This window comes from Metopolophium dirhodum, chromosome 1 (genome assembly GCF_019925205.1).
Source record: "Metopolophium dirhodum isolate CAU chromosome 1, ASM1992520v1, whole genome shotgun sequence".
NCBI lineage: Eukaryota > Metazoa > Arthropoda > Insecta > Hemiptera > Aphididae > Metopolophium > Metopolophium dirhodum.
The window spans coordinates 112217630-112361808 of record NC_083560.1 but is presented as its reverse complement, the minus strand read 5'-3'; the positions used below and the strand labels follow the sequence as shown (position 1 = coordinate 112361808).

The 144179-nt window shown below is 29.2% G+C and overlaps 10 protein-coding genes and 1 pseudogene across 11 annotated transcripts; 8 read left to right on the top strand and 3 right to left on the bottom strand.

Moving 5' to 3' along the window:
* The first annotated feature begins 13202 nt into the window (after window positions 1-13202).
* Window positions 13203-13667, top strand: LOC132950943 (zinc finger MYM-type protein 5-like). Its single transcript, XM_061022583.1, has one exon. It carries the CDS (start codon window positions 13203-13205, stop codon window positions 13665-13667), a length of 465 nt encoding a protein of 154 aa, XP_060878566.1.
* A 4935-nt stretch (window positions 13668-18602) lies between these two features.
* Window positions 18603-20176, top strand: LOC132950936 (uncharacterized). Its single transcript, XM_061022570.1, has 2 exons — window positions 18603-19394; window positions 19490-20176. Exons 1-2 carry the CDS (start codon window positions 18603-18605, stop codon window positions 20174-20176), a joined length of 1479 nt encoding a protein of 492 aa, XP_060878553.1.
* Window positions 20177-22983: 2807 nt separating this feature from the next.
* On the top strand, window positions 22984-25002 carry LOC132950927 (uncharacterized). The gene is made up of 3 exons (XM_061022558.1): window positions 22984-23584; window positions 23693-24206; window positions 24786-25002. Exons 1-3 carry the CDS (start codon window positions 22984-22986, stop codon window positions 25000-25002), a joined length of 1332 nt encoding a protein of 443 aa, XP_060878541.1.
* Window positions 25003-29164: 4162 nt separating this feature from the next.
* On the top strand, window positions 29165-29785 carry LOC132950913 (uncharacterized). The gene has a single exon (XM_061022534.1). It carries the CDS (start codon window positions 29165-29167, stop codon window positions 29783-29785), a length of 621 nt encoding a protein of 206 aa, XP_060878517.1.
* A 15283-nt stretch (window positions 29786-45068) lies between these two features.
* On the top strand, window positions 45069-45901 carry LOC132950896 (uncharacterized). The gene is made up of 3 exons (XM_061022510.1): window positions 45069-45309; window positions 45357-45776; window positions 45858-45901. The coding sequence occupies exons 1-3, from the start codon at window positions 45069-45071 to the stop codon at window positions 45899-45901; spliced, it is 705 nt and encodes a 234-aa protein (XP_060878493.1).
* An 18932-nt stretch (window positions 45902-64833) lies between these two features.
* LOC132934307 (uncharacterized) lies at window positions 64834-106261 on the top strand. 2 transcript variants are annotated; one of them, XM_061000598.1, is made up of 5 exons: window positions 64834-65279; window positions 101158-102373; window positions 102517-102744; window positions 102807-102986; window positions 103246-106261. In XM_061000598.1, exons 2-5 carry the CDS (start codon window positions 101174-101176, stop codon window positions 103867-103869), a joined length of 2232 nt encoding a protein of 743 aa, XP_060856581.1. In that variant the 5' UTR covers window positions 64834-65279; window positions 101158-101173; the 3' UTR covers window positions 103870-106261. The 2 variants fall into 2 exon arrangements, with proteins under 2 accessions (XP_060856581.1, XP_060856580.1); XM_061000597.1 differs by lacking the exon at window positions 64834-65279 and adding an exon at window positions 97195-98065.
* A 3652-nt stretch (window positions 106262-109913) lies between these two features.
* Window positions 109914-110442, top strand: LOC132953789 (uncharacterized). Its single transcript, XM_061026130.1, has 2 exons — window positions 109914-110251; window positions 110324-110442. Exons 1-2 carry the CDS (start codon window positions 109939-109941, stop codon window positions 110440-110442), a joined length of 432 nt encoding a protein of 143 aa, XP_060882113.1. The 5' UTR covers window positions 109914-109938.
* A 1595-nt stretch (window positions 110443-112037) lies between these two features.
* Window positions 112038-112923, bottom strand: LOC132933750 (uncharacterized). Its single transcript, XM_061000031.1, has 3 exons — window positions 112907-112923; window positions 112179-112630; window positions 112038-112117 (listed from the first exon to the last, which is right to left on the bottom strand). Exons 1-3 carry the CDS (start codon window positions 112921-112923, stop codon window positions 112038-112040), a joined length of 549 nt encoding a protein of 182 aa, XP_060856014.1.
* Window positions 112924-116735: 3812 nt separating this feature from the next.
* Window positions 116736-119227, bottom strand: LOC132950889 (uncharacterized). Its single transcript, XM_061022497.1, has 3 exons — window positions 119144-119227; window positions 117970-119040; window positions 116736-116957 (listed from the first exon to the last, which is right to left on the bottom strand). Exons 1-3 carry the CDS (start codon window positions 119225-119227, stop codon window positions 116736-116738), a joined length of 1377 nt encoding a protein of 458 aa, XP_060878480.1.
* Window positions 119228-135743: 16516 nt separating this feature from the next.
* Window positions 135744-139624, top strand: LOC132933670 (uncharacterized; annotated as a pseudogene).
* Window positions 136574-139295, bottom strand: LOC132936226 (zinc finger MYM-type protein 1-like). The gene is made up of 2 exons (XM_061002918.1): window positions 138864-139295; window positions 136574-138756 (listed from the first exon to the last, which is right to left on the bottom strand). Exon 2 carries the CDS (start codon window positions 138752-138754, stop codon window positions 136574-136576), a length of 2181 nt encoding a protein of 726 aa, XP_060858901.1. The 5' UTR covers window positions 138755-138756; window positions 138864-139295.
* Window positions 139625-144179: the final 4555 nt, after the last annotated feature.

Below are 144179 nucleotides of genomic sequence, written 5' to 3'. Positions count from 1 at the left end.
AACATTTATGCTTATGATTTTTTTTTTAATAAAATAATTTCATGGATACAAAAATTTTTGTATAGATACTTCTCCCATATTTTTCTATGGTTAATTATAAGTCCCTATGAAACGCGAGGCCCTTTGAGGTGCGAGGCCGTGGGCAATGGCCCACTTCGCCCACGCCTAGCGCCGCCACTGAATGTATGAGTGCTAAATTTGATGATTTTAGTAAGCAGCTGAATGAAGTGCTACATAATATTAAAGAACTTAAAGAAGAGAATAATGTGTTAAAGGAAAATAATATTAAGTTGAATTCTGATATCTACAAACTATCCAAGCGACTAAATCTACTTGAACAGAAATCAATTTTAAATCATGTTGAGATAATTGGTGTACCAGATTTGAAAAATGAAAACTGCGAAAAAGTAGTTGAAAATATTGCAGCTGTAATGGGTCAACCAGTGACAGTAATCAAGGCTTTCAGTATAAGATCAAAAATACCTAATAAACCGATGAAGATCATAGCTGAACTCTCATCAACGCATCAGAAAAAAACCCTCATGGAGTCCGCAAAAAAGAAAAAAGAAAAAAGTAAAGGCATGTAGTATTAATGAAAGCTGGGGAAATGGAGGTATTTTTGTTAATAATTATCTTACACAATATAATAGTAATCTATTTTTTAAATCTAGAATGTTTGCTAAAGAAAATAACTTTAAGTTTGTCTGGTATAATGACTGTAAAATTTTTATCAAAAAAAGTGAAACCTCGAAAGCCACTATTATATACGACGAGACTGACTTGTCAACAATTAAATTATAATATATAAGAATAATAATAATAATTTATAGTTCTTAAATCATATATATTAATATATTTTCTTTTTTTTCTTTTAGTTATGCTAATGTTAAATTCTAATTTATTAAATCGTTTTCTAGATTATAAAACGCAATATTTTAATTCTATATCTGAATTCATATGTAAATTCAATCTATTTCATAATACAACTCTAAATGTACTAAACTGCAATATTAGAAGTGTAAGGCATAATTTTGATGAATTTTTGTTATTTTTGGAAAATGATATACATAGTAAAAACTTAGATTTAATTATTTTAACTGAAACCTGGCATGATGTTAATTTTTGTAATTATTCTATACAAGGGTATAATTTGTACTTTTCTAAACTTAAAAGAAACCAGAATGATGGTGTTATAATCTTTGTTAAAACTCATTTATGTACTGATATTTTTGAATACGAATACATAGAGGCTAATATTATGAAAGTCGCGTTTAAGTTATGTAATGTATTTTTTAGGGTTTACTGTATATATAGATCTCCCTCTGGTGATAAGAACAAATTTTTGACCATTATTAATAGTATTCTGTCTAAAGATGAGTGTATAAATGGACATGTTATAATAATTGGAGATATCAATCTAAATATTATTGGCTCTGATTGTGATGAAAATGAATACCTTGATACTATATCTGAAAAAGGTTTTAGGTCACTAATTAATGTTTATACTAGAACCCCAATTGGCCAAAGACACTCATGCTTGGATCATATTTTTATTAAATCGGGAAATGCATTGAACTCCAAAATAGAAGCAGGTGTTATTCAGACAAATATTACCGATCACTTCTCCACGGTTTTGGCAATTGAAATTAGTAAAGAAAAGAGTGTCTTTAATTGCAATGTTAAGACAATCAACTATAATGATCTGGAAAAGTTATTTAAAAATGAATGTTGGGTGGATATTTTTAACTGCAATGATGTTAATAGTTGTATGGATATTTTCCTAGACAAAATTAATACTTTTGTCAAAATGTCAACAACAAAAAAAGTTTTCAACTCTAAAAATAATAGGATTAGAGAATGGATGACAGCTGGTCTTCTTTGCTCGGTGCACTTTAAACAAAAATTATCTTTAAAAGTTAGAAAATATCCAAATAATGTTAGACTTGCTATATATTATAATAAATACAAAAATAAATTAACATCTATTATACGAGCTGCAAAGATAAATTATTATAAAAACAAATTTCAGAAGTTCTCGTTTAGTCCAAAACTCACTTGGAAGGTAATTATTAAATAAGAATAATAATAAGAATGATGATGTTAAAGTTATTAAAATAGATGATTACACTCTTGATGTCAAAAATGAGCCTCTAAATATTGCAAATACATTTAACAATTTCTTTATAAATATTGGCAACAGTCTAGCCTGTAATATTGAGGAGTCAACATTTAAGTTCGAGGAGAATATTACTCCTATATTATTTAACAGTACATTTAATGAAAACATTAAAGAATCTGATGTTCGAGTAATGATAAATAAACTTAAAGATGATACTGCTGTGGGTTTTGATGGTATCTCGGTAAAGATTTTAAAACTTGTAATAGACAGTATTATAAGCCCTCTGACATATATATATATACCTTCATCAATGGTCAAATTTTGACCAGGTTGATATGACTCAACTGTTTTTTTATTTATTAAATCAATATAAGGACGGATTTTAAATAAACTATCATGATTTTCTTTACCTCTTGAAATATAATTTGCATTATTATTCAAATGCAACATTGAAAAAATCGATGAGAAACGATCTCTAGTCATTAGCTTTGATGCAAATGTGCTATGAATAAATGCATTCTTCGACCAAAAGTCTTTGATATGTGGTTTTGGTATTATAGACATATGAAGAATAATTGAAAAAAAACTATACATTTCGGAAATATTTACCGGTTTCCATTTATGCCAAATAGAATTTTGTTTCAGCATATTTTTTCGTCGAAGAGATCGAATAATTGAATATGCATACCTATTAGTTTCTTTTTTAATTAATTAAATTAAACTATCTGGAAAAAAAATACTAAAAAACTCTATTTCAGCTGATTTACCAAGTACTTCATCTGAGACACCTGACATTGACGTAAATACGTAAGGTTGGGGTTCAGGATTTACTCTTTCCCATTCAAATATAATAGGTGCTATACTTTCAATTGAACGTCTTTCTACTTCTCTATTTGTCAAAAAAGGTTCATTATTATCACGATTTTGTATAAAATTTTCATGTTGAATTTCGTCTATGGTGTCATCAAAACCACATTCCTCAGCTATATTTTTATAATTACTTTCAACATTTTCTATTGGTACTTCATTCATATTTTGCCTTCTATTATCAGTAATTGGAACAGTTAAATCATTATCAATATTGTCAACCATCTCAACAAGATTTTCAAAAAGATTTGCACATTCATTTTCAAATGCAACCGGTAACAAATTCGTATAAACAGCTTCACACGTGTCCTCGTCAGAACTATTATTATCAACATCATCATCTTCTCTATCAGATCCACTATCATCCATAAATTCATCTAACATACGACTTATGTCTTTGTCGTTAATTTTTTTTAGACATTTTTTCCTTTAAAAATAATAAAATATTAAACGTAAATCGTTTACTTATCACGCTGTGTATAAAAATAAAATGTATAAAGCGTCTTTTTTATTTTAGAAATATATCGATAACAAGACAATATTATGACGTATAATACGTAATATGCGTGTCTATATAAATAAAATGATATAAATAAAATAGTATTACCATTTAGGAACGAACTCCGTCAGCAAACTTCGTCAAGCCGACACACGACAGTCCAAGAAAATGAAAAATTATTTTGATAAAATTATTAATTGAAACAACTATTATTAACAGCCAATAGGCGCTTCGAATCAAATTCCAGTGACGCTCCACGTGGAGAAAATAATGTATTCTTTTTATATAAATAATCTTTACGATATTACCTATCGATAGATTGTCATATGAAAACAATGGTGTGAGTATATGATTTTATATCGATTTTTAAAGTTCGATAGTAGACACAACGTGCGAGACGCGTGATTCGTATTTTATAAGTAAAATATCGTAACGCGCCAGATACGTGACTCGTCTCAAACGTAACTTTTAGATTATGACGGACCGTCTCGAATGTGTTAAATATACCAGCTATCTATTATTTATTTATATTATACCTACACTATATTATGTTGTTTATTGAAGGAACTATTTTCATCTTTCAAAGGATTGTTATTGCCAGTTGGATGGGTATGTATGGTATCGTTGTATAAACTAAATAAATCATCATAAATTGAGAAAAAAATCATTTGCAGTTTAGATATAAGCTATTATGTTAATCAAAAACGCCAGGACTCAAAAATGTTAGGTCTAAAACAGTTAACATATCCCACTAGACATGATTTAAATTACCAATACTGTTCAATTATTTGATAATCAACTTATTTGTCAAAGGGGCCCAAGTGTCATACATTTTCCAGGTACCTACGCATATTTAAAATATTTTGGAAATAATTAATAATTAATTTTTACTTCCATATTATATTATACCTATTGTTTTGTAATATTTAATTATTTGTAATTACGAATACGCGCTATTAGTGGTGATAAGAATAAATGTTATCAGGAATGGCGTTTGGTTCTAAGCAAACATATTTTAACGCTGGATTGAATTAGAATAATTTTATTTTTAATTTATTCTTATGATTATTTATTCCTAATACTTAAATATTCGCACAAATATGTGCTATATATTTGCTCAAATAGATTTTGAAATTGGTCACTAATCCATTTTTTCAGATCACCGATAATGCCGTTTGTAGTGTTGTATGTTATAATATAAATCGGATAGGTAGTATGTTTCTTGAAACTTCTCACATTTTACATTAGAACAACTACTTCTTTCTGTGATGGATGGAAACTCTCTAAACATAGATTTGCAAATAGTCTTAGGTGTAGTCACACACAGTGGCGTATACTCTCCGAAATTGTTTGTTGGTACGGCACTCATATGAATTTATTTAATCAATGTATCAACTAAAACCCAACAGCGCAACACGGGATAAAACAAAAATGAAAATCGCAGGCGAGGAGTATAAATAAAAATAGTTGTTCACAATTTATATGAAATATAAATTATAATTATAAATAATTACTAGGTAATTGAGATAATGACGGTCCGTCGTGCGTCGTCGATAGTCATAATATCTATACTATCTTTAGTAATATTTATCTATATTCTATATATTTCAGTTCGTGGTATCGACTTGAACGGCCACTCAAATTCTCGATAATATACTTAATACTTATTAGTTATTACGAGTTACGACCAATAAAACGCGATGAACAGAATTTAGTTTGTTTTCTGACTTTGCTTGTTTCAGTATATTATGGTCAATTCAGTGCTTTGTGCGAGTCACGTGTGTGATTATATGTATCATTTAAATTACGAAAAATTACGATCCAACAATCCACGAGGTATCAAGTTCTAATAAGCATCAACTATCAAGTATTCAAGTATGACATCACAACCTTCATTACTATATTTTTTAAATAAAAATACCGCTGTGCCTGAGCCTAATCATAGTGCGATGATATTCCTTATTCATCAAATATTATTAATAACACCGAAATTGAAAGCAACACTGATACAACTAATTTAACTGAATTAATTGAAAAGTATGATATTGGTTTATATATTAATACAAGAATATCTGACGATAAGCTTAAGTATGATTTATTAAAAAAAACTATGGCAGCCTCATACTTCATACAACTTTCGGGTAGTTTCAAAAAGAAAATTAAAATTTCAAGTATCTTGGATTACTCGATTTTCCTGGTTAGTATATTCAAAAAAACTAGAAGGTGCGTTTTGTAAAATGTGTGTATTGTTTTCAAATGAAACATCGGGAAAAGGTAGCTCTGTAAAAGTCGGTGCATTAGTTCATAAACCATTTATTAATTGGAAAAATGCTCTCGAATGTTTTACAACGCACTCAAATGCTGACTATCATAAATTGTCAACGTTAAGAGTGGATGAGTTTGTTAAAATAATAGAAAATAAAACATTTGATGTAGCTACACAAGTAGATTCTATTAAAAAAGCTCAAGTTATCCGAAATCGCTTAAAATTAATTCCAATAGTTATTCCAATAATTATTTTTTGTGGTCATCGAGAGTTAGCAATGAGTGGTCACGACGATAGTGGCCCTATTTTCAATTTGCGAATAAGATAATAATGACGGTAACTTTCGAGCTTTGTTGAGATATCGGGCATTAAGTGGTGATTTAACTCTAAAAAGTCATTTGATGAATTCATCGGGGAAATCGGTTTACATCTAATTAGATGAGGGACTATTTTTGGAGCATACAATGGATTTATACTTATCCCTACTTGTACATGCCGTTTACTTTCATCCAATACTGTTTCTGCCAATGCCTATGCCAATGTCATATCATTAAGACTTTCAAGTTGGTTATCGTTATCAAGTTCTTCAAGGCATCTTCGGTGTCTGCATAATCTATAATTGTATCCAGTTGCTGGTCAAGTTCTATGGTATCTGTTGACGCAGTATTAATCAACCTCATATAATGTTTTTGACATGATGTTTCAATGTCAGTATTTCGTATAACTCCGTTTGTGTCGTTGGTAATTGAAATTAAAAGTGATAGGATAAACGAGTATACGTCTTCAAGCTCTTGACATTTTAGTAAACAGCCAATAGTTTTCAGAATGATTTCTCTAACTTTTCCGTTTAACAACCTAAAATCCGGCCACTGGCTTGCTAGTTTTAGGAAATGAGCTACATCTAATTTAACATTACATTGAGGAAGCCAACGAGAATCTTTGGGTATCTTGTTGGTATTTATGTCTGCGCAAGCGTGTATATAGCTGTTTAATGATGAATATTGTGTAAATGTTCTTACTATTGATGAAAGATCTAATGATTGATCACATACTACAGTTTTAGGCTTTGGAACATTGCAGCTCATCCAGTAAGCCAGTCAATTAGAAATATACATAGTATTTTGCCTTTCACTTAGCATATTTGTGATTGTAAAGCTATGACATTTTAATTCATCGTAAACGATTGCTTCATACAAAAATATGGTATTTTTCTTATCGAAGCTTAGTTTACTACATTTTTTTACTACGGATCATGTTACGTCAATGATAATTTCAGGATAATTAACATAACTACAATACTTCCGATACATATGAATTTGTTCTGCATTGGTATAATGAACGAAAAATGGATCATATCCAACTTCTCTTATAATGTCTTTAAATTTATCTTCTTTTTTGATTATAGCAATCACAGTGAACGTATCTCCATTTCTTTTTTCAGAAGCAATTTTTCGAGATTTCAGAAGTCTTAGAGCATTTCCAGTGGGAAGAATGGATGGGTCTGACCCCCTAAGTTACAAATATAAAACAACAATATACTTTTCTCGTCTTCTTATAATATTAATATAAATACCTCCCGATTATCAAAAAAAATTCAAGTCCAATGCTTAATTTATGTTTTTGCGTACCATATTTGTACGACAAATTTACCGTTTTTATTCAAAATAATTCAGTTGGTTATCAGTAGCCGTCGTAGCTGGTTGTCCTCCGTGCACTGATTACCGTAACATATATACTTCGTAACCGTTTTAACATGCCTTCAAATAAAGATCACGGGTCTCCCCAAACCCGCAATCTACAACACGTCCCAAGAAAAAGAACAAATGAAACTCCACTTACTCCACCCTTTCAGAGCAAAAACAAATTTACTCCACTTCAAAACATCAACGACGAATCTGATCAAGACGGCGTTTCCACAAACGACAACGCACAAGACGCCCAGGTTAGTCCCAAAATACCGTCAATTTACGTCTACAATATCTCAAAATACGAAACATTTCACACTTCTTTATCTAATCAAACTTTTGACGAATTCTCGATCACACATACAAAAAATACGAAGATTACAGATCGGTAACAAAAAGTTTCGAAGAAGCTGAAATTCAATATCATACGTAAAAACAACTATCAGTAGTCATCAGGAACCTCCTAATTCCGATAACGGAGGAAATGATTTTCAACGAGCTTAAAGAACTTAACTTCGAAGTAGACACTGTAACACGTCTCCAAAACCGTTTCCTATTTCAATTGTCGCCATTCTCCTCAAAAAATCATCACCGAACATTTACTCTTTAAATAGATTGTTACACTGCGTAGTTTCCGTAGAACCAAAAAAACCATCAACAGGCATCCCTCAGTTTACTAACTTACAAGTTAACTGTTAGTACGCAAGTTAACAGTTTACAAGATTCTCGCACACTAAAAAATGTTGTCATTTATCGCCCAGGTGCGTAAAATGCGCAAGCGACCATCACTATACTCAATGTCAAAAAATTCTAGAAACTCCCGCTAAATGCGTCAATTGCAATGGTGATCATCCAGCTAGTTACAGAAGCAGCACATTTTATAAAGATATAACTAAAAACAAAAATAAAACCGTCGCTAATCCTCGCCATAACAATAATTATAGTAACGCAATACCTAAACTGGTTAATCAGCACGTACATACTAACAAAGATAACACTAATAATCATTTTACATATGCCTCTGCATGCAAAAATAACTCAAACAGTAATTCAACATACAACGCAGATAGCGACAACGGCTTCATGAAAACGCTCCTACCACTTATAAACACTTTCATCACTCAACTCATGCAGAAAATAATTGAAAATCTGCCGGTCATCATAAATAGTCTAAATCAAAACATTCATGGTTCCCCATAACTCAATTTTGCTAAATTGGAACGCCAACGGTATCAAAACTCATAGCATTATTACATGATGAGTCCATCCATAAGTTAACAGGCTCAATGCACTACCACATCAACATCAGACCACCTCCACAACACCGTCTCAAACGAGGTCGCCCGCATGACCTAATTCCTCAAGACACTATCTAACTTAAGTCTCTAACTACTGTTATCATCTAACGTAAAATTATAATTTATTTATCACATTTAGTACGCCAAAATGTATTTTATCTTTCATCTCTAGGTATAGATAGCGAAAGCTAGGAGTACCTTATTGTAATAATAATAAAAAAAAATTCAAAATAATTACCAGATTTACAGTTTTACAACCAAAAATTACCGTAACATCAATGTAAATAAAACTTAAATTAGCATCAACTACTGCCATTAAAACTATTGAAAAATATTTTTTGTTGTAAAAAAAGAGTGAGCCTGTGTTTTTTGGATTTTTTATACGAATATGTTTCCCATCTACAGCACCAAGACAGTTGGGAAAATTGGTTTTTGTATAAAATGTATTTGATATTTCCAACCAATGTTCAGTAGTTGGTTCAGGCATTTCTTCCTTTTGGAACGTGTTCCATTTTGCAATACAAGTTTCTCGCACTATTTCACCAACAGTACTTTTGCCTATTTTAAATTCAAAATATAACGCAGTAAACGTCATCCCAGTTGATAGATACCTAGTATGAAAATAATTAAATTACATATAGTTATTACAATTACACCTATAATAATAATAATTACTATATTTTAATTATGTAAAATATTTACTTTAATAGGCTCATGTTTCAATATTATATATTACAATATATACTTTGTTTTATATCGTTTAATAATAAAAAAAAATTAACGTGTACTTTTGCACTACATTAACTACTGTAATTCTCAGAATATTTGGAATTTGGAATTTATTCCGTTAATAAAGAATTATTATTATTATAATAGATTGTATTACTATCGTATTGTATAATATAAAATAATTTAAAATTTAACGAAATAAAATTGCCAGTTTATTCATTGTTGAAATATCTAATTTCATCCAAATTTAAACCTGGAATACCATCTATAAAAAATCCAATTTCGGAAAAATGTGCTCTCAAAACGCTCATAAAAAATTAATATGTGACTTTCTGGTTCAAAATAAAAATGGTGAGTAAGTGAGTGTTGCTCTGCTGTAAGTAGGTTACAATAGTGGGTCACTGTAATGAAATGTGTTAAATTTGAATTCAATATCATTGTATAAGAAAAACGATTCTAAGTGAAGACAGTGGTCAGTCAGCCTATGATATAAGGTACTAAGTGTACTAAGTATATATTTTAAGATATTATTGTGAATATAGTAATTTATATATAATATATATACGTGAAACCTTGTTTTAATTTTTCAATCCTATTAGCCATAAAAGTTGAAGATTCCCGTTTTTCCTTAACTTTTTTTCCCCGGCACTTTTGAAAATTACTGGGAATTTTAACATCCCCAACTAGATTCATTTTCCATCGAACAAGATACTGAAGTTGAAAATCGAAACATTATTTTGCCTAATAATCAGGTACACAGACACAAATAAAAGTAAAAAATCACACATCTTTGTAAAATCAATACATTCATCGCTCCGCTCAGAATCTAAAAGCTCATGAGGAATATTAATTAATATAATCTTTATATTAGAAATAAAAAGAATTTTATGAATTTCTAACTACAAAATGTTCACAATTTTGGTGAATTATGAAAAAATTCTAACCTAAAACGCTTACCCATAAAACAATATTCTAACTGTATTTTTGATATGGTATATAAACAACTTATTGAATTTTCAAAGTTTTTGACCGAGAATATATTTTTAACTTTACGTGAATAAAAACACATTTTTGTAAAATTAATATAAATTATACAATTATACAATAATACAATATACATTTATCGATCTCAAATACTTTTAGGGCTACATTTGGACATTCATTAATTATAAATTCATTATATTTTTATTGTTCGTTTTCAATTAATTTGTTTAATTTCAGTTAAAGAACTTTGAGATAAGAAATGGAAGAATATTAAGGATAGTTATAAAAAAGCATAAATGAAGAAAAAAATGCGAGAAGTGGATCTGGGGCACAGAAAAAAAACCATATCGTCACTGATACGGCAACAAGACGTATCTCAATTTTCATGATTTTACAGTAGCAGGCCCGTACTGGCTACCTCTAAGGGGCGCGGGAAAAAATATAATTATAGAGCACCAACTATATTTTTATATATCCACTTCAAATTAAAAAAATTTCTCACTCCCGCAAGAGGCGATTTTGTTAGGTTATGTTTAAATATAAAAATTAAAATAGATAACATCCTTGGATAATAAAAGAAACTGAAAAATTACTTTTAAAATTTGTTGTAACTAGTATATTTGTCAATTTCTTGTATAGTTTGTTTATTTGTTGTTTAAATTGCCACATTTAACAATGGTCCAAGTTTGTTGTGTGTGCTGTAATACCAACAATAATAATAAAAACGTTTCTTTTCATTTGTAAGTATGCATATAGTATAGTAGCCTAGTAATTACTAATTATTGAACAATGCTATGAATGTTTATGATTATTTATTTATTTGTTTATATATATTTAATATATATTTGATATTTACTCTATCTTAATGATAAATAGAATATAAACATAAAAATAAAAAATAATCTAGCCCCGGGGTATCTTGCATTCATATTCAAAATTTGTAGTTTAGAATTTACAAACTGAAAAAATATATAATTATATAAACCACCTTATTAGATTCAAAAAAAGTAGTCTTACTGCTTGCACATTCAGTGAATGTTTACCATGATGGTTAACATATGCTTCTTCATGTTGCGGAGGAGAAAGTATATATATATATATGTATATGTACAATAGCTGTACAATAGCTCCAATTGTAATCATAATTTGGTAATTCAAAAGGATTTTGACTATCTCTTAAAATTCTCCTTTCTAAACGTGTCTTTTATATTATTAGTAAGTAATTAGTAAGTAGGTACCGTACATAATATTTACTTACTTGTATTTCTGGAGATAATCCAGAAGTTCTTCTATGCTGTAATGATGGCCTCAATGTATTAATTATATTTATAACCAATTGTTGGTTTAAACTTTAAACGAAATGAACTCATGAACTTATCATTTGGTAATTCAAAAGGATTTTGACTATCTCTTAAAATTCTCCTTTCTAAACGTATTTCCATTATAAGAACTCTTTCCTCCAAAAAAATCTGTTCCCAAGCCAAATAAACAAGAGCCATACTTAAAAAACAACTTGCACAAACGATTTAAAAACATCCAATATAACAGTATTGTTGAATACTCAAAACTCGATATTTTACAGAATATAATACATTAATTTGATATACATTTTGGCTGATAATAAAACAGATAATAATAATTATGTCATTAACTTTATAACGAGGGGTTCCGGAATGCCGCTTTCGATAACGGCCGTTATTGATTTTATTAACGACAAATTTCGATTACCTATCGAAAACCTAGTTACAGAATTCCTTTTTTTTTTTCAAAATGTCGATAACACACCTTTCGATAGCCTAACGAACCGAAAGTTGTCGATAACAGGTCTTATCGATTTACAGAATCCATCTACTGTAGAGGAATGACGTATAATTATGTATTGTTGAGTTAGAACACACAATATGTGCTGCCACCTATCAAGGAAACTTCTTAAATATTCTAAAATAATAACTAGTTTAGAACATTATATGTATATTACATTTATTACAATATAATCTTTCTCCATATGTAAAATAGGTTGCCTATACTAATATTTAATTGACTTTCAGGGTGGTGATTGTAAATAATAATTTTATAATTCTATTTTTGATAGATTTAAATGGGTCGTAGTAGAGACATCGGGGGGACTTTTGATTCAGGTGCTAAAAAAAAAAACAAAACAAAAAAAAAAAAAAACCAGAAGAATTTTTAAAGAAACAATGTGGTGCTTTAAATAAATTTCCAGGTTTTAATTTGAAATCAACTACCTCTTCAAAGATAATAGTAAAGATGATTTTACTTTTCCACATTTTGAAATTTCTATAAACAACATCAATCCGAGTTTTTCAAATATATCTTCTACTTCAATCTTTTATAGTACGATTGAAAAAGATCAAATTGATAATAGTTTTTTAAATATTAATAATTTGGATAACATAAAAGCGCCAATCATTTCTACTAGCTCCTGTTCTTCATCTGCTCAATCAACTTCAAAAATTAAAATATGTACTCAAGAAAAAGACAACAATTGTTTTAATAATATTGCAGTTTCAATAGCCAATGATGATATCAATAATGATGCTATTTTGTTATCTAAAAACGATAGTGTTCCACCTCTTGTTGTTATTTTAAATAATCCTGCATGTTGGTCACAAAGCATGTCATATACAACTCAAATACAAATTGTTGAGAGAGGTCCAATAAGAATTTTAGATATTGTATTTCCACTCCAAAAAAAAGTGGGAGACAAATTTCAATCGCTCATTATTGCAAAACCATGAGTAATGGTGAAATAGTGGACAGAATGTGGTTAGTTTATTCAAAAACTACAGATCGTGTTTATTGTTTTGTATGCAAACTATTTGAGCCTACTTTAAATACCTCCCTGGAAAATGTTGGTTGTGATGATTGGGGACACCAGTCACATTTATTGAAATGGCACGAAAGAAACAAAAATCATTATATAAATACAACAAAATGGATAGAACTAAAAAATAGACTTTCCTCATATCAAACTATCGACAAAGAGTTTTTAGGTGTTTTCGATAAAGAAAAAAGACATTGGCGTGGGGTTTTGACTAGAATTATTGCAGTTATTAAATATTTTACAAAACATTCTCTGGCTTTTCGTGGAAAATCAGATGTCATTTTTACAAAGAACAGCGGAAACTTTCTTGGACCAGTAATAGGTGAGAACATATCAACAAAATTAAAAACAAAGAAACTCATGATCGCTTCTTAGGCCATCAAATTCAAGACAAGTTGATACAAATTATAGCTGAAAAAATAAAAAAAAACATACTAAGTAAGATTAAACAATTCAAATATTATTCGGTCATAATGGATTTCACGCCCGATATACATCATCAAGAACAAGTTTCAATAGTTATTAGAATAGTTCTTATGAATTCGGAAAATAGTGAGGACATAATATCGATCAAAGAATATTTTTTAACTTTTATCAATGTACACTCAACAACAAATACTTAAAAAATCAACTAGATGAATATGGTTTAAAATTGTCAAATTGTAGAGGGCTAAGTTAAAAAAAAAATATAAATATAAATCAATGAATAATCAATACAATTTAAAATATTCTTACTTAAAAAAATGTATACAAATAAAAGTGACTAAAAAATGTAATAAAGTTTAGTGAATTATTTTTAATTCATTTTTAATCATTTTTTAGAGTTAGTTATATTAATCATTATTATAAATTATTTTTATTAATTTAAATATACATTATTTTATTTTATTATTTTTAGAAATCTTATTTGATCATTTTTATTAATAATTGAGAAAAGCGTGAATTTGCTCTCCCTTTCCTAACCTAGCATAACCTAACATAGGCACTATTTTTTTTATAAGCATTTTAAGTTTGAAACAACAATTCTCATAAATAGTTCATACAGTAGCCAACAAATATAAAAAATAGAATACTGTCTCAAAGAAGTCATTTTATATAAAATTAACTACAATGATGATTTTACAGAGATGCCTAGAAGGCCTAATCAAATTGATATGAAAAATATATGTTCATTTCCTAAGCTATATAAATCACAAAAAAATATTTCATTAGATAAGTGGAACGATTTGCAGAGTTCAACATCCATAATCCCTTATGACTGTCATGGGTTTTATGATGCCTTACCTCATATGAATGAAAGTGTTCGAAAACTAAAAATAAAACAAACCAAGAAAGACTGATAGATATTTGAAGACTGAGTCAATTACTAAAGACTGTTTAGATTTATTGATTTTAAATTTTTGTGATTTATATTATTTTCTTATTGTTATACAAACAACAAAGTATGTTGTTTTTTTATTATAATTTATGGAAAATGCTTGCAAGTTATGTTTATTCTTTTTTTTTTTAAATTTTGAACTTTTGTAATTCATATTTTAATATTTGTTTTTCTTATTATTATACAAAACAACAAAGTATGTTGTTTTTATATTATAATTAATTGAAAAGGCTACAAGTTATGTTTATAATTTTCAGCTTTTTAAAATTCATGTTATATTGTTAATTATGTTATTGTTAAATAAAATAACTGAGTGCAATGTGGTTTTTATTATAATTTATTGAAATGAAACTATAAAGTATGCTTATTCTTTTATTAATTATAATACACGTCAAGTATCTGAAGTGTTGTTATATTATTCAAATCATTTTTATAATTAATAATGTTTACTTAGGAGAGTTTACTTATTTAAGTAATAAAAAATATTATCTATACTATGACTATAAACAATAGTGAGATAGATAAATAATAAAAATAATGTTAATAATATTACATTATTATTAAAACAGCCTATCTCAATATGACTATCCTGTTATAAACTAGCAATTGGATTAATTGCTTAGCTTATAAGTTGCAGGTAGCAAGACCGTTGGTAGAGGATGTCTTAGGTAGGTTGATAAATAATTAGACTTTGTTGAAAAGTTTAAGTTGTATATTTAAAATTGTTCTTCACAAAACACTCTTAGTCCAAATTGAAAAAAATCGTTATACTGTCTCTCGCGAAGGTGCTCGCATGTACGATGGTAAATCACGTCTATTCTACAAGCCGTTTCAGGTATGGTTTTATAGTGCCTCATGCTCTCCTACCATCCCCCTGGTCCATCGATATATCCGTAGACCTCACAGGACGTTATTCAATTTATTATCTATACATTCCCACGCCTGGCTATTCCAAGAATCGTATACCATTATCATATTTACAATATATGCTATACGCCATCCGTTAATATTTAGATACTGTGCATTATTTATATATATATATATATGTTATAAGTAATAACCATATATCATATTCATATAATTATGATGTATGATTATATTTCTTCTGTAGGCTTTTTTAATAGTTGTTCAGAAAATCAGAAATACGTACTACGTTTTAATTAATGTATTTAAATATTAATTATGAGTGCTTGGCCGTCTGGTTACTATTTTCTTAACCTGTTCAGGTGAGATTGTAGGACCTATTGAAATGCGATTCCAAGATCGCATCGCCCTCTCGTTATATTCCCACAGCGTATTTTAAAAGGATTTATGACATTGATTTATATATTTAAATTACTATATGCTTAACTTTATCTAATCTTTTATGTTACCTAATATACCTTAAGGCGAAACGATCACAATAATATAGTATGTATATTATTGGGTTCGTTACAATCCCATAACTACGCGTATCTCATGTAAAACTATAAATTTACATAAAATTTGAATTTTTTGTTTAAAAAAATTGGTTTTGAACTCAAAACGTTTAATTAAACCCTCAAGATATTTAATTTTGGCACTTAAAATCATTTAAAACACGTTTTAGGGCTCTACTGTACTACCGTACCTACTGGTCCACCGGGACACCAGGAATTTTCCCGGTGCGCCCCATAATCAATTAATAAATTAGTGCCCCTCTCCTCTTTTTTTATAATATTATTTTAATATATATTTACTATATGATATAGAGTGTACCTATTTTATATGTGGGTATTATATTATACAAATGTTATGTTTTGTAATTATTATGCATAGGTATTAGTGTATTAGGAACTAGGAAGGTACATATTTATGTAAATAATTGTTTTGTTATCATTTATGACATTATTAACTATAGAACCACAGAGATGACTTGTGAAATTCGAACACCATAATTATTAGCTAAGAAGAATCTTTTAAGTTCATGACCGTAATTGGTGCAAGACGTGTGTGTATGTACATTGATTATTGTTTTTATTTCGGTATTTCTAGAGGACGCCCGTCCCTTATTAGGTAGGTTAAGTCGTTAGGAAGGTAAGCTGCCAAGACATTTGTTGACTTTGCAGTTAAAACAATTGATGAAAAGGAGCTTCGTGATATTGAAATAGAAGAAAAACTTTCGAAGAAACGCAAACGCACTGTTGTTCGTATTAACTTGGTGAATTAACTCGAGATGAAGAAGTTCACACAGAAGAAATTGATCAATTTCGTATAAAAATATTTAATTATATAATGGACACTATTATAAATAGTTTAGATGTACGATTTTTATCTCATCAGATTTTATATACGGATTTAGAATGTTTCGATCCTCAAAGGTTCGATAATATAAGGAAAAATGGTTTATCATCTAATATTCTAATGCATTGGTTAAAATATGTGAATTGTTAGTTGTGTTCAACACAAACATGGGTAGACACCATTTTTTTAATTTGAAGTGGATATATAAAAATATAGTTGGTGCTCTATAATTATATTTTTTCCCGCGCCCCTTAGAGGTAGCCAGTACGGGCCTGCTACTGTAAAATCATGAAAATTGAGATACGTCTTGTTGCCGTATCAGTGACGATATGGTTTTTTTTCTGTGCCCCAGATCCACTTCTCGCATTTTTTTCTTCACTTATCCTTTTTTATAACTATCCTTAATATTCTTCCATTTCTTATCTCAAAGTTCTTTAACTGAAATTAAACAAATTAATTGAAAACGAACAATAAAAATATAATGAATTTATAATTAATAAATGTCCAAATGTAGCCCTAAAAGTATTTGAGATCGATAAATGTATATTGTATTATTGTATAATTGTATAATTTATATTGATTTTACAAAAATGTGTTTTTATTCACGTAAAGTTAAAAATATATTCTCGGTCAAAAACTTTGAAAATTCAATAAGTTGTTTATATACCATATCAAAAATACAGTTAGAATATTGTTTTATGGGTAAGCGTTTTATTTAAATAAAAATTACGTCACATTAATGGTCCTTCGAACCGGATACATCAGTTTTTCATCTAGTTACATCGCTTCGTCACATAAAAATGCATGGTTCTAATTCGCATTAATTACATTCACATAACATGTCCACGTCGGTTTCAATCTCATACATCCACAATGGACCTAAAGGTACTCAAAAATAAAGGCAAACTTATTCTGAAAAAACGTGAGAAGCTGACCGAAGACGTGGTCAGCAAGTACCTATTCAGATGAGGAAGCTCAAATACAGTTGAGCCTATTAAAAGATGCCTTCACTAAATACAATGAGGCTTACGAAGAGAAGTCTGTAGTAGCCAACGATGAGGAAATTGACAAGCTCATTGAAGACCTGGAAACTGTAAGTGACCACTACACAAAGGTAAAGAGTTTACTAATTGGTCGGTTACATGCACGTTCAGCTGCGACAAGCGCTTCTGACAATTGTAAAAGTCAAGCAATTATAATGCCACCGATTAATATACCAATTTTTGAAGGGGAGTTCGATGACTGGTACACATACAAAGACCAATTCATCTCAATCATTCATTCCAATGGTTTTATTGACAACACATGCAAGATGTATTACCTCAAATCAAGTTTGAAAGGGTTAGTATCTCAAGTTATCGAGTCAATGGCATCTATTGGTAACAACTACTTGGAAGCATGGACTCTAGTACTACAAAGGTATGACAATGAACGTCTTATCGTCCAGAGTCATGTCCAACAGTTGTTAACACAGACCATACACCAAACGGAGACCACCGCGGGCCTGAAGTCATTGCTCGACGGTACAAATAAACATCTTAGAGCGCTATCAGTATTGTATCAACCAGTCGATAAGTGGGATGCTATTATCGTTGGTATTGTTGCGACTCGTTTACCCGTAGAAGTTAGAAAAGCTTAGGAAGTTGAGTCTGCTTCTTACCCAGGAATACATGGACACAACTGAAGAAATACATCGAAAATCGATTACAAGCATGTTACAATACAAACCCGATAATGCAAATAATGTTGGTAAGACGAAACAGTTTGTTAGAACCACAGCGCATGTAGCGACTGATAGTCAGACCAACACATTAAATCAGTGTCCAGTGTGCCCCCAGAAACATATAATTTACAAGTACAATACATTCATGACAGCAAAACCAAGTGAGCGATTAAATTTAGCTAAAAGAGCTAAAATATGTTTAAACTGTTTGCGCACAAACCACGGTTCAAATCAATGTACTAATGATAAGACTTGTAAAAGTTGTGGATTAAAACACCATACACTTTTACATCTCAACATGAGTAAGGTCAGTACAACAGAGGGTGAAGATACGTCAAATTGTCAGGGAACAGAACAGTGTTCACAAAGTACAACATCTCATCTAGGAGCATCACACCCGACCACATCCCAGAGCGTCATACTGTCAACAGCATTAGTACGTGTAAGTGGCAAAAATGGCCAAACAGTGTTATGTCGAGCACTACTAGATTCTGGGTCACAATCGCATTTTATAACATCATCATTGACAACAGAACTAGGCATTGACAGAATAAATGCTCAAGTGATCGTCAACGTTATATCCTCAGCAGAGACAACTGTCAGCGAGAAGGCAGAGTTCACGGTGTCATCACGCGTAAACAATAAGGAGTATCAAATTACTGCTTTGGTTGCACCACGTATCACTATTGATCTACCTGTTGGTAAGATAGACACATCAAATTGGCATCAATTACAAGACGTAAACTAGCTGACCCAACGTTCCATCTACCAGGAAAAATTGATATTCTCATAGGCGCTGAACTCTTTTATGATATTGTACAAGATGGTAAATAGTTTGGACCAGAGGGTGCCCCTATACTACAAAATACAAGATTTTATTGGATTGTTACTAGTGGTAACAACGTCACTAAAACTGATCCAACACAGACCACAACCAGTGTAATCACCTGTTGTACCAGTACCACTCATCAGCGACTTGAGAACCAAATTGAAAATTTCTGGAAAATTGAAGAGGTGCCTAGAGTGACAACTATGTCAAAACAAGATCAACTCTGCGAAGACCATTTCCTCAAAACATTTAAACGCAATGAAAGTGGGCGTTACGTTGTACGGTTGCCATTTAAGGAGACGCCGCACTCTGTGAACAATTCATACAACGTTACTGTACGAAGACTCGCACAGGTGGAGAGGTCACTGCTTCGAAATCCATCAGTGTACGACCAGTACCGACAGTTCATGGCTGATTATCTTGAACAGAACCACATGGAGCGCGTACATCCCACGGAAGAGAGGCAGACTATATTCCTACCACATCATTACATCTCACGTCCATCTAGTGTCACTACTAAATTGAGAGTTGTCTTTGATGGATCTGCTATTGTCTGCAATGGGAAGTCACTGAACGACACATTACATCGAGGTCATAAACTACAGCGTGACATAGTTAGAGTTATCACCAGATTCCGTATGCACAGATATGTTTACACTGCTGACATACGTCAGATGTTTCGGCAGATTTAGATACACCCTGATGACCAGTGTTATCAATGTATTGTGTGGCGAAATCACCCATCAGAACCAATACAAATGTACAAATTGAAAACGGTGACTTATGGGTTGATAACTTCACCATTTCATGCTTTACGCACACTATCTCAACTTGCTGTTGATGAACAAGCCAATTATCCTGAAGGATCCACAATACTCCAGAACGACTTCTACGTCGATGAAGTCATGTCAGGCTGTAATAACGTCAATGATGCCAAGGTTCAAATACAGCAGTTGAACGATCTACTTCAACGGGCAAGGGGTTGTTTGTTCGAAAATTATGTGTACGAATGAATATGCACGAATGAAAAGTGTCCGAATTTTATATTTTAGAAAATTTAAATGGTCGAATATTATGTGTGAATAAGTGTGTCTGAATTAAAAGTGTTCGAATGTTATCTGTTAGAAAGTTTAAATGTTCGAATATTATTTTTATTGTGGTATCAACAAATTATTTATTATTATTATTATTATTAATCTTAACTATACAATTAAATATGAAATTATATTATCTAAAAAAAAAAATGTTTTAAAAAGATAAATTATAAGCAATTCCCCTTAAAAATCCTAAAATATTAAAATCAGCATTGTCAGCATTATTTTTACAGCTTAGAACAAGATTTTTAATACGTTCTTCTCGTTGTTGTTTGGACTCTTTGAACTTTTTTGGAAACCTGTTTTGAATCAACTGTTCGATCGAACTTTCTGTCTCGTTCTGAATGTGCTGAAATTGGGTAATCAGTTTATATACACCTGGCTTCCTGGATGTTAACCTATAAATAAATATAACATTGAGAAAAATATTTGGAATACCAAACAATTATAGTATTTTACTTATTCAGGCGACTGTGCCATGATTCAACAATGTTAGTTGTTCGTGGCAATTCAACCTCCACACGTGCAGCAACTGACCATAACTCTGAAGAAAACATCGGAGGTTTTCGGGTTCGTCCACGCAATCTCATGAATGGTTTTCCAATATAAGTTGATTCAAAGTATTCAAACAGTTTTTGTTCACGATCGTCATTTGAAAATAATGGTTTAATTTTTTCCCAACCTTCGATGACCTTGGATAGTTAAAAATAAAAATAATTACTTAGTATCCGATATAATATAAGTATAAAAACATAAATGATAAGTTAATACCTTTGTTATAGGGAGAAATGCCAATGCTGGAAGATGGCGACAAAGTAGATTGAAATTGAAATCTTCGATGTATTTCGTTGCCAAACCTTCTTTTTGAATATGTCGGTATATATTTTGTGAGAAATGAAAAAAACAAGCCGAGTGAAAAGCTGATGGAAATACATCGTTTATTGCATTAATGGCTGCTTTTTCAAAGTCTGTTATAATTTCTAAATTAGAATTTCTTGTTAAATTTATATCATTTTCTAAAGCAAAATTATTTAATTCTAAAAACATTGTTCTGTACGCATTTTCTGTTTGCTTGACCATTAAACTAAAAACTAATGGTACACAAATAGTCCCATTTCCTTTTTTAATATTTCCATGTATCGTGTAAATTTGTTTAAAAAGTCCAGGGCAAGACTTGAAAGTTCCATCAGCCAACCAAAATTGAGACTCACTTAAATATCGTAAGTTTTCGATGGTAGATAATATAATAATTTTATCTGTGTCACTACCAATATCTTTAATATAAAATTCTTGTCCAGATAATGTTTTTCTCAACTCTGGCGGTAAGTTTAAATCTCTCAAAGAGCACGGTTCTGTTAATTTTCCTTTTCTTTGTCTCTTAATTAGTAGTTTTGACATATTTTTAGTTATTTGAGATGAAATAATTAAAGGCGTACCGGATATTTGTTCTTGATAAATTTTATGTGGATCTTTGTGATCTTTTGCAGCTTTTTTGATATTTTCTTTAATTTTTTTACATTCAGTTTTGATTGGATCAGGACCGTGAGAGTGCTCTTTTAATACACAAGAGTTATCTTTTATGTGTTCATTGTTTACAACAATAGTTCTAAAAGTCACGCCACATTTTTTGGAACATATCCAATAATATACTTCGGTGTTATCTCGTTTTCGCGTATTTTGTTTATTTAACAAAAACTCATAATTATTGACATTTAGCATAACTTTATTGTGTATTGTCGTAACACATTCAATAACACAAGACATTTCGACAGTCGACTAACAAACACTATAGGTAGGTACACTTAGTTACACGGTTTCTCGCACACTGATTAACGGATGCCAAATTGTTGGTCTCGGTATCAAAGGCACCGCATAATATAGGTACAATGTTCACTGCACACAATGCTCCGATACGAATAAAATGTAATCTCGATTATCCGATATCGTTGTAGTCATTGGAGTGATGACTACACACTTCTATACATATATACATTTAATATGGCTGGTTTATCGCGCGATTGTAAAAGTATAATATCTATTATCTGGCTTTTTAACAAATTATTAGGTGAATTATATCTGTGACTATGAACGATATTCGTATGATACTCGTTATTATGTTCAAATAGGAAAATATAACATTCGTGCATAATACTATTCGAACACAAGTCCATTCGAACAGATTTGTTCAAACACTCGATTCGAACACATACATTCGTACATAATACTATTCAAACACATTTCCATTCGAACAGATTTGTTCGAACACTCTTCATTCGAAAACAATTCATTCGAACACTCGACTAGTTCCCACTTCAACGTGGTGGATTTGAGTTAAGGAAATGGGCCAGTAATACACCCACACTCTTGGAAAACATTCCAGCCGAGCATCAACTGTTCAGATTTCTATGCCTGATCAACATAATGTATCTGTGTTGGGCATTTTGTGGAACACCACAAGAGATACGTTTTCATTTAAAGTAGGTTCTACACCACATTTGGAACGCATTTCTAAACGTGAATTATTAGGAGAAATTGCACGCACCTATGACCCATGTGGATGGCTGGCACCACTGATTATAGTTGCTAAGATCCTCATGCAACGACTTTGGCAGACAGGCACCAAGTGGGATGACCCTGTGTCAAAAGAACTTCTTGAACATTGGATTACTCATCGAACATCGTACAACCATCTACAGCAATTTGAAATTATACGTTATGTTGGCAACATAATGGACAATCAACAAGGTTGTATTCTACATGGTTTTTCAGACAGCTCAGAAAGTGCCTATGCGGCAGCTATCTACATTATCTCAAATAACACCGGACATTTATTGGCATCCAATACTCGTGTCGCCCCGCTGAAAAAAGTCACAATACCGAGGTTGGAATTATGTGGCGCTACACTTCTAGCACAGTTGATGCATTCACTAATGGAGTCACTTCAACTGCAAGTCGATGCAGTAACAATGTGGACGGATTCCACCGTCACATTGCAGTGGATACAAAGTGATGCCCATAAATGGACCACCTTTGTATCAAACCAAGTAAGTCAAATACAGTCACTAGTTCCAGCAGCTGAGTAGAGACATGTACGTTCCGCTGACAACCCTGCAGACCTGGCTTCCAGAGGTGCTTCAGGTGATCAGTTCATAAATAACCATCTGTGGTGGCATGGACCTGATTGGCTTTCTGACCAAAACCAATGGCCAGACATCAAATTGAAAACTACATCAGTGTCAGATACAAATGAAGAACTTCGACATCAACCTACCGTTTCTGTATCACTGTTAAGCAACATTGAACCAACGGGGAAAGACTTATTGACCAAATGTTCAAATTATGAACGCCTCAATCGCATTGGTGCATACATCTATCGGTTCTGTCACAATTGTAGAAATTCAAAGCGATTGTCAGAACATATTACTGTCCAAAAATACAATCAAGGTGTATATTTTTGGATCCGCATCACACAGCACTCTGTATTCAGCGATGAAGTGAAACGACTCAAATCACTCAAACCAATTGCAAAGAATAGTGTATTAGCCAGCCTTGATACATTCATTGATGATACAGGTTTGTTACGCGTTGGTGGAAGACTTAGGCATGCAGAAATCTCTTATGGTCAAAAGTATCTGTTGAAATATACAATTAATATTAGTATTCAAACCATGTAAACACACGTGCGTGTACAATGTCGTTTTCTAATAGATACTTATGCAGCTACGGTATAGCTGTGTAACACCTTTACTATCGCTTTCTATATTATATACGGATAGGGGATGGCCTCGATTGTTCATATAAATAGGGCCTTTGATGTATGTAATAATCACTTGCACAGACGCTGTCATACCGAGTGTACGTGGTGTGTGCGTATAGTCACAGTTTAATTGTCCAGTTGTACGTTATTATATATTATACTTATACATAATCATATTGTCGTGTTATTACTTATTATATTAATGCTAACATCATTAGTCCGTCAAGCTCCACTTTCAACAGGTTATGGGCCCAGGACAATAGCCCAGGACAATAGCCCAGGACATTAGCCCAGTCAATAACCAAGACATACAGTCTAGTGGATTCGTGATCGAAGTATTTTTATATCTGTATTAACGCAGAAAACTACAACCAGTCGGAGATATCCTGGATTTCGGAAAACGGCGGAACAGTGTACATAGGTAAAGTTTTGTTATAAATTGTTATACAGGAAAGTATACGGGAAATCATCGGTCATGGAAGACACGGTGAAGATAACAAAATTATGTGCGGAAAACTGGTCGTTATGGAAGTTCCAGATGAAGGTCATTTTAAATGCCTTGGAAGTAGGTGAGATAGTTTCAGGTGAATGGACGAAACCAAGTCTACCTATAAAGAAGTCGGCAGGAGAAACCGACGAGGATGCCAAAGCACGTTGGCAAAGGTAGACAAACGCTTGGCAAAAAGCGGACGGTAAATGTCAGAAAATAATAGTTACCTCAGTGGACGATGGTCCATTACAATATTTGATTAACTGTGAGACTGCATTGGAAATGTGGGAGAAACTGCTGAGTATTTACGAGCAGAAGTCTGAGGCAAGTATACATTTGCTTCAACAACAATTTTTCAGTTATTCAAAGGAGTCGACAGATGACTTGTCGACGCATATTTCTAAATTGGTCAATTTAGGAAGGAAACTGAGAGTAGCGGGTGAACCAGTTACGGATAACATGGTTATGACAAAAATACTAATGACATTACCAAAAGAATATAATCATTTTTACAGTGCTTGGGATTCAGTCCCAACGGGAAGTAAAAATATAAATAATTTAACTAGTCGGTTGTTGATTGAAGAATCACGGGTTATCCAGATCAAAGGTGAAGTTGGTGAACAAGAGAAATCGAGTGCATTTCCAGCCAAATTTCAAAACAGATCCGATGGAAAAAACGGCAGTTATGGTAAAGGTAAAAAGCAATTTACTAATAAAAGTAATGTTAAATGTTATTACTGTGGTAAAATTGGTCATTATAAAAGAAACTGTAAGAATTTTCTAAGTAGTATGAAAGGTGGGAAAACCGGTACTACAGGTACAAATTTAAATGCATTTGTAAGCGAGTCAAGGATAAATGAAACTACAACAGATACGTGGGTTTTAGACTCAGGCGCGTCGGATCATATGAGCGCGAACCTAGAATGGTTTACAAGTTATGAACCATTGAAATATACACAACAGGTAACAATAGGTGACGGAACAAATCTGTACGCAACAGGAAAAGGTAATATTAATATATTATCATACGTGAACGGTAATTGGAATAAAAATTACTTGGCAAATGTATTGCACGTGCCGGGATTAAAATTTAATTTATTCTCGTGCGGGTCAGCGTTAGACAAAGGTTTAGAACTAACGTCAGACAATAAAACGTGTGTGTTCAAAAAAAATGGGATTCCTGTATGCATAGGCACAAGATGCGGTAGGTTGTTTGAATTACAGATCAAAGTCGAAACACCGTCGAAAGCTGAATGTTATGCGAACATTGCAGTAGAAAAACGATTAGAAGTATGGCATAAGCGTTTAGCTCATCAGAATATTCAATACGTGAGGAATTGTTTGGCAAAACATAATATTGATTATTCAGCCAAGGACGATCAATTTGTATGCAGCGACTGCATAATCGGGAAACAACACCGTCAATCGTTCAGTAAAAGTGAGACCGAATATTTTAACGTCGGCGATTTAATACATGCAGATTTATGTGGACCGATGCAGAGGGACTCTATCGGTATGTCAAAATATTTTTTATTATTTAGAGATGACTACTCACGTTACAGAACGGTATATTTTATTAAAAATAAATATGAAGTAAAAAATATTATGGAAACATTTATAAAAAGTGTTAAAACAGAAACAGGATCTAAGGTCAAAATATTAAGGACTGATAATGGGTTAGAATTTGTAAACAAGGATATTACAGGTATTCTACAGAAATATGGCATACGACACCAAACTACGGTAGCATATACGCCGGAACAGAACGGGAAAGTCGAGCGTGATAACAGAACAATCGTAGAAGCTGCCAGGACAATGATATGTGCGAAAAATCTTGACGTATCATTATGGGCAGAAGCTGTGAACACAGCCGTTTATACACTTAATCTAACCGGGACGAGTTCACAGAATGGTAAGCCACCTTACGAGTTATATTATAAAGTCGTGCCAGATATTAAACATTTACGAGTTTTTGGTACTGCGGTATATACACACATACCAAAGCAAAAACGTCAGAAATGGGATCCAAAAAGTGAAAAAGGAATATTTGTTGGCTATTCGAACAGCACGAAAGGTTATCGTGTATGGTATTCGAAAACAAATAAAATATCCGTGTGCAGAGACATTATATTCGAAGACGAATGTAATAATTATGAAAATGTAATTGCTGACACAATAGAGTTTACAGACACTCAAATTAATTCAACGGGCGTGCGTGAGAAGGACGAAAACATAGTCGATGATAGAAATGTTATGGTTCTACGTGACAGGAATACACTTAAGAAGCCGGACAGGTATAATGTTCAGACTTTTATTGCTAACTGTGTCAGTCCATTGAATTATGATGAGGCAATTACTGGGTCAAACAAAAATGAATGGAATAATGCTATGAACGACGAAATTAATTCATTACACGAAAATCAGACTTGGACTCTAGTCGATTTGCCACAGGATAAAGTTGCATTACGAAATGCATGGGTGTTCAAAACAAAATATAAAACTGACGGTAGTATAGATAAATTTAAGGCCAGATTGGTCATTAAGGGTTGTTCACAGAAATATGGTATAGATTACCATGAAACATTTTCGCCAGTGGTCAGATACGAATCAATTAGGGCGATATTCGCAGTAGCAGCTGTGGAAAAATTAATACTACGACAATTCGACATCAAGACAGCATTTCTGTACGGAGAACTACAGGAAGAAATATACATGGTACAACCACCAGGATACGAAGATGGATCGAATAAAGTATGTAAGCTTCAGCGTAGTTTATATGGCTTAAAACAAAGTCCAAGATGTTGGAATATACGTTTTAAGAATTTTTTGAATGCATTTGGTTTACAATATACCGAAGCGGATGCATGTGTATTCAAAGCTGATAACAGCCAAATTATTCTTGCAATATTTGTTGACGATGGTTTAATCGCGGCAGATAATGAAGATATTATAGAGAAACTTTTAACAAACTTGGAGAAAGAGTTTGAGGTTAAAAAGGGAAACTTAGAATATTTTCTAGGTATGCAGGTAAACTTAATGAAAAATGGTTCATTATTTGTGCATCAGACAAATTATGCATGTAGCATAATTAATAAATTTAATATGCTGGACGCCAAAGAACTTTCAATTCCGATAGACAAATCACATACTATTGAACAAAAGGAAGAATCGGAGATATTAAGTGAAGAAATACCTTATAGGCAGGCAGTAGGTAGCTTACTGTTTTTATCACAGGTAACGAGACCAGATATAGCATATGCAGTAAACTTTGCTAGTCGTTACTTAGCAAAACCAACTAAAGCTCATTGGAACTTGGTAAAACGGATTATACGATATGTCAAACGAACATTTAATTATGGCTTGTATTTTAATCACAATACACAACTGTCATTAGAAATATTTAGCGATGCAGATTACGCAGGTGACGTTCAGACACGACGTTCAACGTCAGGATTTCTATTCAGATACGGGTCAAGCATAATTTCATGGACATCGCAGAGACAACATTGTGTGTCATTGTCATCGACAGAGGCTGAATATATTTCGGCCAGTGAATCTGTAAAAGGGATCATGTGGATTACGCGGTTGATAATAAGCTTATCAAAAACAGGTGATAAACAACCGACATTATTCGTTAATAATCAGAGTGCTATTCGTTTAGTTAAAAATCCGGAGTTTCATAAGAGGACAAAACACATAGACGTACGATATCATTTCATACGGGAGAAATACGAAGAAGGACAATTTCAACTACAGTACATTGGAACAGAGGACCAGATTGCGGACATTCTAACCAAGCCTTTGGTTAAGGAACGATTCGAGAAGTTGCGGTCAGCTGTAGGAGTGACTACAATTAAAGAAATTATTAATTGAGGGAGGGTGTTGAAATATACAATTAATATTAGTATTCAAACCATGTAAACACACGTGCGTGTACAATGTCGTTTTCTAATAGATACTTATGCAGCTACGGTATAGCTGTGTAACACCTTTACTATCGCTTTCTATATTATATACGGATAGGGGATGGCCTCGATTGTTCATATAAATAGGGCCTTTGATGTATGTAATAATCACTTGCACAGACGCTGTCATACCGAGTGTACGTGGTGTGTGCGTATAGTCACAGTTTAATTGTCCAGTTGTACGTTATTATATATTATACTTATACATAATCATATTGTCGTGTTATTACTTATTATATTAATGCTAACATCATTAGTCCGTCAAGCTCCACTTTCAACAGTATCCAATATTGTTACCTAAAAATCATATATACACTTATTTAATCATAAAACAGGTTCACTTGTACTACTTACATGCTAGTCTAGAAGTCACCATGTCAGTGATTAGACAAAAATATTGGGTGATTCACTGTCGCAGTACGATCAAAAGGGTCATACATAGCTGCTTACCATGTGTACGTTCCCACAAAGAACTATGTCAACAAGTGATGGCTGATCTCCCTGCTGCCCGTGTCACCATGGCTCCTGTCTTCGCACGAGTTGGAGTTGATTTTGCTGGGCCAATAACAACCAAACCTGTTGGGATCCGTACACGCATAGTAACAAAATCATACCTGGCACTGTTTGTGTGTATGACTACAAAATCAATAGACTTGGAAGTGGTAAGTGATCTCACCACTGAAGGGTTTATAGCAACTCTAAAACGTTTTGTTAGTCGTCGTGGATGTCCATCTGATATATATTCTGATAACGGCACAAACTTTGTGGGAGCCAACAACAAATTAAAATCTTTATATCACTGTCTCTCCCAGAGTGAATTTCAAAAATCAATAAACACACATTGTGTTTCTGTTAACATTAAGTGGCATTTTAATCCACCAGCATCGCCACATCATGGTGGTTTATGGGAAGCAAACATAAAGAGCGCAAAGATAATTCTATACAAAAATATGGGGAACGATGTGCTGTCAAATCGAGGCTATCTTAAACAGTAGGCCCCTGTGCGCACTTGACGATGGTACTGTATTGACTACTGGCCATTTCATTATTGGCCGTCCTTTGTTAGCTGTTCCCGAAGACAACATATTGTGTTCCACTGTTAACCACAGAAAACGTTGGAACATTATTCAAAAAATTACCCAGACTTACTGGAAGCAGTGGTCTAATACTTATCTGAATAATCTGCAACAACGTTCAAAATGGCGCTAACCTCAAAACAATTTGGCTGTCGGTGATCTAGTCATACTCCGTGAAACTGGGACATCTTCCACTCAATGGCCAATGGCACGCATCGTAGAGGTATTCTCCAGTCCTGCTGACAATCATGTACGAGTTGTTCGCATCCGCACTTCAAAGACTGAACTCATACGTCCTATTACCAAATTAGTCAAACTTCCTATCGAACACTGAGCTCCTACACTTATGTTAATAAATTCATTGTTATGTATAATTATTAATTTGTTAATTTCAAGGTGGGCAATGTCTTGTAAAATACTAAAATGTTATCTTGTTATCACAGTTAATGTAATTTGTTATCGTCATACTATCATTTGTATCAATTTGTAAACTGCCGTGACTACGACCGTGGTTATGTTCTTTATATACTTTACGGTTATGTTTTATGTAATACGTTATACGTTTGATGATTTTTAATAAGAATATACAGTCTACTCTAAACAACTAAAACATCATGGCTTGATTACATTCAAATAAAAAATTACGTCACAAATAACAAAGAATTAATAAGGCAATTAATGAATTTATTGTTCATTAAAAAAATTGTAGGCATTTATCAAGTTAATTTTTTTATTATTTTATTTTTAATGTGATCTGGTTCACGTATATCGCTTATTAATAACCGTTTTCCATATAGCGGCATTACCAACTCCGGAAGTAAACATTCAGTGTAAAATCTAAAAAACAACAAAATTAATCGTTATTTACAATTATTACCGTCTTATTAAAATGAGTAATCCATTTCCTTACAGATTTAACTGTTTGATCATTTTAGTCGACCAAAATGCATTATCATAATTAATATTTATAATATGATTCCAGTTTTCTGTGAATATAAAAAAATAACATTTTGTTCTCTCTGTTATAAGCAGTTGACCTTGCACTTGATAATAGTAGTCACTATTTCTTTTTTTTTTTTCAATAGTATAAAATATTTGATCTAAAACAAATTTTTAACATAAAAATATACAAATATTTAGCATTTTTTTTATAATTTGATATACAATGATTATGACTTATTGATTATTAGTATTATTTATAATCAGTGGTGACCGTAGTGGGAGAGGGGTTGAATCCTACAGCGTATAGCTACTGCCTACTGGTATAGCCGTACTGGTATAGCAAGGTATAGCCGTATAGGTATAGCAAGGTATAGCCGTATAGGTATAATATTAAATAGTATAATATTAATAAAAATATATCTTACTTTTCCATTGTTTATTGCATCTTCTATACTTAAATTATCTTTAGCTGAAAAAGGGCATTTTATTTCAATAATAAAACTATCTTCGATAAAACAATGTAAAAATTATTTGACAAGATAATGATTTTACAACAAAAATATAAGCATTAAACGTATACCTAAAATACAAGACTTTGAAGTTTATCCTTGTTGTAGTTAAAACTTAAAATAATAACATTTTACCTGGACTAGCAGTTAGGTAACTTCAACGTCTATGCAAAGTCTTACAGATTTTATTTTTAAATTAAACAGCTCTTCAAATTTAACTTTAGCTCAGGCGCGCACCCAGAATTTTTGCTTGGGGGGGGGGGGGGGGGGGCTTAATAATTTTTCTTTTTCCCTTACACACAAGTAAACAATTAAAACTAATTTTTAAATAACCACTTTTGTTTATTATTATCATATGTTATATTATTATGTATTTAATATTTATATAATTATATTTATAACTAAATATTATGACAAATGAATTTAAAATTTAAGTTTCCTTGGTCCCTTTTCAGAAAGAATTTTTAATACTTCGGATTCTTTAATTTGTATTTCTCGATGTATGTGGAGATTTGCCAGACCATTTAAACGTGACTGTCCCATTATGTTCCGGAGATAGGTTTTAATTCGCCGTAGTGTGGAAAACGACCTCTCAGCCGTACTTGTACTTACTGGTAACGTTGCAAATATTTTCAAAAGTATAAATACTGATTCAAATATTTTAATATCACATAAATGTTAACCATCAATTGCGTTTAGTGGTAAAGTATAACCACAGTTTTTAAATTTTTCATACCACAATTCGAATTCGCCCTTAGTGACAGAAAAACTAATTTGTTGCATATCATTTTCGTAAAAGTCAAAAAGATTTTTAAAATCTTGAAATTTGTTCATCTGTTGGATTACGTCCGGTAGGTAAAAGACATTTATAACTTGTTAGGAGTTTTTTTTGTTTTAAAAATCGATCAGAAAGATGCAGCCCCATCGTAGCCTTGTCCGCGTAAATAATTTATATTAATACCACATGAATTCAATGTTGTTAAAAGTACATCTGCTAAATTTTGACCCGAAGTTGATTCTACTGGTACAAATTTAAAAAAATTTTCAACTATTTTAAAATTGTTTACATCGGTTGATTCAATATATCTTATACACAATGCGAATTGTTCAATAGAGGAAATATCAGACGTTTCGTCAGCGAGTATACTAAAACATTTAGCGTTGTTAATTTTAGTTACAAGTTTTGTTAAAATTACTTCATCATCGCAAGCATCTATTATTTGGTTTTGAATATTCCAATTAATATACGTTGAATTTTTTCCGCAAGTCATTAAATGTTGTTTTAAATTTGTGTCTCCTGAATCAATTCGTGCCCTAAGTAACGCTCGAAAATTACCTTCGTTGCATTCGGGCTCTTGATCTATATTAAACGAACTAATCTCGATGTGCCCTAAGTGGTAGTCATTGTCGTCCACACAAAATAATTGTTTTTATTATCGATTTAAGTTTTTCTTGATTCTCTAAAGTCTGTTGATGATGAAATTTGTCAATTTGTTTATCAACCGATAATATTTTTCCTAACATGACAACCATAAAATGGTCAGCTTTTAAATTAGCTTCATTATGATAATTTAAACTTGTTTTTCGAATTTTTCTAAGCCTTTTTTCCAATTATTGTACCCCTTTTTAACAAATGTATGAAGTGATCGGTTTGAACTATAATCAGCCTCAGAAGGTGAAAATAATACGCAAAATTTACAAAAAGCACTATCTTCAATTTTTGAATATGTTAACCATTTGTATTTAGTTAACCATAGTATATTAAATTTTCTTTTTTGATTGCCAATTTGTTGATTAGGAAAATTATAGTTATTATCTGGGACCCACACATTTTGTAAAACTTGAATTTTTTGTTTATCGTCGACTTTTTTATTTACAAATAATGATATATCGAAAGAAGACAAATTTTCATAATTACCAACAATATCAGATGTTGACTGTGACGGTGAAGCAAAAAGTTTTTCGTTCGGTTATTAAGCGGTTCATTGATAGTTGAAATTTTTGGTTTGATACTAACATACTTAAGAAGAGTACTACTAGTACCAACTTCAGGTTTCTTTCGTTTTCGACTCATTTTAACTCAGCTTTTTTTTTACTCATACGCACATTCGACACAGGCACACAGCTATCACAAAGAAAAAATCGAACAGACTGAATTATCTAAAAGTTAATCTAAATAAGAATTATCTTGTCTGCCACAGACAGTCGAAAGTCATAATTATCATTGTTATCGTAGTTACAATCAAAGTCGACCATACGTAATCGTTATAGTTGGTATCTATAAATCTAAAAATAATTTTCAACGAAATAAAAATCGACGATAGCTACCATAGAGTATATTGATTGTCACAAATCTTATACTGTAGTATTGAACTATTATGTATATATTATATGTGTATCTAACATAATAACAAAATTTTAAAATAAAACATTATCATTTATCATTGTTATACTATATTTTCTACAATAATGTGTAATTTAATGAAAAATTAAGCCCCAAAGCCCCCCCCCCCCCCTTGGGTACGCCACTGCTTTAGCTACAGCCTCCATGACTCTACCATATTCGATGGCTTTAATTGTATGATTGGTCTGTCCGTATAATAATTCATGAACGGTATTTTTGCATGAAGTATATCGACGCATTTTACATATTTTTCCAAATTTGGAAGCAGTTAATCGTTTTCTCCTTTCTATGTACCAAAGTTGCGATTTTGCTTGGTCTCTCGTATTTTTCTCTAATTGCTCTATTATTGACCGTCTACATATTTTTAATAGTTTTTGGAAACAAATGCCATCGTGGAAGGAAAAACAAATTTTTGTTTTGTCATTAGTAGATAAAATAATTCCTAAACAAAGAACTTCATTAAGTGTGACATCCCGTAGAAATGGAACCTTTATTTATTATTTAAAAGTAGGAAATAACAAATTATGTGTATGTCGTGGTATGTTTTTAAGTACTCTAGGCCTTAAAGAGTCAACTTTGAGATACTGGTTAGAAACCAAAACACCCTTTGGAAACAATTTATCAGAAAGTTTTACAAAAGAAAAAGAGTGTGACACTGAAGAAGAAAATAATATGGAATGTCAATTGGAGGGTGAACAATTATTTAGAGATGGACATAAAACAGGAAATTCAATACGAGCAAAAGTGCATAAAACTGATTACTTGAATAATTTTTTTAATAAGTTTCCAAAACTCCCTTCACACTACTGTAGGCAATCTAGTAGGAAGTTATACTTACAAACTGATATTATTTCAATTACACAGCTATACAATATTTACAATGTTGCATGTAAAGAAGATAGTGAAGAACCCTTAAGCAGGAGATCATTTGATAAAAGTTTCTATAGCAAAAATCTATCAATATTTTCCCCAAAAAAGGACCAGTGTGATACATGTTGCCAATTCAAAGTAAACAATTTATCACAAGCAGATTATCAAAAACATATTGCAAAAAAAAATCAAGCCAGAGACCAAAAAGCTAATGATAAAATGAATTCTGAAGCTGGTGAATGTCATGTATTTACATGCGACCTAATGGCTGTTCAGCTTCTTCCATACTGTCAAGCAAGCTCTATTTATTATAAAATGAAATTAGCTGTCCATAACTATACTATTTACAATCTAGGAACCCATGAAGCTATTTGTTATTGGTTTGACGAAACACAGTGTGAACTTGTAGCATCAACTTTTGCAACTTGTCTAATAGATACAATTGAAAAAACTATAAAAAAGTCTTTTAAACCTGTAATAGTTTACTCAGATGGTTGTACAGCACAAAATAGAAATAGCATACTTTCAAATGCATTACTGCATCTTAGTGTCAAATATCAATTGAGTATAACCCAAAAGTTTTTGGAAAAAGGTCACACTCAAATGGAGTGTGACAGTGTTCACAGTGTCATAGAACGCAAATTAAAAAAAACAGATTGTTATCTACCTAGCCAATTGTCTCAAATAACATTACAATCCAGACAACATCCTTTCCCATATAAATCTGAAGTATTAACTTACTCATTTTTTTTAGATTACAGTGATAAAAAATTTATGTTTTATGAATCTATTCGTCCAGGAAGAGTGACTTCAGATGCAACTGTAACCGACCTCAGAGTACTTAAATACTGCCCTAATGGTATTATTTTTTATAAAATTAATTTTGAAGATGATTTTAAAGAGTTGCCAAGAAGACCTAAGAACATTAGTGAGGATAACATCAATAAATTTCCTAAGCTGTACCAAACTCAAAAAAAAATAACTTTGGACAAATGGAATGATTTGCAAAGCTTAAAAAGTATTATACCTTACGACTGTCACTCATTTTATGACAGTTTGCCTCATATGGAAACAAGTATAAGAAAAGAAAAAAGCAAAAGAAAAAAATTTTAAATAGTTAATAAGTTTTTGATATCATTTTATACTTTAATGTTGTTAATTGTTTTTTGTTTGATATTTATAAATTGGTAATATTTTATTTTGTTAGTTATAACTAGTGCTGTAACTAGGTATTTTATTTTTCTGTTTTTCTTATATATTTAACTAATCTGTTATGAAATCTATGTTCCTCTTAATATTATTATGTTTTGTTTATGTTATAACAAGGTGTGACTTATATTTTATTTAGATTAAACTATTTTATATTTTTATCTTCATGTACCTATAGTAAGGAATTATTCTGTTTTGGTAACTATACTTTTAAAAAATATTAATAATGTTTGTGTCATAACTTTATTTACTGTTGTTAAGGTGTTTTTTTTGATTTTATACCTACTAAGTTGAAAGAACAAAATAAAAAAGAACTACAAAGTGATTTTTAATATTTTATTTTTTAGTCCTGATAACAGTCAAAATAAAAATTATTAAGATAATAACATAATAATTTATTACATCCCAACTATATCATACTATAATAATATTTATTAAAGTATGTTAAAATATTATGGTTTATTACCAGTGAAGTAAAAACGCCTATCTCAGATTCATCAGTGTCAAACAAAGCGTATCTCATAAAAAATACTGAATATTCAATAAACTTTGAATTTTAGTGTTTCAAACGCTTTTTTAATGAAAATAACATTAAATAAGCATGTTTTAACTTATATTTAGTTGGTTTAAATCATTAAACACGTGTTTTTTGTGTCTCCTGAAAAACTACAAAAACTGAGATACGCTTTGTTGCAGTTTAAACGACGATATTTTTTTTACAATATACATATTACATATTACACGTATAAGTACATCTAAATTACATTTCTTAATATCGAAAATTTATACACTACCTCTATCTATGTTTTTCATTTCATTGAGAAAATGTAATTTCATATTTGTTAAATCTTCATAATATGAACTTTCAGGGGGTAATTCTTCTGGTAGACCATAATCTTCATCAGGACCCGATGTTTTAAGTTGTTTACTGTATTTTTTTCTGATGAATAATGCTCGCCTTATTCGGTTATTTAATTTTTGTCTTTTAGCGTTTTTTAAAAAAGTTTTACCAAAAATACCTGAAACAATATTAATTACAAAAACAAATGGTCTAATAATATTTAATGTTTTATAATATTACAATTTCTAAAAATATAAATTGAAAATTATATTTTAAGTTATGGTGTTATTGTTATATACTTATATAGTTTTATACATACGGTATATAATATTTATTTATTAAATAATTGCATTACCTGGACTTTTCTTCATTATATGCTTATGTATAGAACGTAGGTATTCTTTTGAATTAAAAGCTACTTCTGCAGCTTCAACCCTAGCATTATATGCGTTTCTTATTATATTTATTCGTTTTCCTCCAATGTACTTATTTATCACACTATTGAACTGTTCGCATACATTATTGTCTACGTCAGTTATTAAGCTTTTAGAATTAACGACCAAACGATTTGTTGCATTTATTATTTTCAGCATCATGCTACTTTCTTCAGCTTGTATAACTAAAATCGATTCTGAAACTGTTTTTCTTTTAATACGAAGTATATTTTGTATGTTGTCCTAGTACATTGTATGGACAGTTATGAATATCTTTGGCTAAGTCTGGAAAATAAAAAAATTTTTGTTAGGTTTTTATAAGTACCTATTTGATATAATTCATTGAGTATTGGAAAATATAGTGTATTCAATAATATTTTTACTATTTTTTAGTGCATATGTGTTTGAATGCATATTTTACAATTTAAAATGGATATAAATCCGGTCTTTAAATATAAGTAATAACTAATACGTTTTATTGGTACCTGATATTTGTTGACATAATGGTTTATTTTCAATTTTTTGGTAACGAATAGCTTCTACTATTCCACTTCGAAAACGATTTGCATTTGTAATCATAAATTTGCGTACAATTGCAGGATAACAAGACTTTTTGGCAGAAGCAGAAGCCACAACATCATACGTATGTCTTCCCTTTATACGGCTACAAGCCAAAGATACTGAATGGCGTTGGAGAGAATTGGAATCTATCCAGTGGCAAGTAACTCCAAGATAACCTCGTTTACCTTTACTCCAACAGTCAGCTGTGGTTGCAACATACATAACGTTTCCAAGCGTTGAAATAATATTGTCAATCATAGATAATATGTAGGTACCAGATATAGGTCGTTACTATTGCTTTTCGTTTCGTCTTTTCAATTGCCGTTTGTGCTCTATTTGTTAAGTTTATTTCTTTTGAACCCCGTGATAATATGCGGTTCGTACGCAAATTCGGTTTGTAACTTAAAAATTCGCGTTCACGAAATGTCAGTCGGTCTTCGTTCCAACACACAAGTGCACAATTAATATATACTGTTTTTTTTGTTTTGTTTATGATTCAATAAATATTGCATTATGTGATTGTAGACATATTGTTTGGTCCTTAATAACGTAGCTGGTATATTGCTTAACGTAAACACAGTTAAATGTATTATTAAACACAAATAAATGTATTATTCAAGCATACATAATAATGTAATAATAATAATAACGGTCAGATAAGTGAATAAAATACAAAATATAATATATATAATAAATATATAATCAGCTATACTTGATGGACATAAAATAGGTGTCCTTTGTCCTCTAGAATTGGTTCTTAGAACAATTTCTGTTGCAGATGCATTATGGATATTGCTAACAACGGTGATTGGTTTCTTACCTCTATTTTTCCATCTTGAAATACGCACATCACCACTTTGAGCAAAATCTGTATCACCCATTTTGAATTCTTTATCCTTCTTCATAATATCTTTAGGATACATTTTTTTATTTACTCGAAATGTACCACATCCAAATAAATCATTTTTATGAAGCTTATCTATCAGTGGAATACTAGTGAACGAATTGTCAAAGTACAAACAACATGATTTGTGTTTTAAATTTTGGGTCAGATCTAATATTACATTTTCTCCAAGGCCGAATTCTGTTTGATTTAAACTTTTTTTCTCAGTATAAACATCAAAATTAATTAGGTACCCATTAGATGAATCTGCCATTGCCCAAACTTTAAACACTCTTTTTATAGGTTTCAATGGCATGAATTGCTTCATGGTTGATCTTCCTGTAAGGCTACCATACTTTCATCTATTGCTAATTGGTTGGACGGAGTATACAAATCCGAATAAACTTGTTTTAAATGGCTAATTAGAAGTCTTACCTTATATAATGTAGTAGCGGTCGTTCGGCCGCTACAGGTACAATGTTGTCAGGATAAACACAATACTTCTATATTACAAACACGACTAGTATTTATTTCACAAACAATTTGCAATCACAATGTTATTTCAATTTACAAACTAAAAATGCATAACATACTGCAACGACGCCGATCGCCTTCATCGGTCGCGCGCATACTGTTGACTAAAATGACATATTAGTGGGGATACAGGCTGGCAAGCTAACGTAATATTACTACAGCTCGGCCATACCTGACCTTGAGTGGTTTCCACTCAATAAAGTATAATATAGTATAACTTGTAGTAATTAATTAATATATATAAAAAAAAAAAAATTATTGACTTATACTTAGTACATAATGAAAAATAGTAAAATAAATAGCTTATTCAAAAAAATAAAAAAAATAATTATAATATAACTTTAACAAAAAAAAAAAAAATAACAAAAAATAATAATACAAGATAGTAACATTATCAATTAGAATGTGTTTAATAGAATTAAATAGCTAGCAATTACTTAGTATAGCATTTAACACAATGAAAAGTATGCAAAGCAGAAAAGTATCACTTTACTTGTCGAATCCAAGGTTTAATATGTTTACACTCAAATACTGACTCAAAAGGGAGTTGAGTAACTTGGAAACCTGGAATATCCTTGATGACATATCTATCATTAGGCAATACTACTTTTACTTCGTATGGACCTTTAAATTTAGGAATATGTTTTTTACTAACTCCGGGTGTAGTGTCAACATTTTTAACCATGACATAGTCTCCCACTTTATATGTTCTAGCTACACACCGCTTAGTATCTACATTAGATTTATTAATCATTTGAGCATTCCAAATGTTTTCTTTAGCATTCTGACGTGTATTTACTAAGTCACGCTTATCCACACAATTTTCAGCATCCAGAACCTTTCTTAGGTAATCATTTGTCTCACCATGCTGATTTAACCCAAATAGTAGCATGCTAGGTGTATTTTTTATAGACCTGTTGTATGTATTATTACAAGCAAATTGTACTTTATTTAAAGACTCATTCCAATTTTTTCCTTCCTCATGCATAATTTTTGAAATCATTGCTTTGATTGTCCTATTATAACGTTCTACTTGCCCATTGGCTTGAGGGGAACCCACAGCAATAAGTACATGTTGAATATTATGTTCCTTACAAAAGTTTTTAAATACATCAGAGGTAAAACTTGTACCTCTATCTGAAATAATTCTTATTGGTTTACTATAGTAAGAGAAGTATTCAAGAAGTTTCGTGCATGTCTCTGTTGTCTTAACAGAGCGAACTGGGTACAGTTTTAGGAATTTGCTGAACGCATCAACTACAATAAAAATATGACGAAAATTACCCACTGTCGGATTTAGGGGACCATAATGGTCAATATGTATAGTATGAAAGGGGGTATCATTCTTATCCACTAATTTAAGTAACCCTTCTGATTTCCCATTTTCGAAGAAAATATAATACACTTAAGGCAGTTTTCAATATGTTGTCTAATTAGCTCAGACATGTAGGGGAACCAATATGTTCTTTTAATATTTTCTGTTGTACGATTAATACCAACATGACCCATATCGTCGTGGCATGATCTAATTACGTTACTACACATATCAGCTGGGACATAAAACAAAAGACGCCCATTACTCTTCCTATAAACCAGCCCGTTTCGAAGTTCAAAGAACTTGTGCTCTGAAGATTCTAATATTTTAGCTAAGTTTTTTATTTCTGGGTCACAGCTTTGCTTAATTGACAGTGTTTGGTTAAAAGTACACCCTTCAATAACCAATATGTGGTTACGGCTTAGGGCATCAACGTGTTGCATTCTCGTACCTGGTCTATGTTCTATCTGATAATCAAAATCCTGCAAAAACAATGCCCACCTAGCAATTCTTGGATTGATATCTTTTCTCGCTAGAGTCATTGTTATGCTATTACAGTCTGTGACAATCTTAAACCTAATGCCCTGTAGATATATTCTAAATCTCTTAATTGAGTTAACTATGGCCAACATTTCTAATTCGAAGCTATGGTAGCGAGATTCTGCATCGGATGTCCGATGACTATAAAAAAAAATAGGGTGAAATTTTCCATCAAGTTGTTTTTGTAATAAAATAGATCCAAATCCTTGACTTGATGCGTCACAATGCAATTCAGTTTCGGCACCAGGATTGAATAAACATAATAGTGGATTTTCACAGAGTTTAAGTTTGATCAGTTCAAAAGCATTAATTTGATCTATACCAAAATTAAATTGAACATTATCTTTAAGCAATCGATAAAGAGGTCTAGCTAATATAGCAAAGTTGGGAATAAAGCGCCTGAAATATGAAGCTAAACCAATAAAACTTTTAAGGGCTTTAGTGTTACTTGGGACAGGATAATCCCTAATAACTGAAACATTCTTAGGGTTAGGCCGAATACCAGATGCATCAACCTGATATCCTAAGTAGATAATTTTTTGTTTAAGAAATTGACATTTATCTAACCTCAATTGCAATTTATGTTTCCTCATCAGGTCAAAAACTTGTGATAAAATATTTAATTGATCCTCAAGAGACTCGGTAGCAATAATAATATCATCAAAATACACTAAAATCTTATTTGCTTTAACAAGTTCTTTAAAAATATTATTGACAAATCTTTGAAATTTACTTGGACCATTACAAAGTCCAAATGGCATCTTACAAAATTCATATTGGCCCAATGGAGATATAAAAGATGTGTACTTCCTAGATGATTCGGCCACTTCAATATGATGAAAACCATCTTTTAAATCAAGGCTTGAGAAATATTTTTTTTCCCTCAATAGGTCAAGGTGGTCATCGATTAGTGGAATTGGATACCTATCTCTACAGCATCTCTTGTTAAGTTCTCTGTAATCAACACACAATCTCAGTTCACCATACTTCTTCTTCACCAACACTATTGGGCTACTATATTCTGAGTTACTTTCTCTAATCACACCATTTTTAAGTAAAGAATCTATTATTTCTTGTAATTTATTTTTTTCATAATATGATAATCGTCTTGGTTGGAAACTAAACACATCCTGATTTTTTAAAACAATTTGTAAAGGTTCACTAACCAATGGTTCATAATCCTGCTCACTAGTATTATCCAAGTAAAATTGTTTATATATATTATTCATTTTCACTTTAATATGTTCAGGTAAGGTATGGTCCAACTTAAGATCAATATTGTCATCCTTCATATTCAAAATCTCCAAGTTAAGAATTTCATTAAATGATATTAAAAAAAAATAACAAAAAATAATAATACAAGATAGTAACATTATCAATTAGAATGTGTTTAATAGAATTAAATAGCTAGCAATTACTTAGTATAGCATTTAACACAATGAAAAGTATGCAAAGCAGAAAAGTATCACTTTACTTGTCGAATCCAAGGTTTAATATGTTTACACTCAAATACTGACTCAAAAGGGAGTTGAGTAACTTGGAAACCTGGAATATCCTTGATGACATATCTATCATTAGGCAATACTACTTTTACTTCGTATGGACCTTTAAATTTAGGAATATGTTTTTTACTAACTCCGGGTGTAGTGTCAACATTTTTAACCATGACATAGTCTCCCACTTTATATGTTCTAGCTACACACCGCTTAGTATCTACATTAGATTTATTAATCATTTGAGCATTCCAAATGTTTTCTTTAGCATTCTGACATGTATTTACTAAGTCACGCTTATCCACACAATTTTCAGCATCCAGAACCTTTCAAGTCTGCTTGCAAACAGCCAACAAGTTTCACAGTACACACAATCCAATACTATTGAATAACAGAGCCATAACCTTGGAATGCGAACACCAGACCTAACTGTTTTAAAATAAAACTCAGATGAAAACTTTCGTGGATATCCACTACCATCTGGAGAAGTTGGAAATTCAATTTTGGTGGGTCTGCATGGGCCATATAAAACAATACTTCTTTTTAAATCAGCATGAATTATATTTTTTTCATCAAAATGACCTCGATCTGTAGGAAAATCTTTGGTTAAATCCAACCCTAAAGAAACAAAAGTATAAATCAATTTAATAGACTTACATAATATTGTCATTTTCTTTATTAAAACTAATTTAATTTATAGTTCTAACCTGATTTTTCAAAAAAACTCCAGTTAACACCATTGTCATCATTCATCATATGTATGCTCACACCACCATTATCAATCATATCACTTACACTCTCATTATTTTCAACAGTAAGTTGTAAATCTGTAAATATTTAATACATTTGCACATTACATTCGTACATTTAACAATTAAAATATGAAATATAGGTTCCTACTTACCCGATTTTTCTAACGTTTGCATATTTATATCACCATCATCATTTTTTGTCAAAACTTCCAAACATAAATGTTTACTACTTCCAGAAACAACGTTCTTAGAGTAATCATTGTTTTCAACAAGTTTTACATCATCAATACTTGCTACATATTTAAAACCAATCAATTAAAAAATATTCAATTATCAAATATAAAGTTGGTACTTAATAAGATATTAGAATTTTAATTTTTTTCTTCAAATGACAATATTAATAATATTTATAAATATATTATTCATAAATAATAGTTATAACCAAGGTGGATATATATATCCACCTTGGTTATAACATATAAATGTAAGTATAGTAAAAATAAATAAATATTAATGTGTCATGTAACTATGTAAGGTATTTCAAACAAAATACCTACACAAAATAATGAACAATAACAGTTGCTAAGTATTTAATAATAAATTTCTATCCAAGACTAATCTCATAACTAACTTCTTAATAGGTACTTAAAATTAACATAATTGAATTTAAAGATATGTATAAACTCAAAAATTCTAGATCATTTAACATTGAATAGGACATTAGGACCTAAACCATAATTATCATATTTAAATTAAAATGAGGTAGGTATACCTACTTACTGAAAAATTATGTATATTGATTACATTATTCATTTTAGGTAAGTATTTGATTTTTTTCATAATGGTCTACTGCTTCATTGCATTGGTAACAACTAACAACTATCTATTTAGTGAAGTATGAAAAACTTACCATTACTATTTATATTTATTTTGTTAATAAATACATTCATTGATCCTTTAATTTTTTTGAGTTCAAGTTCTTTTTTTTCTTTTATTTTTCGTTTCTTACAACCACTGAGTTGTTTGGGTTTGGTTGACATATTGAAAATTCACGTTTAATATTTAAATTAAGGATAATCCAAACAAGTTACAACAAATGCGCATTTACAAACAAAAAACTTTGGTCTTGAAGAACTTTTTATGATCACACTTATCAGTTATCACTTCACACTTTCAAAGTTTCAAAATAAGAAAATATGAACACTGACCGACAGGCGCTGGACGCATATTAGTTTTTTGTTACAATAATATTATAAATTAGATAAGATAAAGATTATTTTTAGCTTTAAAACGTCTGCGCGCTATCAGCCCCTACCACACAGAGTGCTGAGTGACACACCATAATAATATTGTCTTTGGTCGTTATCGTTTTATCCATTATAAAAATACATTTGTTTTGTCATGATTTTATTGTGTACACATAAAACAAGTTATACACTCGCACAAGCCACCTCACGAATTTTCATACCCATCGTTGTATTTCTTATTTCATAATATTAGTTATCGCTAAAATAACGATATTAAATACGATAATTTTAGGTACTAATTAGTAATAAGTGCCTATAAATAAATTTCAAAATATTATCGTTAGTCATGATTTGTGAGGTTTGAATCAGTGCCCCCAAGTTTATTTTGTAGGCCCTTGTAGACAGGGCATCGCCCTGTTCGCCCCCCCCCCCCCGGTAATTGCGGCCCTGTACATGCCATCAGTTGAAGCAACGCGAAAAATTATTTCACGGTGTAGAAACCACCAGAACCAACAAGTCTTTCTCAAATAAATATTCCCCTTAACTTATGTAAGTCTTTAAATGGTCAAACATTTTTACTAAAAGAAAGTACTATTGAGGGTCACAAAATATATATTTGTTCTACTAAAGATGAAATATCAAAACTTGTCAATGCCAATTATTGGGTTATGGATGGTACATTTAAAACTGTGCCAAGTATATTTTTACAAATGTACACTATACGTGCACCTGTTGGTGGAAATAATTCTAGAATTTTGCCATTAGTATATGTTTTAATGACCAGTAAACAACAATTGTGTTACGAACGTTTATTCGAAGACTTAATATCAATTTGTGATGATTTCGGTTTCGATGTTTCACCAAAATGTATTATAACAGATTTCGAAAAAGCTGCAATTAATGCTGCATGTAAAGTATTTCCAGAATGCCAACAGAAAGGGTGTTTTTTCATTTAGGCCAAAATATTTGGCGAAAAATCCAGTCTAGTGGATTGGCTACTAAATATGGAGAAAATGAAGAATTTAGTTTACAACTTCGATGTATGTGGTCACTTGCATTTTTACACCCATCAGATATACCTAATGCTTTTGATCAATTGAAAGATTCTTTACCCTATGACATTCAAAATAACTTTGAAGAAAATTACGTGCATGGAAAAGTACGAAGGAAATTTAGAAATGGAATAGTATCTCGATATGAGCTATTGTTTCCACCATCATTTTGGTCAATACATTTCAATCATGAAAACAATATTCCAAGGACACAAAACAAAGTCGAAGCATGGCACAAAAGATGGAAAGTATTAGTAGGAGCTGATCATGTTGGGGTATATCGTATAATTGCGGAAATTAGAAAAGAGCAACAACACGTTGTGGGTAAGATAAGTTCACGAATAAAAATTTTCTACTAATATTACAATAAAATATAATTTATTTATATTTATATTTTGATTCCAGGGCAAATTCAAATTATTTTATCCGGACAAGCAAGGCCAAAATAAAGTTCAAAGTACGTAAAACGTCAAAACCAAATTCAAACTATTCTTAATGATAAAGAAAACAGAACAACCCACGAGACAATAAGAGGTATTGCATACAATTTGCACTATTAATTTTTATTTATTAACATTTAACTATATAACATAATTATTATCAATAATAATTTATTAGTATTTTTTATTTTTATGTATAAATGTCAAATTTTTTCAATTTTTAAAATATATTAGGAATATAAAATGTACTTATAATTATTAATAATACACTATATTTTATTTTTAAGAATAAGTTTCACCTATATATATATATATATGTGTGTGTGTTCAAAATTTACCTATCTCAACATAAAATTACTTAATTGGCCATTTTATATGTCGGCCTATAAATTTTCGGCCTATTGCGTGTCAGCCAAATGTCTGTCGGCCGATTGTACCACACCGAAATAACAATACCAAGAAATGCTCTAATTTCTGGAGCTGTATCCAAAGGCACAGTTTTTTGGGAAGCATATAAATTTGACTCTGTAACTATTTTATCAATAAATGGAAGAAATATTAGTTCCAAAACATCCAAAGGACTTTTTTTTGTATAAATATTGATCGACAGGACCTTTTTTCGCTCTATAACAAGAATTCAAGTATTTATCAGGTTGATTACAAATTTTAGAAAACTGTAATGGATAAGTGTTAGTGTTTTGTTCAATTTCTTTAGTACTTAGTTCATCTTCGTCACTTCGATAACGGCTCATAATCATTGTCTCCATATCGTGTATTATTAGTATCTTCTAAGAAAAAATCTTCATCAAACTCTTCACCAGCAATTACATTTTCATAGTCTTAAAAACAAAAATATATTTATAACTACTGAACATATACAATAAAAAAAAATTAATTAAATGTTGTTTACCTTATGAAGAACATACATCTGATACTTCAGGAACTAAAGTATTAGTAATTCTGGAAGATCTTGTTCTTGAAGATATAGAAAAAGAAGGACTTTGAATACAATAATCTAAAAACAGAATTTATTCAATAACCAAACAAAAATTTAAAAAAAATGTACATTGTAAGTTTACCTGATGAATTGGAAATTTAAATTACTTGAGTAGGCTCTATTGATGTTGATGCTATTGGCTCAAAACATTTAAGAAAATTAAATGATGATCTTTTATGACAGTTCCACATTCCTCTTGATATAATTGGATTTTCCAACCACTGTTCAATAAAATAATCATAAAATAATCTAAGCTTATCATTATCAGGTGAATTGCTCATTATAATAATCCAAGCTTCATCTATGTCACCAATTGGAATATGAGCTAAAGCAGAACACATTCTAACGTGTAATCGAATATTTGCATTGTCTTTATAATTACTTAATAATCCAATATTTTGAACTTTTCTCCAAAGTGATTGATTAAAATGAAAGTTGCAACCACATATTTGAGCACTAGGAAATATTTGTGTAATTGATTGAATAGCCGTGATTTCAAAGTCTAATGAAAAATATTCAGGATTAAAATTTGGAAGATGTGTTTTGATCATCGGAAATAAACGTTCGTAAACCATTTTTGTTTTATTAGGAAGTAAAATATATATCATAGGAATTACATTGATTTCTTCGTTCGTAGACCCAATATCTATATGTATAGTGTAAATTTGGTAAAATTGTTTACTACAACTTTTAAATGTGCCATCTACAAAACAATCTTTTGCTTCAGAAGCAATTTGTCTACATTTAATTGAACACAAACCTATTATTCTATTTTTTTGTCCGTCATCAAATAATACAAATTTAGAATCGTAAGGTATAATTATATCTTCTCTTAATTTAGGATATAATGAATTTCCAAGTGATTTACGTCGTATACGATTCAATGTTGTTTTTACAGACGAGTAAACTGGAATTTCGGTCACTAAATCTAATCCCTGTTCTATCAATGGTGTAAACTCTTCTCGAAAAATTTGAGCTGGGAAACATGTTGCATCTAGTGTACGTTGTTTAGGCTGTTTAGCAATATTTTATTTTATTTTTACTTCAATTTTTGATAAGTCATATTTACTTTGATGAGTACACTTAAAACTTTATTATACCTGTTGTTTTTAATCTTCCTTTGCATTTTTCTTCTTTTTTTCATTCAAACATATTTGTTTGATACTTTCTGTATTGATAATCGTCGTGTATAGCTAGAGGATGACCCTTATAGTTGTCTCTAATACTTCAAATGAATCATTCATTTTATAATTAAATTTAAACACTAAAACACTGGAATATTGACAAATTGAACTGTACCAAGGCGTATACAATACTAAAGACTTAGTAAATGTTACCGATGATGTTGTCGAATAATAATAAAATGTACAGATATAGTAAATATATCAAACGTTATCGCCTTATCGATTATGACATCGAATATCCATAATCAACCAAATGGCTGTATCACAAATCGATATATCCAGTATAAATAATGATAAACTTTTTAAACACATTTTCATAATATAACATGTATTGAGTACCTATATAATATTATATATATAGCACTTTAAATTTTATAGTCAGGTAAATAGAAATAAATTGACCGCAAATGTCCCGGAACCTAGGCGCAAATCGCCACCTTTTAATATTACCTAATTATTTTATTATTGTAATTTGTACGTGAATTGGCACCTATTACTATATTTTATTTTAGTACAGGACCAGCTACCTAGTCTGCGCTCCACAAATTGTGAGTTATTTTTATTATTATTTATTTATTTATTATACATATTCAACTATTGAGCCAAGAGGGTTGTAATTATTAAATAAAACCTGACTAACCTAACCTAACCCTTATGGTCGAACAGAATAAAATATATATTGACAGAGCTGTTTAAGTTGTTAGCTCGTACTTATAAAATATAAAGATGCTAATAATGTACGGCTCTTCTGGCAAGACAAATAATAATTATAAAATATCTACAACCCTCTTGGCCCAATAGCATACTAGCTAGCTGGTCCTGTACTAAAATAAAATATAATAATAGGTGCCAATTCACGCACAAATTACAATAATAAAATAATTAGGTAATATTAAAATGTGGGGATTTGCGCCTATGGATATCTAATATAGAACGGCGATGTGTCACAATAGTATAAACGTATTGCCCTTATGGCTCACAATAATAAAATAAGTAGGTACAATAAATCTGACTGCACACCACACGTTGGTGTTCGCACAACACAAAATATAATATAAAAGGGTGTTTCGTGCTCACAATTATATTTAATAATGAATATAATATCGATATGCCCTTCTGGCGCTCACAATAATTATAAAAAACAATAATACATTTTACTATTTAAGTAAATAAACACTTAATAAATTATAATGACATACATCGATATAGCCACAACTCACAAGACACATTCAACGATAATAATAATAAAACAATACAAATAGTGATATGTGAGTGTGAGTGTGTCCAGCTGTTCTCCGTGTCCTATATTCTATACTGTTTTTATGTTGCGGCGGCAACAAATGGCATGACCTATTTTTGACGACAAATTATTTTTTTGTTTATTTTTTAATGAATTTTAGATGATCTGTCAATATATAATACATTATCAAACTCGCTGTTGCTTTAAATTGTTCGGCTGGAATTAGAATTAATTAACAAATACTAAAATTAAGTTTAAATCAAAATAATAATAATAATAATAATAATAATGATTTTAAATTATATTGATTAAATTGATACTCACATTAAAAGGGTGGCTACTAGTTGCGTTCCGCGGTAAACATTTTTTCCTAATTGCGGCCCGAGTTTTTTGGGTTACATACGAAACTGCCCGAAATTTAAAATTAAATTAATCATTTTCCTTCACATTTTTATACAGACTTAGGACTGTGTGTAGAATCAGTAGATACTACAGGTAGGTTAAAAATGATGTTTTGTTTTTATTAGGTTAAAAATGTTTTTTTGACATTAAAATCTGATATTAAAATGTTTTGTTTTTATTAAAAAATGTTGGCACTGGTAAAAACGTATAGGTATGATATTTTTTGAAGTTAAAAATGTTAGTATAGTAAAATTTAGTAAAATTCGTAGGTATTATGGCACTGGTAAAAACTTGTATGATAGTATTTGTATAAATTCAAGTTTGTCAATTTGGTTTTTTTCTAACCGTTTCTAATAAATGTTTTCATTTCTTTTTCAATTATATTTATTGTATTTAAGTGAGTGCTTCTTAATTTTATATAGGTATCCTTTTGTATATTTATCAGAACATCGATGAATACAAAAATATTAGGATGATCACTGTAGAGCAAAGCGTTGAATTTCGAATAAAAAGCTTCACAACTATTAGTAGTGCGCATAGTAGACGCTGAGTATTCCGCCCATAAAAAAGGAGGGAAATTAGACTCGTTTGAAATGTATATTTCTAAAATATAATCAACAAATATTTCTACTTTTTCATTTCTTGGTTGAATAACCATTAAGTAATCTGAAAAAATAGTCACTCACGTCGTTCAAATTCAAAAATGGTAAGCCAAAAATTGTATAGCGAGGGATGCTTTTCGATTTCGTACACGAATTTTGTATTAAAATGTTGCTCCATAATTTACAAAATAACGATGGTAAAAAAGTTACTCAAGTTTGTATTTAATGCAAAAAGGAAACTTTGAAGTAACTCGATCAACCAGAGAAGAGAGGAAATTGACATGAATAATCGCAATTCGACTAGTCGCGTCAGTTTATCAGGTGAGGTGATTTCAATAGCGCCGTATGAATGACTTCATTGAAACACACATGTGCAGTTGCAGGGGTGTTTCCAGGGAGGGCCCTAGAGGCTGCAGTCCCCCAAGCTGTTTTAAACAATTGTATAGATACTGTTAAAAACAAAATTACAAAAAAAAATCAGATTATAATATCGACATTTTCTAAAAATATTATAACTTGAAACAGTTTCTCCCGTGCCACTTTCGGTGAGTATTATAAACTTTTGTAAACAATGTATAGTGTAAACTGAACGGACGTATACGAAACTCAAGCATATGACACGCGTCCATATGAAAAGGACCTAACTATAATTATTTCCCAATACGAAATTTTTCCTAGAAATAATTAATTTAAATTTAAATTAGTTTGTATAATATTATAGCAATACATATTTTCACTCTTTTTTTGCAAAATAAACAATTTCCGTAAAACAAAATCCCACTTATTTTGTACACACATTTCAGCTTTATACAACAAAAAAATGGGTCCGATTCGCTTAGAATATAAAATAAATAATTATATATAATAATATTATATATTAATAACTATATCTTACCTTTGCATTTTTTCGACCATACGAAACACGACCTTTTTTTTAAAGCACCAAACTTTTTTTTGAAGGAAATGGATAGAGCACAGTGTCAAAATAACAAATCACTACCTATATGGAATGATAACTTGGTTGTTATTAACAAAATTGTCTACGTTATTATTACCATGTTGTAATATTGAGAAACGAATTATTAATACAATTTTTTTAAATATAATGTATTATCTATGTTAATGGTATTTATATTTTATAAATACGATTTTTGACCCAATCTTACAAAAAAAATATTTTTAGTAAATTTTATATCATTAGCTATAAAAATTGACCAAATTATTAGATTCTGAACTGAGCGATAAATGTATTGATTTTAAAATGATTTGTTTGTTGTAATTCAAAACCGAATAACTGTAGGCACTTGAAACTTATACCATATGTTTATTTTATCATTTTATATACTTAATAACATTTTGACTCCTTACAAGTTGTTAACGGACATTTTTAATTTTCAATTTTAGATTTTGAGCGGAACGAGGAAGCTCATGGTTTTACAATGGTGTTTATTTATTTTGTTTTTTATTAATTTTTTTTATCCTGTATACAAAATTTCTACCAAAAGGAGTGTTTCAATTTCAACATGTAGTATCTTATATTTCAGAAAATTGGATCAATATCATACCTTTTCAATTTTCTCAATAGCTATTTAATGCCATGGGAAAAACCAGCGACAAATTACGAAAAACCGCTAAAAACGGGATTTTAATTTCTATTGCTTTGTATATCACCATAAAAACAAATTAAAATTAAAATTTTAGTTAGTTTGTTGTAATTTAATAATAATAATAATATTAATTCAACTTACAGGCTATAATAAATAATAACAATATAAAATATCCTGACTGACAAAACATCTCCGCTCAAAATCGTTTACAATGATAATACTATATCATTGAATTCAAATTTAATACAATCCATTATACATTGACCCACTTGTAACCTACTTTACAGCAGAACGACATTCACTTACCGTGAACATTTCATGCAATGGTTTTTTTTATAAGCAATTAAAGTTCGATTTTTGTATCAAATTAAAAATTATGAATGTTCTACTTTTTTAACTAAGGATTGAACATTTTAAACGAGGTTCCACGTAAGTAGTTATGTCTGAAAACAAAAAATCTAAAAAAACTAAAAGCACAGTTTTTTTATAGTTATTTTATATTCAAATTTGGACAAAAATACATATTAAATAACAAAAAATAATGATTTTAGTTATTTCTTTGTAATTTTATAATATTAATTCAAATTACCGACTACCGTATTAATAATAAAACAATATAAATAAAATATAAAATATCCTTGACTAACAAACCGGCTCCACTCAGAATCGTTTTTCGTATACAATAATTTTATATCATTGAATTAAAATTTAATACCATCCATTAAAGTGACACCTTTTTAACCTACTGTACAGCAGAGCAACATCCACCTTACCCGCTTTTTAATTTTTAAATTTGATAATTTCTGTCAAAACTTTAACATAAATGCTTATAAAAAAATGTTGCTTATGTATTTTTAATATTTTTCAACTGTTAATATAACATTACTGATCCAAAAAATTGATAAAAAAAAAAACAAAAAATATGGGCAGTAGGTGTTGCACTGATGTACGGTAGGTTACAAGTGGGTCATTGGAAAAACGTGAATGTTTATCGACAAAATCGACCTTGGTTTTTATTGTAACTCTATAACAAATGACAATAAATACATGTATTCTTCACTGAACATTTATATAAGCATTTTTTTATACCATAACATTTTAAAAATATTTTGACTTGTTTATGGACAATTTCAGTTTGCCATTTTCAGTTCATTTTTTTTGGTTTTTTTTTTCTATAAATATTAATTAAATTATATTCGTTGTGTCAAAAAGTGTGAAAATTTAATACAATTCTCTTGATAAATTGTTACAACAGCAGTTAAAAAACATTAAAAATACATCGCCACAATTTTTTTTATTTGCAATTAAAGTTCAAATTTTGACAAAATGTATCAAATTTAAAATTAAAAAAATGTATAGTAAAAGTATATCAAATTTTATAGCTAAGGATCGATTTTGGTTTTTGGTGTAACTCTAAAACAAATGAACGTATATATAAATAATATATATAGGTACTGGTTGTTGATATTCGCATTTTCTATACCCGATACAATTTTAAAAATATTTTGATTTGTTTTGGAACTGATTAGGAACATTTTCAGTTTCCAATTGTATTAAACTTTTTCAATGAATGTCAGCAACATTTTATTTGTTGGGTAAAAAAGCTTGAACATTTAATACAAGGCTCCTACTATATTGTTAAAATAACATTTGAAAAATATTAAAATGCCTACAGTTTTTTTTTATAAGCATTTAAAGTTTAAATCTTGACAAAATACGGAAAAATCATGAAAATTAGCAAATTATTTTGACTTGAGAATTCATAAAAATTTTTCTTTTAAATCTAAGACTTGAAAATGTAATACAAGATTACTTATAAGTTTGTCTACCTTTATCAAAAAAAAAGTCTTTAATCAAATCAAATTAAATTTTTATGAGTGTTTGAAATTCATATTTTTACAAGATTGGATATTCATTCGATTTCTCATGTAGTGATTTTGTTAATTTGTTGTTATTCAAAAACGAATAACTGTAGATACATGAAAATTTTACTGAATGTTTAAATTTTCATTTTCTATACACCATATAATTTTGAAAATATGTTGACTCTTTTTGAGCTGTTTACGGACATTGTCAGTTTTCAATTTTATTAGTTTTTTTTTTTTCTATAAATATCAATAAAATGTTATTGGTTGGGTAAAAAATCGTGAAAACTAATACAAGGCTCCTGATATATTGTTACAATAGCAGTTGAAAAATAATAAAAATACCTACATAGGGACAATTTTTTTTATAAGTATTTTAAGTTAAAATTTTTACATGATTTATCAAATTTAAAATTTAAAAATTATTTTGTAGTTAAAAATGTATAAAATGTTCTACTTTTATAGTTAAGGATTTAAAATTTAAAACAAGGACCCCACGTTAATAGGTTATATATAAATTATTTTATTCACAATAATATCTTCGCAAGCAATCATAAAAATTTAATTTTTCTTCATGTAAACATTTTTTTTTTTGAATAAAGTAGACAAACTTATGAGGACCCTTAAATTAAATTTTCAAATCTTAGATTTAAAAGGAAAAGTTGCCATGAATTTCTAACTCAAAATAATTTGCACATTTTCATGGTTTTACTGCTATACTACTGAATAATTTGATACATTTTGTCAATCTACGAATTTTAATTCCTTATAAAAAAAAATTGTGACTTTGGATTTTAAATATTTTTTAACTGCTTTTAACTAAAATTATATTGATATTTAAAGAAAAATAAACGAAAAAAACTGGAAACTGAAAATGACCATAATCAGTTCAAAACAATATATTTTGAACATTTCATGCACACGGTCTTCATTTTAAAGTTCACCAACTAGATTCACTTTTACATCGAACAAGATACTGAAGTTCGAAATTGAAGCATTGTAACTACCACAAAAGGTGATGACAGGCACAAAAATAAAAAAGGTGGGCAAGTGGATGTCGCTCTGCTGTACAGTAGGTTACAAATGGGTCACTGTAATGGATGGTGTTAAATTTAAATTTAATGATATAATATCATTGTATAAGTAAAACGATTCTGAGCGAAAACGGTCAGTCAGCCTATGATATTACCAAGTATACTTGATGATATTATTGTGAATAAAGTAATTGATATAATATAACCTATTTACGTGGAGCCTTGTTTTCAATTTTCAATCCTTAGCTATAAGAGTTGAACATTTTATAAATTCTTAATTACAAAATAATTATTAAATTTTAAATTCGATAAATTTCGTAACTTTAAATGCTTATAAAAAAAAATTGTGCCTATGTATTTTTAATTTTTTTCAACTGCTATTAGAACGATATATTAGGAGCCATATATTAAACTTTAACGCTTTTTTACCCAACAAATAAAATTTTATTGATATTTATAGAAAAAAAAACTAATGGAATTTAAAACTGACAATGTCCGTAAACAGCTCAAAAAGAGTCAAATTATTTTCAAAATTTAATCGTGTATAGAAAATGCTAATATAAACATTTAGTGAAATTTTCAAGTATCTACAGTCATACGTTTTTTAATTACAACAAAATAAGAAAATCGTTACATGAGATATCGAGTGAATATCGAATGTTGTAAAAATATGAATTTCAAACGCTCATAAAAATTTAATTTGACTTTCTTGTAAAAAATTTTTTTTTGATAATGGTAGACAAACTTATGGATAATCTTGTATTACATTTTCAAATCTTAGATTTAAAAAGAAAAATTTTTATAAAATTTTTAACTTAAAATAATTTTCTAATTTTCGTGATTTTTCCGTATTTTATTGAAGATTTGAACTTTAAATGCTTATAGATAAAAACTGTGACTAAGGATTTTTCAAATATCATTTTAACAATATAGTAGAAGCCTTGCATTAAATTTTCAAGCTTTTTTACCCAACATATAAAGTTTTATCGACATCCATAGAAAAAAATACTAATAAAATTGGACACTGAAAATGTTCCTCTATGTTCCTTAACAGTTCAAAACTATTAAAAATATTTTTAAAATTGTATGGTGTATAGAAAATGCAAATAAAACCAGTGAAAATGTCATGTATATACGTTCATTTGTTTTAGAGTTACACCAAAAACCAAAATTTTGTTGAAAACAGATTTTGCGTAAAAATTCCCGTTTTTCCTTAATTTTTCTTTTGTTTTTTACGGCGCTTTTGAAAACTATACTAATAAATTTTTAGTTTTGACCCCCCAAAGTAACAACTAGATTCACATTCCTATCAGAAAAGATACTGTTGAAGAAAATCTAAGCATTTTTACTGTCCTAAAATGTGATGACAGACACAAAAATAAAAAAACACACATCATTGTAAAATCAATACATTCATCGTTCCACTCAGAATCTAAAATTTATAAATAAAAGGTGGACAAGTGGGTACTGCTCGGCTCTGCAGTAGTTATCAGTGTCGGCCTGGTACCTAAAGGGCCCCGGATCCATTTCTTCAGAAGGGCCCCCAAAAATATTTTTTCATAAAATTATTAAAAAAGTACTTATAAGTAGTGCAAAGTATTATAATTTTTTAAAGGTACCATATATAAAATAAACCATCCATTAAGTTAAGATTTAAGTTAGATTAATAATTTATTATTATAAAAAATTATATACATATTACATAATATAAATAATACCTTCTCACATTATACAACTTAATATTATTTTTAATGTGATTCAAATTCAAAATTAGTTGTGCATTTGATTTTCTTTATATCAGTAACTTTTTTAGTTGACTAGATGAGTTAGCAATCGTATCAATTAACTCATCTCACATCTGAGTCAATCAAAATATCCTTTTTAATGGACATTAGCATTAATGGATTAAGATGTTCTTGGTGTAAAGAAGACCGAAGTTTAGTTTTGATTATTTTCAGCTTTGAAAATACTCTTTCACAGGTAGTCTGTGTTGATGGTAATAGCAACACAAATTTATATAATGTGAACAAATTACAAAATAAATTAGATTGATATGACAGTTCTTGGAGCAAAATAAATATTTTAATAATAATTTTACCATTTGTGTCTACAACATAACCAGAAGATTCACTGTTTTGAATGTCTTCAGGACATTCCATAATGTTGCTATCTGCATAAAAAAAAGTAGTAATAAACTAATTAGGTACTTAATGAAATTAAATAAATAAATATTTTAATAATAATTTTACCATTTGTGTCTTCAACATAACTAGCAGATTCACAGTTTTGAATGTCTTCAGGACATTCCATAACATTGCTTTCTGCATAAAAAAAAAATTATAATACATAAAAAAACTTTTTTCCAATACACTTACCTTTAGTCCAAAATTGTTGCTTTGGGCACTGGGAAAAAATTATTTTTTGTTTGATTTAAAGAAGATCCGACTTCTAATAGCAATTGTTTATTTTTCTTATTCCTTTTTTTATAACCTGACATGTAAACACGTTTCATATTTGATGACTGAAGTTTATTAAATTAAATAATAATATAATAAATATTTAGATATGTAAAAGAACCACATTCAACCACGTAGAGAAACAGAAAATTTAGAGCAGACAGCAGTAATATGTTATAATATAATTTTTATAACACTACACAACTCATTGTGATAACTGAGTGCTCACATTGATTATCGAATGACAACATAAATAATTAAAAACAAAATGAACACACCGCACACGATTGAGTGATATTGGTATACCACCATAATCAGAAAACTGCAGTACAACAGTTTTAAATATAGGTACATGGTACATTGGTTTTTCCGTCTGGAGGTCGAAAACTATCTACTATTTACGATAACAATAATCATTAACACCGATAACAAAAGTTATCACATAAATACATAATAATATTATAAATGATAAAATCGTACAATAATATTATTAATAATAATATTCATTATCCAATATGTATTTATATTTCTGAGTACGATCGGGGGCGGGGGCCCCCCAACACAAATACGGCCGAGGGCCCCGGACGCGTTTGACCTAGCGGCCATGGCCAGGCCGACACTGGTAGTTATCGAGCATGTTGTTGTAATGTACCTATGTATTATATTTGAATTCAATAATAAATCATTGTATACGAAAAACGATATTGAGTAGAGATGTTATCTCAGCCTATCATATTATGTATAAATAATCAAAGTTAATAATAAAAAAAAATTAAGAAAAATTGAAAATATACCATGGTTAAAAAAAGAGTGACTTTTCGGTAAACTTTTTCTTTTTGATATAGGTAGAGGTGGTAAAACTTGTTGGGAACCTTCTATTAAAGTTTATAATGTTAGCTATGAAAAGAAAAACTTTTATGAAATCAAACTGCAAAATAATTTACAACATTTGAAAAATTTGAAAAATGTCCTCATTGATATAAATATTAATAAAGAATTAAAATTGTTTGATGGAAAATGTATGGAAAATGCTAATATAAATATTTGGTGAACATTTAAAGAGTCTATACGGTTATTCGATTTGGAAATACAACAAAACCTCAAAAATCGATTAATGGGAATGCGATCTATTAACGCTGAATACCATGAATCGTAAGAATTATAAGTTCAAATGCTCGTAAAAAAATGTACGAGTATGTTCCGTTTAAGTATACTTAAAACGAACTTTGGACGGAAAAACTTAGCTTTTCAAAGTTCCAACCATCTTAAAACGGTCCTTACAAAACATAAGCTTTAGTTTTTATCTTATATTCCTATCAATTGATTCCTATTATAACCACAATAAATTTTTGCAATTTATTTTACTATTAATATTACGGTAGGCAGAATTATTTTTTGCCAAAAACATTACATCTAATAAACTGTTAATATATAATAAGAGTTTATGTTTATATATATATAACCTATATTATATATTATCACCTTGTGTCGAATACTTTTGATCTTATACCAACACGTTCGTAAAACCGAACGGATTAAAATATGGATTTGCGATATAAACAAGCAATAGCATAAAGTTAAAATAAATGTTTTGAAAATGGCAATGTGACATTGTGTTTAGTATAATATAATATAAAATATAACGTTAGAACATACAAATATCCACAAAATGTCCAGCTAAATAAATTACTTATGATAAATATTTCATTAAAACTTCCAGCCTTAGCTATAAAAATTGAACAATTTTTACAATTATAAATTAACTAATATAGGTACTTTATTAAATAATTTTCGAATACTTAAAATGCTATATTATAAATAAAAAATTTGGTTATTATCTATGAAATATCTGGAAATGGGACATTTTGGTGCAGAGTTTTTTACTTATTACGTATAAACTACGGATTTATATACTAAAAGTATTTAATACAAATAATAAATAATAGTATATTATAGTATAATTTATTAGTGTAATATAATTGTTAAATAATTTAAAAATAGCTACCTATAGGTAATTACCTACCTATTATCATTGCTTATGAAAAAATATTCATAATCAATGCTATTATGTTATAAAAAATATTTTACTATAATATTACATAAGTATAAAAAAAACAAAAAAATTAATTAAAAATGGTTGAGCAGGTGGATGTCACTATGTTGTACAATAGGTTACAAGTGGGTCACTGAATAATGGATGGTATTTAATTTGAATTCAATGTAATATCATTGTATACGAAAAACAATTCTGAGCGGAGACGGTTTGTCAGTGTGGATATTTTATGTTATATTATACAATTATACCTATTGTTATTACTATTATTATTAATAAGGTAGCCGATAATTTGAATTAATATCATAAAATTACAACAAAATAACTAAAATCGTTGTTCTTGCAGGTTATTTAATATGTAATTTTGTCCAAATTTGAACAAAAAAACAACTATAAAAAAATACTGTGTTTTTATATTTTTGAGTTTTATGGTTACAAAATAACCTACTTACGTGGAATACTTATTTGCATGTAGCCCTATCCATTTATCTTTTGACTGCACTTGTTCCAAAAATAAATTGGTCGCGGACACTACGAGAGAAAAGAGCATACACATTACTGATACGCAAATTTGCATCACATACCTATTAATTTATTAAATGTTAAAACTATTAATAAATTTATTTATTAATATGTAAAGGATTTTCAGAGGTCATAGGAATGTATAAAATGTGTGATTTCAATGTAGGAATTATTTAATTTTTTCAATTCGTAACCATATTAATATGTAGATACCTATCTAACTACAATAATATAATTGTTATATTTTACCATCAGCACATTTAACGAATAGAAGCCTTTAAAATAGCTGTATGCCTCTTTACGCTCCTAACAATAGCAATTTGTATGCAATCGATACACCCTAAAATGTCAAGATAGTGGCTTAACTGTTCAAAAATATTTTATCATATTACTTACAATTTAAGACTTATTTACCACCTCTATTTATTTAACGGTAAATCAGGTAAAGAAAAATGATGTTAAGGATCTTCAGTCGGTCGTGTTTTAAGGAAATTAATATAGGCAATTTAACATGATGATATTAAAATGACTTGAAGTGTGTGCGTAATAAACGAACATTAGTATGGGTGAGTTTAATCTGTAATCATTTTCGGTCAACATTTCTTATAAATATCCTGAATTATAACAGTAGGCCTGCATAATACCGCCCGGTAGGTCGGTCGTTATTTATATTCGCCTCGGGTATTGGCAATGATATTAATTTAGATAAACTTTTTTCAGTTTAAAAAAGTGGTTTTTAGACCAAAAAGCCAATCAAAACTGAAGGAATTTCGATTTTGATTTTTGATTTTGAATATTTTTTTTTTCAGCTGTGATGTTCATGAATAAAAATATAATATTTTTGTATTTATATTATTTATTACGAGTTATGATACTAACAATAATTGGAATATTAAAAATCACCTTTGGTACACCGTTATAGATTGTATTATTATAATATGTTCAATTAACATTGTTAATAAATAAGATATAATATATTAATTGTACTTTCACAAAAAAATATATGTGTTTAATATTATAAAGAAAAAGTGGCCCGATGATGAAAAACAATTAGCTTACTTAAATTTGAGGAACCCTTATTAAAAATACTCAAATAGCGCCACTGAACCAAATTCATCAAGTCTTTTGTCCGACTTTTTGGTCTAAAAGTCACTTTTTTTCATCGATTGTATGGAGCCCCTTAGTTAAAATTGTAATGCGTTAGGGGGCCTCGTAACTGCTAGATACTAAGGAGCATTTTATAGACAACATTATATGCACGCCCGTCGACCATGTCGTTGTGTATTTATAGATAATCATTAGTGTGAGTATAAATAATAAATAGATAAACTAACAGATGTAACAATATTGTTTTACGCACAGGCGTGCACAAGTCAAACTAATATTTTATGACCAATAGAAAAGGTTTAATTTTTCACCCAACGCACTATTTAAATTCCACTAATACCTATTCTGATTTTAATTCTAAAAAAATATTCGAATTGTCCATAATATTTACAAGAGAACAGCCAAAGTAATTTTTTTAATCATTATTAGTTGATTTAATATAATGCCTTAATATTTTTGAAATATTTGAACCATATTTATTACAATATTTAAAAACCAAAATAAAAAATGTGCTCCGTCTCATTCTTTCCTACAGTCCTACATATTACGGATAGTAGGTAAGAATATTTTTTCAGAATAAAAATTTGTAAAGGCGATGTTACGATCTGTTGCAATTAGATTGAATTGTTATTGACGAAAATATTATTGGTAGTTGCGAGGCACCTTAATAGTACATTAAGAGAACGGTGTATTGTTATTTTATTTTAATATTGAATGCCATCATGACAAAAATACATAATAATTAGTAAGTATATACTATATTTTATTATATAATAAAAATATAATTAATAATAATTATTATTATTCATCCGATATTTTTTCTCTCTAATCGATTTCGGAGGAAGCGTATTTGGTCTGCGGCAAAGATTCAAACTATTTCAGCAGTTACTTTGGTAATGCATCTACTTACACTTGGCTGACTAACCGGGTACAACGAATCATTACTTATTCATCTCTGATATGCACCGGTTGCTAAAAACTGGATCGTACACAGTACCTACTTATACACAGCAAATAAGAATTATAAAACAATACCGAAGTCAATATAAAAGTTATATTTTTTTTCATAAAATCTGTTTAGCAGATAATAATTGACAAATTGTGGCCCTGTCAATGGTTTAAGTTATACACAATGATCATAATGCAACATTATTCAACGCAAAATTAAAAGTAATATAATTAAAAGGTACATTCAGTTACTTAATTAAGACGGTCTTAAACCATTTTTAGTCCATAATGCTTAGAGTCCATAATCTTCAATGGCTAATGCATGACTAATTTAATAGTTTTAGTCACGAAAATAACTAAATGTAGGTATGACTAAAACTTTTAGAGAATCGCCCTACAGGTATTAAATCCATAAGCATTGAAAACATATCATCATATGTTTTTGATTGCTTATCCGGAAGTAACATTTAAACAACAGACAATATTCCGTGTAAATATTCAGTTAAACTTGATTAATTAATTAAAGAGCAACTTTGAATGTACCATGTACCAAGTAACAGAATTTTATAAAATGTCGAGGCTCTGAGATCGTCCAAACATTAATATTCTATTATAACCAGGACCGTTATCAGCTTGTAAAATTAATTCTTCTTTACAATTTGATGGAGAGTACATAAGTACATTTCACGCATAATTATACAATTTCGTCAACATTAAAAACTCCAGACGCCCATAAAAATAAAATATGAAATTACAGTCAACTTTTTTTTTTTAATTCCAGTAATAAAACTTATGAAGAACCTTGTATTAATTTGCATATCTTGGATATGAATATTAAAATTGATATAAGTTTTATACTGTGAAATAATTTTCAAATTTTGGTGATTTTGACGAATCTTTTAAAAATGTCAACTTTAAACGCTTATAAAAAAAATACTGTGACTGTACTTTAAATATTTTGCAATTGGTTAGGTTAGTTTACAACTTATTAGGAATCTTATAACACATGTTATACCATCGAGTTTTTTATTATGATACTCATACATAAATCAAGAAAAAAAAAAAAAAATAAATAAATACATACCTAGCACATAAAGATCCAAAATATTTTTCAAATAACTTTAACTCTATAGTAAAAGCTAATATTCGATGACAATTTTAAGTCCCTAAAGTTATTCATTTCGAAGTTATAACAAAAAAATTAAATACATTTTTTCAAAAACTGCAGGTTATGAATTCCCGTTTATTATAATTTTTTGTGATTAGGTAATTTGAAAAGTTCTTTGAATTGTTACTTTTTACTTCCAAAAATACTAAATACTAAATAGATACCATTTCATACCAGAAACCACCCTCAAAGTTGTAAATCAAATTATTTTAACAATTTCAAAATATAATAACAAACACAACAATTAAAAAAAAAACAACAATATTGTCAAATTGATACATTTATTAATTCGCCCAGAATTTAAAAATTATCTCGGAGTTTAACTTTCACGAATATTATAATTTGATAATCTTTAGATCAGGTTAGATTATGGATTCTAGGTCTGATACAATGTGTAATTTAAGTATTTTACATACTCCGAAAAATCTTAGGCAAAATTAAAACAATAAAATGTGTTAAATATTTTTATTTTATCTTACATTGTTTCCAATATAGATTTTTGAAAAAAAATTATATTTTTGCCATGCTTATTTTATTATACGCTTACATAATATTACACAGTTAAATAGCAAATAAATCTTATAAATTATATAAAAATGAATGATACTTTGGTAAACACTTACACACACACTATAATAATAATTACAAATTCCCATCGGCCCAATGTAATTTTTGCTCAATATCTCGTATCAAAAGCTTTTTGTTGAGTAAATTTTTCTTGTATAGATGTACTATTGTACTTCAGCATTTTTAGAATAAATAATAATTATTAACGGTCGTAGCTCCATAAGTATTAAGTACCTATGTACTTGTAAACTGTTACATTAGGTATTTAATACTAATAAATAATAATAATATCTATTTCATAATAATAATTATTATTGTAAATAATTATATTTTTAGATTTCAGGCATAGTAAAAAAGTAAACACATAGAACTAGGTTTCACTACGATGGTGTATTTTTTGGATAAGAAAGTTTTGTACGGTTATATGACTGCGACAAATATTGCAACTATAAAGTAATGGGTCGTTGTTTGATATGAAAAAATAAAAATGTATAATATAATGTATAGGTACCTAATATATTGGTCATTTAAATTTGTTTTGCGTACATCCATTACTCATAGGTACTTAAATGAACTGATATAGTCGCGTACTACATACACCTGCTACTTCCAATTGGCAATTGTTAATTTCTAATCCCAAATGTATTGTTAATCTAATGCACTATATATAATATATATATTAAAATACTATGGGCGCTGCGATAACTGCTCCACGTACAATATTACTCCCCGCCACATTTCGCAATCAGTTTGTAAAAGTTCCCTCCACCCACCAAAAATTACCCTACCATCACTCGTGCGATTTACATCGGAGCCGTGCACGTGTGCACGTGTACATCCACAAATGTATATACATGTTATATAATATACATTATACATAACGCGGCGCGTGGTATCAAAAATATGCTAAGATCAATATTGCACGCACAAGTTGCTCCGCGCCCGAAGTTTGCCGAGCGCGTGCAACGGACCGCCGAGGTCTCGCGATTCCTGGAATTTCCCGATACGTTATACCGCGGCCGGTGGTTACTATCCGTACAGTACACATATATATACATACGTATACCGTCGTTATTACGCCCCGACCGGCGCGCACCACCGCGGAACGCCGCGCACCACCACCGCCGCCGACCCACGGGCGTCGTCGCTCCCAGTCCAAACTGCCAACGGCTAACCCACCCACCCACCAAACTTCCCGAACCGACCCGACAGCCTTCTGCATTCTGTTAGTGTGGGTGAGGAGTGCCTCGATACCGTCCGTTCCCGCCGCTGACACTATCATTGCACATACCATGCGGGACGAACGCCAGTCCCGTCTCGTTCGCGTAACGCTCATATTATTGTCACCGACGCACGTGGCCGCGACAACGATGAAGGGATGATGTCTCAGCGACGACCGCGCCGCTAGATCTACAAACCACTAGCCCGCCAGTCACCCTACCAACCGTTCATCCTACCACCCGCCCACGGCTGACGTCTACCCCCCCCCCTCACTGCCACCAGAGGTGGTTGATTTTTCGCCGGCGCGCGCGATCACGATGAGTTTCGAAAGAGCCGACGACGACGAATCCGCCGAGTTCTACCCGTGCCACGGCACCCAAATCCAGTGCTGTGCACGCACCGCGAACGAAAACGGTAAGTGAAAACGATGGTACTATTACCTAATTCATATGGGTGCAAATAGGAAATTAATTCGACAAGGGCCATATAGTTTTTTTAATATTTTCAATCAAAAACTGACATAAATATCTCTGCCTCCCCCTACAATCAATCCAAAATAACAAAAAAAAAATTGTATGATACAGGACTGGTCAAAATAATACATTTAATAAATTGGTAAATTAGAGTTTAATTTCCACAATTTAGAAGTAAAATAACCAAACCCCCCACCCTATTTGCGCCTATACTATACTATTAACAATAATAATTGTAAAAATTCACCTGTTTAAATGTAATAATGTTATAATTGACGTATAATGTTATAATTTTACTACTTCCTTACAGACGATGTAGAAATTCGAGAATTTTTTAGCAATTTTTTATGTGTTTAATGGTGAATCATTTAAATAGTATCTAACTCGATAATGTATTTAACTGAAAGGTTAAATTAATTGAAAAATTATTTTTCAAAAATGATGAAATATATAACGTGCATGCTTACGTGTTTTCTTATTTTGACCGATTGATTATTATTTATTACCAAGATCTATATAAATATAAATATAATGTTATTGTCTTTGATGATTCGCCACAGTGATTATTATAATCGCAATTTCTGTAGTCTGTAATTGGCGATTGCATAGTTGGTAATTCGCCGTCGGATCACGATAAGACTGGGTTTCGTAGAACTTGAAGATAAAAACAAGAAATTGGAATATAATAATAACTGTTCTGTTGTAATATGTTAGATTATTATTAACATTATAAATTTCGAATAAACATTGTTTTTTTAAATAATTATCTAACTATGAGTAGTTTTTGCTTTTTATATACCTATACTTTATATAAGCAAAATATTATAAGTACATAAACACGAAAAATATTGGATGGATGCTAATTTCAAAATTTAAGGTTTCCTCCCACTAAAATGCCTATGGAGATCATTAATTTATATTGTATGTTATAATTGAGTCATAACTTATAAATACTTAGTATATCAAATTTGTTCAGATTATTCAATCAGAACTAACCTTAGTACCCTGTACGTGATATGTGAATAATATGAATATATCTCTTTCAATATCTCTGCATTGTGTACCTTATCTTACAGTGACTTGATAAAGATAATATGACCGAATCTAGGGGAAAAAAGGCGCGTTAAAGGAAATAAAAACCCCATAAAAAAAAAACATTATTCTTTTTTATTATGATTTACATTAAATAATAAGTAATTATATCACAGTTAAAAAATCATAAAACAGAAACCATAAATCAAAATATATATAATAAATATTTTACTCTTACCAGATTTTACCAAAATTAAAGTGATATTCAAACTATATTTTTTAATTAACTTTAATAAATTAATTCTTAATTCATCATCTTACCCATATGCTGGGGTAAGTTGACATTTGTCTTAGGTACGATGACATGAAATTTATATTATAATTTTAAATTTTCATTATTTAGAATGAGTTATTGTATGTGGATACTTTTCATAACAAGATGCAGTAAAAAATAAAAATAGTTTATCTATTCAGTTATATTATTAACCTAACATAATTAAATGCAATCAAAAACGTTTTTAACAATTGAATAAATGAAATAAAATATATATAGTTTTTTTCGTAATTTAAGACAATCATATTATGTATTGTTAGTAATGCCTATTCCTTTGTCCCGCGTACATTAGTAAAGTCTTCGTTTTAAAATCTTGAGGCATTTTATTTAAGAAACATACATATTACAAAAACATAAACCTACATATTTATATTAGAATATACATGATTTTAACTGTAAAACTACTTGAGCTATTATTGGTTAATTTAACAAATTTAAAATTTATTATTATTTTATTTTTATTTTACCCACATAACTTTACCTGACAGATAATATTTTATCTTGATTATGTTTTTGTCATTTTAAAATATGTAGGTATACCTAGACACAAGGTAAATATGAAAATAAAGCCTAAGATATATTCTTTTTATTCAATATAAATAAACAAAAGGTTTCACTTAACGTATTTTTTGAAATTCATAATTTGAGAATGCCGTAAAATGATTGTGTGTGTGGTGTTAGCAGTAATTTGTAAATAAAAACATATGTTTTAATTGAAACAATAATTATATTCGGTAAAATAATTTTCCCTAACATATATTTATCGATTTTGGGTAAAATGTGAAAAGTTGATATTGAGTTGACCCAGAAAATAAAATAAAATTGTGCTACCCAGTAAACGATTGTAAATTCGATTTACGATCTACGATTTAATTACCTGTAAAAAACGGTTGATACTACTGGTAGGCACTAACTTCTGACCTGTTAAAAAAACATAAACTCCGAACCGATATTATTTTTACCAATTTTATTTTTTCATTTTCACGTTTGTATAGTTGACATTCTGTTAGAAAGCTTAATACCTACAAACAAATTTTCCAATAATCCCAAATTATAATTGACAAATTAAATTGAAATTTACTTATTTTTTATTTATATACTTATACTATGTACAATTTATATGTTACAGGCAAAGTAGACTTTCGGGCAATATTTGCATTGCCCGGGCATTATGGTACTGCCCGATTATAACGGGAAATGTAGGTGAAATTATATACATTGCCCGGACTGTATAAGTTGCCCAGTAATGCTTGGGCAATATAAACCATACGTTTTTATTTTATAAATAAAATCTTATTAATTTTGTTAATTACTTTATTAGCTGAATGTTATTAACTTAACTATTTATTTTTACGATTAGCATTACATTTTTTATTACAATTTAATACATTAAACAATACATAAATAATAAATATCGTTACCTTAATTATTTATTTTTCCAATTATTATTAGAATGGCATTTTGAATTGCATTTTCTACAGTAACCAATTTTAAAAAGTAATCGATTTTTCATCAATTGGACAAATTTTAGTCCTTCGCTCCATTTTTTTGTTTTGTTGTCTTGTAACCAAGTCGCAAGTATATTTTCCACATCTTGATTGGCCCTTTCGACGGACCCTTGACTTTGCGAATGTCTCGGTTTTCCGTGTATAATTTTTAAATCTTCCCACATATTACATGATTCGTTTATTATTTTATTCACGAATTCTCGGCCATTGTCGCTTTGTAGAATCGTTGGTGCGCCAAATGTTGTAAAAATATCAAAAAGTACCTACATTAGCTACTTCTTCGGCACATTTATGCGTTAATGGGCGAAGCAAAACAAATTTTGTCAGATGGCCCTAATACACTAAAATACGGTTCAATGATTGTGATAATAATTATTGCACAATATCATAAAGGTAAAACCGATTTACCGATAAGCCGATAATATTGTAGATGAAAATATAATATTGAAACGACGATAATTGACGAGATAATATTGAGAGTTTTGTATATTGGTAGGTAACTGGTGGCTCATACTAGTATTTGAAGTACTAACAGACAATGTTTTTATAATATTATACAATGAGTTCTATACTCTCATACCTATTACTATACCACATACCTGTCCTCACTACACCTAGGTACTTCTTTTTAACTGTTTAACACATTTAAAAAAAAAATTCACTCAAATAGTATTGACATTGTTAATAGCTCAAGTTATACAATGTCCAATTGACTTCGGGCAAAGTGTACTTGGACCGGTCAAAGTATAACCCTGCCAGGCCAAACTAGTATTTTAATGTATTGCCCAGAAACAGCGGGCAAAGTATACATAGACCGGGCAATGTAAACATTGCCCGAAAGTCTGCTTTGCCCGTAACATATATAGGTATAATGTATAAATATGTAATATGTATTCTATAATTGCATTGCATAAAATGTATATATAATTTTTTTATAATACTACTAGAGTTAATACATAAGCTGTTGTGGTCATGCCACTCATTTTCCTCCAAAAATGTAATACCATATTTTTCCACTGTTTATTTTCCTAAAAAAAAAAAACAATTAAAACAATTTTCTTCTATTGTATATTATCCTTCATTATCAAAATAAGAAAAACTGTCACCTTCTTATTAATTTAAATACCTATCATTTTCAAAAAAAATGTTGTTCTATTAATTTTTATGTAAAGGTATACAATATGAAATAAATTAAAATTAAAAATCATAGTGATAAAATATAGAAAAATATCAATTTGTAAACAATTTAGAACTATAATAACTTCAAATTAAAATATAATTATCGTCAATTTGTTGATTAGGTACTGTATAATGTAATATTTAAAAAATTAATATATGCATTATAATTTTAATATTTAATTGAAAATATATGCGATTCTGGTTCAAAAAAATGTGTGGTGAAAAATGAAAAGTACCTACTTTTTTATTTTTTAGAAGAAAATTAACAGCGGAGGAAAAAAATATCGCATTTTTGGAGGGAAATGGTCCCGCCTTACCAATAAATGATAAATGTACCGTTGGAATTTATGTATTATAAGTCCGACCCTAAAATCGACTACCTTTCTGAAAATCTGTGAAATTAACATGCACCAAACCCAAGTCTTTCCTAATCCGGCTAGGCGGTAGTGTATAAAGTATAACAAGGAATAGTTATATATAAACCTACGTTGCGTGTATTTTAATATTAAGTATTAAATCGCCAATTCGTTATTTTAAGATTTTTAGTGAAGTAAGACTTATTATGGCTTACTAATGGCAATACCTCGTATTTAAATTTTTATAAATTTCAATGAATACTTTGTAAGGCTGTACGTCTGTGCATATACTTGTTACATGTAAATAATACTATTATATATGCAATACAGGTACGTTCTATATTACTGGAGGGATGATGTTTATAACCAACACATAATAAGATGAAACAAAATAAGCACAAATGATGAAATAAAAAAAAAGATGGACCCATTTGTTGATAAGCAGTGTTACACTATTATCATATTATGATGTATTGCCGTCTAGTTATACAATATTATGTTTTCGAAATTTATTATTTTATCCTTTGAATAAGTTTTAAGTAGGAGTGTTCAAAGAGCAGCACCCTTAAAGGCCGAAAATACAATTGTATATTAAATAATAAACATTTATCATTTTATTATTCTACTACCTACACGGAAAAAAAAGTATAACTAAAATACTAGTTATGATAGGTGTAAAGTGTGAAATCAGATCCCAGACACCTCGGTCCTTTGTAGAGCAAAATCATAACAACACTACTGAAGAAACAAACAAAGTTTTTACCAAACTCTTTTTAAAACCGATATTTGATTGTGATTATTCTTAATCATTGTTTTTTAAATACGATGCTAAGCCACAATACCATTCTGACAGGTCTGACTTTTATTTTAAGATTAATTAATAATCTCTAAATAAAATTTCGTTCCTAAACGGCCTAAACACAAAATACTCTGTATAACGTTGAACGGCTTCATTAGGAATTAACAATTTCAAATGATTTTTAGGTGTATATACCTATATGGCTATATAGGTACTATACACACTGTATAATATTATGTTATGTTATATTATGTATTACCTATATAATACCCATACGGCCATATCACACGTGAATGATTGAATATAATAAATATGCCGTTTACCTACTGTTCTAATTTTTAATTTTCTAGAATTTAGTCGATAATTCCATTCATTGAGATTTTATTGATCACCAATACTGCTTATTATTTATAATTATAGTCACTTTCACAAAAATCGGTGAGTGACTGCAGTCTGCAGTGTTCCCAGTGGTTAAAATTCGTAAGGGGTTATTAAAAACGGTTAACATAATATTTCGCGGGCCTTTTGGGTTTTTAAATAGATCATATTTTTATAAATAACAATATTATCATATTTGTTGTAGAATTAAAATAAAATAAAACTGCATGTAATTCAGCTTTTTAATATTATATAAAATAAATCCGCTCCGTGGTAATAGTCTATGAAATAATGAAAATCACTGTTTACGGTCGAATCAACCAATGGGAGCTCTGTAATCAGTAGTCACCCGCCACTTTCATGAAAGCGACTATGGTATAAAGAAAAGTATTCACTATGGAGTATGGACACTATCACCAGTAAATTACATCTCGCCAACTAGTAATTTCTATTTTGTAAAGAATTCTATATTTTTTTTTTAGTATTTAAATCGAATATTCTTCGAAACGTTATAGGTACGATTATTATATTGTTATAGTACTCATATGATTATGATTACGTTTATGATTCGTTTACATAATAATAAATAAAAAATTACTCAGTGTATAATGTATAGTTTTTTTTTAATAAATTATCGTGGAAGCACTGCTTTGTTAATATGATGTTATTATTTATTATAATAACTAATAATAATATAATATAGTACGTATAGAAGGGCAGCCATAAAATAGATTTAGGGTCATTGAAATTTGAAACACTTAATCATTTAAAGGTAATTAAATTTCTAAAAACGTATTTTATTGTAAGTATTGACTATTTTAGAACTTAAGAAGTCAATGATAAATACTAAAATATTTTACGAAAACGTGTTAACTTAGACTTCCGACGTACTAAACTAAAACGATAATTATATGGTGATTTGGAACATAAACTTTTCTCTTTCGTTAAGTTAAAACTGATTTGTGTATAATTGTATTATTGTACAAACTGGGTACTACAAATAACAATACCTACATACATTTTATTTAATTTACCATTGTATTGCGCGTGCATAATTAATGGTATCGAATAGTTAATAGGTATACCTACAACATTACCAACAAGAATGTTTTATACCTATACATTATGTTCTAAATACCAAATATCCCATAATTTGGTAAAGTGTGTAGATTTTTGAAAAATTCGAATAAACTTTGTGTTGAATGTCACATATCTTACAACATAAACAAATGTAGGTACTTACAGAGTCTATATTGAATGTGGTATTCATAGTGTAATGCTGTAACTATTATAACTAACTCTAATCGTAAAACAAATTTTAATAAATATATACTTAAGACAACTAAGAATAGTATAATATGTTATAATATTATGTAGACATTAGTTGAAAAAAATAAATTGTGGTTAGATCTCAAAAAACGTGACAAATACTACATCGTTCTGGAGAATTTAATATTTATGATGAATGATGAATGACTTTGAATCTTTGAAGAAACTTTCACTTTGAACGGCGAAAGATGCACAAATGAAATATTACAATAGGTACATGAGAAACGAACAGACAGACACGATATTTTACGGTTAAAGAATAATTTAGGATTTGTTTTAATAGAATTTTGAATGTTAAAAATATAATCATTATAATCGAGTTTGGATTGAAATTTGCACTTTGCACGTAATATAGAAAATGTATTGTAATTAATTTGTTTGGACAACATGTGGGCAATTTTTTTCTTAAAAATTAAATCTTTCAACATCGAACTAAACCATATAGGGTATTTATTATTAAAAAATGTTTTATAAAGCAATGTATGAACCATAGACTCTTCCACTATGTAAACAGCTTTTATTGATCCGATATTTTCTTTGAAAAAAAGGCATTTTTGTTATTCATTGTGTGTTTATTCTTCGTAAAATAAATATGACATTAACATAGGTAACCTATATACTACTACGTTGGTACGTTACACACATTTTGTCGCTTGAGTACATGGCAATATAATTTAGCCCTTTAATAGTTGGTTTTTGAATTATATTATTGTACATTGTAAATTGCAATACACAAAATAAAAATAATCATAAATTAATCACCTTTATAAAATATATCACTCGGCTCTATACATATTCCTAAATGTCTAATATTTGGAGCAGATAACGAATAAATAAATAAAAATAAATATATATAATTAATGATTTAGGTACATATTTGTATATTCTTCTAAATGAACTACAAATATTAATTTATTCTTTTATTTTTTTAGTAGTGACATTTACGTAGGTATTAGGGAGGTAGGTAGGATCATCAAAACTGGATGAGTATTCAGAGTTTTACTTTTGATGATGGGCTGATAAAAATAGGTAATAAATATGAATGCTACAAGTTACAAACACATTATAAACATATTTCATAGGCAGGCCCGGATTTATAAAATAATGGGCCCTGGGGCAAATAGTTAAAATGGGCCCCATTAAGGCACCAAAAATGTAAAACAATGAATAACCTAAAATATTTTTAATTGTTTAGATGTTATATAGATGAAAAACATTTAAAAGCAATAATTGTAATTATTACACATAATATAATATTTAAAATGTCCACAAGTTTTTTATATTCAACTTATTCCATATGTTTTTTAATTAAATACTTAATACAAATAATTTATACATTATGATATACATTATTAAGTACTCTTATTTAAAACCATTTTTTTCTTGATTTGTCACGAGCAAAAGTCAGTATAGTTTCTTGAAAATCAATTGATGGTAACAAATCATGTTCAGAAGATGATATTATAAATGATTTTAAGGATTCTTGAGTCTGACTAGTTCTAAACTTATTTTTACGCGTGCCAACTTTGAAAATGCCCGTTCAGCAGAATAATTTGCGACAGGAATTGTTAAGTATAATCGAATTGCAATTAAAATATTAGGAAATACATCTTTTATTTTTGTTTCTTCAAACCATTCTAATATTTTATGCACATTTGAAGCATCAAATGGTGGCTTACTCAGATCCGAATATTCTCTAAATTGAACCAACTCATTTTTTATAGAAGGTTCTATGTCATCTTTATACATAGAAATGAAATTGTTCAAGCTTAAGTTAATATCATTATCTGGCTGGATATTTAACTTAGCGATAAATAAAAAATGCTGAGATACATAGTTATACGCGGTTATCCTTTTTTCAAATTCTGTTACAAATTTATCTACAATAATGATATGTGTTTCTACTCTGAATTTGTCAACCTTTTAACTGAGTTGAATTTGTACACTTTCTTTTAATTTGTCTTTCATTATCTTCATTTTTAAAATGTTTTTTTTAATTTTAAACTTAGTTTTGTAGTTTGATTTTCATAAATGTTACACAAATCTCTTAGACTAGCCACATAATTTTTCAAAGATATAAGTAGGTTAACTGCTTTTAATGGATCAATCATTTTGCTTTGAAGTTCAACAGATGTTTTATTGCACCGTTCTAATATATCATTCCATAAAATAGCCAAATATCCGGGTTCTTTTTTTAATATAGATTTTAAAAAAATGTTTGCATCTCACCTAGTATCACCATTTTCAATATTACTATCGCAAATGAATTCCAATACATTAATAATGGTATTATAATTTTTTATCAAAGCATTAAAAGCATCAAAGTGACTAGACCATCGTGTATTACTTAACGACTTTAGTACACTTAGTTGATTTTTACTGTTTTTTTCTAATTTTTCTGTTAAAATTTTCCAACGATGTGTAGAACCACTAAAAAAAATTGTATAACATTTGAAGAAATCCAAAAAAACTCACGGCTTCGATGCAACAATCTACACTATGCACACCAACTAAATTTAATGAGTGGGCAGTACATGTAATATAGACAACTAAATTATTTTTATTTTTCACATAACTTTGTAAACCTTTATACTTACCGCTTATATTAGCAGCATTGTCGTAAGACTGGCCCCTACAGTCAACAATATTTAGTCCGACATTCTTTAAGTAATTTTCTAATATAAAATATAATGACTGACCTTTATGATTATCAAATGGACATAATTCAACTAGTCGTTCGTTGACACTAGTTGGTGTACAATATCTTAGAACTATGGCCATTTGATCAGTTTTATAATAGTACACTTATATATATACACTTATATAGGTAAAAAAATGGACTAGAAAATCAACACTGTACTATATTATATATATATTATTAATATTATATTATAGATGTTGCTTAAAAATTTAAATTATAACTTACATGGTAATAAATCGCAATTATTACTATCAAAATATCCAGTAATCTTTGGCAATGCAGCAGTCAATTCATTTTTTTTTCTTTTAGTTTCCTTTTTTGATATCCACTCATGTATTTTTTTTTTTATTCATTGTGAAATAGGTAATAAAAATTTAAAAATATGAAATAAATAATTACTCGACAAGTACTCTTGTCGTTTGAAAGAACAGCTAACAAGTACACAACAAAAATACGACACTCTTCTGACGTACCAATACCTAACCAATAATCACGATTTAAAATAATAACACAATAAGTATTATTAGTTATCAATTTATCATGCATTATTCTGTCAGAGACAGAGTAATCACTAATAGTGGCATTTCCCACACGCACTATAAGGCGCAACAATCTATAAATAGATTATATACAATAATAACTAGTATTCATAATAAATTAATAACAAAACTATTGATAATTCTTATCGCTAATCAAACTCAACCATCGAGAATAGAAATACACACTGAAATATCTGTAATTTCTTTATTCTGTGGTAATAGTGAAATACTGTACATACCACAAAAAACATACTTAATTATTTAATATTATACGATATCATTTTTTTTAATAACTTAATTTTTTGTGACAATTATATTTAGAATTCTTAATTTTTGTCTGGGAGCCCCATAACATTGTGGGCCCTGGGGACGCGACCCCTCTGCCCCCCCCCCCCCTAGTCCAGGCCTGTTCGTAGATATACTTACCTAAAAAATCAATTTTGCGCAGCTTACATTTTTTATGTTTGCATTGTGTACACAATATCGTAACTTGGTATTTTGTTTTTCTGTTGATGCAATTAATAAACACTTTTTTAAGCCAGCCATTGGTGTATAATGTGTATTAGAAATAATAATCTACAAATTTTCTTTTGGACAAGATAATTATCAAACACATTCTTTCATGAACGATTTTAGTTAGTCAAAATAAACTATAAATTTAAACATAGCCTAACGCCATAACTTATAAAAACTTCACATATTATATTGCATTAAGTAGCTGGAATCCCGTCACCATTTACAATTATCCTCTATAAATAGATATGGTGCTGATTGAAATATTTAGTGTTATAATTACTATTTTCTAATACTATTTAGCAGCTGCAAGTGTTGTAATCGGGGCAGACACATTTGAGATTTGTAATGCTTCGATGAACACATTTATACTATATTTTGGGTTTTGTACTGGGGTTAATAAAATACACCACACATCTGGTAATTTCGGAAAATTGTATTTTAAACACAAAATTCTACACCACAGTTTCACATTGTAATAATATCACCAATAATATTGAACATATTTTATCAGCTCACCATTTGGAACGATGATATGAATATCTGTACTATCCGATTATCAGATTTTATGCTTTCTATCTTTTTGACTTGTTCTCTTCTGAACTTAAATACAAACAATGCACGTGCATTATGCATGTATAACTATTACCTAAAAATATTTGAAATTACCAACATATATTCATACTTCCAAGACATCAGATATCAGCCACTGCATATGTCATGTTTTAACTATTTTATCATGACCACTAACCAACTTTTTATATAAACTTACGAAAATATAATTAAATTATAGTATTAAGTAATGACACGCTAATCATAAAATTTCCCTACATATATAGGTTAGTAGGTACCTACTGCAAAACTACAAAACAGATAATTAATTTCTTATAAATAATATATTCTATTTATATCAATTTAAGATTCATCCCATTCATGGAATTTGAGTAAATACCTTGAGCTTGATTATTTGGCAGCATTATGTTTTAAAAGCTTTAAAATCACCCAACGGCCATTATTAAATATTTAGTGGCAACCAGAAACGTATTAAAATGATTAATTTTCGACTCGATTCATATAAATTAAATTTAAATCATACAATAAGTAAGTATTCAACTTTTAAATTTTTCAATAGGTACCTAACACGAAAAAATACATTAGTAAATATTTGTTTTCAAACTTATGATTTATAAATTATAACTAAAAACTAACAGAGGTAATAAGCCTGAAATAAGGGAATAAAAAAAAGTTTTTAATAATTAAAATATTTGTGAACGATATTATCATGTATATACTATATAGTATATTATAGACATAGGTTCCTATAACCTATAGTATATATTTTTACTTGTCTAATTTTTTAAATCATATAAAATTATTACAGATGGATATAATGATGGTACAGATGGGTACTTATTATTGATTATTTGAATCATGTTTAATAAATAATAACTAGGTAATAATATATTGACGTTTTTGTACCCAAATTTTTAAGAAGTTAAATCAAAGCTTATTAATCAACCTAAAAAAATTTGTATATTCTTAACTTATTTATACTTAAATTGTATTGTCAACCGTCATTACTCATTACTCATTCAAAGTATGAACTTTAAAAAAACTTTATTTTTCTCGTGGAGTGTAAAAATGTATTAATTGTATGATACTGAAAAAGTAATAAGAACTCCGTGCTCAATCTTTGCTACTTTTAATAAAAATTATATTGGGAAGACAGATTAACACTGGGAGCGCTGTCGACGCCTATCGTACTGATGATTAGGCGGGTTCCCCCCTACGTAGAGTCGGGAGATTGTATGTATTTTCCCGACATTTTGCATACATTTTGCTTTAAGTGAAGTGTATTTGAATTTTGAATGTATTATCAAATATTAGTAGAAATTATAATTACCAACGTATAAAGTTAGCTATAAAAGCGTATAAAGTTTCGATACCAAAATTCATTTATTATAAAAAGTAAAATAACCAATATAAAACTATATACACCACGAATCGGAAGGTACAAATTGTTTCCACCAGAGCACCGTTTTGTTAATCTGTTTCCCCAATAGTGCCTTATAAGTGACTCAGCGTACTTTACCAACCTATGAATTAGTGTAAGAATATGAAGTTTCTTCTTTCGTTGAGTAATTTATTATGTTAAACAAAAAACAGGTTAACTACAACGATACTCGCCATAACAAAAAATCGGTAAGTACAGAAAAAAAAATGTTATATTTCAGTTGTAGTGCTGTACCTACCCATAATTACCTATTATATTGATTATTATTTTTTCATCTAAAGCCTACACATAAAATTAAATTAATTAATTAATATAATAAATAAAGTATTTATTCCACTAAGATATTAGGTACCTATTTGTATAATTTTGAAAATGTCGAGTGGATTAAATAACAATTTCTAAAAATGTATATTACGTAGGCCTGTGATTGTGTGAAATAATTTATGGGTTCTAAGCGCTTAACCTAACATTTTTAGAATACTGTTTTTATAATCTCCAACACGCGTTCCATCGCGCATTTATATACTGTTGTATTATCTTTATCATTATCAATTTCCTATTAACAATAAACTATAAATACAATTTCCGATTAACAAAACACTTCGATATATACTTGTAACTTCTCATATTTCGTACAATTATAAGTAAAATCATATTATTACTTAATGACAAATAATTAGAAAATATTAAATGTTAATGGACCAAACTCCATTTATTATTGGACATTACTGATCAAGAGGACGTAACACTGGTATTTTTTGTCTCCGTCTTACCAGTGCGTAACATAGCAAATTTACGCTCAGCAGAACACTTGTATCTTTGTTAGTTTAAACATTAGAATGAATTGACCTATTATGAAACTTGATGGTAAGAACACTACCTATCTGTGTTTTTACGTTGGTTTTTTACGATAATTTAGTTTTTAAGTGAGTTATGAGCATTTTTAATTTACGGTATATTATATACGGATAACTTGCTAAAAAAATTAACTATTGTAAAAAAACCAACATACAAACACGATAATATTCTTACCATCAAGTTTCATAATAGGTAAATTACTCTAATTTCTAAACTAACGAAGCTACACGTGTTCTACTGATCCTAAATTTTCCATGTTACGCACTTGTAAGACGGAGACAACAAATACCAGTGTTACGTCCTCATAAGTACGTTGAAAACAATCAATCAGACCTACCGTCTAAATCGTGATCAAAGCTTTGACTTTAAATTATAATGCAATAAATCGTATAAAGTTATTATTAAAATTAAAATAGTACTACGTTAAATGTAAGTAAATAACTAGTAAATTATGGGCTGGATTAAAGAGAAATGCGCTAAAAGCAATGCTTTTATGTATATTTTATCTACTCTCCAGAATACTAATTTTCCGTGGAGAATCTGCCCACACGCAATCATAACACTGCCAATTTTTTTGTTTTTAAACATATGAATACATACATAACATAGGAACATCAACATTCAACGCCCACCTATCACAATGTTACATACGACGCATTACTGTTTAGTTAATACTAATTAGAAAGAAATCAGGATATATCTACAAATACAAATTAATATAATAAAATAATTATGGAATATAAGTTCCTACATTTTGCCAATATTAAAAATAATAAGTACCTACTTCATACTTTAAATTTGGTACATAATTTCATCACTATGATGGGGTAAAAAATACATTTTTAAAAAAGTTTCTGGTATGTTACCGGTAGGTAGAAATAATTGTTGCCAAAAAAAAAAATAGCATATATTATTATATTATTATTATTAATCACTAATAATTAAAATATAAGTTCCTTATATCATATACAATGGATGGAGCTACTTTAATCATTTGCTGTGTCCAACATAACCCCCCACTTATTAGTTATTTTATAGTGATTGTTGGCGAAACGCATGCGTAATAACTCGTTGTACCTTGAAATTAAATGGGTGGTGGGGGGTTATGTTGGACACGGCTCGGTATACGAGAAACACACACATAGCTCCATTCGTTGTATATTATGATCTAAGATAATTTCATATAATATTACTAGCTCTTATTAACTTATAAGTCAATACCAACGTAAGGATACCGCGTTAGAAAAGTGTGATAATAGGTTATACTTCTTAGAAAGGCTGGTCATTAACGAGTAAAATGTTAAGGTTAAGTTAAAAAGATAATTTTATTTTAACTTTTTTAACTTAACTAGTTACTTTTGGCTTTTCATTAACTTAACTGTTAACTTAACTGTTAACTTAATACATTTCTTTTTCAATTAACGTGAAATTAACGAATTAATTTTTCATTTTATGAAGTAAGTTGAGTTAATTTATTTTGTTTTTAATTTAATTTAATTTCACTATTTTAGTCTATTTCGTTTTCATGTCAAAAAATATTACCGTGAATTGTTTAAAGTTAAAAATTTATAAAACTCGAATTTAACTTATATGGACATACTGTATAAAGTAAAAATGTCTATATATATATATATGTCTATATAGTCTATAATTTAGTTTTGAGTTGGATAAAAATTAAGTACACTAGCGTTGTATAAAACAATTAACTTTTTTTAACTTAATAAAAGTCCAATTTAGTCAAATTGTTAACCTGAAATGTCTATACATTTTTTTGCGTTTTTGAAATTTTTCGGTCTCTGTAAAAAAGAACTTATGAGAAATCTTGCATTGCATATTCAAACTTAAGGTGATTAAATTAAATATTTTATGAATTTTAAACTACAAAATAATTTGAAAATTTTCCTAATTTTGAGGAATTTTGTAAGAAAAATTTGCTAGGATCTTTGTATTTAATATTTTTAAATATCTATTAATAGCATGAAAATTGCCAAAAAGATATTGAAAATTTTAACATGTTTAATAAATACTATTACCAATGAATATTTGGTGAAAACCTAAAATACCTTAACTAAAATAAGGAGAGCAGATTTTGTTGTTTAGGGTCTTGTTAGGTTCAAATTGGCTAGGAGAAGTGCAGTAAAGATTTTCAGAGCTTTATCTTTAATAGTTGATTCACTACAGAACCTTAAAAAAAATTTAAACATTTTATTGGGTGTTTTTTTTATGTTTTTCAGCTTTACAGCTTTGTAGTGAATGAACTATTGAAGATAAACTTCTGAAAATCTTCACTGCACTTCTCCTAGCCAATGTGAATCTAACAAGACCCCAAACACCAAAATCCGTTCTCCAGTTTCGGAAATCTGCCTCGCTAAATTATATAATTTTTTTTAAATTTTTAATTCCACATTTTGTATCCACTTGATAATCCTTTTTTAATGAGTTATAAACGAACTTTCTAGCTATCATACTTAAGGAGAAAAGTTAAAAATTATACATTTTGGGACTGTTTATGCCGACGTTTTTATGGATTCAAATCATTATACTTGGGTGTGATACCAAATCTCTCTCATTAATATTTTATATTAAAGCTAGCTAAATTACCCACCTACTAATCATTACTGAGTTACATTTTTATTATTTTCCTATTTAACACTAGACTTTTTTCATTTCAATATTACCATACTTATAGGTGCTTGATTAAAAATTAAGAAAGTAAAAACCATATTAAAATTAAATAAAAAATAAAAAATGACAAATATTGGATAGATATAAATTGTCTTTATCGTATAACCACAGTACCTACGATGATGATAACACTCTGTTTTGCTAGGGGAAAAAGGGTCTTATTTGTCGACGGCAATTATGTACCTAGTTTAAATAAGCACCACAAGCTCCGAACTTCGAATGCCGGTTGTTTGAATAATGACATTAGACATTATGTATTAATGTTTCTGCTGCAATGATTAATGGATAAATAAATATTGTATTTATGATAGAAAATACCTGTGTGTACCTATGCGTATTTATTGGTATTTTAATAAGATGATTTTAACGTATAGTATTCATATTGCATATCAATTATTGACTTATAAAATATTTTATTCAACTGCCTATATAAGTTGACAATTTAAAATTATAACAATATTGCCAGTTACTATATATTGTAATAAACTCAAAACTACTTATACCTATATACTTTTTTTAATATATTTACTTCTCATTCAATACTTACCTCATGTTGGTACCTATCTTATCTTATAAATATTTAAATATATCTAAGACACTATAATATAGGTACATTATTTACATACATATAGTACCATAATACATAATAATAATTTTTAAGATATCTGCTATAATTGTAATATTGTAGTCCTCAAATTAATAATATTAATTAAAAACTTGTAAATGCCCAGTGGCGTCGGTGAATGGGGGGAAGTAGATTGAGCCCTCAGATATAATCCAAGGGGGGGGGAAAGTATACCTTTGCCCCTCCCCCCTACTACATTAAAATTAAATTGTATACAATCGTAAATTACGTTTAATTTATACGTTACGTATTCTCATTTTCATGAATGTATGAATGTGCGTAATATTATTATTATTATTATTATTATTATTATCAATTTAGTTTACTTTTAATATATTTGTTTTTCATTCAAATTCAAATTCAACCTCAAAATATCGCGAAAGGATAATATCCACCATCCTCCCACGCTCGCACACACACACACACACACACACAAAGTCAACAATATTTTTTTCAGTAACAGATTTAGCTTTTAATAATTTGATCGTATGAATAAATAAAAATACCCACAAAGTGTAGGCAATTTTTAAAGTAACAATAAAGTGCATAATTACTTGGACTTTAATAACTCTATGTATATTTAATAAAGCATTACAGGCTAATTTGTCAATCTTTAATAATAAGAACGTTTGTAATAACTGTCATCATAACGTAAAAACGTATACAACATTATGACTGATAAAATATGAAAATATAGGGAAATAATGGTATAGGTGCCTACTAATTGGCCACAGCAGTGTGCTTGGACGTTTTAACTATTAATTATTAACTATTGATAAACAATAATAAATAATGATATAGGTAATAATTAATAATTTTTGGATTATTATATTATAATATTATCTCTATCAATTACTATTTACCAATAAAATCAATAATCATAACTGCGGTAAGTAGGAGAAATAATTAAATAATAAATAAACAAAATTGAATTTAAATTGTAATTACATCGTGTTTACCGTGTTTACCATTTCATTTGTTGTTTACATAATATGTCTAAAAATAGCGGTATCGGTATAACCATCACCATTACATACAAATTGATATGCGACTGCATTATATCGGTTTTATCACGGTCTTAGAAGATAAGGTTGGACAACTATACATTATCAGCATTCCGCTTACAGTGAGGCAAATCCATTTCAAAATTTGGCCGCTATACAATTGAGCTCTGCCCTGCAGACTTTTTTTTGATGTTATGGCATTATAGTATTATAAAATAACCTTCGACCATATAAAATAGCTAGTTTATTATAAACAAACTAGTCGGAGAAAATAATATAATAATATAGTCCATAAAAATAACCCCGAATGCCATATAAATATTGTTATTAACCTCAAAATAAGTCTAACTGGCAGCGCTTTTGCGGCAACTTGGGAAATGTTTTTGTCTCATTAAGCGGAAATATTGTAATAGGCGGGAAGGTGGGAAGTTGTCCGACCTTATCTTCTAAGATCGTGGGTTTTAATATCGGTTCAGAAAAAAAACCGATAGCCGCTTAAACCGATATTACCAATATCGGCTGATACTAATATCGGATATCGGTATCGGCCCAGCTCTAATAATAATCTTTGATTGAAAAGTAGCAAGTAATATAATCTTTTTATTAATTGTAATAAAATAATAAATCTTACGTTTGTATTTTATTGCATTTATTAAAATAAATATAATAGTATAATAATATTAGTTAACAAGGATTAGACGGTCTAGTATTTCATTCTGAATATCTGAACTAAGCCAATTATTTTTCTGTTGTATCCAATATCTTAAGCATGGAACATCTATACATCTTTCTTCTAATAAGGAAATAAAATTGCCATCATTATTAGAATGACCTCTAATACTTATTCCCATCTGACTAAGGTACCGCAAAGTACTAATAATTGTTAATAAGGCTGTAGATGCATTTTTTTGTTCTTCAATTTTTTGTTTTGATAATAAAGAAACGACTGATACATTAGTATTAATACTTAAAAAAAATATATAGAGTTGACGTGCATTTTACTGTTTTCATGGGATTGAAATTTTTCAGATGCTTTTTTCCAATTATTAAAACCATCTACTATAAAAGATAACTCTGTATGTTTATTTAATTTATTATTTGTCTTATAATAAAATGAAATACAATCAAAACAAAATGCACGATCTTTAGATTCATCATAATGAAGCCAGGCAAACATTTCAAACCACTTTGCACAAAATGATCTTTTTTTGTGTTTTGGAAAAATAAAATTATTTGATGGTTGATTTTTTGTTTCAATTATAGGAAGAATGGGTTGACTACTTTTTTTGAAATTGAAGATGTTGAGGTGACATTACTGATATTATTTTGTAAATCCTGTTCTATCTCTGACTCCTGAAAAAAAATTGTGCCCTTTTCAGTACCTATAATATACTTTTTCTAACAACGTAGAGCTGAATCAGAGACATAAATGCCCAAACAGCACTAAATGCATGCATTTATTAATATAATACTGTCATTGTTTATTTAAAAAGTTTTTTAAATTTTTTCTTTAACACAAACTAATCTGTAGACTGTAGTCCGTACAGCAGTTAGTAGTATGAAACTATTGTAAGTGAAATATTATATTCAAAGAAAACAGTAAAATTCTTATAAGATCTACTCAAAATATAAATTTTATTAGGTAAGTATAAAATATTCTTTTTAATTTTGGTTGGAAAATATAAACATTACACTGGAAACTATTTAAATTAAGGCAACTAGATACAAAAACCTGCTTTTAACCCATCATTAATTAATAATTAATCATTTTAGTAAAATTAAAAAAGCATAATAATCTCGGGTGTGTACAGTTGACATAAATACATAATATCATAATATTAATATATTATTATAAATACAAGGAGGTAATCATTATAATTAAATTTTACATTATAATTTTATTTTACCGGACAGATAATAATTACAACAAATAAAACAAATTGATTTGAAAGTATGTCTTAAACTTACCTTGTTAGGTATAAGTTCCTGAATTTTCACAGGTGTTGTTTTCGGTTTGAAAAAGTCTTTAATATTTTTTGGGGGATTGGGAAAAGCCATTGCAGGTAAGTGTAACGTGTTTAAACAATTAAATTTAGTAAATATTTAATATGAATTTTACTGTGAACTGTTTAAGCAATATTGTAAGTATGTTGTGAGAACAGTGAACACTATCCGGAACTGGTGGAACTTCCAATTATAAATATTTGATAAAGCACTCCGACCGAAAACGTCTATAAAAACTACTCAATATGTTTATATGTATTATGTTATAATAATAAATCGATAATAATAATAATATTATAACGCACATTCATGAAAATGAAACTTATTTTGAATACGTAAACGTATAAATTAAGCGTAAATTACAATTGTATTTTACTCTTCAATTTTAATGTGGTAGGGGGGGCAAATTTATACTTTTGTCCCCCTTGGATTTTATCCGAGGGGTCAATTGCTCCCTCTGCCCCCCCTTCTCCGACGCAACTGATTAGACCTAACTATTACATTATTTTAACTTCGGCCATATTATTGTATAAAATAATGAAAACGAAAATAGTTGAACATAAAATATAGGTGAAAAGTATTTTCGAACGTTGAAATAATAGCTTCCAAAAACCATAAAACTTAAATAAACAAGAAGGTATAGTCGTTTGCTAAATTAGGTACATAATACGAAATACGAAATAATTAACGTATTACAAATTTGCATACAAATCATACAAAGTATAATATAATATAAATGATGGTTCGATAATTATTTCCATATTCACCTATTATAGTTAGGTACCTGCTAATGACGGTCGATGATATAATGAACAATAATGACAGCTATTAGTAAAATTACATAGTAATCATCGGTTTTTAATTCTTGGTTGGTAAATTATGCATCGTAGATTTAAAACTCTAAAACGTGTTATCTTATAATAACAAATTCAACTAGACTTTGTTAAATAAAAAAAATGCCAGCCAAGAAACAAAAGCTTTGTGTTAGTCAATACTTTGCTCACCTCCGCGCAGGACAGACACAGTAATATATTATTATTATTATTATAAAGCATTTTCCACGATACTTATATCGTTACAACTCCATGATTATTATTACGAATTATTGATTATTATTTGATATTGAATATTATAATGACTTATGAAGTACCACAGAATTATGAGTAACAGTGACGTAAATTGTGATAGACTATTATTGCTGCAGACTGTTTGTAGGTAATAAAACCTGTGGAGGGCATTGTTCCCCCTCCTAAGCCTACACACGATTTCATTATATTCTATTATTCTAAATTTTACATTATAAGTACCTACACAATCTCAACAATATTATTTTAACCTAAAATGTATATAATAACAATACATCAATTAGTATTTAATACATAATAATATTAATATACACCATAAATAAGTACTTACTTACACCATTACTTACCATCAATGAGTGTATAATAAAATAATATATTCAAACAAAATATGTATACACATTATACAATAACACTTTTATTTAAAATAACAACTGGATATAGGTACATGAATTAGTATATGAACATAGTATATACTTATTAGATATTATACAAGTTTTTTGTTAAGAGGATGTTAGCGTACTCTTTGTTTTCCCTCTCTGGCCCACGCGTAACAAAGACAAAACGCATTTACGCAGAATCATTTTTCTATGATTTTAAGTAATCTTCAGTGGTGTATTGGTACGGGTACGCGGGTATACGCCGTATACCCATCAGAAGATTTTCGATTTTCGGCGTATATCCAATGTAAAATCTTATTTTACGGGTATACGCTTCCAAAATAACCAGAAAACCAAATAAGATTTAAAATTTATTTAATATTTCATATAGGAAAAAAACGTTATTCGTATTAATGAATTTATGTATTAATGAATTATTTATCAATTGAAGTAGGTATTGAATATAAGTTATATAACAATATGCGTTGTGTTTAATGTATTTTAAGACTTTAAGTTCAATTTAGTAAGCCCAATATTGAATTCAAAAAATCTTTGTGGAAAATTCTATAGATTGTACCTATAATAATAATGTTATTATAATTTTAATTTTTTTGACATTCGAGTTGATTTTGTTTTATTTTCTATTGTTACATTATACAAAAATTAATAAAATAATGTTAAAAACTATGTACTAATTGAGCTGCAATAACGTTATATAATATATACGATGATATAATTTAATCGTTTAGGTTACATACATATTTTATTGGTGCGTATACCCATAAATATATTTACCAATACACCACTGGTAATCTTATCTATTACAAAAAATATAGAGAATAATATTTTTGAGGGAATAACATCTGTTTGTCTAAATATTGTCTTAAAACAATTTAAACATAATTTAAATTTACAACAGTTTTTTGTTTATTTTGAAGGTCGAATATGTCATTTTCTCAAAAACATTATTCTCTACCTATCTTTTTTTGTAATGTGTGATTTTACTCCAACATTACTTAAAAACATAGAAAAAATGATTCTGCGTTAATGCGTTTTGTCTATGTTGCGCGTGGGCCAGAGAGAGAAAACAAATAGTGCGCTGACATCCACTTAACTTTGGCTACAAAAACCAAATGTTAAAATGTTATTGTGCTGAATAATCATATTAGCTTATAGTTATGTAACCTACCTTACTTAATTATTCTACATATTCATATTTGGTCTTTAAGACTTTAAGTACAGTGCCGGCGCTAGGTATGCGGGGCCCTGGACATAGGTAACAGGTACCAAGAGGAGGGCAAAATTCTAGCTTTTTTAAATTGTGAATTGTTTAAAAAAAAATTATGTTTTTATTTGAATTTTAAACATTAAAAATAATAATATTAGGTTATTCTTATTCTTTTTTTTATTCTAATGTGTGAACACAAAATTATTTACAAATAATAAAATAATACGTATGTGTTGAAAATTATAAGTTAATAAATTCGTGGGTGCTTATTATTTTATTAATTTATATTTATTTTAATAACTACAACTTATAACACCATCAATACAAATTAATAAATTCATCAAAATGTGTGAATGAAATTATAAATTGTTTTGTTTAATATCTAGATACGCGGCGGCGGTAAACAATAAAATACATTAAAACTAATCCTGATACACTAGATACGCACGCAGTAGGTACATATTATTTAATACGGCTATACTATAAACTAAATTGTAATAATAATTAAAATAAAACTTACTTTTATGATATTATGCAGAAATTGTTGAAAAAATACTGTAAGGGGCAAAGCGGATTGCAGTCAAATACTCAAATGTCGAACATATAATATTAGATAATCAAATAAATATTTTAAGAATATATAACTCTTGTCCCTTCTATAATACGGGCATACGGCAATATGCGGAAAGCCTTTCCAAACAATAACTATAGAGATAATAAATATTTATATTATTAATTATAGTATTACCTATATCTACAATCCTACTCGGCGAGTATCGTTCAAATATAACTCCTTCGTCGTATCGATAACGATTTACTTTGTACTATGGTTAAATTTAGCTATCGTTTTCCAAATAACTGATTATAGGAATAATATTAATATTATACATGAGTAAAATAGAATAATAAATGTATAGATTTATAATTTGTTAATGTAAAATGTGTTTCACGGTATTAAGATGATAATTAAAAATCGTGGGGCCCTGGACATATGTCCCATTTGTCCTCCCCTAGCACCGGTTCTGTTGAAATAGGTACCTCTACAGCTCTACCCATATTTTATTTAATTACCTACATTAATTGTTTATAATTAACTTCATTTTATTAAACTAACCTATATTCAACTTTCCAGTCTTCGTTATAAAAATTGCAAATTTATGTTACAATAAAACTAAGACTAATAAAGTGGGTGAGTGAATGTCACTCTGCAGTACGGTAAGTTACAAGTGGGTCACTGTAATGGATGGTGTTAAATTTGAATTCAATGATATAATATCATTGTATTAGAAAAACGATTCTGAGCGAAAACGGTCAGTCAGCCTATGATATTACTTAGTATATTTGATGATATTATTGTGAATAAAGTAATTTATATATTTACCTATTTACGTGGAACCTTGTTTTAAATTTTCAATCCTTAGCTATAAAAGTTGAACATTTTATAAATTTTTAACTACTGAATAATTTGATAAATTTCGTAAAATTTCGAACTTTAAATGCTTATAAAAAGAAATAATGCATATGTATATTTAATATTTTTTAACTGCTATTGCGAAAATATATTAAGAGCCTTGTATTAAATTTTCACACTTTTTGGCCGAACAAATAAAATTTTATTGATATTTATAGAAAACAAAACCAAAAAATTTTAATTTTAAATTGTCCGTAAACAGCTAAAAAAAAATCAAAATATTTTGGAAATTTTATAAAGTATAGGAATTGATAAAATAAATATATGATATAAATCTCAAATGTCTATGGCTATTCGTTTTTTTAATTATAACAAAATTAGAAAATCGCTACATAAGATATCGAGTGAACATCCAATATTGTAAAAATATGAACTTCAAACGTTCATAAAAATTTAATTTGATTTGCGTGTAGACATTTTTTTTTTGATAAAGGTAGACAAACTTATGAAGAATCTTGTATTCAATTTTATAAATTTTTATGAATTCTCAACTCAAAATAATTTGCTAATTTTCGTGATTTTTCCGTATTTTGTCAATATTTGAACTTTGAATGCTTATAAATATAAACTTTGACTAAGGATTTTTCAAATATCATTGTAGCAATATAGTAGGAGCCTTGTACTAAATTTTCAAGCTTTTTTACCCAACAAATAAAGTTTTATCGACATCCATAGAAAAAAATACTAATAAAATTGAAAACTGAAAATGTTCCTAAACAGTTCAAAATTAATTAAAATATTTTTAAAATTTTATCGTGTATAGAAAATGCAAATATAAACAACCAGTGAAAATGTCATGTATATACGTTAATTTGTTTTAGAGTTACACCAAAAACCAAAATCGATTTTGTTGAAAACAGATTTTGCGTAAAAATTCACGTTTTTCCTTAATTTTTCTTTTGTTTTTCACGGCGCTTTTGAAAACTGTTGGGAATTTTAAATTTTGACCTCCTCAGTGCACCAACAATATTCACTTTCCCATTGAACAAGATAGTGAAGTTGAAAACCTATGCATTATTTCGACTACTTATAGTGGATACACAAAAAAAAAAAAAATGAAAAAAAAAACACATCATTGTAAAATCAATACATTTATTGTTCCACTCAAAATCTAAAAATGTTTAATATTTTTGATATTTTTTGGTTACAGTATAACCATTTTACGAGGAATCTTATTGTAAGTGTTCAAACCTTAGCTATAAAAGTTGAACATTTTATAAATTTTTAACAACAAAATCATTTTTAAATTTTAATTTTGATAAATGTTGTCAAAAATCAACTTTAAATGCTTATAAAATTGTTCCTATATATTTTTAATATTTTAATCCAAGCATTATTTCGACTACTAATCGTGTACACACACACAAATAAAAAAACACACATCATTGTAAAATCAACATTCATCGCTCCGCTCAAAATCTAAAATTGGAAACTGAAAATGTCCGTAAACAGCTTAAAAGAAATTAATATTTTTGAAAATTGAATCGTGTATAGAAAATGCTAATATAAAGAACCAGTGAAAATTGTATGTATCTACAGTCATTTGTTTTAGAGTTTTACCAAAAACCAAAATCGATTTTGTCAATAACCGATTTTGGGTAAAAATTTCTGTTTTTCCTTAATTATTCTTTTATTTTTCCCTGCACTTTCGAAAACTATTAGGAATTTTTTATTTTTGACCCACAAAATACCAACTAGATTCACTTTCCTATCAGAAAAGATACTGTTGAAGAAAATTCAAGCATTTTTACTGTCCTAAAAGGTGAAGATAGACACAAAAATAAAAATAAAAAAACACATTGTAGAATTAATACATTCAACGATCTGCTCAGAAAAATCTATACTGAGTATTTGAGTCTTAAGCCATATTTGAGGGGGTTCAGGGGGTCAAGACCCCCCCACCCGTAATATCCTCCTTAAAATAAGTATTATTTTTAAACAAATATTAAAATCTAAATTCAATAAAAATACAATATACATGTTTTGGAAACCCCCCCCACCAGAAAAATTTTTGGATACGGCATTGCAAGAATAGATGACATTTTTTAAAAATTAATTTCCGTGGGTAAAATATTTAAATAAATGAAAATTCAAGTCTCTATAATTATTATTTTTATAAGTCTTAAGAATATTAAAATAACCAGTTAATTTGGTAAAATAGTGGTTTTTTAACCACAACAATTTTATGTTTAAAACCAATACCTAATATATCGATTTAAACAGTCATACAGAATTAAAAATTACTCTAGTGAGTTTAGCTACATTTAAATTTCGATCAACGAGAAAAAAACTATATTAAGGTACTTTAGTATAAAGTTAAAATGGGTGTTTTACTTTTGATTGGAATTTTTATTTCATAAATATTATTTACGGTTCAACACATCCTACACGTAAAATGTATTATTCCGATTCGCGGCCTGTACGCTGCGCCATCGAAGTATTGCAGGCGCCCATGGGTCCCGGGTACATTATAATAGCTTTATCGAATCACTTTTTTACAAATAAGGTTTCGATAATCGCATTTACCGAGAAACGGAAATATAAGCAGCGTGTTATACAATTCTGTACTCACACTCGCACACACACATGAGTTATGACACATACATATTATTACATACACAATAGAAATGTATCAGGAAACTTTAAAACTTAGGACTATTACCTTACTTAAGTTGTTTTTCTTTGCCTGACGTTCTCTCCTATATTATTATGTTTATTTTATATGTATTTAATGGACGCACTCAGTCTTTTTGTAGTACTCTTCTCCCCCCCCCCCCACGGCAAAAAAACCCTTTTTCCCGTGTTAAACTTCGGTCGTGATTACACCAAAAGCTGGTTTTATGATTATAAAATTATAAGTCACAAATCACAATATCACGAGTTTATTTCCCTTAGATCATGTTCTAATATATGTCATATACGATATACCTACCATCTCTGTATAGAACCCCTTCAGGCCACTGTAATATAACCACGGTGATATTAGTATCATAGTGTTAGGCGTGATTCTATGTTAAATATCCAAGGACAAAATATTTAAATTTAAAAATTTTTAATAAAAATCGTTTTTATTCTTTTAATTTAAATTGTATATTATAAATAATAATTGAAATTCCGAACAGACATTTTGAAATTTCTTTGTAGTCAATAGATACCAGATTACAATAATCTAATTAAATTAGTATCTTATATAGTAATATAGGTAATTTAATAAATTGGGAATAGTCTCTAGCCTCTATAGTCTATACTAGGTGCAATGATGGTTTTATTTCTCATCACGGAGTTATTTTAATTTATTTTGTTTTTGTCTACTACTATTTTTGATTTGTGGCGGACGTTTGTACAATGATACCAATTCACGCTATGCTATTTTTGTCTCGTAAACTGCATTTTATAGTCACTTTTTGTAATTAATGTACACATTTTTGGATGTACATAGTATATCACATTACACAGTGTCGACAGTGAGCTGAACTTTACGAACGTTGATTATATTATAGGTATTATTAATAACTAATATTAACTTATAGCTAACTTATAAAGTTATAAGTCAAAACCAACGTTAAATCGATAGAAGAAACAATTATTTTGGTTTAGCTATTTTGACTGAGTACCATCATCCATAATAATAACTAGAATTTTGTAATTATTAGGTAACTGTATAAGCTATGTATTAACAATTTATATGATGTTTTTGTGGCCATTCCTCTTTCCACCGAATAAACGTTACCAGTCTTTCAGGACTCTGGAATTTTCTTGGCTTATCTATACACGTTGTCATGCATAAAATACACCAAATCAATATTTTATCAATTCATCATCAAAATTCTATAAAATGATAACTGTTACATGACGAATTTCGACGTGATAGTAAAAATTCAAATTTTAAGTTTTTTTTTAAATTTTATTTTGGAAAAAATAGTATGTAAATATTTACAATAAAAATTTCTCATAATATAACAATATTTAATTGAAATAAAAAGTGTTATTAGATAAGCTTTACCTTGGAGGCACTCCTACTTAAAAAGTAAACTAATTTTTGAATTATTTAGTTATAATTCAAAATAATTTACGGTATCTTTAGACGTACAGCGTATCATATTTATATAGTTAGTTCTTAGTAGACACTTCAAGTTAACACTTATCCACAATAATAAAATACTACTTATACATAAATAATAAAGACATGGATAGGACAGAACGTCTTATTGCTGAAGAATGAAATTATACGAATTGAGACCAAAAAAGTATACCTACCTATATTTATATATATATGATTATCTATATAGATGTAATCATACGTATAAAAATGTAAACAAACGGCCTCGATTTCTCATCAAGTTGGACTGCAAAACTAACACATAATGAATTCGTTATGTCCTATCTATGTTTTTATTATCCATGTAGGTACTTGTAATATATTTATCTACTTATAATTGCATTTAAGTAATTAAGTATATTCACAAATGACATTATATTATTGTATTAAAATTGTTTTGGACAACTGAAGTTGTTCGTAGTTCTAAAACAGTATAATTATATTATTCATTCTACCTATTTATGTTTGGTGATTATATACAGCAGATTGTCGTACCTGTAGTATAGTTACTAGCTAGAATATATATTTAAATATAGTATGCAAAGCATATTATATACTTTCCAATTTGAAATAAAATTCTTATAGACTTAATACAATTATTTAAAGCATTATGTATGATGTACATATTTATAGACTATAGCGAATAGTACAATGAATTATATTATAGTGACAGTATTAAAATAAAATAAAAATAATACAAATTCCACTCTTCTTCACGATCATAATATTATGTCCAGTTTGCGTCCTCAGAATTTCCCTAAACGACACATGCCTTCCCGAGTTAGACCCACCGACCTAACCGGACGGACAGAATGCATGCGTCGTACGGTCGTAGTCTTGCTAGTTGCTAATGCCTAATACCTATACACGTGTATATTATATCATTATTTATATATAAATAAAAAATCTATACCTATATAGTATATACCATACACGATACACGTGTATTTAATAGTAAAATACATAATATATATATATGCAGTAGGTAGTATATTAGTAGGTTGATGTACCCCCCTACTCTCACCACTCATAGAACGGTATAGTGTATATTATAGAAACTACGACGCGGAGCAACGACCCGAGAAGAAAAAGAATCGACACGATCTATAACATACAATAATAATAATAATCATCTATATAACAAACAAGGTACAAAATATATATATATTTGTTTGTTGAGAGCTGCAACGACGATCCCGTAGTCAAATCGTATAATTTATAATATTATGTAAAGGTGTACCAGTACTACTGCAGGCTGCGCCTGGTCTATATTATACTGTTCAAAGTAATTTTACTGAACGTCGTATTATATTAAGTGACACATTTCTTATGGATTTGATAAACGGTATAACATATATTATTATCCTTACGTTTAGTTACTATAGTTAGGTAAACGCAAGTATATTGTACCTAATGTACCTACTTATTTTAATATATTATATGATATACATTTTTATTGACGTCATATTATCATCAATTATCATTGTTCATCTCGGAGGCCTTGGATGTATACGAGTCCGATACTCCGATTCTTATCAGTGGTTTTTTACTCAACACATTAATTAGGACTTAGAAGAGAAAATAATTTAACATTTCAAAACTATTTGTCAACACTCTTAATGAAGCTTAGAATAGGTTATAAGTATCAAGTTAAAATAATATAAATATTTTAAAACGTTGTTCTTTATTCTTTGACTAGGTACTTAACATGATTTCATTTTCAATATAATTGTGTACAGTACCGTGTATAGAGGCGAGGGAGTATCATTTTTTGTATAAGCATTTTTTTTCTTAGTTTGTACAATGGTTCTTGGTTACTACTATTTTCGTGTATTTATAAAGCCTATATACAGCATATCATAGTATAGATATTACAATATATACAAGGTGTAACAGATGTAGTAAAATAGAAAATATACAATTTCTTTTTTAAATATATAATCAACAATAATCATATAATAGTCATCTTAATTAAAAATACAAATTAAAAAAAAATTGAATATCGATAATAATAAAAGACATATTACTATATAGTTAGTTATATAGTTAGTTGTATAGTTACCTACCTTACACATAATATAGACTACAGTGGAGTATTTTTATGAAGTGATAATTATTAACTATAATCAGCCAATATCCAAATCACTATAAACTTTAATGGATGAATAAGTATTATAACCAAATTTGATATAATTTTTTTTTAACTACATTTTCATGCATATCGTCTTACCGTGATTTACGATTTCGAATACATATTTATTTTACAATTGATTAATTAATCAATTAATAATAAGTACTATTCCATTCAATTTTAAATGTTTCTTCAACGTTTCTACATTTTAATATCGAAAAAAAAACTGAATTCTTTAAACTGGTAGGGGTTTATTCACTGAAGAATGAAGATTGATGAACATGTTGCACAAGCTGAACTATACAAATGTAGAAAAAAAAACTTTCCACTAATTTAAATATAAAGATTAAATGGGATGCCCTTTTACTTTGCAACAAAAATATTTATCAAAGTATAAATATGTTTATGTTATGTTCCTATTAGATGCATTTTTACCCGACCATTGACAATCTCCAAAACAAACATGATCTTATTTAAAAAGATAAAAAAATTGTAGGTACCTGCATAACACAATGTCGAAAGTGTGTATACAGGTAATTCATATTTTACTAAAATAAATTTTAAAAAGTAGGTGTGGTCCAATTGTCATCTATGATTGGTAGATACTATTATAGTTAAAATGTTGACTTCGATGCTATTAACTTAAAAGCATTAAGATTAACTACAAATGAGATCAGGTACCAACACCAATAAAACTCAAATGTGAAATATATCAATTCTAAATTATTCAAATTTGTTTTCATAATTCCATGTGTTTGTTTTTGACTATAGTACATTTTATCGACATTATTTGACACTCGTGGTTATTGTTGTACATCAGAAATATACAAATACGACCCTATTGAAAAAAAAATGGAAATACCTAGTTGTTACTTTAGACATTTCTAACAATGAAATTTACGTAACTTACGAAGACCTCCAGGAGTAAAGCATTGTTTTACTTTTGGGATTGACGCGGCATAGAGTAAATATTAGACAGTAGTTGCAAGTTATATTAGTACCTATTTACTTATACGGTATACCCATTACCTAGTATATCTATTATTATTTATTAATCAGTAGTATATAGTCAGTATATAGTACTAGGTACTGTTGTTAGTGCCAGATACAAATATTATCTAGCCATCACATTCATGCTATTTAAGGCTACAAGGCACTGTACATAATACAATTTATGACATAGGGATTAGGTATAGGTACCTAAATAAAAACAATTTAATGTAATTTTAATATATTTATTTTTTACATTTGTATATTATACTAAATTTGTTACATTATTGCTTACTTGTATACCGGTATTCGTATTAATTTGTTTTTTTTTTTATTATAATAGGAATCTTTCTTGCTTATTAATGTAAAACAGTCAATGGCCAATGTCAATAAAGAAAGAAAGAATTGGAGCATAATGGTGAAAACAATCATTGTTATGATTTATCAATTATTATACCTATACATTTTTTTGTTTATAATTTTTGGTTGTTTTTTTTGGTTGATATTTTTACTGTTTGTTTGAATCTCCTTAATATAATATGGTCCTGCCTCTGTTGTGCGTTGTACCTATATTGTAATATTATTACTACAATACGTAATGCTGTTGAAGCCGCCGTCGTTTTGATGACGTAGTCCGTATGGAACGCGGGTCGCGGGTGGAGGCACAGTATTATTATTATTCACGGTTTCTGTGCGGCCGTGCACGTCAGTGCGTGCGTGCACGCGCCTTATGTGTGCTTGTGCGTACGTACGTGCGTGCGTTTGCATGTATGCGTTGGCCCCGGCGACAATTATTATTATTATTCGTACTACCCGCTGCCGCCGCCACTACAGCCGCCGAGATTATCAGCCGTCGTTGTGTGCGTGCGTGCGTGAGCGTGTTCCCGTCGTGTACGTGTGCGTTCGCGAACGGGTGTGAGTGTAGTAAAACGGCGAAGGGGGATATAATGGAAAAAAAAAAAATAAACTGACAACAGCGACAACGACGAACCAGTATTTGTTACACACGATAATCGTCATCCGTCCACCGTCGAATTTTATTTTCTAGTACGTTTAGTAATATTATTTTTATGCGTCGTTCGGTGGTCTTTAAAATACATATCGCCATCGAGCAACTAGATTATTATTATTCATTTTTATCTTATTCGTTTTATCCGTCACGATAAATACCGTACGGCTGTCGCCGTCGTCCGCAGTGTGACGACCAACGCGCGCCAGTGTGCTCTGTTACGCCGTCGGCGGCTGTCGTCGTCGTCGTCGTCGTTGTCTTCCTCCTCGTCCTCCTCAACAACACACACACACACACACACAGCAGCGCCCTTTGGACGTTTCGGTCGTCGCTTGACGTTTTTTTTTTTTTTTTGAGTCACTCGTCTGCCGAACGCGCAAGCCCGCTCACTCGCGCTGCCACCACCGTTTGAAAATGTCCCGGGAAAACGTTTGACTTTCCGCGTTATAAGTTGAATCCGTTACGCCAATATCGTCCAGGTAACATTCCAACTTATTATTTGTGTAACGACAGTACCAATTTTTATTTTTTTTCACTGCCCACTATTTAAATTGCTACTGTCAATTCGAAACCCCATTTATTCGTCCTGTTCAGTCGATACAATTGCAGTACAATTTTGTTTTTAAATCTTATGATTATAGTAGCCATACACTAAAGAATTGATTAATATTAGATAAATAGGTGGTATTTATTTTAGTTTTATTAATTTACTTTAAAACATCTGACACTGAAATAATCAAGCTCACTTTGAAACAATTTAGTTTTATTTTTCAATTGTTTAACAGATTCTACCCATAATATTGGATATTTTTTTGTTGAAAGCCATTAGCAGAAAAGTTTCTAACTTATCTTCGTTCAATGCATTTTAGATGTTAGTTATAATATTTTTTAATAATAAAAATGTGAGTACAATTTAATGATTAAACAACCTGTTTCATTTAAACTTTTATCGTTTAATACTATTATATTATGTCCATCGTGTTACAAAAAATTAAACTACCTACCTATCTACAATTTAAAATATCCATAGTTATAAATAGCAATAAATAAATAGCTAGAAACTTTAGAAAAATAAAACATCTAAGCAGCAAACAGCACACTTAGTTTTCTTCTCAAGAATTTTTGTAAATGTTTGTGTCTTAAATATCGACAATATCTATATTATTGAAGGTATTCATCCTCATACAAGTTATAATTATAGACACAAGAATCATATTTTTATGACTTAAATTTAATTCCAACTTAAAGAAAAGTTTAATAATTCTGATTGTTAACTATCAGTAGTCCATAGATATATCAAACTCAGTAGGTACGTAACAAACAAACTAGGTAACTCACAATATTTGATTTTTTTTTCAAATTTTCACTTCAAGCCTTCAACAATTCCTATAATAATAGTAGGTACTTATACTATTTTATTTATATAGCACATTATTTTGTTTGAAGACTCATTTAATCATGTGACATTTGGTTAATTTGGTCAATTGGAAGTAGGTACATACTATTGTAGTTGTATTTTTATGACTGTGCCGTCCATTAGCTCTTCAAAAAGTGTCACTGCGCATATATCTTTCAAACATTTATTTGGTTTGCAAGCATCATACTGTCGGTGACTAAACAAATGTAGTTGTATAACATGGTGAAGAGGGTGTTTTTTCTTCTGAGATAAAATTGTTACTAACACGATAATTGCGACAGTTGACACTGTGTGTAGTATAATATGATTAAGGTTAGACTCAACCAAATTTGATAATTTTTTTTAATTAATAGAGGGTATATTCAACAGGCCGCATCGAAATCCGTTTTTCAATATTTTAATCTCAAACTTTATAATACCTGTCTTAATAAATAATAAAATTTTAAACGTTGTTTTATAAATTATATTATACCATTATTTGAAATAAAATAAAAAATCTGAGTTTGATGCAGCCTGTAGGAAGTCTTCTTTTAGATAAAAAATCTTATAGGTACAAGGCCTGAGAATTATTTCCGTGAAGTCATTTTTTTCGACATAATACATCCTATCAACCCCCTAAATAGGTATCGGGTAGCAGATGAGTGAAAAAGTATTATAATTAAAGTGGCAACTAAAATATTAAATTAAATTTTCAAATTTTATAGAATTGCGGAAAATTTAAAATCTGGTACCGGGCTCCTTAATTTAAAAATTATTTTGTGGTTTTATATTTTAGTAAGAAAACCTTCAAATCATTTTTTATTAACATATAAACATTTGAACATTTTAGTCTTCTGAAATATTTTAACTGGGTATCTAATTGATATTATTATTTTACTTAGATTTATTAAAATTATACACTGTTGCTAATATTGTTTATAGAAACCACATTGAATATAGGTAAACGATTTATTTTTATATTTTTCTAATTTAAAAAATATTTTTTGAATAGCTTGAAACTTTTTGCCATTATACCCTATACACATTAAATTTACCAAATATTTAGATTCATTTTAAGCCATTTATGAACCTATTCACACTGTTATAACGTGTTACTTGGGAAACAACTTATAAGTTTATAAGTCCTAGTAATATTATATGAAATAATATTATACTGATCAATTTATAATATGTTGCCCGTTAAAAGTGCTTTGTTCAATTTGTTATTTAATATATAATATTCTATGTATAACTTTCTAAACTTCAAAATTTTCATCGATCATCTTGAATCTCAAAATATTTTACTTGCACCACTTTAGAATGCAAATTACTAACAACAGAAAAGAAATCAGCCAAATCGGTAATAGCGTTCTCAAGTATTATAGCGTGACCAAGGGGAATAGGGGAAATTCATTTATATATATAGATATATAGATATGCAATATGTTTTTAGCAACAATTATTTACCTACTGTATCACTAATGGATAAATAAACTTCTAATAGCAATATAAATATATAATAAAATATCCTTTGAAATATAGGCTGAAAAACAGTTTCTGCTCTGAATCATTTGTTGTATATATTGATATTTTGCTATTGAATTTAAATTTTCACACAGCGACCTACTCATTGACGAAGTAGGGAAACTCTATAACCACTATGCAACAGAGTGACTTCCTAAAGTTTCTAATATTGTGTTAATTTATTAAATGTATGTTAATATAGTATTGTGATATTTGTATTAGTAATTTGTATGGTTTTTAGTTTATTTAAATTAAATTTTCATAAACTTACCTATATATTAATTTAGAAGTGTTCGAATAGTGAATACTATTATTCTGAATTAAACTGAATAGTATTATAGTTCACTGAATCCCTATTACCCGGGGATACTAGGAGACCCTAGTATCCCTATTACCTATTGGGTACCTACTTGTTATGAATATACTCTTTATAATAATTACCTAATCAATTTTAGTCCTTTAGCCAACTGTGCTATATATTTATAGATTTATATAAATAAAATGATCAGTTTAAATTGAAAAAGTTATAATAAATAAATTATTATGTTGATTGGAATTATAATAGAACTAATTGTTTTCAAAAATTGTTTTATAGCATTTTATTTAAAATATTTAGAAACTATTTTTAATAAAGTGGTATTTTTTTTGCAGGTATTTAACTATTGCAATGGAATTTTTAATAACAAAGGAATCTGATGAAGACTCTATATTGTCCCTAACTACTAATGAACCTACCAATGCCAACGCTAAATCTCACAATGTAAAATATTATAATGATGATTGTCTTGTTGATATTAAGGATATAAATGTTGCAAACATTGATCAAGTTAATAATGAAGAAATATCTACTGAATCAAAAACTTTATCAGACTGCTTAGCAGACACCCCAAAATTATTATCAAATTCAGAATGTAGAGTTCAAAATATATCATTTAATATGAAATCTGACGAATACAGCTCTACCTCTAATGACAAAACTAACATTGATAGCAATATAAAGCCTTACAATAGTGATGTTAAAAATCTGAGTACGTGTTTACCCTCTTCGACTTCAACTTTTATCCCCTCTAATGAAACTCAAGTTCTTTCAAGTACAAATGAAACAACTTATTCAGACGTAAATAATATTTTTACAACTAATAAAAAACGAGGTTTTTCAATTGATGAAATTAGTAAAGACGAAACTTCTCAAAATAGTCAAAGCATGTCAACATACTCTAATGATTATACTTGCTTTTTAAGTGAGCAAACAGATGCTATAAGCAATTTAACGCCTTTCAAAAGAAGTAATAGCTATTATTTTGATTCTCCTGTAAAAAAATTATGTACTACAAAAATGTCTATCGATGACAAAACAAATGAAGTTCTTAACAGCATTGACTTGTACTCAAATAAAAAAGATAATAAAATATTCAATGGATTTACTAGCATTCAGAATGACTTAGAAGTTGATTGTATACAAGATCGATATGATGGAAGCGACTCTGGATTTGGATCTGAATTAGCAGAAGATAAGAATAGTACTAACTTAGATATAGCAGTTTCAACATCAAGTATATCATACAAAACTGATTTTACATTGAACCAAGAATCTAGTTTTGAAGATTTGCAAAGAACTTCAAATGAATTTTTGTCAGCGATGGAAGTGTTGAAGCCAAAATTTTCAGATTCTATTCTAGATACAGGACCATTAGACATAAGGAATAATTACGGAATTGTTAAAGGCATTTTAAAACGCAACAAACCCCTCAATTATGGTGTTCCATCATCTGAACTAACAGTGAAGAAACGCAAAAATATAAATTTTGCAAATGTAACAGTCTTTTATTTTCCCCGAGTTCAAGGATTTACTTGCGTTCCTTCTCAGGTAAAAATTTTTAATTATAAATTAATAAAAAATAATGTTTTAATACATTTAATTTCATTAAATTATTAAATTGTTTATTCATTTTGAACTCTTGTTGTATTTATGATTTAAAAAATATTTATCATGCAAATTATTTTTGTTAGGGTGGTTCTACTCTTGGCATGACAAGAGTTCATAGTGCATCACGCATTTTTTCTCTACCTGAATATATAGCAGAACAGAGAAGAATACGTCGAAACTTGGTTCAACTAAGTCAATCTGAGGTTTCTGGTACAAATAGTGATGACAGTGATAGCGATGTTGGAGCAGCAGATGTTTACTCTGAGTCTGACGCCGATATGGATTCAGATAGCAATGGGAGTTTTTTACAAGTAAGTTAATCTTATTATTATCTTATGATTCACAAAAATTAAAAATTTTTATTTTTATTTAGCCCGTACCTACACGACAAAGACGTGCTCTACTGAAGGCAGCTGGTGTTGAGAAAATTGATTCTTCAGAAAAGGACGACTGCAAGAGCATAAGACTATCAAGAGAATTCTGTGGATGTTTGTGTCGTGGATTTTGTGACCCAGATACATGTGCTTGTTTTCAAGCAGGCATAACATGTCAAGTAAGAACCAAACAAATAATTTTTTTTTATGATATTATTATCGTCATCACAAAATTAATATAAGATTGGAAAATTGTACTGAGAAATCAAGCCACAAATTTTCTACCCGTATTTTAGTTTCGTCAGTGTATTCTGAATGGTCGAACTGGTCTAATAAGCACGGGAGAAATAAATTGGCTATTTTACCATGCTATATTTTAGTTAAAATAATAAAACTGAATTATAAAGTTATCTAACTGTATCATATTTTGTGACTTAGGTCGATAGAATGAATTTCCCGTGTGGATGCACAGTAGATGGCTGTGGAAATTCTGTTGGTCGCATAGAATTCAATCCAACAAGAGTTCGAAAACATTTCATTCACACCATAATGAGACTTGAAATCAAAAAGAGAGAAGCACAAGAAGAGGAACACTGTAATAAACTAGCTATGACATCACCACTTATATCAAATTTTTCCTATCATGATTCCAGACATATACAACCGTATTATCAACCACAACACTATGAACACAATTTAAATGATTATAATTATCATTCATTTTTACCTGTTTATGATAGCAATCATATTGCCCCAGAAAGTAGTACACTGAACAATTATCAGCTAAATAATTCGCATACTTTATATGAACCGTATCAGCCATTTCCATCTGCGTTTGTGCCTTTACCACAGGATAGACCTAGAGGATTGTCTATTATAGACAATAAGCCTGAAACATTTACAGATTTATTGCAGCCATACACCTTACAAAGTATTGAAAGTACCGATTCACTGGGTATTCCAAATATTCCAAGTACATTGGTTTCAAATAGTTTTGATTTAGAAACAGAAAATTTAGGAGAAATCATTAAAAATACAATGGTTGAAAGTGTCAATTCTTAAAATTCCATTCACTGACAACTTGTTAAATAACAAATTTTTTTCTTTAGCTAAATTTTTTTTATTTGTTAAATAAATCAATCATTTTTAACTTGGTTATCCTAATAATAATAGTTTAGGTATTCTCTGTCTCATATAAGAGTAATCACAGGCGGCGAATGATTTATGTACGGTCTGTTAGATCATACCCCTCAATTAAATCGGTTTTCATCGTCAACACTAGTTTTTGATGATTGACCGCAGCCAAACAATTTCTATACCTTAGCAAAATGCAGGTTGTTGGAATAATTGACTACCGTGAGTACGGCACTCAACGAGTTAGCCACACCCATTGCTACTGCTGTTCACAGAAGCATGCCATCCGAGGTTACTCATGTATGAAACAAAGTATAGTTTACACAAAAATCTATTAGATTTTATCATTTATTTTATCAAATAACTGGTTATTTCAATAGATTAAAGTTTAAATACAATTTGTATTCAGACAAGCACTTTTCAATGAATAGTTAATTATTCAAAAACTTGTTAAGTTTAAAATTTTTCTTTAAATACGTTGCTACTGTTTAAGTAGTGGTTTGAATAATTATAAAAAAAATCATAGAAATTAGCGTCTTGTTTTACTCAAATTTGGTATCTAATTATATTCTTAATAAAAAAATTAACTAATTTTAGTACTTATGATGACTAAACTATTTTTCTGAAATACATTATCGTATTGATAAATGTATTACAGTTGGGAAATTTTTCTTTTAAAATTAATTTATATAACCTTACATCATCTGAATTCCAAAATAATTAAAAATTGAACGTTGTGATTTTTAAGTTTGCTTCTCTTATATTATTCTTTTTGTCTTTTCGATAAGATTTGGTATTTATTTTATTATTAATTAAGGGGTGTAAGGGAAAAGGGACAAAAAGCTGGATTAGGATGTTATATATATTGGAGTAACATTATTCTTGAATATCTATAATAACCTATCTTATAGCTACTTATGTATTTAAAGCAATTTTTATTAAATCTATGAAATGTAATAGTATTATTTTTGTTTAGTTTAATTAATAACAGTTTCAGACAATTTTAATTCACTCAAATAGTAGAAATCATCCTAATGTCACCCAAAACCAATTGCATTGTTGGTACATTTTAATAGTATTATATTTTATCCTTATTTTTTAAAATTTTGTTTAATTGCATTTTATTCAAATACTTACTTTTGTGTCTTTTGGTTATTTGTACCAATAATCAATTAACTATATGGGTATTTTAATGAATCGCTTATACTTTTTTACAATTTATTGTATTAGAATATTATTAAATTAATTTAAAGATGTGCTAAACTGAAATATATTGACTTCCCTATATCACATTGTGGAAACTTATATTATATTATTGTAAAATGTGAATATAAGTTACTTATAAATTTGTATATTAGTTTAAAACAGGCGATGGATCCTTTGTGCAATGTATTAAGATTTGACTATATAATGGTGTCTAAGAATACATTATAGTGTTTTCTAGTAAATATTCAGTTTATTTGCATAGGATTAAGTCTAACTGTTTTATTATTGTGATTGTATTATGATCATTAGTACTATTATTATTTTAAATATTTGTACATTAGTTATTATTATTTTGACTTCTGAGATTACTTTTTTAAATGTACCAGGTTTTTTTTATCATTATTTTGCTGGGCATATTTATAATACAATTTATACACAATCCCAAAATTATAAAGCTAACCTAATAATGTAACCCATGGAAAAAATGTAATTACTGAAATCGCCATTTTTAAGTTTTAAGCATCTTATTATTGAATATTATAAAAATGCCTTATAAAATTAATTTATTTGAAACAAAAATAATTTTCATCTTATAATAATCACATCTTTAAATAATAAAATCAAATTGATATTTATATTAAGGTAAGCTTGTTATAGTTTAGTTAATTGTTTTAGTAGATTGTCAATTATTGCAATTAGTGTATCAGTGCTGTATTCGTGTAAGTGTGTTTGCTAATAAAATTAATTACAATTATTAATATTCATATACTGTAATAATTATTATTAAGTGTTTTTGTTGTTTTTTATGCCCTACGTGACTTAATATTTTTGTCTAATCCATTTTCTTAACATGTGTGAGACTTATAATGAAGCTTTTGTGTATTGAGAGCTTGCGTTGTAAGTTGATTTTAGACACTGGACGTATTTTCGAGATAATGTAATCAGGTTAAGTATATACAAAAGTGCATATTATAGTTCAATAATATGTATAATGTTCATAATAGTATATTTATGTTTATTAATTATTTTATCATGAAGTAAATAAAACTATATATTTAGCCTATTTAATCTCGAAATCACGGCTATTGTATTCAATATTACAATATGTTTAAAGTCCAATGATTTTGAATCTAGTTTCAGTGTCATTCAATGACAATAATAAGAAAATTGTGTACCAAGCGTAATAATTTTAGTAGACCTAGTTAGTTTTAAAATTAAAATTGTGCACATCCTTAATATTTATTAGTCATACAAAAAACTTAAAAAAACCTTGCTGGTTGATCACTACTTTTGAATTCTTAAATGGTGTCACAAATATATGAATTTGGTGTTATTGTTAGACATATTGTGATAACTTCTCTAATTAATCTTTCATATTTTTTTTTCTCTTGTAATGTGTAATTAATGGCTACTGCAATAATTTAGGTATTTATTTTTTTTTTGTCAATTTCCTTAAAAAATTGTCTATAATTTATCTTCCTGTAAATACTATTGTTTTTGTCCATCAGAATTATGTTTCACGGGATGGTAATAATGTACTCAAAAATAATATTAAGTTTATATTATGAAAATTTTGGTGGTAATCTATTATTTATATTTTAATGTAATCAGATTAAAATTCAATACATTAGAGGATAAGGAACTTATTATATAATCACTGAGAATACATTTATTAATAAATTTATAATATTTGTATTGTATACGTCTTATAAAATAACGAGAACGGATGACAGACTAAATGATTTTTAATTTTATTGTTACTTTTAATGTTCACATTTTGAATATATATATTTGTGCTTGTTTAGAATCTACACCAAAACCGCAAAAAAAAAATCACGGAAATCTTTGGTATCCTATTTTAAACAATAAACTAAAGATTAATAATATATTTATATTTATTATTTTGATACATATAATATTATATGTATACATAATTGTGAATTTTATGTGAACATTATATTGAATAATTTGTGCATATGAAAATACAAGCAATTTAAAATTGAATAAGAATCAAAAATAATAAAAATTGTGTTGTTAATATAATTAAATGTTAAATATGTAGGCCAACATGTTACAATAAATTATCTCTTCCAGTATGTCTTAAAAAGGATCACGTGTTAGGGTCTCCATGGAAATAGAAAAAATTAACACAGCCAACCAACTATTTTCCGTACAATTAAGGGGGCTGGAGCAGGTACAAATTATCACGTAAAACAGGCCAAAAGCTAGACAAAACTGTGGGACTTGGGTTTGACGGATATTAATTTTGAAAACCAATTGAAAATCTTCAACAACTCTTCTAAAGCATGGCCGTGGAAATGTATCATTATTACAAAAAATAATGGCGTACTTAAATATATAAAATACAAAAATTCTTATTTTTTTAAATTGTCAATATTTTATCGAAGAATTTTTATTAAGAAAATCCCCTCGACCATTCCCTTACTGACATAATGACTAATTAATATCCATTTTCAAAATAAAAATCCGTCTAATCCAACTCCCACAATTTTGTCTAGCTTTTTGGAATTTTTGTCATTTAAATAGTGTGGTGTTTATTTGACAAAATCTATAGCTTTGACATGTGCCTGCGAGTGCGGAAATGTATCGGCTCGGCGAATTTGGCGATAGGTACTAATTGAAAATAAACTGCCATCATATTCCTGGAATATAATGTAAGATAAGAAAACGTGCGCCGGCGGCGGTGGGCACAATATAATAATAATTAATATCGCCTGGCTCAACTGTTTCGGTCCGCCACCGGTCGTTGGTACTTATTATTCTACGGGGGGTAAAAGTAATATTCTAATTTTGATTTTCGAATTTCGAATTTCGATTAGTCAGACGTCTGCTGTTGTTTGAAACTAATGTGCAGTCCTTATAGTGAGATTTTTTTTGTGAAATAAATATTTGACATCTTCGATACTATGGACACTAAAAAAGACTGGCGTTATGGAAAAAAAAATAAAACTCTTTTATCCAAAAGAAAGAAGAACAAAGGAAATATTAACTCCCTAAATAGATTTAAAAAAGTAAGTATAAAATATATTACAAATCTATTGTATTAATTAACTATTGGATGATATTATAATCATACTGAAAATTCTAAATATTAATTCAAAATATATGGTGATATTTGTATTTGGATTTTATATTTGAGTAATTAAATATTGATATAACTCCTGAGATGATGAACATGCTCTAATAATATTAGTTAATTCAGTTTTAGTATGTATTGATTTTACTATGTTGTGTGTTTTTTTTTTATAAATGAAAATAAAATTTTATTCGTTGGGTAAAAAAGCTTCAAAATTTGATACAAGACTTCTAATATATTGTCACAATAGTAGTTAAAAAATATTAAAAATACATAGTCATAATTTTTTTTAATAAGTATTGAAAGGTCGAATTTTGACAAAATACGTAAAAATCACGAAAATTTGCAATTTATTTTGAGTTAGAAATTCATAAAAATTTTTCTTTTTAAATCTAAGGTTTGAAAATTCTATACGAAATTCTTCATGAGTTTGTCTACTTAGAGTATAGAAAATGTCAGTATAAACAGTCAGTGAAAATTGCATGTAACTACGATAATTTTTTAGTCTTACACCGACACCCAAAATCAATTTTTCGTAAAAATTACCGTTTTTCCTTATTTTATTTTTTATTTTTTCTGGCGCTTTTGAAAAGTACTGGAAAATTGAGATATTGACCTCTCAAATGCACCAATTATTACTTTAGGACATGTTTTACCTATTTCTCGTATCATGACTAAACAATTGACCTCATTGAATATAAGTACTACCTACATAGTAGTATAAAGTAGGTAGGTACTACGTACGTAATATAAATTTTCATTACAGTGCAATGCAAATGTAATTTAATTTGTAACTAATTTTTTTATTTAAACATTTTTTTGCACAGTATATAACAAATATAACTTCGTTTTTAATAATAATTTAAATTTATTTAATAATGAATTTTTTGAAAGGCTTTTTTTTATACTTTTACTGCATTTTTTAGAGTTTTTAGGTCATAAACGCATTTTTTTTAAAGAGATTTTTTTTATATTTTTAGAGCATTTAAATCTGAGCCCTATTTATTTCTTATACAGACATAGCCTAATAGTAAAATAAATAGGTAAAAATTGGTAATACAAATTGGCCGACAAACCGTCTTCGCTCAGAATTGTTTTAATATACAATGATATTATATCATTGAATTAAAATTGAATACCTTTCACTAAAATAACTAACTTATAACCTACTGTACAGCAGAACTATAGCCACGTATCGACATTTTTTATTCAATCAATATTTTATAAAGTTATAAATTGTTGTAGGTAAATTGTATTGGTCAAACGCCATCAACTTCTTCGAATACAACAAATTCACAAATTATACCGGAAGATAATTCCCAAAATAATGTGACATTAGTACTCTTAACTCCTCAAAAACAGCATGAAAATGACGAGTTGTGTAATGATGACCAATGGGAAAAATTAGAGGGCAGACGTATTGTAGATCTCAAACATATTTTTCAATCTTTACAGTCTATACAACACTTGGGATTTGATTGTTCATTTAGAGATTTAGAGTTTGTGAGAGAAAATAAAAAGGGATACTACAGTACATTTCAGTTTAATTGTAAAGTGTGTGGTTTAAAAGAACAAATAGATAGTGAAAAGGTTAAAGGCGAAAATGTTTAAACATTAACATGGCAATAGTAAGTGCTACTGTAAATGCTGGTCAAGGGTACAGCCAACTCGACGAATTTTCTGCAACATTAAATATGCCAAATATGTCCAACCGATTATATCAAGAACTTCATTCGAAAATTTTTATGTATGTTCATGACATAGCCTGGAAAGAAATGGAATTAGCAGGGCAAGAAGAAAAAAGATTAGCGATCGAAAAAAAATGCCCAGCAAGTGCCAAAGATATGACTCCAGAAGAAGGAATAAATAGTAAAAAAATAAAGAGTTGTAAAATATTAGATGACAAATTGCATTTGAAAAGAACAGATAATTACTATTATCAAGTGCAGGGTCAACTTCACATTACTCGCAGAATGTATTCTTATTTTTGTATTTGGACACCGAAAGGTATATAAGATATTTATTTACTAATTTATATAAATTACTTTATACTACTTAATTATATTTATTATTTTATAGGATTTTTATTCGAGATAATTAAAAGAGACGATAGTTTTTGGAATGAAAAAATGGCAACTCAGCTTACCACATTTTATATGGACTTTCTGTTAAAACAGTTAATAAAAGATGAATATTAAAGTAAAATACTATTATAGTTTTAGTTTTAGAGGTAGGTACATTTATTTAAAAATGTCTTACCAATGATAAAATTACAATAATACCTATATTTAATCTATTGTCTTACAAAAATATAAGTGTAACGAGTTATGAAAGTTTATACCTAATAGATGTATAGAAATTAAATTTTTATAATTATTTTATAGTAATACATAAAATAATTTTATATTTTTTATAACGATAAATATTTTGTAAACCCGTTACTACTATATTGTATTTTATCAGTTTTGTAAACATTAATTAAAAACAATCATATTGTATCCCTACTATAATATGCAAAATCAGTGAATCACTTACAATTATTGTAATCACAGATACCTGAAAAGTATCAGAATATAGAATATAGATTCTATATTCTATACTATTATCAGAGTAGGCCGTTAGTTTCGGGAATACGTAATGTGGTCGATATGCGGGCGGTGAGCCGCCCGGTGAAACGAGAACGCGATTATGAATTTTACGAATTACACACACTAATATTCATTTACTTCTCACACAGCAACACAGCTTAAATATAAATGCTATATGAAATGCCTAAATATTACTCCTTAAAACATATCACGCTCCAGCCACCTTAAGTTAATATCTACATTTGTTCGTAGAATAACATTAAGGGGGCTCCAGCGTATCATGTTTTAAGGAGTAATATTTAGGCAATTCACATAACATGAACATTTGGGATATGTCTATGTGTGAGTATAATGTTATGAACATAAGTGTGTGTAATCCATTATCGCGTGCCACGGACTATCGGTCGACAGTATTACGAATTCCCAGAACTACGTATAATTAAAATGCAATAAAAATGACAATATAAGTTCAATTGCGCGCTTTATCTTTTACTATTATATGACCTACTCACTACTCGACTTTCGCTTTCTTTGCAATTCGCAAAAATGTACAATTACATTATACTACACAAGAGAATCACTTTGTTATTTCATAGTTATTAACTATTACATTACTTAACTTGTTTATACAAATACAACAATTTAAAAAAGTAGTATAAAAAACCATCCCCGATAGAAAAAGGAAACTCACGTTCATATACTAAATTAATTCATTCTAAAACCATGTAACCAAAAAAAAGGTAAAAAAAAAATTTTTTTACCATAATATTTATCACATTATTTTACCAATTTTAGAAATTTCAAATACTATATGTATATTGAAACACGAAGTTCAATATAAATATTTATATTTAAGTATATTACAATAATAATATTTTTAAAAATTCAACTATAAACTGTATTATCGTAATTATTGATAATACACTGTCTTGTATATGAATTTAAACTATGATATCCCTGACGTACTATCGTATAGGTACCTAGGTAGATAATATAATTATACAACAATACTATATGTATATGATAGGTACAATTTAGAGTAAAAGTCAGCGAGATAAATAAGAAATGACAAACACAATTAGTATATTCACGGGTATAAATTATAATAATATTATGAAATATACGTATATATTAAAGATTATAAAAAAAGTATTTGTGCATTTATTGCCTAAGGTTTTCTTTGATTAAGACGGGTAAAAGATTTTCTAAATAAAACGTTTTAATTTTACTTTCCTTATTATTTTTTCAAAAATCGTCGTCTTTTTTATTTTTTCATACATCAAACCTGTAATAATAAGTTTTTACTAGTATGTTTTATATAAATAATTTTTATAACTGTTGTTTACCTTTTGGGGTCCATACACAAAAATAGCAATAAGTCTTTTGACTGATGTACAGTTGACCCTGAACTTGATAATAATAATTATCGTTGCGTTTTAAGTACAATTTCCCATCCTTAATTGAGCAACATTTAATTTTGTTGTTCTGTATAGCATCTCCTGGTGCAAGTTCTTTAGCACTAGCTGGACACTTAATTTCAACTAACGATTCATCATCTAGTATTCCGTCAGGGGAAGCTGCTATAAATGGCATATTGTTGTCAACAATTAAACCAGCAGGTTGTATTTTTTGCTTTAGAAGATCTTCTAATTGTTCTTTAGCGATTATTTCATTGGAAATTCCATACCTAGTGGCGGCATTTCCAGTGAATGTGCCAAATAAAATATTTTCCACAGTTTTAGCACGTGAAGTTTTATCACGCATATTGCAAACTTTTCCGAAAATGGAAGCTGTAAGACTGTAAATATTTTAGACATTACATAATAAATTATAAATCATAACTCATAAGACTAAAATTCATAAATAACAACAACAATAATAATAATATAATAATCATATATCATAATGTACAAGTTATTCCAGAAGGCAGTATTGCTAACACCATAAAAAAAAGTTAAAATTAGAGGGTGTCTTCACTCTTCTGATATCCCTTAAATTTCACCCCCTCACACCACGGAAAAAAATTTGGATCTGCGCTGATAAATAATACTACATAAATATAATAGGGACTAACCGTTTTTTCCTTTCCATATACCATTCTTCACATTGGTGTTGCCTTCTTGTTCTCATTTCCAACATTTTTATTCGACTCTTAGATAATGATAATTTATCCAAGTATTCTAGTTTAAAGTCTTCAATTTGACTTTCAGTTAAATCTGAGAACGGGTCATGTAATACATTTCCGTAATCTTCATCTGGTCCGGTATAAATCAGTGGTTTGACAACAGTTTTTGTACGCTTAGATGTTTTAAAAAGGCAACAACGTCGGTTATGATTTTCAATCCTCCTCACATTTTTTTTTATGTAATGTTTAGTATACATCCCAGGGCTTTTATCAGTTATTTGTTTATTAAACGAAGATAGACGATTTGCCCTTTCGTTGTAAGCTGTAACTGCCGCGTTACATCGAAGTTTATAAGAACCTAAACATTTAAAAGTGTTTAAAATTAAAAGGTGAATAATCAATAAAGTGAATACTATTATATATATATATACTTATACTTAATATGTATACTAGTGTACTTTTGAACAGTGTCAAAACAAACATAGTCTTTGAGAATTACGATTTTTTTTTTGAGATTTAGGTGGGATCAATACCAAATTTAAAATCAATAACTAAACTATATAAGTATTTGTAATAACCAAAAATGTTTATTAAAATCAAAAAAATTTGTATTACATATTAAATAGTTATTAAGACACAATTTTGTGGAACCTTGTATTACATTTTCAAGTACTTTGACTGAGCGAAAAAAAATATTTTAATATTAATAAATATATATTATTTTATAATTTGTGATAAATAATATTAATCACTTGATAACTTAATGCAAACCAAGGACAAACATATGATTATGGCCAGTTTAAATATAAATTATCTAGTAGGCAAGAAAGTCTAAAAAAATAGCGCATACTACTTGAAGATTTAAATATATATTGATTAGGATATAATGAAAAGGTTACTCTATTCCCCACATCCCCTCATAACACAAGCACTGCTTTAGACTGGCAAACAGGCTCGTATACACGGGGAGGTTACCATTTTGGGGTTCAAACCTCCCTACATTTATAATTGTTTAATTAATTTATTTATATAGACTATGACCCCCCTCCCTGAAAACTACTGTGAACCACCCCTCACCAGATTATTTTTGTATGCTTGCTGGACGCAAGTGATACAAAACATGTGCCATAGCCAGTTGCGTATATAGGGGGGGGGGTTAGGGGTTCAAACCCCCCCACCAGAAATTTTTTGTTGGTACGGCACTCATACGAATTTTTTTAATCAATGTATCAACTAAAACCCAACAGCGCAACATGGGATAAAACAAAAATGAAAATTGCAGGCGATGCGTATAAATAAAAATAGTTGTTCTATTGTTCACTTAATTTATATGAAATAGGTATTACTAGGTAATTAAGATAATGACCGATTGTCGTGCGACTCGTGCGTCGCGATAGTCATAATATCTATACTATCTATAGTAATATATATCTAAATTCTATACATCTCAGTTCGTAGTATCGACTTTAACGGCCACTCAAATTCTCGATAATATACTTATTAGTTATTACGAGTTACGATCAGTAAGACGCGATGAACAGAATTTAGTTTGTTTTCTGACTTTGGTTGTTCCGGTATATTATTCAGTGCTTTGTGCGAGTCGCGTGTGTAATTGTGTATCATTTAATCATTACAAAAATAATATTTCTGTAACGATTCAACAATCCACGTCCCACTAGGTATTAAGAAGTTCTAATAAGCATCAACTATCAAGTATGATATCACAATCTTCATTACTACATTTTTTTAATAAAAAAACCGCCGTGTCCGAGCCTAATCATAGTGATGACATTCCTTGTTCATCAAATATTACGAATAACGCCGAAATTGAAAGTAATACTGATACAACTAATTTAACTGAATTAACTGAAATTTATGATACCTATTGGTTTATATATAAGTACAATAATATATGACGATAAGCTTAAGTATGATTTATTGAAAAAACCATGGCAGCCTCATACTTTATACAACTTTCCAGTAGTTTCAAAAAGAAAATTGAAATTTCAATTATCTTGGATTACTCGTTTTTCCTGGTTAGTATATTCGAAAAAACTAGAAGGTGTGTTTTGTAGAATGTGTGTATTATTTTCAAATGAAACATCGGAAAAAGGTAACTCTGTAAAAGTCGGTGCATTAGTTAATAAACATTTATTAACTGGAAAAATGCTCTCGAATGTTTTACAGCGCATTCAAATGCTGACTATCATAAATTGTCAACGTTAAGAGCGGATGAGTTTGTTAAAATAATAGAAAATAAAACATTTGATGTAGCTACACAAGTAGATTCTTTTAAAAAAGCTCAAGTTATCGAAAATCGCTTAAAATTAATTCCAATAATAGAAACTATTATTTTTGCGGTCGTCAAGAGTTAGCAATGAGAGGTCACGACGATAGTGGGCTTATTTTTAATTGCAAAAAAGATAATAATGATGGTAACTTCCGAGCTTTGTTAAGATATCGATATTAAGTGGTGATTTAACACTAAAAAGTCATTTGATGAATTCATCGGGAAAATCGGTTTACATTAGTCCCATAATTCAAAATGAAATAATACAAATATGCGGTTCTCTAATTCAAAAAGAAATTGTGTTGAAAGTAAATCAATCAAAATTTTTTTCTATTTTGGCAGATGAAACTTGTAATATATCTCGCATTGAACAAATGTCTTTGTGTGTAAGATATATTGATAATGGTTTTATTAGAGAAGACTTTTTAGAATTTGTTCCTATTTGTGATGCTAGTGGAAAAGGAATGGCATATACAATTATACGAGAAATTGGAAAACTAGGACTTAAAATAGAAAATTTAATCGGTCAAGGTTATGATGGGGCGAGTGCAATGAGTGGCTTGTATAGTGGTGTCCAAAAGTATATTAGAGATGAAATACCACACGCGCTTTACGTTCACTGCGCGGCTCATTCACTCAATTTAGCAATAGGAAAATCTTGTACCATTTCTGAAATACGAAATTGTATTGGTTCGGTCTCAACAATTATAAATTTCTTTTGAAAATCTTCAATGAGATCTGCGGTTTTAAAAGAATGTATAAAAAAACATATTCCAAGTACCCAACAAAGTACCCTTATAAAAATGTGTGAAACACGTTGGGTAGATCGTCACGAAAGTATATTGAGATTCAAAGATTTATACGAAGTTATAGCTTATGCATTACATAATCTCGAAAATAATCATAATATAGAAACATCGCAACTAGCTTTTCAATTATCTAAGACTCATCGCTCGTCTCAATTTATAATAGCATTATATGTCATAGAAAAACTTTTTGCCTTTACATTGCCATTATGTAATGCATTACAAAAAGTAAATAATGATTTATCTGAATGTTGTGAAAATGTTGAAAATTGTATACAAGTTTTATTTTCTATTCGTATAAATGCCGATAAAGAATTTCAAACATTGTTTTTAGAAGTCGAACAAAAATTGAATTTATTGGATGAAACTATTGAAATACCTCAAATAACTGGGCGTCAATTGTCTCGTAGTAATACGTCAGCTGAATCACCGGAACAGTATTATAAACGAACAATATTTGTACCATTTATCGATTATTTTAAAAATCAATTAATAAAACGATTTTCTAAACACAACGAAATTATTTCTGTATTACAAAAGTTGATTCCAAATCTCCTCAACAAATTTAAACCTAGTTATAATGATTTTAAAAATGTATAGACTTTTATAAACATGTTTTACCCAGTTTCAATACATTTGAATCAGAATTAAAAGTATGGATAGAAAAATGGAAAAAAGTTCCTCAGAATGAGTTTCCAAAGTCTGCTATTGATACTTTCAGTAAGATATCCCCTGATTTTTTTCCAAATATATGGTGCTTGATGTCAATATTAGTTACTTTACTGGTATCAACAGCATCATCGGAAAGATCATTTTCAACGCTAAAAAGATTGAAGTTGTACTTAAGAAATAGTACAAGTGAAAATCGACTAACAGAATTTTCATCGCAGTATTTCAATAGATACTGAAGAAGTGATTAATAATTTTGCAAACCAACCTCAAAAATTGGATTTTTTGATTTGATTTATATAGGTAATATTCTAGTTTTTATAATTTGTTATTAAAATAAAGTTAATTTATAATAATACTTAAATACATTTTTTTTTATCTTAGGTCAGGAAAAAAAAAATGTATAGTATCGAATTTATACAAAAACACGATAAACCGATAATAAATAAAATATTGTTCTATCATGCGCTAAGTGGATGTGATACAACCTTATTCAGTCTTATTCCAAAAAGGAAAAAAAATGAGTACAAATACTAGACAAACCGAAGGATATAAGCTCAATAGTTTGAATTTTTAATAATCCTAATTCATCTCATGAGGAAATAGCAAAAAATGGTTTTTATATTTATATGGAGCATCAGAAAATGAGAAGTCTTTGAACCAACAAGGCTACAACGTTATAAGCTGTTTATAAAATGTGCTACAAAAAACAGAATTAATCTTGCGTCACTTCCTCCGACATAAGAAGCTGTCAGACAATATTCTTATAGTATGCAAGTGTAGTTGTGGCTAGGTCATATAAAAAACCTCGAGGATTAGGGACGGACGTTTCAAAATAATATTTTGTCACCAGTAACCACACTGAAAGCTCCAGCACCCAACCAGTTACTTAAATGTGTGTCATCAAACGTCGTGTTAAAAACTGTGGTTGCCGAAAAGCAGGTCTTAAGTGCTCGATTGTATGTGAACGTTGCAAAGCCAATGGTGCACTAATTATATAAAAATAGAGGTTGATTGTATAGAAGATTGTACACTTAATTATTAGATGAAACCGTAGAAGAAGAAGAATACAAAACATAAAAGTATAATCTGCTTGGCTTATATATATATATACAAGTCCCTTTAAATCGTAAATAAATAAATCAAAATAATTATAATTATTTATACCTAGTTAATACAGTTAAACATATGATATAACATCATTTAGCCAATAAAAAAAAAAATTATCTACAATTTTATTTTAAAGCAATATTATTTGCTATACCTCTTAAAAATATCATTTTATTTTGCCTATCATAATTATTTACTAACCTTTTTATTCTTTTATCTGTGTCTTGAAATTTTTTCAACTTCCTTGGAGGACTATTTCCTGACACAAGATTTTCATAATACGTGTCACGCCCGGCTTGAATTTTTTTGAGATTCGCAATGAAGGTCCATATCGTTGGATGAGTACCCATTTGAATATTTAATCGTCGGTTCGCCGCCTCTGCATGATTATTTGTCCGATCTGTATCATTCAATATTCGTTGGTGAAGATTCCACATTTCAGGAGAATATCGTGGTTTTCTTCGTCCTATACGTCGATTTTTCTTCCTAATATAAAATTCTTCAAACCACTCAAATAATGGTATAAGCTCATCTGGAAGTTCGTCTGTCAACTCATCTGCAGCCATATCTAAATCACACAGTGGTATAAACGCCAGTGCAATAATTGTTTTGGTTGCAACACAAAAATTTGCTTCATTATTATATTTTGACAGTAAATGTAACTCCCCAACTTTTTTCAAAAAATTTTGGCTTAAATGAAAATAACATCCAAAAATATTTATATTTACAAATGAATTTTTAATTGCTGTTATGGCTCCAAGTTCAAAATCACAAGAAACTGATGTTGGATGGAGATCAGGTTGTAATTGATTAATCATACTAAATAATTTTACATATGTTTGTTCCTTTTTGTTAGGTAGCAATGCATAAACTGCAGGATGCACTCCCCCTAAAAATTCAGCTAAAATAACATAAACTTGGCAAAATAGAGTAGGTGCCACTTTGAAAGTTCCATCCATGTACCATATTTTCGAATCTTTCAATAACTTGAGTCCAAGTGGTCGACCAAATATTAATATTCTTTCATTGCTAGGCCCACTATCAGCCAATAAAAAATTTTCATTAACTCCGATTGATGGTGAATAATTTTGATACTCATCGGGTATCTGTAAAGATAGTAAATCTGATGGATCACATGGAGCTGCTATTTCATTATTTCTTATACGCCGTACTTGTCGTTTTAGAGCTTCGGAAGATTGTAAAACACCCTATAAATTAAAATTAAAATTATTTATTACTGTACGGACCAGATAGGGACAGTATAATATTATAATATTATAATAATAGAAAAACAAAATTTAATGTGTGTACCTTTGCCGCATCTGATAACCCGTTAACACATTCGTTAATTACACAAGACGTAGGTTCCATTGTTGAAATAGCTCGTTGACGCATACTCGTTAAAGCTGTGTCTGCTTCTATTCTAGCCGCTTCAGAATCATGACAATGTTTTTTAAAAGAAAATTTTATAACTTTAAAATCATGTATACCGGTATGTATTCGAGCCGGACAAGCCAAATCTTTACGACGACATCGCCAAAACCGTTTAGTTTCGTCCGCACTAAGCTTATCAAATATGAACATAAAACCATCCACGGGGATCACATTTTTATTTCTTTTTGATTTTACTTTTGACATAATACCTATTTATTTACCTTTTATGAATGATAAAAAAAATAATTCGTGTTTATAGTAATACACGAAATACTTGACTACGTATAAGTAGGTACTTCACTTTCCGCAGACTAACTAAATTATAAAATTATAAAATTATCAGATCATCCATATCGACTATCGTGACCACCTTATCGTGTAGTAATAATAACAATAAAGTAACAGTAAAGATATATAGTAGTACTAATAGTATAAGATATGGTATATAGTAATAAAGATTTTAAATTTATTAGAAGATATACAATCTGTAATATTATTTACAATGAGTATATGAGCGGAATTTTTAATGACTGACAGCGTGAGGGTTGTAGCTACACAGCTGTTACACACGACGTGTAGCATATATGATATATATAGTGTAATTAACTTTAAATTATAATCATTTTTTTTTTACTATACAAGTTATTTGTATTATATTATCATGTCTTAAAAATATTAATTTTTACTATGTTTTATTATGTTATTATAATTGAATCGTTCACCTTTAGTTTGCAGAACACAAAAATATATTCACTACAGTGTAAAAAAAATTTAACACGGAAAAAGAGAGAAAATTATTTATAATTTTTATCTGTCTTTTTTTAAACAAATATATCTTGCCAAATATTTGTTTAAATGAAAAAATACAAGAAAACTTTTTTTGTAAATTATCTAATAAATAACTTTTATTTAAAACTTTTTTAATATTTGTAATGTTTTTTAAGATATTTAAAAAACTCATATTTTTTAACTTTCATGAGCTTATAAAAAAAAGCTCCAGTCCGATCAATGGGGACTTTTAGTATGTTATTATTAAAACTTAAAAAAAAAAATCTTGGTTGAGACTTTAATTTTTTCTGCCATTTTTTTTCTCTACCTGGCCTAATTGTAAAATGTAATATATTATTCTTTATTCCTGTATTCCTGTGATCTATATTGATGGTTTTAAAAATTAAATAAACACAATGATCCATAAATTCTGTCTATGCTTAAGATGCAATTTTATTTAAGCAAGTTTTTAAGTTGGTGGTATCATAGATAGTTAAAATTTTTAATAACAATTATTAACTAAATACGTATTTATTTATGCAATATTTAGCATAGGCATGCGCACGGGTGCAGCAGTAGGTTCATGACATGAATATTACACATTATTCAATATATTATATTATTGTGCTGATTCTGCCACATTTTTTGGGCCGGTTGATTGGTCTGTGGGCATCCCGTAAGTTATAACCGCTTAATCACAGTAGGCGGCCAGTCGGGCCAATTCATTATTTAATATAAGTAGATAAAATTGATCTGAACCAGTAAATAATCATTTTTACAGTTGTGTGTAGACAAAGCAATCGGTTAATATATTATTATTCAGCAATAGGTATATAAAAATAAGATATATAATATAATACCGTGTATGAATGGGCACCCATTGGGTAGTTTTCAGGGGGGGGGGGGCAAATAAAAATTGTATGCTTCTTATTTTAAGACCAAAATTGTTTATAATATCGTCAATAAATTCAGCTTGTGTTGCTTCGTCATCAATTTTTTTCCTTATGAACACTAGTCATGCACAGTCCATCAAGCATTTCCTCACTTATTGTTGACTTTAGCCATGTCTTGATTCTGCGCAAAGTGCTAAAAGATATTTCTACAGTGCAAGTTGTGGGTGGTAATTTAATGTATATTAGTAGTTATACATTTTTTTAGCTCAGGAAAAAATGCCCATTCTTTTAGTAATTGTAGATACTGCCCTCCTAAAGAGAAAGGCATTATTTCCAAAAACCAAAATATTGGGAAAATGAATTTTTAGATTTCTTCATTTTTTACCTTAAATAATCAGATTTCATACATTTTTTTTTCACTTTATACGTAAAATCAGCATACTGTGTATTATTGTTATTATTTTTTAACTGAATTAATTATTTTGACCTTTAAATTGACTTTTTAGGAGATACTGCATTTTACTTTAGTATGACAATACATAAATAAAAAGTTAATTTTTACAAATGCAGTATCTCCATTATATTTAATTTTGATGCTAGTTGTACATTGAATGTTTATAACTACATTAATTTACATCACATTTCTGTCTTGAAATAGTTTAATATCATAATCAAATACAAATATAATTATACTTTTGTAATAGAAATAATATTGTATAGTTAAAATAGTCAATAGGTAAAATTTCTTACTGGTTAAAGTTAGCAGCATATAAAAAAACTCAAATTATTAGAACTTAAAAATTAAAAATAAATATAACATTTCAGACTTACAAAGTTAAGTAAAGCTGGCATGCAAATTTTTCCAAAATGTTTTTCTGTTATCTGGAAGAACTCTGTCAATAAGTTAGGTGTAGTCTTAGAAGGTGGCAATGGAGTTTATTTAAGATGAGATTTATTTAAAAAATCTAGTTCCTGGTAAACATTATTGGTTATGTCAGTCTTGTAATAAAAATATTAAATTTGCCTTTTTCAGCTCTCAATGCAACCATATCTTTTAATAATACTCTATTTGCTTTTTTATTTGTTTTTATTTGGGACTAATTGTCTTTCCACAGAAAAAAGTCACTTAATTCCATTTGTTTTACAATTATGCCATTTTTTTAGAACTCTCAATAGCATCCAAAAAGTCTTTAAAGTCATAGGTTTTACCTTGTTTTTTTAATGACAACTCAATTTGGTGGTGGAAGTTGTCAGCACTCATAAAAGTATGGCCTGGCTCAAAAAAAAAAAACAAATCATTAATGTTTGTTGATGTTTTATCAGAACTAATAAAAAAAAATAAAAACTTAATAGACACCAATTTTTATTTTGACTAGAACAATTGTCAAGCCAAATAACTATATGTGTCACATCATCTCTCAGTTGTTTGAAAAAAAAAATAGTATGTACTAATTATATCCTCTTTATTTCGACCACTTATAGCCTCATGCCAAGTACAAGCAATTGTGTTAAATTTGATTTTTTCATCAAGTGGAACAAAAGTTTCATTGTAAGTAGTTAACCTTCTAACAAATATAACTTTTTTGAATGTGTCAACTCTCGGTAACATGATTACTTTCTGTAGATCAGCAGAGTAATACACTATATTATTGGAGTCATTAGTTGGTTGAGAGGATCTCTTTGCGTGCTGTTGTTATAAATCTCTTATAAATCTCTAACCTAACCGACGTGTATGTTCAATATTTGTAATACAAATTTCTCTATTTGGTTGCATATTTTCATTAGTGTGCTCATGCAGTTTGAAAGCTTCACAAATTTCACATTCCTTATGGCCGAGAACTGCAAATGAAATATTTTTTTTCTTTTAATTTTAATCTGTAGAATTCATATAATATCTGAATGTCAGGATATTTTTCATTAAAATCTTCATGTATGAATTTAATATTGATATCACTAGGCAGGTACCGTACATTTGGGGCATGCTCTCGTCGGTTAGTGGGAAATAGTTGGATGAAACAGTTCAATATGATCACTCACTAAATTATGTGTTTTAACACTATCATTGCTTTTTTTCTAAGTACGTTTATTTTTTGGTGGTGTCAACTCCCCAAAAGATGTTTTATTCAAGATGTTAAAAATTGCTCTGTCATTATTTTTATTAAAACCAAGTGTTGTGAGAAAAAAAACCTTACAAATTTCAATGGCTGTAGAATTGTTGTCTGTTAAATGGTATTTATAAGTAATTTTTTTCTTAATTGTTTTATTTTACTTCGTCGCCTTTTTACATCTAAACGTTTACAAGCATTATAAATCACAATTCTTCTCTCTTTATATGTGAGGTTTCAAAACATAACATTTATTTCAACTCTTCTTTCTTCAGGTAGTTTGTCTATGCATTTTTTTCTACAATCTGTATTGCATGGTGGAAGAACTTTACTTAACCAAAATTAAAATCAAAATCGACAATAACTATTTCAATATTGACGCTCACGTAGTAAAAAAAATAAACAGCGCAATCTTACCTGGAAATGACTTTTTGATCAAAAATGATGCCTTGATCGATTTCAAAGACAGTGACATTATTTTAAATAATAATATAAATATCCAATTAAAAATCCAATTAAAAATCAACAATATAAACGCGCTCAATAGTATAGATAATACCAACAATATTATAGAATTAACAGGTAGCATATTTAATTGCCCAGATAACTTTGCTATAGCACACTGTATATCTGCAGATCTCAAAATGAATAAGGGGATAACAAATTTAATATCCAAAGTATACGGTGATACTAAACCACAACTTGCATTACAAAAAATAAATGTGGGGGACACAATACCTATAATCAATAACTATAAAACTATATTTCACTTAATAACAAAAAAATTACATTATCACAAGCTTAAATATAAGGATCTAGAATCTTCAATTCACAATCTAAAACTTGAAGCTACAAAACTAAATATTTCAAAAATTGCAATACCCACCTTAGTTTCACGGATAGACAGACTAAATTGGTCTATAATAAAACAATTAATATACTCCGAATTTCAAAATACTAACATTAAAATACATATATACCATAAAGATGAACAAAACTAGCACACAATTGGAAATCAAAAGAACACGCTAACATAATAAATAACATTCATACATTTTTTAATGATAATAACATAATTGAAACAAAAATAAAAGGCATGGTACAACCTAAAAATCAAGTCAATAATATATTTCATATATTCAAACCAGGAGAAAACGTCCTCAACGATGGAAATTGTGGATTGTATACCGTTACAACAAAAATATCCAATAAAATTCCCAACGATATAGTTCACATACAAGAAATACCGACACTCGCTTCATTCATACATAATATAAAACTTAAAGAAACGATAAACGATGGTAAAAACACAACGATTAAAATAAATAAAATACAAATCACTTCAATCGAAAATCATACAAAAAGAAATAAAGAATTAAAAAAATACCCTAACAAATCAATTGATAAAACAAAAAAAAAATAAATAATAAAAAGGTCAAACAAACCAACATTCTTAAAAATACCAAAAACATTAATCTATAATTCCCAAATCATACAACACTTGTAAAAAAAACATTTAACAATAAAAATACTTAGTCTGACAAGTATCCAAACTATATATTATGAAAACAAAAAAAAATATTAATACCAAATCTTATGGGAGACTCAACCTCCTACAGGACTAAAAATAAAAACCCCAAATAAATGTTTTGTTTTACTAAGATAACTTTAAAAAAAAAAATCATGAACTATTAGGACTACCTAAATAACTATTAAATAACTATTGTACAAGAGTTACAGAATAATAATAATAAATACAAATAACCTACTTTAAGTTACTTACCTACCTAAATACTAAAATAAATTAAACCTAATTTAAGTAAACATAAGCACAAAAAAGGTGGATAAGTGGATGTCGCTCTGCTGTACAGTAGGTTACAAGTGGGTCACTGTAATGGATGGTGTTAAATTTGAATTCAATGATTTAATATCATTGTATAAGAAAAACGATTCTGAGCGAAAACGGTCAGTCAGCCTATGATTTTACCAAGTATATTTGATTATATTATTGTGAATAAAGTAATTTATATATAACCTATTTACTCGGAGCTTTGTTTTAAATTTTCAATCTTTAGCCATAAAAGTTAAACATTTTTAACCACAAAATAATTAATAAATTATAAATTTGATAAATGTTGTCAAAATTTGAACTATTTAAATGCTTATAAAAAAAAATTGTGCCTATGTATTTTTAATATTTTTCAACTGCTATTAGAACGATATATCAGGAGCCTTATATTAAATATTCACGCTTTTTTACCCAACAAATAAAAATTTATTGATATTTATAGAAAAAAAAAACTAAAAAAATTGAAAACTGACAATGTCCGTAAACAGCTCAAAAAGAGTCAAAATATTTTCAACATTTTATGGTGTATAGAAAATGCTAATATGAACATTCAGTGAAATTTTCAAGTATCTACAGTCATTCGTTTTTTAATTACAATAAAATAAGAAAATTGTTACATGTGAAATCGAGTAAATATCAAATGTTCTAAAAATATAAATTTCAGACGCTCATAAAAATTTAATTTAAGTTTCTCCTAGACATTTTTTTTTTGATAAAGGTAGACAAACTTATGAGTAATCTTATATTACATTTTCAAATCTTAGATTTAAAAAGAAAAATTTTTATGAATTCTCAACTCAAAATAATTTGCTATTTTTCGTGATTTTTCCGTATTTCGTCAAAATTTGAACTTTAAATGCTTATAATTGAAAACTGTGACTAAGGATTTTTAATTTTTTTCATCTGCCTTTGAAACAATAACCTAGGAGCCTTCTATTAAATTTTCAAGCTTTTTTAATCAACAGATAAAATTTTATTGATATTTATAGAAAAAAAAACTAAAAAAATTGAAAACTGACATTAGCCGTAAACAGCTCAAAAAGAGTCAAAATATTTTGTAAAGTTTATGGTGTATAGAAAATGCTAATATAAACATTCAGTCAAAATTGCATGTCCCTACGGTCATTTGTTTTAGAGATACACCAAAAACCAAAATCGATTTTCCCGTAAAAATTCCCGTTTTTCCTTAATTTTTCTTTTGTTTTTCACGTCGCTTGTGAAAACTACTGGGAAATTTTTACTTTTGACCCCCCAAAGTACCAACTAGATTCACTTTCCTATCAGAAAAGTTACTATTGAAGAAAATCCAAGCACTTTTACTGTCCTAAAAGGTGATGACAGACACAAAAATAAAAAAAAAAATAAAAAAAAAACACACATCATTGTAGAATCAATACATTCATCGCTTCGCTCAGAATCTAAAATAAATGTTAAAGCAAGTTGATACAAAGAATGAAAAAAAAAACTTTTAACCCAATATAAGTCTACATAAGCATAAAAATATTAAAACAAGTAAATGCTAAAAAAAATAAAATGTAAAATGATTAACCTAATTTAAGTTGGTATAAGATATAAAAAAATTTTAAAGCAAGTCAAGTACAAAGAATGTGTAAAATTTTTTCTAACCTAATTTAAGTCAGCATAAGCATGAAAACAAATGTAAAAAATAAAATATAAATAAAAAAAAAATGTAAATTGATGAACCTAATATTTAAGTTAGTATAAGGTATAAAATCAATTTAAAGCAGTGGATACAGAAAATAAACCTAATTTTAAGCTAGTACATGTAAGAAAATAAATGTTAAGCCTAAGAAATACTAAAAAAAAAATCTAAAAAAAAATTAACTTCGTTTAACTTTTAAGTTATCATAAAAAAAAATATCTATGAACTAAGTACATTGTAAGCGAATTAAATATGAAAAATTTATAATTAGATAAGCACACAAAAGATATCATTAGTTAAAAGTTAAAACTATTTAGAATATATAGAATAAGAAACAAAATATACAAAATTATTCGTTACCGCCCATCACTACTCCTAACATGGAACCTCCAGCAATATCAAGAGGCCTAACAATTGAACGAAAAGTTTGTTAGTTCTTATTTTTATAGCATATAGGTACATACACTGAATTTATCACAATAACTCATATTATAATATAGGTATTGACTGCTATTCTTGCGTCAGGAAGCTATCAAAACGATATAGGTGTAAGTAGTTACTGAGCATTAAGGCAGGCTTCAGTCAGCAATTTCATCACAGAAGTTACATCAGCGCTGAATAATCGCCAACTTTTTGAGCAATTTGTCTACTTTCCAAGAAGTTTGGATGAATTGAATGCAGTGCGAAAAGGGTAGGTATGCTTTATATATTATGTTAATATTATAATAATATATAATAAACCAAAAGTCTATACCGGTTTCTATGATTCAGATTCAATGAAAAATTTGGTTGGAGTTGGAGTTGTTGATTGCACTCACATTGCGATTTTCCCTCCATCGATAAATGATAAGTTATATCCCGGACATATTTAATATAGGAAAGGTTACCATTCAATCGACACTCAAATCGTAAGTTTTTTTTTCTAATTATTATAATCAATAATTTTTTAAAAACATTTAGGTAATATGTAAATTAAATTAATAATACTAATAACAGTAATATACTATTTTATAATAATTGATAATACTAATATATTTTTGAATACTACAATATTTTAGATATGTGACGTTAAACTACCAATTTTAAACGTCTGTGCCAAATATTCAAGATCCAGTCACGATTCTCACATATGGAATTAAAGCAATGTTAAAAAACTAATGGAAACCTTACATAGGAATGGCCATTCTTCGTATATGCTATTAGGTAAATAGGCATGCTGAAAAAATTAACATTTTGTTTTACATTAATTTATCTACGATATCTACCTTTAGCTACTTGTTTTAAACTCTGAGCTATTTAAAATTATTAAAGATACATAAGCACAAATGTTTTATATACATTTTATATGCACAATGACATTTTCAAAACTTTAGATTAATTTTAAGCTACTGCCTATATTTACCAAAAGCCTATTTACAATTTTTCGGTATGGTGATATCGTCCCAAAAAGTTAATAACAATAATAAATGAAAAAATGTATAAGTAGGTACTATTTTTATTATTATTATTATTATTATTATTGATTAGGAAAAACATGACTAAATAAATAGGTATGATCACAGATTTTCGATACGTATCCTCGGTTCCTCACTTCACCATAGAAAGTGGTGGGAGACTTCCGTCCAGGCCCGTAGCCACTAAGTGGTCAAGGGGGGTTGGAGTTGGCGTCTCCCCCCTAAAAAATCGGTATTAGATATTCATCGGTAATAGAATAGATAAAAGTTTTTTTTAGCCGTATTGTAGTATTTATATCGGACATTCCGGGACATGACGATACCGACGTGTCACGACGACCGTTGGCAAATTGATTGATTGCTATCGTTATCGTTGCTCAATACTTTGCTATCAATTGACATTTATTATAAAACACCCAAGTATTCTTTCATTTTATCGCCGACTGCAGCAGTACACGTGTGCCAAGAAATTATATCACTGTTATTTAAAGGCGAGTTAATAAATTGTTACATTATAATTAAATTTAGATTTATTAAATTTGAGGCAAATTGAATGAGCAATATTTTTATAAATAAATATAATAAAATTAAAATATATATAATTAATGAAATTAAATAGGTAATTTAACAAAATATTATTTTTAGTTTTAGTATTTATTAAACACAAATACATAAAATTGATTCATAGGTAATCGAAACAACCAAAAATAATTTTGAAAATACTACCCAAAATAATAAATTGTCCGAAAGTACTTCAAATAAGGATAAATCATCAGAGAACATTTCAATAATTAATAAAACAAATAGTCAAATGATTTTTCGAACACATAAAAAAATCAATAATTCTTCTGTCGTATCCTAATGTAGGTGGTAGATCTTTTAGAAGTCAATGGTTTAAATTATTTGATTGGCTTGAATATTGTCCAGAAAAAATGTTGCATTTTGTTATCCGTGCAGAATTGTTGGTAATAATGAGACTAAAGAAATTGCATTTTCTGTGACAGGATATACCAACTGGAAAAAAACTTTAGAAAATAACAAAATTGGTAGATAAACAAAAACGTGTTGAAACGACTACAGAAATTTCAACATTGTTGAATGAAAACGTTCTCGAAAACATAGATATTATGTAAAATCAATTTTTGAAATAATCATATTTTTAGTCGGGAACGAATTACTATTTCGTGGGGATTTTGATTTAGAGATGCACGAAGATAAAGGTTTATTTCAATCACTTTTTCGGTACACTTAAAAAAGACACTTAACTTTCAGAATGTGCTAAATTAATTCCTCTAAATGCTACTTATTTATCCCCTGACATTTAAAATGAAACTATCAATATTATGCATAAAGCTGTGCAAAATAGTCTTGTAGAAGATTTAAAAAATGCAGATGTCCCATGGTATACTATAATGGAGGATGGAACAAAACACAATAATAATCGAGAAAATATTGCCATAGCCATACGATACGTAAAAAATGGAAAAACAATTGAATCTTTATTATCAATTAAAATGCAACAAATTTAAATCCAACTTATTTTGTGCAAATGACACTTGATCTTTTGAAGTCATTAAATATTAATACTGATTATATGCTTAGCCAATGTTACGGTGGAGCTAGCGTGATGAGTGGTATTAAAGGTGGTGTTCAGGCTTTAAAGCAAAATAGCTTAATAGAACTATTCCCTATGTTCATTGTTATAATCATCAATTTCATTTGGTTATTGTCAAAGCCGTGCCGGAAGTAACCGAAATTGGTCATTTTTTTGATCAGTGTAGGCTTATTCATAAAGTATTTAACAAATTTAAAATAAATTCATTATACGAAGGCAATAATACAGTTAGATTGTTAGAACAACGGTTGGTCTAGCCATTTAAAAATATGTGAAATTATATACATATAATAATTATGATAAATTGTCTAAAAAAAGTACATGGAAAATCATTTCATGGCAATGAAGTAGCTCAATGTGCAGGACTCTAATTAACAATGAAAAAGAAAACATTTAGATTTGCATTGTCTCTTATGTTAAAATGTTTAAGATACATCAAACCAGCCGATAAAATTTTTGCAAAGAGAAAAAACCTTAGCGATTCCAATTATTCATAGCGTAATTAATAGTTTAAAACAATCAAGAAATGAAGAAGTCCAATGAAATTTTAAAATATTTAATGATCATAAAATTAATATTCCTTCAAAAGATGAAATAATTAGTGTAAAAATTATTTAAAAGAACATAATATATCTAATAAGAACATCTTATTAAAGCATTATCAATAACGTAAAGCATTTAAAGCTACATATGAAATTTTAGCATCAGTTGAAGTATTTGGATGTAGCTCAGCAGTTTGTGAATCGACATTTTCCTGCTTAAACAGAGTTGACAATCCTCAAAGGCAATCAATGTAACATAACTGGCTGTCCAACTTAATTTTACTGACACTTGAGTACAAACGGAAAGAAAACTTAAAAATGGACCTATTATTAACAAACTTCAACAAGCAGAAGAATAGAAAATTGAAGCTGTATTAATATTAAAATGTTCAAAATTTAACCATGTAACATCAGTGAATATGATGAATATTATAATTATCTACGTCAACTTTAATTTAAGTTTTATTTTAGATTTTGAGTAGAACGATGAATGTATTGATTAAAAATTAAGAATTTTTAAAATAAATTAAAATTGAACAAGTATCATTCCTACAAAGTTCAAAAACCATTAAAATACTTAATATTTTAAAGTAAAAAAAGGTGGGTAAGTGGATGTCGCTCTGCTGTACAGTAGATTACAAGTGGGTCACTGTAATGGATGGTGTTAAATTTGAATTCAATGATATAATATCATTGTATAAGAAAAACGATTCTGAGTGAAAACGGTCAGTCAGCCTATGATATTACTAAGTATATTTGATGATATTATTGTGAATAAAGTAATTTGTTAAATTACGAATTTAAATTTGTGGACTGTATGTGATTTTATTACTGGTAAGAATATAAGAATATAGTTGGTTTATTTTGTAATAATATATTTTTATTTACGTGGCGATTGGCAGTCGAACGCATACTGACACTAGACTTCTTTTTTTCTATTATATTACATAGTGCTCACTATCGCGAGCGATAATACGACAAATCCGGTTTACAATTTATTTCAATAAAATATACGCGTCAACATGCCGCCAGCCTTGAAACATTTAAATAATTTTCAACATAAACCTTAAACAAATATTAAATATTATAATACATCGAAAAATATTAATATTATAAATTACAAAATTAGAAATTACGATATAATAAGAAAATTCATTTCAAATAAATTACATTAATAAATATTTAACAGATAAAAAAAATTTTTTTACGATTATAATTACACGGCAAAAAAAATATGTGTTTTATTTTATTGAATTCTAAACATTACCTTCGAACGGAAGAGGACATAATTTTCTGACAGACCTTTTTACCTCCTTCCCGCAGCTCAAAACAGTAGCCACTCGAATGACCCCGTCAGCTCCAGCCTGCACACGTACTACGCGACCAAGTGACCATGACAAAGGAGTTATGTTGTTTTCCTTAATTAGTACCAAAGTACCAACGCTTAAATTTGGACCTTTATTTGACAACCATTTTTTTCGGGTGTGTAGTTGAGATAAGTATTCGTCATGCCAACGTTTCCAAAGACACTGCGTAAGTCGAGTCACGCGCTGCCATCGCTTCAAGCGGTTATCAGGTACAGCCGACAAGTCAGGTTCAGGTACTGAACAGGTAGGTTCACCAATAAGGAAATGAGCTGGTGTTAATAGTGTCGCGTCCATAGGATCGGAGGAAAGAGGAGTGAGTGGGCGAGAATTTAAGACAGCTTCTATCTTTATTAAAATAGTATTTAATTCTTCATAGGTCAAATGCGATTCGCCCAATACCCGGTATAGATGAGTTTTTATAGATTTTACAGAAGCCTCCCATAACCCACCAAAATGAGGCGATCGGGGGGGAATAAAATGCCAATTAATACCCTCTGTTGCTAACGTATTATACATTTTGTCCAAATGGGTAGCTGACTGGAACAAACATTTAAGCTCTAAAAGCTTTTTATTGGCGCCGACGAAATTAGTGGCATTGTCACTATATATATTAGAGCATACGCCACGACGACCAATAAATCTTTTTAACGCGTTCAAAAATGCATCACTAGTCAGTTCACTTACAAGTTCTATGTGGACAGCACGAGTACTAAAACACACGAAGACGCAAATGTAGCCCTTAGTCACTGCTGCCCTTTTTCTCAAACTGGTTTTGATTGTGATTGGACCGGCGAAATCCACTCCGCATTTTTTAAAAGCTCGATATGATTCTAGGCGTTCCGCTGGTAAATTTCCCATTATAGGTTCCACTATAACAGGTCGGAGTCTAAAACATTTAATACATTTATGAAAAATATGTCTTGCAGCATTTCGACCGCCTATTATCCAATACTTCAATCGTGTATTGGCCAACATAGCTTGAGGACCGGCGTGCATCAATTTTTCATGTTCATTTTGCAATATTAAATTTACAATAGTGCTATTTTGAGGTATTAAAATAGGACTACGCTGACATTGGTCTAAATATAGAGCATTTTTTAATCGACCACCGACTCTCATAATTCCATTTTCTAAAAAAGGTTTCAAATTTCTCAATTTACTGTTGTTCGGCAGAATAGAATTATTTATTAAACCATTTATTTCACTTGACCAGTAGTATGATTGTGTTATTTTGATAACGGCAATTTCAGCTGCTCGTAGTTCTTCGAGTTGAAGAATGGCTTCAAGCTTTTTGACACGGATTTTAATAAAACGCAAACAATAAGAAAACACTCGTAATAATTTATTCCACGATGAATAATTTTTAATTAAGTTTTCATTTACGGGTTCTATCTTCTATCAATAAAGTGATTTTTTCTTTTGCTTCCGGTATTATACCGGCGTTAACGTTGATCTTTGATTTTGGCCAGTTTTCGGAATTATCGGTGAGCCAATGAGGGTCCTCCCACCATAAATCATTATTTATTATTTGATCGTCACCGCAACCGCGAGATATTAAATCGGCTGGATTATCTTGAGTGCTCACGTGATTCCATTCATTTCACCTGGTCATATCCTGTATTTCACTTACTCGGTGAGCCACGTAAGTTTTCCACCTTGACGACGGGGAAGTGATCCAAGCTAATGTTATAGACGAGTCCGTCCAAAAATATTTATTTTTTATATTTAATTTTAATTTTGGTAAGACTTTATTTGCTAAGCGCGCTAGTATTACGGCAGCGCATAGCTCCAGGCGAGGTAGGGATATTATTTTTAACGGTGCTATTTTTGATTTTGCGCAAATAAGTTTGGTGACGTGTATATTTTTATTACTCGAACAACGAATGTATAAACATGCCCCGTATGCTAATAAACTAGCGTCGGCAAAATCATGTATTTGTATTTCATAGTCAGTTTCGGTACCAAGATATCTAGGTATTTCTAATTCCCGTAAATAATTTAAAGAACTTACATAACCTTTCCATTCTTTTTGAACTTCAATCGGTACAGGTTTATCCCAATCACATTGTAATTGCCATAATTTTTGCATTAATATTTTTGCGCGTATTACTATAGGACCAACGAGTCCTAGTGGATCGAATAATGAAGCGATTTGTGATAATATATTTCTTTTGGTAACTGGTAGATCGTTGAGCGTTGTTATTTCAATTTTATATTTAAAAACATCGCGTTCCGGACACCATAATAAGCCTAAAATTTTAGTCATTTTATTTTCAAGCTCCATTATGGTCATTGATTTATTTCCTATATTGGGCATATCGGCGAGCAGCTCGGAACTATTTGACATCCATTTTCTTAGTGGAAAACCACCCCGGAGCATAACTTCGATTAATGAATTACGTAACCTTAACGCGTTATCTTTGGTGTCCGCACCACCCAAATAGTCGTCCATGTAAAAATCGGATTTAATGACGTCGCAGGCGTCAGGAAACATGTGGTATTCCTTTTCGGCTAAATTAGCTAAACACCCGGTCGCCAAAAATGAAGCTGGAACCGTCCCGTATGTTACCGTGTTCAACCTATAGGTACGCAGTGGCTCTCCGGGATTTGCACGCCAAATAATTTTTTGATAGCTACGCTGCTGCGGGTCCAGTGGGTCCACCCATATTTGGCGATACATTTTTGATACGTCTGCGGAGAACGCGAATTTATGTTTTCTAAAACGAGCCAAAATAGTAATCAATTCCTCCTGTATAGTAGGACCCTTTAACAACGCATCATCCAAACTAAGTCCTTTTGCATGACGCGTCAAATACCACGCGCAGTCTAGTAGTAATATTTGTATTTATCACGGCATGATGCGGTAAATAGTCATTTACGCCGATTTTTATTTCTTCGTTTTCCAAGACGACATCCATATGATTTAATTCAATATATTCTTCCATAAATGTAATATATTCTAATTTTGATACAGCGTTGAATTTAAGTCGCTTTTCCAAGGAAAAAAACAGTCGTAGCGCAGCCGGGTAAGAATTTCCTATTTCTTTTATTTCAGTTTTAAATGGATAATCGATAACAGGTTGACTTCGATAATTTGTCATCGATAAAATTGAATGATATATCGGATTTTCGATATATCGTTGTCGAGACGAATTTTGCCATCCCTACCCATTTTATCATATACTTTTATCACGGCGGTGGATAACATAACGTGTTTATCGGGCGCAGCCGCCGTCGCTGCGACTGTACTGTGTGCTGTGATTGGTATGGTCTCGTTATCGGAACGACTAGTGTTACTATTATCGTTACCCGCGGCTGTCATCGTATTACTTTTATTCTCTTCACCGTCTTTGCTCGCATTTAAATGTAGCCTCGTGTTGTGGGCTTTATGGCACTTGAAACATTTTTTACCAAGACATTTTTTGTCATTGTGTGGACGCATACATATTTTGCACAACTTTAGTGCATTTACTTTATTTATTCTGTCGGGTACTGATAATGCTAGGAATGCAGGGCACTTATAAATAGTATGTGGTAAATTACAATTGTAACATTTAGTCATATCGGTAGCCGCGAATGAATAATACGTTTTCTCCTTGGGATAGCCTTTATTGATTTTCTTATTTCCCTTCGAATCCGAGCTTTCTTTGATATTCATTTGTGATACCGATTCAACAGCTTCTACTATTTAAAAACGTTTTTCTAAAAATTGTATCAGTACTTGAATTGGTGGTATCTCGTCTTTCGGTGCAATTGTTTCCCATGCTTTTATGGTGCTAATATCTAATTTGCTCGTAATTAAATGAATTAACATGGATTAATTTATCATGTTGCCATATCCGCCTTATCCGGTGGCCTGTGTGTGCAGAGTTTGTGTGTATTCATAATCGCGTTTAGCGATAATCGAACATAGGTACATAAGATAATAATTTAATAACAGGTATTTCTTAGCTCATATTAGGCGTGCATTATATAATTTATGTTTGCTCGTCAGTACCAAAATGGCAGTTGCAGAAACTATTCGTCGGCGTGATGTTTTCGTAGATAATGGTTTTATGTTCATATTCGATGCGTTTAGTGCAGACAGGAAAAAACGATTTTGGCGATGTGATATGGTTTTGTGACGGAACATTTAAGATTGCACCTCCTCTTTTTACGCAAGTTTACGTTATACTAGCCAAAAAAATTGGAGGTGTACATCCACTTATATATGCACTTTTACCAAATAAACAAGCTAAAACATACCAAAAACTTTTTCATAGATTAAAACAATTAAAACCAAATTTATATCCTGATTTTATATCGTGTGATTTTGAAAATGCTGCTATAATATCTATGAAAGATAATTTTCAAAACGCTCAAATCAATGGATGTTTGTATCATCTGACAAAAAATTTCCGATTAAAATTGTGTAGTCTAGGTTTGATTTCAAGTTACAATAATAATGCAGATTTTGCTCTCTCCGTTAAAATGATAACTGCATTAGCTTTCGTGAAAATTGAAGACATCGATAAAGCCGTAGATGAGCTAGCAGACTATTTACCAGACGAATTACAAGATTTGTTGGATTGGTTCGAGAATAACTACATTGGCCGCAAAAACAGATCAAAAAATGGACGTAGACCAGCACTTTTCCCACCGTTATTATAGAATGTACATGATCGAGTAATCAATGGTCAAGATCGTACAAATAATTATGCAGAAGCTGCCAACCGGAGGTAATTAAAAATAATTAACAATTAGTAATAAACAAAATAAAATTATAATATATAATAATATAATACGTAATATCTTAGGTTAAATACTGAAATGGGTGTCAGCCAGTGGCGTTTCCTGACTTTCGACGTTAGGCGTTAATGTGTGATTGATTAGGAACCCCCCCCCCCCCCCCCCCTTATGAAAAATAAATTCCCAATTCAACATATTATTATTAAAGTTATTTATTTTACATACTTTTTAAATTTTTAAAAATACATAAAAATATTTATAAAATTTAATTATTACACAAACTGACAATGTTTTAATGAATATAATCTATTATATATTGATTTTTATTTGAATTCAAATTCTATTCTTCTTTCTTTCTCAGTAAATTTGTTTATAACATCTTCATAAAATTTATTTCTGTTTGCCCTTAATTTGAAAACCAATTCTTTTTCTATTGATATTATACTTAAGTTGTTCATTCTTTCTTGGGTTTGAGTTGAGCGACAATATGTATGGATTCTTTTTAAAGATGAAAATGATCTCTCCACTGAAGCGGTTGTTGTTGGTATAGTAGATATTAATTGAGCCAACTTATACACTTCGGAAAATCCACTATTTAAGCTCATTTCAGAAAGATAATTCATAATTTCAATAGGACTTTTATCGGATGATTCCTTTAAGGTGTACCATACATGAAGTTCATTTTGTAGTTTACCATAGTTGAAAAAATCGCCATAAATATCTTGTAAATTTTTAAGTAAATCAGATGGAAAATTATCTTTTTTCGCAAAACATTTAGTTTTTGTAGGATTAAGTAAATTAAAATATTGCAATTTTTCAAACGATTTAAAACGGATATTAATTTGAGTATGTATATTGTCGATAATTTCAAAATAAAGACGTCTATAATAATCTTTTCTGTCGGTTTCTGTTTGACTAACCCTGCGATTGCTTACAAAAAGTTCGTTAGCATTTTCAGTAAATGATTCCCATAAAGTATCAAAATTTTCCCTTTCTTGATATAATTGGTTTTGAAAATCAAGTATTTTTTGACTACAAAATAAAATATCAAAATGTTTTGACTGTAAAATATTGAACAATACGTCAGTAAAAATAAGAAGATTAGATAATATTTGTATAATAAAAATGTTTTTATTTTCTTGAAGGAAATTTGCAAACCCTTTTGCTGTCATTCCAGTAACATTATCAAAATCACCACTTTCATAAACAAACATAAAAAAATCAACCAATGATGTTCGATGATTATGAACTGTATGAACTAATCGTGAAGTAAAGTTCCAACGAGTAGTAGCCAATGTGGGTAACTTTTTGGTCATAAATTCTGAAAGTGCTTTTAGTCTTTTAGGAGAATGAGAAAAAAATACAGGTAAAGAGTTAAGACCTCGAAAAAATATTTTAAGTTCCTTGTTGCACTCTAATGATTGTTGAAGTATTAAATTAATAACATGCGCATAACAATGAGTAAATATAGCTTTAGGATATTTCTCTAAAACTTTACTTTGCAACCCGTTTAAATGGCCAGACATTACTGCTGCCCCGTCATATGTTTGTGCCACTAATTTGTTTTCAATTTTAAATTTTTCAACTACTTGATTTACGTGATTAAATAGAGAGGCTGCTGTTTTGTCAGCACTCATGTCATCAAATCCAAGAAAACGTTCAACAATTTTGCTTTCGTTTTTTGAAAAATATCTCAGTACTGTCGATAGTTGTGATTTATTACTAATATCAGTTGTTTCGTCAAGCATAATTGCCACGTATTGTGTATTTTGAATTTCATTAAAAATCTCATGTTTAATAACATCAGCAATAGAATTTATTAAATCATTTTGTATGGAAACAGAAGTGCCTCGAAAAATAGTAGATGTATCTAAATGTTCTTGTAATAATGGATCAAATTCTTGGCTGGAAATCAATAACTCCATATAGTTTCCCCTATTTACTGAATATTTGTTTTCATTATGTCCCCTAAAAGGTAATTCCTGCTTAGCTAAAAAACATACTGCATTTATTAATCTTTTTAATATTTCTCTATTTTTTGCTGCTTTTTCATTATGTAATTGAATATCTATTTTTCTTTGTTTATCTAATGATGTGTCAATTCTAGCAGTTGATGATGATAAAAATGTCTTAAGTTTAAAATATCCAGCTATATGAATTTCTGATTCAGTATGTTTTTTAACAGCTGTATTTAAATGATTTAAATCATCATACCCTTGATTATTCCAAACAGTTTTTTTCGTAGAAAATAGTAAACAAGACCAACAAAAAAATTTATTCGAAATTTCACAACCGCATAACCAATCAGATATATTATAAAGCTCTTTACGAAAATGCCGAGTGCATGACGTATTATCTGTCGTCTTTTTAATTTTTACTGTTGTTAAAATGTCAAGATCTGGACACGGTCTACCATTTTGAACTAAAACTTTTTTTTCAGCAAATGAAAGTCTTGAAAAGCAATTTTGTTTTAATTGATTTACAACTTCGCTACGGTTACACATACCTATTGTTAATATGGAATAAGTTTAATAACTATACGACACGTAATACGTATTGTAAATAATCAGTACCAAGAGTATCTTAAACAAAAATAAATAGAATAGTGAATACCTGGTAACTGTCTTGAATTATCAATCAATTGCAATAAAATTCATAAAAGATAGAATAGGTAGTACATGCTAATTAACAATAGTACAATACTGATGCAGTGATGCACAGAAATAAACAATAAGTTTTTGTCGATCGGCGTTGCAGTACGAGTGTACAACGTGCAGCCGCGATGATCCCCACTACTAATTGCCATTAGCCGAATAGCCGATTAGCGGCTGGTCGTTAATTTCATTTTCAACGACTTGGTCTAGTATTAACATTGCACCGAAGTTAGCCGACAATATCACGACAAATTACGAATGTGGGATATTAGATACCACGAGTCGTTGTTCAAAACATTAACGTCCTACACGACACAATACATAATATTCCGCAATCACACCATCGCGCCCGCGCGTCGTAGCTGCAGACGGTGCATACCGCTGGTCGAATCCCGAGTTAAAAATAGTTTATTTGTTGATTATTATTTTTATTTATAGAGAAGATTACCTACAAAACAATTATTTTAAGATTTTGTAAATAAAATTATATTACTATGTAATATGCATTACAAATTTCCAAATTACAATATTACACATGCACAATATGTTATGACATCAATATTATAGGGCGTTAACACACAACTTGCACACCCAAAGAAAACGCCACTGGTGTCAGCCATCCAACATTGTGGTCATTTATTTCAAGTCCGTAAAATCCAATCTGGCCGTGATACATACTACGCACAATTGGAAACGGGGAGAAGTCCACCAAAAAAATAAAAAAAATATTTAGACGTCGATAAAAGATTAATAAAAATTGTGAGTAATTACAAAAATCTTAGTTTAATATCATTTTTACGAGGAATTTCTCAAAATATATCTTTGAAATAATCTTATTATTATAATTATTTTTTATTGACAACAAATTAATGTTTTTTTATTATTATATTTTAAATTAATTATTCTTATTAAATATTGATAAATGTTATGTAGGCACGATACTTATAATGATCAAAATATAACTTTTACATTTATTGTTAAATATTTACGAGTGTATGTTTTCTACGAATGAATTTTTTTTCTACCTGTTGGGTATTTTTTAACGGCGAAGTGGCCTTACGTCGAAATGGCGATGATGAAATGGTTTTGCCTGGATTCGAATCTTTGATTTTCCAAATTAACAAATTGTTTATAGTACTCAATTTTTTCATTTTGCTTCTGAATTATTTTTTATCTATATTTTACATTTTCTGCCATAAGTTCATCTTTCTCTTTCTTACATTTTTCAAAATCATTATTCATTCTAAAGATAATTTATTAACGATAATTAATTAAACAATTTAAAAATTGTAAACATACACATGTATAACTAAAACATAAAAACTAGGTACATACAAATATAATTGTTTAATGCATAAAAATAAACAAACATTTATTATATTACTTTACAATTTGTATTGGTGTATTAAAATAATATGGATTGATTAATATATAGTATATAAATCTCATAAAAGTAATTTAAATAATACAATACAATACATTTATATTATACTTATGCTGAATTGCATAAGTATAAACATAATTAAATATAATATTATATATAACAAAATATAATTTAGTGTTCTCTGATTGATTCATTAAATTCTAATTAATTAAATGGTTTCTGCTACTCTACAGTAGATATTAAACATTAAAATATAATTATAAAAATAGTTAGGTAGGTAATAGGTGTCTACATACAGTGGCGTAGGAAGACTCGTTAGCGCCCCTGGCAAACGTAGGAAAATGCGCCTTTTTAGCGATTAAAAAATTGACGAAAATACGGAATGATATATTTAACATTTATTCTTGATATGTATATTATTAGGTAATACCACATTATATAATTATCAATTATTATTATTTATTACAATGTAAATTTAAAACTTTAAAAATTTTCTTTTCTTGCTTTTAAGCTAGAGAATTCATCGATAATTTCGTCATATGAAATTTGTCTAGCAAATTCATGTTCTATGGATAAAATTGCCATGCTTGTTAATCTCTCTTGTCCAATAGTTGATCCTAAGTAATTTTTTATTAGTTTAAGTTTACTGAAACTTCTTTCCCAACTAGCAGTTTTACTTTAGTTACAGCCATTTTGAAATTGGTCATCAATGCAGAAGCCTGGTGTTTAAAACATTCCATTTCAGAGCAAAGCTCGATTCCATTGAGGTCCTTGTCGTATTTGATTGCTAAATCGTTAGTTCATTTTTCCCTAACGAGATTGGAGGACCATGTTCAATTAAAATAGCTTTTAACCTTGGTGTTATTTCGGGCCATTTCGCAGGATCATTAAAGTCAACATTTTTGGTATTATCCTGTTTTTCTATTTTTATCTCATCGTTAGTATCAGACTCAATGGCATTTTCTGTTATTTTTATTGCATTGTTAGTATCAAACTCAATGGTGGTAGCATTTTCTGTTATTTTTATTTCATCGTTAGTATCAGTTTCTGAAGGAACTACTAGATTTTCTTTTGAACTAGGTTTCTGAAGCCATTTTCCTAACGATGCGGATAAACTTTGATTACTAGATTCTTTCAGTTTTCTTTGCTTCTCAAACCTATCCTATCCTGAAGGTTTTTTTGAAGCCATTATTTTAACTAAGATTACCTAAAAAAGTGTGAGTTCTAAGAATCAGGTATGATAGTAAGGGAGTTAATTTTAACGTACAACTAAATTATTAACGAATAAATTATAAAATGTTTATATAGTTTTATTAACTTACGTGTGCGTACAGCGTGCGACGTGTCAATAGCATAGACGGCTAAGAAATGGCAATACGATAATCCGCATCATACTATGCATTGTAATTTGTAATACGCACTATCGTCACTTTTAAAAATAAGATTGTTGATTTACAGTCTTACAGACGACAAATAATATCATAATAATTGTGTAGACGAGCCACGGGCGATCCGATTACGATAAGCTCGATATTCATACGTGTTCACACACAAACACACACACACACGCACCGTTCTTTGTAGTGAAACACGAATTTAACGATAAACAAGATAAACAAAATCATACAAATTTCAAAATGTATAATAAAGAAATGTAGCTTTGAAGGTAGAATAAAAATAAGTACCAATTTTGAAGCACAAATTTGAGCCCCTTCATAATTTGCGCCCCTGGCGTAGGCACAGTTCGCCATACCCTTGCTACGCCACTGTCTACATATTATATTAAAAAATATATAACAATAGTATAAGAACAATAATAAAAAATATAATATCAATTACAAAATATTAAAACTAATAACTAATTATCATTCAAGTTGATATCTTAATATCAAACACAAATTCTTAATCGAACAGGTTATTATCCCTGAACAACCAAGAACATGTATTTTTTTTATTAAGAATGTGTAAGTTTCAGTGTTCTAGTAGTACTTGTCATGACGGATATTTATTTTTTTTTTTTGTTGTTCTTTATTCCTCATGCAAATACAAAAGCAATAAAGATTAAAAATATCACAGAAAATAAAATACAAATACCATGAAAATATACTTTTGAAGTAAATCTAGCTCATCATTTTCAAGGCATTTGACACCAGGTATAGTGTCCGATAAACCAAACAAATCAACTTGGCATGATATTTTTCAGACAGATTCAACACTAACAAAATGTGTTTCAACATTTTAAATGATTAGTTTTTTACTGTAAGTTACACCACATTATAATATTATCTGTGGTTATAATGCAGTACAAATAACATAATAAAAATACAATTTATTAAATATATAGGTACCTATGAGATTCATCAGCTGAGTTGGTCACAGAAAATAATCCAGCTGGAGTTTTTATTGGAGAAGATTGATTTCCATCACTAAATAAACAAAATAACATATTAATATTCTAAATTGTTTAATTTTATACAAAAATTACAAAATTAAATTGAAATCAAATGTTTTTTTTTCAGGTTTTAATCGACGACGCCGCGGGAAATACTTTTGCATTACTGCCGCGGCGTCGCCATCGTTTATTAGACATCAAGTTTAATATTATGCACATACCGGCTTTCGCCACAATGGAGGGTAAACGGGACAACACCCGCCTTACCCCCCTTACAATTAGTTAGGTTATCTTTCTGGATATCTTCCTGACGCCTTATAGGGCCGACCGGGGTCTGTCACCCTGGTATTCTCGTACGTGAATCCACTGCAGTGATCGTCGACCCTCCCATGGTGTCATCGGTGGTGGTGATGAAGAACGTGGTGGTCAGTGACACCTCCGAAGATTCGCTGTAGCGACTCGAGGGTGAAGACTGACCGTTCTTCATCGTGGTCCCTTGCGGCTCAGACTGGAGCTTGCCACGCTCTTCGCCTGTTCGTTGCTGCTCTGTGGTAGGCCTCGTCTTCTCGTTCGTCGTCTTCCTTTGTCGACATGATGGATTCAATCATGGTGATTAGCTTGTTCCAATTTGTCATTGATTGGAGCAGCAAGCGTTCTCTGTCAATGGTTTCCTCCGGCAGGTCGAAATAAAAAATAAAAAATTATACAGAAATATTTGAGGGTTACACAGCGCGCACAAAACTGATACTAATTTGTACTAAAATATTAGTAGTGGTATACTTATTTAATGTTCACGATACAATTATTAATAATGCTTTAATCTTGTATGACTTATCTATGTATAATATAATATAATAATATTATATTACCTATAATTATTATAGAAATCGCCATCAAACATAGTTATATAAACATTCAGTAAAAATTGCATGTACTTCATTTTACAGCCATTATCGATTTTGCGTAAAAATTACCGTTTTTCCTTAATTTATTTTAGTTTTTCCCGGTGCTTTTGAAAACTACTGATAATTTTTACTTTAGATTACACAGTACGATGCAACTAATATAACTATATTATAAGAATAGGTAAGTACGCCAATAAGGGTACCTATTTAAATATAATAAAATAATAATATAATATTATGATGGGCCATAGCCCATAGGGGCGTTATATAAGCTTGAAGCTCATATGCAATAAGCAGATAAGCTATACACAACACGCACATTTCTTTCGCGAAAACTATGACCAATATTACGATAAATTCGTACTTGATACATCCACGTATATTATATTATATTTTATATTATTATAATATAATAATCATTACACATTAGTTATTTCAAACATTTTTTTTTCTTCGTAAGAATTTGGGTTTTAACTACGAGCCTATAAGAAGGGGCTGAGAAGTAAAACCTTTTAGGGGCCTAATTACTAACCTAAACCCCCCCCCCCCCAATTACGCCGATGAATATACACAACATATTTGTATAGTATTTAT

Coding starts and splice junctions, on each gene's coding strand:
- LOC132950943 (XM_061022583.1), top strand. CDS start 13,203: ATGAGTAATGGTGAAATAGTGGACAGAATGTGGTTAGTTTATTCAAAA.
- LOC132950936 (XM_061022570.1), top strand. CDS start 18,603: ATGGACACAACTGAAGAAATACATCGAAAATCGATTACAAGCATGTTA. Junction 19,395..19,489: donor ATTGGCATCAATTACAAGAC/GTAAACTAGCTG, acceptor GATGGTAAATAG/TTTGGACCAGAGGGTGCCCC.
- LOC132950927 (XM_061022558.1), top strand. CDS start 22,984: ATGCCTGATCAACATAATGTATCTGTGTTGGGCATTTTGTGGAACACC. Junction 23,585..23,692: donor CACATTGCAGTGGATACAAA/GTGATGCCCATA, acceptor ACAACCCTGCAG/ACCTGGCTTCCAGAGGTGCT. Junction 24,207..24,785: donor GAAATCTCTTATGGTCAAAA/GTATCTGTTGAA, acceptor ATTGTTATACAG/GAAAGTATACGGGAAATCAT.
- LOC132950913 (XM_061022534.1), top strand. CDS start 29,165: ATGTCAGTGATTAGACAAAAATATTGGGTGATTCACTGTCGCAGTACG.
- LOC132950896 (XM_061022510.1), top strand. CDS start 45,069: ATGGATGGTACATTTAAAACTGTGCCAAGTATATTTTTACAAATGTAC. Junction 45,310..45,356: donor AGCTGCAATTAATGCTGCAT/GTAAAGTATTTC, acceptor TTTTTCATTTAG/GCCAAAATATTTGGCGAAAA. Junction 45,777..45,857: donor AGAGCAACAACACGTTGTGG/GTAAGATAAGTT, acceptor TTTTGATTCCAG/GGCAAATTCAAATTATTTTA.
- LOC132934307 (XM_061000598.1), top strand. CDS start 101,174: ATGGAATTTTTAATAACAAAGGAATCTGATGAAGACTCTATATTGTCC. Junction 102,374..102,516: donor TTACTTGCGTTCCTTCTCAG/GTAAAAATTTTT, acceptor TATTTTTGTTAG/GGTGGTTCTACTCTTGGCAT. Junction 102,987..103,245: donor AAGCAGGCATAACATGTCAA/GTAAGAACCAAA, acceptor TTTGTGACTTAG/GTCGATAGAATGAATTTCCC.
- LOC132953789 (XM_061026130.1), top strand. CDS start 109,939: ATGCCAAATATGTCCAACCGATTATATCAAGAACTTCATTCGAAAATT. Junction 110,252..110,323: donor TTGTATTTGGACACCGAAAG/GTATATAAGATA, acceptor ATTATTTTATAG/GATTTTTATTCGAGATAATT.
- LOC132933750 (XM_061000031.1), bottom strand. Junction 112,118..112,178: donor TTGTGTATGGACCCCAAAAG/GTAAACAACAGT, acceptor TTATTATTACAG/GTTTGATGTATGAAAAAATA.
- LOC132950889 (XM_061022497.1), bottom strand. CDS start 119,227: ATGCGTCAACGAGCTATTTCAACAATGGAACCTACGTCTTGTGTAATT. Junction 119,041..119,143: donor GGTTATCAGATGCGGCAAAG/GTACACACATTA, acceptor TTTAATTTATAG/GGTGTTTTACAATCTTCCGA. Junction 116,958..117,969: donor GAGGTATAGCAAATAATATT/GCTTTAAAATAA, acceptor TCACTTCTTCAG/TATCTATTGAAATACTGCGA.
- LOC132936226 (XM_061002918.1), bottom strand. CDS start 138,754: ATGTGTAACCGTAGCGAAGTTGTAAATCAATTAAAACAAAATTGCTTT.